This window comes from Mytilus edulis, chromosome 6 (assembly GCF_963676685.1).
Source record: "Mytilus edulis chromosome 6, xbMytEdul2.2, whole genome shotgun sequence".
Lineage (NCBI taxonomy): Eukaryota > Metazoa > Mollusca > Bivalvia > Mytilida > Mytilidae > Mytilus > Mytilus edulis.
In genome coordinates, this window is record NC_092349.1 from 19,989,138 (window position 1) to 20,104,345 (window position 115,208).

At 31.9% G+C, this 115,208-nt stretch overlaps 2 protein-coding genes across 2 annotated transcripts; one reads left to right on the plus strand and one right to left on the minus strand.

Annotated features, from left to right (window-relative positions):
- Positions 1-2,825: 2,825 nt before the first annotated feature.
- Positions 2,826-69,764, minus strand: LOC139527322 (microfibril-associated glycoprotein 4-like). The gene is made up of 10 exons (XM_071322687.1): positions 69,653-69,764; positions 65,687-65,767; positions 30,644-30,696; positions 28,765-29,045; positions 20,787-20,877; positions 17,942-18,124; positions 15,979-16,109; positions 4,468-4,564; positions 3,704-3,874; positions 2,826-3,123 (listed from the first exon to the last, which is right to left on the minus strand). Exons 4-10 carry the CDS (start codon positions 28,987-28,989, stop codon positions 2,870-2,872), a joined length of 1,152 nt encoding a protein of 383 aa, XP_071178788.1. The 5' UTR covers positions 28,990-29,045; positions 30,644-30,696; positions 65,687-65,767; positions 69,653-69,764; the 3' UTR covers positions 2,826-2,869.
- Positions 69,765-74,230: 4,466 nt separating this feature from the next.
- On the plus strand, positions 74,231-90,200 carry LOC139527325 (uncharacterized). Its single transcript, XM_071322689.1, has 6 exons — positions 74,231-74,342; positions 77,457-79,561; positions 80,898-81,028; positions 82,968-83,064; positions 85,474-85,638; positions 89,673-90,200. The coding sequence occupies exons 2-6, from the start codon at positions 77,461-77,463 to the stop codon at positions 89,906-89,908; spliced, it is 2,730 nt and encodes a 909-aa protein (XP_071178790.1). The 5' UTR covers positions 74,231-74,342; positions 77,457-77,460; the 3' UTR covers positions 89,909-90,200.
- The last annotated feature ends 25,008 nt before the right edge of the window (positions 90,201-115,208 follow it).

The window sequence follows — 115,208 nt, forward strand, 5'->3', positions numbered from 1 at the left end:
TGGTTTACAGTAATCTTTATCGATTTATGAATTTTTAACAGCCGTATTCTACTGTTGCTTTTATCCATAATTATAAATTAACTGTTAACAAAACTTTGAATATCTGAAAAACTAAGGCTTCTCTTCCTCAGGAACAGATTACCTTATCTGTATTTGGCAAATTGTTTAGGAACTTTTGGTCCTCAATGCTTTTCAACTTCGTACTCCATTTGGCCTTTTAAACATTTTTTGATTCGAGCGTCACAGATAAGTCTTTTGTAGACGGAACGCGAGTCTGGCATTAATATAAAATTTTAATCCTGGTATCTACGATGTGTTTATTTGCAACCACTGGATCGATGCCACTGCTGGTAAGATTTTCCCCCCGAGGATATCACCAGCCAAGTAGGCAGCACTTCTGTGTCGAATTGAGTTATCATTAATATATTCATAATTATAAATTAACTGTTAACAAAACTTTAAATATTTGAAAAACAATAAGGTTTTTCTACCTCAGGAATAGATTACCTTAGCTGTATTTGGCAAAACTTTCAGAAATTTTTGGTTCTCAATGCTCTTCATGAGACTGTCATTACAAAAGTGAGAGGGTTAGCGCTATAGAACCAGGTTTAATCCACCATTTTCTACATTTGAAAATGCCTGTACCAAGTCAGGAATATGACAGTTCTTGTCCATTCGTTTTTGATGCGTTTTGTTATTTGATTTTGCCATGTGATTATGGACTTTCCCTATTGATCTTCCTCTAAGTTCAGTATTTTTGTGATTTAACTTTTTTCAGCTTCGTACTTTATTTGGTCTTTTACATGTTTTAAACATTTTTTGATTCGAGAGTCACTGATGAGTCTTTTGTAGTTGAAACGCGCGTCTGGCGTAAATATAAACTTTTACTCCTAGTATCTATGATAAGTTTATTTACATTGATAATTCGTTATTTATTGCTAACAATCATTGTAATTTTCTTCAAATGATGGTATATTTTTTTTTATAAATGATCTAATCTCAGCTAGATGGGAAAAAGCAGCTTAAAACTCAGTATGCAGTTAAAACCAATTTTGTTGAACATTATGGTCTTGTTAGTGCAATCCCAGATATCTGGAAGAAAACCATCTCAGATCATGGTAGATTAGATATTATTGAAAATGATATTGTAAAAAAACTCAAAAATGATAAAAAAAAAAAAAAAAAACATGTAAATATTTTTATCAATTATTTCTAGAAAAAAATTAAAGAAAATCTTTAAGATCACAAAATAAATGGTCTGATGATTTATGTGTTAAGATTGATGATTGGGAAAAAACTTCAAAATTTTCAATTCAAGTTATTACATAGAATTGTATACACAAACTCTTTTCTTTATAAATGTGGTTTAATAGAAATAGAAATGTGCACTTTTTGCACTGAAACCAAAGAAAGCTTATTGCATATTTTTTTGGAATGTATATACAGCAAAAATATTTGGATAGCACTTCAAGATTTATTATTAAAATGCGGATTTAGCCTTAAAAATATAGAGGCAAAAGATGTTATTTTTGGTATTGGGGAAATTTTTGACCCATATAATGTAGTCAACATATAATGTTGATTTTAAAATTTTATATTTATAGCTGCAAAAATTCAGGAGAAAAACCTTCTGTGAAAGGTAGTATTGCATATCTAAAATACTGTATAAGAATAGAACAACATACATTAAATTTTGTATCGCCTACACAAAAAGAATATATAGATAAAAAATGGTTGCCATTACAATCTGTCCAAGGTGATTTAAATATTTTATAACTGGAACGAAAATTATAGTTATATTTTGTTGTATGTCTTGCTATTTAGAGTTGTCATATTATAATAATATCCTTAAGACCATACTTGAAACTGTACATGTGTGTAATCCTGCTTGATTGTTTTTCTGTCTTTATGTCAAAAATAAAGAAATTACATTTTTTTTTCTTCAAATCACGTACAAGTATAATCAACAAATCAAGAGTTAAGGTAGCACAATACAAAGATTTTTCATCCCCATTCAGACATCTTTAAACTGATGTAATTCCACTCATCTTTCTTTAAATTTTATAAATGAGGTACCAAAAGAAAGAAGAAGGACTAATCTTTCAAATTGTGATAATTTCATTATGACATAATTATTACATAATTAATTGTTATGTAATTAGTTGCCATATTGTGATGTCCATACTTGAATGAATTTAGCTTCTTTGTTATTCATAGCATTCCAAAATACTTTATAGATTCTTGTACAACACAGTTTGACCTCCAAAACTGTGTCTTAGATTTTTCCTATTGTATTTCATTCTATCATAAATCTTCAATGAAGTTTGCAACATCAATTCATAAGAGACCACTAAATTCAATTGGTATGAAATTTGTTCTATTGATGTTTTTAGAAATCTGAGACACAGTTTTGGAGGTCAAGCTGTGTTGTACAAGAATCTATGAAATATTTTGGGATGCTATAAAGAATAAAGACGCTAAATTCAGTCAAGTGTTACTTCAGTCTACCATTATTTCCTAATCTCGTTATTGTGTATACCGAAAAGAACTCAGTTTTTACTCACAGGCATGTAATTCACGCTACTATTTTTTTTGTTAATGTTTATACAAATAATCTTAAACGTTGAACTTTTTTAAAAATACACCGCTTGGCATCTATTGTAAGCGTTAGTTAAAACAGAATGAAGGAAGGAAGAGCTGAGAAACTCTAAGCATGCAAAACCCTGTTTTCTATGTGTGCGTGTGTGTGTGTGTGTGTGTGTATTTGTGTAACTACTCTTTCTTATAATTTTGTTTTCGATTGTATCAAGTGAGAACATTACAACAAAAGTCAATGTTTCTAATGATTGTGAGTAATCACGCTGCTTATTCACACTTTCTTTATCATTAGTTTTGTTGATTTAAGAGAATAAAAATATCCTTTCCATGTTTTCCATATGATTCCATTAGCATAAGAGCTAATTTGCCCAGGTGGTAAGTACGGCCCGTTTAGATTGGAATAGTGACATGACTTGTACCACCATGCTCCTTTATAAGTGCCTGCACAATTATAAATAGCAGCTTTGTCATTATCTCTGTCATGCGTAGAAAACATATTTCCTGTATGGTATGTAAGACTGTCTCCTAAATAAACATTACAAATAAAAAGTATGTTATTAATCATTTTTTGTATCAATCTGACACAGAAATTGCACAATTTGTGTGTGCTCCCATAGTTCTCTATCTTTAAGCCTGGATTGGATTTCGATCTTGAAATCATTGTACACCATTCCTTATTCAACACGCACTTCTTTAAGTATTTGATGTTATTGGACTTATCGATATTTTACAGCTTCTGGAATCATTTAAATATTAAAATTTTTACATCAAAAATAATGAAATAGACAATGTTCAGTAGTGTTCGTGTGTTGATGTGGTTCACATGTGTTTATCGTTTTTTGTTTTTTATATAGATTAGGCTGTTGGTTTTCCTGTTTGAATGGTTTTAGAAATGTCATGTTTAGTGCCCTATAAAGCTTGATGTTTGGTGCGAACCAAGACTCCGTGTTGGAGACCGTACTTTGACCTATAATGGTTTACTTTTACAAACTGTAATTTGCATTGAGAGCATAATATGATGATGAAGTTACCATATATGATGCAGTTTACACTACATACATAAGTGTATATATTATACTGGGATAAAACAACAGATAACACTCACCAGCGGTACTGCTCGCTACGTAGCCGCTTATTGTCAATTGATAGTTTGTTGTTACACCTCCGATGAAGAATCTAGTGTATTTAGCCCATGCATGATTTCCTTCCAAATCCTCCAAATCTACCCGTAGTTGATAATCACCAGTGGAGACTATTTTGTGAATTTTTCCATTTCCTATAAGATTATATAATAGAAACTTATAAATATGTGTCGTACCATTTTTTATGTTTCTCTTTGTCTCGAAAGCGCATTATGCTCGTAAATTTACTTATACAGTGGAACGGGAACAAACATCTGAGGTCACCGCTTGATATTTATAGAGGGATTACTTTTGTTTATGTTTAATATCGTTGCGTTGTATTTGTGTTATTTTATTGTCCAGTGTATTTGTTGTTATATTGTACTTGACGGGCTGATATGGGCTTATCTAGGGGTCTCGGGATGATATCCGGGTCGATATAGAAAAAAGCCATGTATACTTCAATGAAAGACGAAAGAAATATAAGGAACACTCAAACTCATTAGCCGAAAACGAACTGAGAATAAGGTATTGATGTTTGACATATATGTTGAATAGTTTGGACAATACATGTACACCATTCTCTAAATTCATGGTTATGAACAACGAGTTTAATTCAAATGTTCGGTGCGAGGGTTGGTGTAACTATAAAACATATAATTTTGTATGATATAAAAAATAAAACAAAATATATAGGCATCGTTTAATTGTATTGGAGGTTATTCAAAATCTAAAACAAAACACATACCTAGCCAAAACTCATGAGTAAGGTTCCCAAAACCGTCCTGATAAGCGGCCCATCCTCGGTAAAAGTCAGTACTGCCGTCTAACCTTCTTTGGATTACCTGTTCAATTTGATATGTTGTCTCGATTAAAAAAGACAAAACAATGTATGCGAATAAAAACTTCTTTTCTTTTATCTGTAGTTGAATGAAAACAGGCAATGGATATTTGAAAGATTTTGTAATCTACTTAGACTCACGTGTAATGTGTAATCTATGTCATGCCTAAGACTAAATCATTACATGTATGTACTAGGAAAGCATTGGTAACTTCACATATGTACTAGGTAAAGCATTTGGCCCCTTTACATTATGTACTAGGAAAGCATTGGTAACTTCACATATGTACTAGGTAAAGCATTTGGCCCCTTTACATTATGTACTAGGAAAGCATTGGTAACTTCACATAAAATTATGTACTAGGTAAAGCATTTGGCCCCTTTACATTATGTACTAGGAAATCATTGGTAACTTCACATATGTACTAGGTAAAGCATTTGGCCCCTTTACATTATGTACTAGGAAAGCATTGGTAACTTCACATAAAATTATGTACTAGGTAAAGCATTTGGCCCCTTTACATTATGTACTAGGAAAGCATTGGTAACTTCACGTATGTACTAGGTAAAGCATTTGGCCCCTTTACATTATGTACTAGGAAAGCATTGGTAACTTCACATATGTACTAGGTAAAGCATTTGGCCCCTTTACATTATGTACTAGGAAAGCATTGGTAGCTTCACATAAAATTATGTACTAGGTAAAGCATTTGGCCCCTTTACATTATGTACTAGGAAAGCATTGGTAACTTCACATATGTACTAGGTAAAGCATTTGGCCCCTTTACATTATGTACTAGGAAAGCATTGGTAACTTCACGTATGTACTAGGTAAAGAATTTGGCCCCTTTACATTATGTACTAGGAAAGCATTGGTAACTTCACGTATGTACTAGGTAAAGCATTGACCCCTTTACATTATGTACTAGGAAAGTATTGGTAACTTCACATATGTACTAGGTAAAGCATTTGGCCCCTTTACATTATGTACTAGGAAAGCATTGGTAACTTCACATATGTACTAGGTAAAGCATTGACCCCTTTACATTATGTACTAGGAAAGCATTGGTAACTTTACATATGCACTAGGTAAAACATTTGGCCCCTTTAGATTATGTACTAGGAAAGCATTGGTAACTTCACATATGTACTAGATAAAGCATTTGGTCCCTTTACATTATGTACTAGGAAAGCATTGGTAACTTCACATATGTACTAGGTAAAGCATTTGGCCCCTTTACATTATGTACTAGGAAAGCATTGGTAACTTCACATATGTACTAGGTAAAGCATTTGGCCCCTTTACATTATGTACTATCAAAGCATTGGTAACTTCACATATGTACTAGGTTAAGCATTTGGCCCCTTTACATTATGTACTAGGAAAGGATTGATAACTTCACATATGTACTAGGTAAAGCATTGACCCCTTTACATTATGTACTAGGAAAGCATTGGTAACTTCACATATGTACTAGGTAAAGCATTTGGCCCCTTTACATTATGTACTTGGAAAGGATTGGTAACTTCACATATGTACTAGGTAAAGCATTGACCCCTTTACATTATGTACTAGGAAAGCATTGGTAACTTCACGTATGTACTAGGTAAAGCATTTGGCCCCTTTACATTATGTACTAGGAAAGCATTGGTAACTTCACATATGTACTAGGTAAAGCATTTGGCCCCTTTACATTATGTACTAGGAAAGCATTGGTAACTTCACATAAAATTATGTACTAGGTAAAGCATTTGGCCCCTTTACATTATGTACTAGGAAAGCATTGGTAACTTCACGTATGTACTAGGTAAAGCATTTGGCCCCTTTACATTATGTACTAGGAAAGCATTGGTAACTTCACATATGTACTACAGTTGGGTGCAGACCAAGCATTACATGTAGACGGGCCGAAAAAGTTAACGCGGCGTTTACTCGCGTGCACTTCATGTAAACGCCGCGTTAACTGTGCGTTAACTCCGAAATTGCAGTAGACATTAAAAGTAAACGGGCGTTTACTTTCGCGTTTACCTCCGTGTTAACGCAAAAACGGCGCGTCTTCTAATTTTGTAAAGAGTAAACGGGCGTTTACTTTCCCGTTTACCTCCGCGTTAACGTGGAAAAATGCGCGTCTTCTATTTTCCTAATAAGTAAACGCGCGTTTACTGTTTGTAGTAAACGGCCGTTAACGCAGATTGTCATCGTAACCTGGATACACTGACCTAAAATATGAAATGATAAGGAACATCAAAATTAATTGACCAACCGGTCATTTCTGCTTGACATATTGACGATTAAAGTTAATTAAAAATGTCACACATTTGTATTTAATTGAACAATAATTATAGTAAATTTCTTGTTCTTCGCAAATAATAGTTTTCTCATCTTAGCCAGACTGACTCGTAAAACAAAATTATTTGATATCATTAACCAAAACTGACAATATTTACCTCTTAACAAGTTATCTTATTCTATATAGAAGTAATTCAGTTATATTTTCATGCCATAATTGATCATATAATACGTAACAATTGACAGCAATTTTTGTACCAGCCTGACGGACATGACCTCTTTTTATTTAAAATATTGAATAGTAAACAAAATTCAGTAGTTTTCATACATCAGACTAACTCGTAATATATAATTATTTGTTTGCAACACCAAAACTGACCATATAAGCAATTTATTATGTAAATCTATATAGCCGGCATAGTAAATGAGTTATATTTTGATATAAAGATTGATTGTATAATAAAAAAGGAAGCAATATTTAAATATTATAACATAAATTTTTTTTTTTTGCATCAATTTAGAGTGACAGCATGTCCTTTTTCATTCAAAATATTGAATCGCAAACAAAATTCAATAGTTTTCTTACCTAAGACTGACTCGTATAATAAAATTATTTGTCCGCAACACTCAAAACTGACCATATAAGCATTTCATTATGTAAATCTATATAGCCGCACAGTAAATGAGATATATTTTCATGTAAGAATTGATTGTATAAGAAAATAGGTAGCAATATTTGAATATTATGACTAAAAAATTTTGTTCGCATCAATTTAGAGTGCCAGCATGTACTTTTTTATTCAAAATATTGAATCGTAAACAAAATTCAGTAGTTTTCATACCTCAGACTGACTCATATAATAAAATTATTTGTCTGCAACAACCAAAACTGACCATATAAGCATTCTAGTATTTAAATCTATATAGCCGCATAGTAAATGAGTTATATTTTCATGTAATGATTGATTGTATAATAAAATAGGTAGCAATAATTGAATATTATGAATAAAAAATTTTGTTCGCATAAATTAAGAGGGCCAGCATGTCCTTTTTATATTCAAAATATTGAATCGTAAACAAAATTCAGTAGTTTTCATACTTCAGACTGACTCATATAATAAAATTATTTGTCCCCAACAACCAAAACTGACTATATAAGCATTTAATTAGGTAAATCTATATATCCGCATAGTAAATGAGTTATATTTTCATGTAAGGATTGATTGTATAAGAAAATAGGTAGCAATATTTGAATATTATGACTAAAAAATTTTGTTTGCATCAATTTAGAGTGCCAGCATGTACTTTTTTATTCAAAATATTGAATCATCAACAAAATTCAGTAGTTTTCATACCTCAGACTGACTCATAAAATAAAATTATTTGTTCGCAACAACCAAAACTGACCATATAAGCATTTTATTATGTAAATCTATATAGCCTCATAGTAAATGAGTTATATTTTCATCTAAGGATTGATTGTATAATAAAATAAGTAGCAATTTTTGAATATTATGACTAAAATATTGTGTTCGCATCAATTTAGGGTGCCATCATGTCCCTTTTTTATTCAAAATATTGAATCGTAAACAAAATTCAGTAGTTTTCATACCTCAGACTGACTCATATAATCATGATAATAAAAATTATGTGTCCGCAACAACCAAAACTGACCATATAAGCATTCTAGTATTTAAATCTATATAGCCGCATAGTAAATGAGTTATATTTTCATGTAATGATTGATTGTATAATAAAATAGGTAGCAATATTTGAATATTATGAATAAAAATTTTTGTTCACATCAATTTAGAGGGCCAGCATGTCCTTTTTTTATTCAAAATATTCAATCGTAAACAAAATTCAGTAGTTTTCATACCTCAGACTGACTCATATAATAAAATTATTTGTCCGCAACAACCAAAACTGACTATATAAGCATTTAATTATGTAAATCTATATAGCCGTCTAGTAAATGAGTTATATTTTCATGTAATGATTGATTGTATAATAAAATAGGTGGCAATATTTGAATATTATGACTAAAAAATTTTGTTCGCATCAATTTAGAGTGCCAGCATGTACTTTTTTATTCAAAATATTGAATCGTAAACAAAATTCAGTAGTTTTCATACCTCAGACTGACTCATATAATAAAATTATTTGTCTGCAACAACCAAAACTGACCATATAAGCATTCTAGTATTTAAATCTATATAGCCGCATAGTAAATGAGTTATATTTTCATGTAATGATTGATTGTATAATAAAATAGGTAGCAATAATTGAATATTATGAATAAAAAATTTTGTTCGCATAAATTAAGAGGGCCAGCATGTCCTTTTTATATTCAAAATATTGAATCGTAAACAAAATTCAGTAGTTTTCATACTTCAGACTGACTCATATAATAAAATTATTTGTCCCCAACAACCAAAACTGACTATATAAGCATTTAATTAGGTAAATCTATATATCCGCATAGTAAATGAGTTATATTTTCATGTAAGGATTGATTGTATAAGAAAATAGGTAGCAATATTTGAATATTATGACTAAAAAATTTTGTTTGCATCAATTTAGAGTGCCAGCATGTACTTTTTTATTCAAAATATTGAATCATCAACAAAATTCAGTAGTTTTCATACCTCAGACTGACTCATAAAATAAAATTATTTGTTCGCAACAACCAAAACTGACCATATAAGCATTTTATTATGTAAATCTATATAGCCTCATAGTAAATGAGTTATATTTTCATCTAAGGATTGATTGTATAATAAAATAAGTAGCAATTTTTGAATATTATGACTAAAATATTGTGTTCGCATCAATTTAGGGTGCCATCATGTCCCTTTTTTATTCAAAATATTGAATCGTAAACAAAATTCAGTAGTTTTCATACCTCAGACTGACTCATATAATCATGATAATAAAAATTATGTGTCCGCAACAACCAAAACTGACCATATAAGCATTCTAGTATTTAAATCTATATAGCCGCATAGTAAATGAGTTATATTTTCATGTAATGATTGATTGTATAATAAAATAGGTAGCAATATTTGAATATTATGAATAAAAATTTTTGTTCACATCAATTTAGAGGGCCAGCATGTCCTTTTTTTATTCAAAATATTCAATCGTAAACAAAATTCAGTAGTTTTCATACCTCAGACTGACTCATATAATAAAATTATTTGTCCGCAACAACCAAAACTGACTATATAAGCATTTAATTATGTAAATCTATATAGCCGTCTAGTAAATGAGTTATATTTTCATGTAATGATTGATTGTATAATAAAATAGGTGGCAATATTTGAATATTATGACTAAAAAATTTTGTTCGCATCAATTTAGAGTGCCAGCATGTACTTTTTTATTCAAAATATTGAATCGTAAACAAAATTCAGTAGTTTTCATACCTCAGACTGACTCATATAATAAAATTATTTGTCTGCAACAACCAAAACTGACCATATAAGCATTCTAGTATTTAAATCTATATAGCCGCATAGTAAATGAGTTATATTTTCATGTAATGATTGATTGTATAATAAAATAGGTAGCAATATTTGAATATTATGAATAAAAAAGTTTGTTCACATAAATTAAGAGGGCCAGCATGTCCTTTTTATATTCAAAATATTGAATCGTAAACAAAATTCAGTAGTTTTCATACCTCAGACTGACTCATATAATAAAATTATTTGTCCCCAACAACCAAAACTGACTATATAAGCATTTAATTATGTAAATCTATATATCCGCATAGTAAATGAGTTATATTTTCATGTAAGGATTGATTGTATAAGAAAATAGGTAGCAATATTTGAATATTATGACTAAAAAATTTTGTTTGCATCAATTTAGAGTGCCAGCATGTACTTTTTTATTCAAAATATTGAATCATCAACAAAATTCAGTAGTTTTCATACCTCAGACTGACTCATAAAAAAAAATTATTTGTTCGCAACAACCAAAACTGACCATATAAGCATTTTATTATGTAAATCTATATAGCCTCATAGTAAATGAGTTATATTTTCATGTAAGGATTGATTGTATAATAAAATAAGTAGCAATTTTTGAATATTATGACTAAAAAATTGTGTTCGCATCAATTTAGGGTGCCAGCATGTCCCTTTTTTATTCAAAATATTGAATTGTAAACAAAATTCAGTAGTTTTCATACCTCAGACTGACTCATATAATCATGATAATAAAAATTATGTGTCCGCAACAACCAAAACTGACCATATAAGCATTCTAGTATTTAAATCTATATAGCCGCAAAGTAAATGAGTTATATTTTCATGTAATGATTGATTGTATAATAAAATAGGTAGCAATATTTGAATATTATGAATAAAATTTTTTGTTCACATCAATTTAGAGGGCCTGAGCATGTCCTTTTTTTATTCAAAATATTCAATCGTAAACAAAATTCAGTAGTTTTCATACCTCAGACTGACACATATAATAAAATTATTTGTCCGCAACAACCAAAACTGACCATATAAGCATTTAATTATGTAAATCTATATAGCTGCATAGTAAATGAGTTATATTTTCATGTAAAGATTGATTGTATAATAAAATAGGTAGCAATATTTGAATATTATGACTAAAAAATTTTGTTTGCATCAATTTAGAGTGCCAGCATGTACTTTTTTTATTCAAAATATTGAATCATAACCAAAATTCAGTAGTTTTCATACCTCAGACTGACTCATATAATAAAATTGTTTGTCCGCAACAACCAAAACTGACCATATAAGCATTCTAGTATTTAAATCTATATAGCTTCATAGTAAATGAGTTATATTTTCATGTAAAGATTGATTGTATAATGAAAAAGGTAGCAATATTTGAATATTATGACTAAAAAGTTTTGTTTGCATCAATTTGGAGGGCCAGCATGTCCTTTTTTTATTCAAAATATTGAATCATAACCAAAATTCAGTAGTTTTCATACCTCAGACTGACTCATATAATAAAATTATTTGTCCGCAACAACCAAAACTGACCATATAAGCATTCTAGTATTTAAATCTATATAGCTGCATAGAAAATGAGTTATATTTTCATGTAATGATTGATTGTATAATAAAATAGGTAGCAATATTTGAATATTATGAATAAAAAATTTTGTTCGCATCAATTTAGAGGGCCAGCATGTCCTTTTTTTATTCAAAATATTGAATCGTAAACAAAATTCAGTAGTTTTCATACCTCAGACTGACTCATATAATAAAATTATTTGTCCGCAACAACCAAAACTGACTATATAAGCATTTAATTATGTAAATCTATATAGCCATCTAGTAAATGAGTTATATTTTCATGTAATGATTAATTGTATAATAAAATAGGTAGCAATATTTGAATATTATGAATAAAAGAATTTTGTTCGCATCAATTTAAAGGGCCAGCATGTCCTTTTTTTATTCAAAATATTGAATTATACACAAACTTAAGTAGTTTTCATACCTCAGACTGACTCATATAATAAAATTATTTGTCCGCAACAACCAAACTGACCATATAAGCATTCTATTATGTAAATCTATATAGCTGCATAGTAAATGAGTTATATTTTCATGTAAGGATTGATTGTATAAGAAAATAGGTAGAAATACTTGAATATTACGACAAAAAATTTTTGTTCGCTTCAATTTAGAGTGCCAGCATGTACTTTTTTATTCAAAATATTGAATCGTAAACAAAATTCAGTAGTTTTCATACCTCAGACTGACTCATATAATAAAATTATTTGTCCGCAACAACCAAAACTGTAAAATTATTTGTCCGCAACAACCAAAACTGACCATATAAGCACTCTAGTATTTAAATCTATATAGCCGCATAGTAAATGAGTTATATTTTCATGTATGGATTGATTGTATAATAAAATAGGTAGCAATATTTGAATATTTTGACTAAAAAATTTTGTTCGCATCAATTTAGGTTGCCAGCATGTCCCTTTTTTATTCAAAATATTGAATCGTAAACCAAATTCAGTAGTTTTCTTCATACCTCAGACTGACTCATATAATAAAATTATTTGTCCGCAACAACCAAAACTGACCATATAAGCATTTTATTATGTAAATCTATATAGCCTCATTATTAAGTAAATGAGTTATATTTTCATGTAAGGATTGATTGTATAATAAAATAGGTAGCAATATTTGAATATTATGACTAAAAAATTTTGTTCGCATCAATTTAGAGGGCCAGCATGTCCTTTTTTTATTCAAAATATTGAATCATAAACAAAATTCAGTAGTTTTCATACCTCAGACTGACTCATATAATAAAATTATTTGTCTGCAACAACAAAAACTGTCTATATAAGCATTTAATTATGTAAATCTATATAGCCGCATAGTAAATGAGTTATATTTTTATGTAAGGATTGATTGTATAAGAAAATAGGTAGCAATATTTGAATATTATGACTAACAAATTTTGTTCGCATCAATTTAGAGGGCCAGCATGTCCTTTTTTTATTCAAAATATTGAATCATAAACAAAATTCAGTAGTTTTCATACCTCAGACTGACTCATATAATAAGATTATTTGTTCGCAACAACCAAAACTGACCATATAAGCATTCTATTATGTAAATCTATATAGCTGCATAGTACATGAGTTATATTTTCATGTGAGGATTGTATAATGAAAAAGGTAGCAATATTTGAATATTATGACTAAAAAATTTTGTTTGCATCAATTTAGAGTGCCAGCATGTACTTTTTTATTCAAAATATTGAATATTGAAACAAATTTCAGTAGTTTTCTAACCTCAGACTGACTCGAATTTTAACCAAAACAGACCATATTAGCACTATATATAGCTGCATAGTAAATTAGTTTATTATATCCATGTAAAGATAGCAATATTTGAACATTTAAATTGACGAGATGACCGGTACAAATGTACATACTTATATTACCCTTTATCGATGTCCCTTTCAATACACTGTACAATTTACGTCTTTTTTTTTTTTTTATCATTTGTCAAAACAGAATCTTATCATATAAATCCAAGGCAAACAAGGTGAATTTCGATTAAAAATCATGTATTAAATACCCCGAGTTATAGTAGGAATTCGAAGAGACAATTATGAATGGGGAACGAAACAATATAAACCATGATTTTTATATCCCATCATATTAAAATATTCTCCCGATGTCTCGGATAACCTTTCTTTTCGTATCGATATTTGCACATGTAACTTTTGGAAGAAAAATATAGAAAATCTGCCAATCAGTAAAGTTAATGGACTTAATGAAAGTGATTTTGTGTAATTTAATATTTCGAATTAAAAGAGTTTTTGAATTGTTCTGGTTTGAAACACATATACGTAAAATATTAAGACTAAAGGTCGTTTTTATAAAATAAATGTGCAAATGAACTTGAAGTTTATTTCTAAATTTACCCAATCAGTTAACGCGAAAAGTAAACGTGCGTTTACTTTCAATTGCACGTAAAAATATACTTGTAAAATCTGTACTAAACGCCCGTTTACTTTTAAGTGCACGTACAAATAAATTTTAAGAATTCTGAAGTAAACGCCCGTTTACTACTGACTAAACGGACACATAGTAAACGCCCGTTTACTAAGGTAGACATTAGAAATTTCCATTTCAGCAATGTTAACGTAATTATAGTAAACGTGCGTTTACTAGTAAACGGGAGATTTGAAGTTAACTAACGAAATATGTGCACGCGGCGTTAACTTGCGTTTACTTTATGTAATGCTTGGTCTGCACCCAACTGTAGGTAAAGCATTTGGCCCCTTTACATTATGTACTAGGAAAGCATTGGTAACTTCACGTATGTACTAGGTAAAGCATTTGGCCCCTTTACATTATGTACTAGGAAAGCATTGGTAACTTCACGTATGTACTAGGTAAAGCATTGACCCCTTTACATTATGTACTAGGAAAGTATTGGTAACTTCACATATGTACTAGGTAAAGCATTTGGCCCCTTTACATTATGTACTAGGAAAGCATTGGTAACTTCACATATGTACTAGGTATAGCATTGACCCCTTTACATTATGTACTAGGAAAGCATTGGTAACTTTACATATGCACTAGGTAAAACATTTGGCCCCTTTAGATTATGTACTAGGAAAGCATTGGTAACTTCACATATGTACTAGGTAAAGCATTTGGCCCCTTTACATTATGTACTAGGAAAGCATTGGTAACTTCACATATGTACTAGGTAAAGCATTTGGCCCCTTTACATTATGTACTAGGAAAGCATTGGTAACTTCACATATGTACTAGGTAAAGCATTTGGCCCCTTTACATTATGTACTAGCAAAGCATTGGTAACTTCACATATGTACCAGGTAAAGCATTTGGCCCCTTTACATTATGTACTAGGAAAGGATTGATAACTTCACATATGTACTAAGTAAAGCATTGACCCCTTTACATTATGTACTAGGAAAGCATTGGTAACTTCACATATGTACTAGGTAAAGCATTTGGCCCCTTTACATTATGTACTTGGAAAGGATTGGTAACTTCACATATGTACTAGGTAATTATAAAGCATTGACCCCTTTACATTATGTACTAGGAAAGCATTGCCAACTTTACATTCATTAATATTCGTTGGATACCAATTTTCGTGTATTTCGTGGGTACAGGAGAACCACGAATTTAAATGTTCAACGAATTACATTTTTTTTCTAAAGTAATGTATGGACACTGTGCCAAAACCACGAAATTAGATATGCACGAAAATGCAAGTTTTCCTCAATCCACGAAAATTGGTATCCACGAAAATAAATGAATCCACAGTATATGTCAAATGAAAATAAGAAATTCCATGATTTAAAATAGTTCAAGACAAATTTGTCTAGTCCGAATACGGACAGAAAGATGTGTTAGGTAAACAATTCGCCTTTCAGAAACTCAATTCGCCTTTTCAGAATCTAAAGGACTATGAATAATCTCATTGTTTGTAGACCAATATGAAAGTAACGTTACACCATTGGTTGAATTTCCATTTTTAGAACGATTTAAACCGATCAAAACGTTTTGAAGTACGCTTTTGAAAATATTACCCAAAATGCATTAATGATATACATACTGTCCAATCACCGTCATCTGTGTCCATTTCACAATAGACATCGAACTTTGCAGACGTTGTTGGATAGATACTGTAAACCCCAGAACCATAGTGGTGCGGTATATCATCACAATCACGTGGTGGAAACAGAGCTTTTAAAAGACGAAAACAATTGGTTAAGATACATATAATTCGTTAAAAACTAAAGAACCAAAGACTCCCGATTGATATAACATAATAGTTATCAAAGTATCAAAAGTACCAGGATTATAATTTAGTACGCCAGACGCGCTTTTCGTGTACATAAGACTCATCAGTGACGCTAATATCAAAATAGTTATCAAGCCAAACAAGAACAAACGGTATCAGTTTTTCTGTACTATATGCGCATTTCGACAATCAATGTCTCTTCAGTGGTGCTCGAAGCCAAAATATTTGAAAATCCAAAGCTTATTAAAAGGAGGACGAGTTGTAAACCAAAACCGACAAAAACGTTTATCAATGAATAAAGCCTGGCAAGGAATATGAGCCTTGCATAAGAGAGATTCATTCCTTCAATTTAGATAATTTCAAAAATTTTGTAACGCCAGATTTCAATAACATCAAGTAGCAAGAAGTTCTGGTTCTGGGATGTTGATACCTTTGGGGTCTATCAGTGATTGTTATTTGCTTAACGTGCAAATTTTGTTACGATTTTGTGCAGTATTTTGAGGACCGCTCTTTGTGTTTCCGTCGACTTATATTTTGAGCTATTAATATTGATATTTGTTTTATTTTCTCTCTATGTATGTTTCTAGACTCTATCACTGTTATTTTCTGGGAAAGCACATTAAGAATTCATTTAGCCAATGATATTATGGGCGTTAACTGCCTAGACTATAATTAACAAAAACTACGTTGTTTGTTTGCACCTGTCCTTAGTCATTTTTTATATAGGTTAGACCGTTGGGTTTTCCGTTTGAATGGTTTGACACTTTTTGTTTGGGTCTTTTATAGGTTGCTGTTTGACTTGAGACAAGTCTATATGTTGTAGACCGTGCTTTGACCGATTATGGTTTACTTTTACAGATTTTGACTTGGATAGAAAGTTGTCTCGGTCATTGGCACTGATACCACATTCTCTTATATTTACGTAAAGTGTATTTGCTACATCTTCATGTTTATATATAATCTAAAGTAATTTTTGTACCAGAAGAATATGAAAGAATATTATCTCAACACTATAAATGAACGTATTGCTGTAAATGTGCATATAATTCGGTACATGTACAATTTCGCTTTCGTTTTTACTCCTACCTGTTACAGAAAAAAACAGTATAGGGTTGCGCTGTCGCTGCAAGATCGTATTTACTATAAAATATCTAACATATCTACAATCGATCAAAATTCAAATTAAACCTGTCAAGTCGATAAGAAAAGTATGAAGTAATATAAAAAAAATATTTAGGATGGGTGATAAGGAAATAGTATATCAATCTAATTTATGTGTTTGAACGATGCCTTGGTCAAGCACGCCTTAAATTTTCATTATATACACCAGCGAAATCGTTCGTTGAAAAAGGAATTCATGAGTAATGCCTTATATAATTCAAATATTTGAAACATTTATGCTAAACATAGGGCCGTAAAAAATGTTATGAATCATATGGGTTTTTATGGACTATTCATTTTGGACATTTATACCTATTAGGTCTGTTTGTTTTATTCATATAGCGTTGTCAATTTAATAGAATTTTACGTGATTGTCATACAAGTGAGAAATTTAGCTAGCTATATATCAAACCAGTTTTAAGCCACCATTTTTCTAAATAAGAAAATGCATGTACCAAGTCACGAATATGTGTTATCGTCTTATTTTAGAAGTCTGTGATATATAAATGTGTTATTATGGATTATTCTATGTTTGTCACCAACCACATTTATCTATGAGTGTGCATTACATTAGAAAAAAATATAAAGATTAACTTTATATGTGAATACTTACCTTGTTTTATACAGTAAAACAACATTTTCCATTTCCCGTAGTCCGTACATATAACAAATGGACGTCCTACCAACACAAACCCGTCATTACATTTGAATTTATTTCCAGCGCCAAGATTTCTATACAACCCAAATGTTTCGATGCTCACAGCATCATATATATCTGGCAACTCTTCATCACAGTCTGTAAAAGGTAGAAAATTGTATGATATTTATTGAAATAATTGGAGAGCCTAGGTGTAGTGGTTAGTGCATTGTACTTATAACACAAAAGTTCCTGGCTCGAAAATTTCAGGGACTGAATTTCGGGACCCTCTTGACACCATTCGCAAATATCGCCTTGAGAAACAATGATAGTCCGTCGGATGAAGACAACTCATGACTGACCCGTCTTAAAGGAGATGCATACCTCTTGCACGCAAAAGATACCCTTGTAGATTCGACAAAACGCAGGCTAATGCCAATACAAGGCAGCTCTCGCACCCGTACAGTGGAAAGGGATTAATATAAGTTGCAATAACTTGTTTCCCGATCCACTATAAATAAATATGTCTTAACTTTTTCTTTAACGGCTGATTTATGGACAGTTGAATTATTATGTTTATGACAGATTTAAATGAGGATAAAAAGACACGGTCAACCAGGCTTCTCCTGTCCGGCAGTTCTTAATAATATCTTTTTTTTTTTCATTTTTTTTCATTTTAAATGTCCACTTCTACGGAAAAAACCTTGCTTTATAGTTTTCATAGTTTTTAGACGAAAGTACCTGAGTAATGTCATTTATTTCTTAACTTTGGGTTCGTGTTGCTTATTCTTAAGTTTTCTATGTTGTGTCGTGTGTCCTATTGTTTGTCTTTTTTTTTTTTTCATTTTTGGCCATTGCGTTGTCAGTTTATTTTCGATCTTTAAGTTTGACTGTCCCTCTGGTATCTTTCTTCCCTCTTTAAAACATTATTTATAGAAACATATCAAACTAGTATACAACTGGGGTCAAATTAGAAACTTCATATTTTGACAGTCTGAAACTGTGTATGGTTTTATTTACAAAACCGTTTTGTTATATTCTTAAACTAAACGGCCTAGTCCTTAATAATTCAAACATAAAACTTTAACTTCATACTTGTTTGCCTTTCTATCTATTTTGATCTGAGCGGTACAATTTGTTAAAGTAAACAGTTATAGGTCAAAGTACGGCCTTCAACACGACGACGAGGCTCACACCAAACAGCAAGCTAAAAAGTGTTGCAAAATGACTAGCGAAAAACCATTCAAACAGGAAACCAACGGTCTAATCTATATAACAAACGAGATACATTAATGAACCATATCAACAAACGACACCTACTGAACATCAGGTTCCTGATTAAGGACAGGTGCAAACAAATGCAGCCGATTTAAACGTTTAAATAGGTACTAGTTTTCACCCGTTCCTGAAACAATAGTGTAACATCACACATCCCTTGATAAAAATATCATGATATAGTCTGTGTATGACCCTTGAATATGAAATTCAAACTGATGAACGATATCATAAATCTATCCGTAACACCCTTTAGGTCTTCAGAAGACTACCAAATACCTGTATTTGGCATGACACGGGTTATGTTCTTCTCATATATTTTATGATAGTATGATACTAAACCCCTAACGGGAGGGATTGTACCTGATATTCATATGATGAAGACATAATCTTTCAATCAGTTTAATTGAGGTCTGGAGCTGGCATGTCAGTTAACTGCTAGTAGTCTGTTGTTATTTATGTATTATTGTCATTTTATTTGTTTTCTTTTGTTACATCTTTTGACATCAGACTCGGACTTCTCTTGAACTAAATTTTAATGTGCGTATTGTTATTCTTTTACTTTTCTACATTGGCTAGAGGTATAGGGGGAGGGTTGAGATCTCATAAACATGTTTAACCCCGCCGCAATTTTGCGCCTGTCCCAAGTCAGGAGCCTCTGGCCTTTGTTAGTCTTGTATGATTTTAAATTTTAGTTTCTTGTGTATAATTCGGAGTTTAGTATGACGTCCATTATCACTGTACTATTATGCATATTTTAGGGGCCAGCTGAAGGACACCTACGGGTGCGGGAATTCTCGCTAAATTGAAGACCCATTGGTTGCCTTCGGCTGTTGTTTGCTCTATGGTCGGGTGGTTGTCGCTTTGACATATTCACCATTTCCTTTCTCAATTTTATTAATATTAAAAAAACGATTGTTGTCTTGTGTCTATTTATAAAGTAACGAAACACTTTGAAAATGTCAAAGATGCCTAGAATAATTTGTGTGTCATAAACTTCTTATAAGATATATGGCATCCCTATTGGATAAAGGTATTACACTACAACATGTCTTATTCATCAGGTTTCTGTTAAACACATATCTTTTTTATAGTATGAAAGTATGTTCCTTACTTGCAATTCGAAATGGTGGATTTTACCTGGTAAAATAGCTTGCCAAACCTCTCACTTGTATGACAGTCGCTTCAAATATCATTTATATTGACAACGATAAAAATTAACATATTCATATGTAAAAAAGAAATGTTTAAAGTTCTGTAAATAGTTATCAAAGATACCTGGATTATAATTTAGTACGTCAGACGCGCGTTTCGTCTACATAAGACTCATCGGTGACGCTCATATCAAAATATTAATAATGCCAAAAAAGTATAAAGCATTATGGATCCAAAATTCCAAAAAGTTATGCCAATCGGCAAAGGTAATCTATGCCTGGGATAAGAAAATCCTTAGTTTTTCAAAAAAAATCAAAAGTTGTAAACGCAGTGCTGAGTAATGGTTCTTATTAAACAATTTATTTCAAAATGCACCAATATTAATACTTACAAGCAGTTATACACGTATATAATCCATTATCAACTTTAACACATTTCTGTCCTGCTGCACAATTGTGATTTGTGCAAACTCCTGCGAAAGACTGAAATATTCAAATATGATTCAATTACTATCATGATGTGTAATAACAATAACATTAACGGTCCCAGTGTTCCTGCACCACATGCGCATTTCGACAAAACATGTCTCTTCAGTGATGCTCGTGGCAAAAAAATTGAAATCCAAAGCTTATATAAAAGATGAAGAGTTATAATCCAAAAGGTCAAAAATGTAAAGCTAAATCCATGAAAGAGATCAGAGCTTTGCATGAGAGAGATAAATCAGTTGTAAAAATCCTATATGAGTATATTTGATATGGCTTCAATGTTTTATACATGTAAAAACCTCTATCATAGATATAGGAAGATGTGGTGTGAGTGCCAATGAGACAACTCTCCATACAAATAACAATTTAAAAGGTAAACCATTATAGGTTAAAGTACGGCCTTCAACACGGAGCCTTAGCTCACACCGAACAACAAGCTATAAAGGGCCCCAAAATTACTAGTGTAAAACCATTCAAACGGGAAAACCAACGGTCTAATCAGCACATCTGAAGTATTTATTCCTTAACAAGTGAAAAACATGAAAAAGTTTTACAAATTTTCATCAATTATTCCATATTTAAATAATTTTCAGTGCATATTATTAGAACTATGAATTATGAATGCCTTTGCTCATTGAACGAGTTTAGAAACATAAAGTCAATATTGAGCTTGTGTGTATGTAAAATCTATAAAATCGTTGATTTTTCATACTAAACAAATAATACTTAACAAAATCAAAAGGCATTGGAATCATCCTAATTACAATAAACACAATGTTGAGATTGATTAATAACGTTTGGAGGGGACAAGTTACGGAGGTGCAATCATATTGAGTAGAAACAATCTGGATTAAAGGTTTCTTCAGCCTTTGTTTGCAACCCGTCAATATAAATCAGGCAATGTTAAAGCAATTTAAATAACAACATAAATAGTATAAATGTTGGATACTCAAATTCAACCAATTGAAAACCGAAGATGTGTTCATATTCAAATCAAAGGTCGTCATGGTATATCAAGGTATAAACACGGTTATCAGATATTGACATATGTTGGAAATGAAATGCTTCTTTATATTTTTTTCAGGGAAATCTCCAAAGGGAACGAAAACTGGATAGATATTTACGCCATTTCCGTTGAAGCTTATTTATGTTACTGTACTGATACATGTACATTTAAGTGGTACATGTATACTAGACTAAAATCACTTCTCACCAATAATGCTCCCTTCAAGGTCATATCATTATTTGCTTTTATTTATAATTTATTTGATCTAATTTGACATCAATCTAACACCGAAACACCTGTTTCGTTTCAAAACTTCATTAATATTAAATTTCTTATTTTACTATTTAAAATATTCTCTCATCACTGTAAAGGCATTTGGAGCGTTGTCCCCAATATTTGTTTTATGTTTCAGTCTTTTTAGTAAATCACCTTTCAATGATTTACCCATTTTGACTTATTAACTATGATATAGAACTCACTGCAGAACAAATAGAAAATGAGGAAACTGTTATCATTTATGTTCTATCGAGGGCATTTTATTGCTTAACTTTTTGCGATTTTTGTCAACTCAGTACATATCAATGAAGATGTTTTTATAAAATTGAGAATGAAAATGGGGAATGTGTCAAAGAGACAACAACCCGACCATACAGCAGAAAACAACCGAAGACCACCAGTGGGTTTAAATGCAGCCTGAAAATCCCGCACCCAGATGCGTCCTTCCGCTGGTCCCTAAATCTTAGGTATCGTTTGCCTTTCATTTTCTATATGGACATAATAAAAAAGTATTCAAGTGAAGTGGTATTTTATTTGATTCAGTAGCGTCTGATGAAAAAAAAACTCACGGATGTTCTATTTTTTCAATGAAGCAGTTTAGGTACTTGTTCTCTTCACTGGAATATTCATGTTTTAGAATTAATCTTTTTATCCGGTTTTATATTCTTCTTTTCCTTATTTATCATTTGTCAAATATTTCACACATTGGGATAAGTAGGGACTTTGGTACTAAATAAACGTTAACCTTTGAATTGTGATTCTTGTCTGATGTATCCCATCGAACTAGAGATAAAGGAAACACCAGATATAGTTAAGTCTGTCTCATATCTTGACTTACATCTAAGAATTGACAATGACGTTCGGTTTTAAACAAAACAGAGATGATTTCAGTTTCCCTTTTGTGAACTTTACATTTCTATGTAGCAACAATCCAACAGCGACTGCATACGGAGTAAATATCTCCCAATACATAAAATTGAGAATGGAAATGGGGAATGTGCCAAAGAGACAACAACCCGACATTAGAAAAAACCAACAACAGAAGGTCACCAACAGGTCTTCAATGTAGCGAGAAATTCCCTCACCCGGAGGCGTCCTTCAACTGGCCCCTAAACAAATATATACTAGTTCAGTGATAATGAACGCCATACTAATTTCCAAATTGTACACAAGAAACTAAAATTAAAATAATACAAGACTAACAAAGGCCAGAGGCTCCTGACTTTGGACAGGCGCAAAAATGCGGCGGGGTTAAACATGTTTGGGAGATCTCAACCCTCCCCTATACCTCTAGCCAATGGGTGCTATAAACAGTTTCGTACTAAAAACTAGGGGTATTTCCCCAGTGAGATTTACATACTGATGGAATTCCCTGCTATTTATATACCACTAAATGAAAAAGTTGATTGTTTTTTATGTTCAATGTGAAAAACATATATTGAAGTTCAATTAAAATGCCACTTTTGTCAAGATTTAAAAAAAAAAAAATGTTTTTGTGACTTCCTACTATATGGGAGGCAACTCCATAAACAGCTGATTTTCACCTGTTGCAAAAAGCACTTTGATTTGTCAGGTAAGATAGCTCCTTTCGGAGCAGGCGAACGTAGGCTGAAACTACATTTTCTTAAATCAGCCGGATAAGCTCTTCGAAATGCATATTATAAGAAATCTCAAATATATGCACAGGTTACTGATCCGTGTGTCCAAAGGTGGTCTGTTTTTAAGGTTTTTTAGGGGGAAAATGCCTAATTTCCAGCTGATAACTTGTACCAATTTGCATGTTTAAACAAGAGATGTTGGATTTTTTTTTATTTATTCAGAAAGTTCATAGAATTATCTTTCCATTGATGTATAGATATCTATATAACTATGAATATCTGACTTCTGCATGATGGGTCCACTATTACATGCCCTGTTACAGAATGACGTCACGTAAAAAACTGTTGATTGCACCCTTAAGGAACAAATACAAAATATTAGTGATGTTTTAGCATAGAAATGTGTTTGCGAATGGAGTAAAATAATTCTGAAAAATATTGTACGGCATGTATACATTAATTTAAAAGCATCAGTTTGGTATATTTAATGCAAATATTACAGATTTGTACATAGCAACCAGATATAAGAAAACCAGACTCTGTGCGAATATTGAAGTTTTTTAATTTTTTGCGACGTCATGATATTTTTATTCAATCTCTCATATATTTGGAACCAAAAGTTGCATATGAAAAGTGTAGATTTTTTCTACTTTGACCTTTACTCCTGATCAGTGTTACATAAAGTTTTATTCATTATAATATATATTTGGTACTTTTTATAGTCAAAAAGGTACACATGCCATTCCTAAGAAAAACACTATTTCAATATTTTCTCAACTCAGCTATAACTTAGTTCATATAGTACTAGGAACAAAATCTATTTAAAGTAACTTTATTCATGCCTATTTCATAGTTTTTATTCTATTTATTTAAAAGAAACCCTATTTTATGATTTATTTTCTTTGTAAAACTGATGAAAATGTGATACAGGAAATGTTTGGGATTTGCCAGTTAAACTGTTTGCCACTGGCCAATATGCCACTACCGCGCGACATAAAAAAAGAGCTGTAGTTTCACTATTTGTGGTCACAATCCTTAAAGTAAGACATCATTTTAATCGGTATAGTGTACAGATTCAGAAAAGCTGAGAATTTTTTATATATCGCATACAAGGTTTTGCTTAAGGGTGCTATAAACAGTTTCTTACTAAAAACTAGGGGTATTTCCCCAGTGAGATTTACATACTGATGGAATTCCCTGCTATTTATATACCACTAAATGAAAAAGTTGATTGTTTTTTATGTTCAATGTGAAAAACATATATTGAAGTTCAATTAAAATGCCACTTTTGTCAAGATTTAAAAAAAAAAAAATGTTTTTGTGACTTCCTACTATATGGGAGGCAACTCCATAAACAGCTGATTTTCACCTGTTGCAAAAAGCACTTTGATTTGTCAGGTAAGATAGCTCCTTTCGGAGCAGGCGAACGTAGGCTGAAACTACATTTTCTTAAATCAGCCGGATAAGCTCTTCGAAATGCATATTATAAGAAATCTCAAATATATGCACAGGTTACTGATCCGTGTGTCCAAAGGTGGTCTGTTTTTAAGGTTTTTTAGGGGGAAAATGCCTAATTTCCAGCTGATAACTTGTACCAATTTGCATGTTTAAACAAGAGATGTTGGATTTTTTTTTATTTATTCAGAAAGTTCATAGAATTATCTTTCCATTGATGTATAGATATCTATATAACTATGAATATCTGACTTCTGCATGATGGGTCCACTATTACATGCCCTGTTACAGAATGACGTCACGTAAAAAACTGTTGATTGCACCCTTAAGGAACAAATACAAAATATTAGTGATGTTTTAGCATAGAAATGTGTTTGCGAATGGAGTAAAATAATTCTGAAAAATATTGTACGGCATGTATACATTAATTTAAAAGCATCAGTTTGGTATATTTAATGCAAATATTACAGATTTGTACATAGCAACCAGATATAAGAAAACCAGACTCTGTGCGAATATTGAAGTTTTTTAATTTTTTGCGACGTCATGATATTTTTATTCAATCTCTCATATATTTGGAACCAAAAGTTGCATATGAAAAGTGTAGATTTTTTCTACTTTGACCTTTACTCCTGATCAGTGTTACATAAAGTTTTATTCATTATAATATATATTTGGTACTTTTTATAGTCAAAAAGGTACACATGCCATTCCTAAGAAAAACACTATTTCAATATTTTCTCAACTCAGCTATAACTTAGTTCATATAGTACTAGGAACAAAATCTATTTAAAGTAACTTTATTCATGCCTATTTCATAGTTTTTATTCTATTTATTTAAAAGAAACCCTATTTTATGATTTATTTTCTTTGTAAAACTGATGAAAATGTGATACAGGAAATGTTTGGGATTTGCCAGTTAAACTGTTTGCCACTGGCCAATATGCCACTACCGCGCGACATAAAAAAAGAGCTGTAGTTTCACTATTTGTGGTCACAATCCTTAAAGTAAGACATCATTTTAATCGGTATAGTGTACAGATTCAGAAAAGCTGAGAATTTTTTATATATCGCATACAAGGTTTTGCTTAAGGGTGCTATAAACAGTTTCGTACTAAAAACTAGGGGTATTTCCCCAGTGAGATTTACATACTGATGGAATTCCCTGCTATTTATATACCACTAAATGAAAAAGTTGATTGTTTTTTATGTTCAATGTGAAAAACATATATTGAAGTTCAATTAAAATGACACTTTTGTCAAGATTTAAAAAAAAAAAAATGTTTTTGTGACTTCCTACTATATGGGAGGCAACTCCATAAACAGCTGATTTTCACCTGTTGCAAAAAGCACTTTGATTTGTCAGGTAAGATAGCTCCTTTCGGAGCAGGCGAACGTAGGCTGAAACTACATTTTCTTAAATCAGCCGGATAAGCTCTTCGAAATGCATATTATAAGAAATCTCAAATATATGCACAGGTTACTGATCCGTGTGTCCAAAGGTGGTCTGTTTTTAAGGTTTTTTAGGGGGAAAATGCCTAATTTCCAGCTGATAACTTGTACCAATTTGCATGTTTAAACAAGAGATGTTGGATTTTTTTTTATTTATTCAGAAAGTTCATAGAATTATCTTTCCATTGATGTATAGATATCTATATAACTATGAATATCTGACTTCTGCATGATGGGTCCACTATTACATGCCCTGTTACAGAATGACGTCACGTAAAAAACTGTTGATTGCACCCAATGTAGATAAGTAAACGCATAACAATACGCACATTAAAATTCAGGTCAAGAGAAGTCCGAGTCTGATGTCAGAAGATGTAACCAAAGAAAATAAACAAAATGACAATAATACATAAATAACAACAGACTACTAGCAGTTAACTGGCATGCCAGCTCCAGACTTCAATTAAACTGACTGAAAGATTATGATTTCATCATATGAACATCAGGCACAATCCTTCCCGTTAGGGGTTTAGTATCATACCATCATAACATATATGAGAAGAACATAACCCGTGTCATGCCAACACAATACAATATTCCCGGGCTTCTTATCATGATTTCCTTGATAGAGGGTTGCTGCTCATAAGGACGCTTTTAAACCAAGAGTTCGAATGTTGAAGTTGAAAGCACCCTTTCGTAAATTTTCGCCATCAAGAGTAGGTTTAAAATTATGAAATACCTACTAACTGTCATAATTTGCGGGGGATTTCCCCCATGAAGTTCCCAAATGGAAATTTTGAAAGAGCAATTTTGTCCTCAATTTAAAATAAAACAGTTTGTTTTACAATATCTATAGGCTTTAAAAAGTATGAAGAAGCCACATAAAACATTAAGTTGCATTTGAAGGCTTTCCTTGAAGGGTTTTTAAGACTATGATACCCATTTTGTACGTAAAACCCCCATGGGCATCTTGAAATATTGACAGGTATGGAATAACCGTTTAACAGATGATATCATATATGTTCCTTATGTCGAAACTACAATCCCATAACCGAATTAAGAATATTTACCAGGTTTGTAATAACATGAACAACACGACGGTGCAACATGTGGAGACGGATCTACTTACATTTTCGAAGCACCCGAGATCAACCCCAGTTTTATTAGCGGTTCGTAATGCTTAGTCTTAGTTTTCGATTTTGTGTCTTGTATACTATTTTTTTGTCATGGCGTTGTCAGTTTATTGTGGATTTATGAGTTTGACTGTGATTTTTTTAATGTTTTGCCCCTTTTTAATGTACGTATGACTGTAAGTATAAAAACAATCGTTAATTGTATGGTTTTTTTTTCTACCTTTGAATATGCATCTGTTCAATGAATAAATGGATAAACAAATAAATCGGTGAAAAGTAAAATCACAAAAATATTGAGCTCAGAGGAAAATCAAATCTGAAAGTCCCTAATCATATGGCAAAATCAACTGACAAAACACATCAAAAACGAACGTAGAAAATGGTGGATTAAACCTGGTTTTATAGCGCTAAACCTCTTACTTTGTTGACAATCTCATCATATTCCGTTATATTTACACTGATGCGTGAACTAAACAGACATAATAAATATAATAGTTCAAATATGAGTACAGCAGTCATAATCGTGTAAAAGGAACAATTTAACAGAACACAAAAACATCTATCTACGAACACATTCATTGCTTCTCGGGCCTGACGTCAGGAAATTTTATACGTCACATATTTTTGTAGTTCAATGTTTATACAAACAATTTTAAAATTTCACATTGGCAATGTAAGCATACAGGGTTAAAAAATCAATAGTATGTAAGAATTAATTTCAGAAATAGTCCGAGATTTAAAAAAAGTCCAAAAGTTGAAAACGTTTTCAATTCATTTGCTTTTAAACATACATTTTAAAAATAGAGTAGGTATGGTTATACAATCAATTACAATTGTACACATTTGCTAAAATTAATATCGATGAACACATTGAAAGTAGATCATGTACAAAGAAAGAACAATTCTTCGTATGTTTAAAAGTAAAAAATAAATGCGATAAATATGACACAATATACAAGCTTACATTTGGCCAAGTTGATATCTTACTAAAACTGCAACCATCTTCCTCTACTAATGCGCTATCAGTTATTTCTCCAACTACGTCACAAAGACTCCAGTTCTTTCTATAGTTAATGGCAGTGCATTGTGATGTAATGAAACATTCTTTGACACATGTTAGCAAGGTGGTTTGTCGTATTCTACGTAAGATGTTACTTATGTGACATTTTCTATTCTCTAAGTGTCCCATCACAGTAATGTCGTTTGGGTGCTGACACTCATAATCGTTTTGGTCACAAACGTCTTCTAAGAACGCCCACACGAAAGTCAAAACCAACAAAATAACAGGGTAAAATGTTAAAGAAAAATTCATATTGACATTCTTCTTGGAAAGAATTAGTTAAAATGGTTGAGAGTTTTTGCGTCAACAAAATAGTGAAAATAATTATGCAATTTGTAACGCTAGTATAATGACTGGCTACAATGATTAACAATCTATATTCCGTAACTAATTCTAATTTCATTTTTACACCTTTAGAAATTATAACTAAACCATAATAAAACCGCAAGGATATTAAATTTCTAGTGTTTCATAAATGAATGGATAAATATAATATTCTAAACTGTTGGGGGCAAATATTACAATCAAAAGTCATGTCATTTCACCAACGAAGGTTTTTATAAATATGAATAGACCAATTTGTTCAAAATGTTTCTTTTGTTGCTGTAATACCATTCTTTAAATAGGAAACAGAGCTTGTGCCAATCATTATTGTACCTACGTACTTACAAACTTATAAGTTAAAAATGAACAGTGCATACGTTTTAATTCCATAATTTTTATATTTATTGAAATTTTAATCAATGTTTCTTTGAACTGCTTCAAATACTAATTTCACATTTTAATGCTTCCTAAACAAAAACATATATTATGAATAGTGTCCAATTAAAAAATCCAATGTGTTAAGTAGAAACATGTGAAAATGATAACTTTACTATTCAAAATCTATTTTGAAAAAACTAAGTGTTTTCAGCTGTATAGTCAAAAATATGGTATCAGCAACAAAATTGAGAGTTTACATGCTTTTTTTTAGATGTGGTTTTTAAGGGGTAAAAAGTTTAGGTATTGGATATAGAAGGTAAACAAAGGGATCTTGGACATTATTTCCTCGGACTCCACTTTATCAAATAAAAATCACCTGACAGGATTACTTTAGGATTTCAAGATAGAATAAGAATGGCGAACGATTCCAATGGGACATTCATGTGAAATTCATGATTTTGAAAGAGACGTTTAGTGCTGTCAAAAGCATATAAGGCATATGTATTCCAATAATTTGCCTTGATTCATCTTGAAAATAAACTGCTTTAATTACCCGATCGTAAATATTTCTGCTTTGTAAACAATTGGTTGATAATAATGTAATGTAATCACGTAATCCTGTTGATATTAATACAGCTGGTCCTTCCAGTCCAATACTATTAGTTACATAATGTTTTAGTGAACTTAAACGATATATACAGGTTCAGAGCGAAGCTTGAACCCCATATGGAATTTACTGACCCCGTATATATCGTATTAGGTCACTAGCACACTATGAAACGAAGGTATCTTACCATCTAGCTTTATTTGTTGAATCAATATTAGAGTTGTCTCATTTTTAATCATAACACATTTTCTTAATTTTTTTAATAAAGTGTTCAAGTGTTCAATTTTAAGAACCTAATTCCATTTGTCTGCACACAAAAAATAATGTCAACAACAACAATTTAAAATCAACAACCTTGATATTAAAATATTATACTGAACTTTCAATTCATTTAAATAATATTTTAATAATCAATTAGTGCCAAAGACTTCACTACTAACAGTGTATTCAAATAAGCCCCGCCTCCCTACTAACCTTATATGAATTATACACGGTCTCCACGCGATCTCTTTTAACCAATCATGTTCCTAGAAATGTATAAAAGGTAAGATAAAGTTAAATATATGTTCCAATATAGAATATTCACATCCAGTTACAAATCCCTCACTCTTTACACGCCATAGACGTATTTTGATGCACAAGTACTTGTGTCATCATATATATATTACATTTGTAATCCGTAATATATATATATATATATATATATATATATATATATATATATATATATATTACGGATTACAAATGTGTCGAGGTTTGTGATTGGATAACAACATAGAGATGTCAGTATATATTCAGGAAACTGCCGGGGTATATACGACGTTTTTATCCCCAATTGGAACCTCAAAAACGTCATCATAACACCGGTTACTCACTGGTTCTCCGTTAAAGCGCCCATTTTATGACGTTATTTTGTCCCACCGTTACAAAGCAAACCTAACGACTTCAAGTAATATACCCGTAGCTTGTTATACGTATATCTAAGAATTTTTAGATTTCTTTATTATCTATATTTTTGATTTATATAAAGTTTAGTATGGTTTTCACAACGATAGTGATCGTACCGGCCGTCCATAATGTTTCTTTCTAAACCTGAAATTTCCGAAGATGGATAAAAGACCAAGCAAGACAAAATATTTAGTACAACACAGAGTGTGATATAAGTAAAATTTGATCATAAGGTTATTATAAATAGTTTTATTTATAACAATGGTCATTTATTTCAAATTACATCAGTCTGAAAAACTAAACAAAGTTGAAAACTGCAGAGATTTGTTAAGCATGCAATCTCCGTGGAATGGTCAAATCTTAACAAACACCAATTTTGTAAATAAACTCCACATCCAACAGATCGATAACGGTGTCAACATTAAATTTAAGAACAACTTTTATCTTCAGATACTCATATTATGGTTCATAAATGACGAAATCGTCGAAATGTAACCTCCGTGGAATGTAATCTCCGTTGACGTTTTGGTAAATGGTGCTTTCTATCACGTCCGAGTATGGCATGCCAAATTAACATATTAGATATTTATAACGGATGGTGGATATTTCACTTAAATATCAATAATATATTGTTATCAGAAGACATACGAAGACACCATGTACCAATTTTAATAATCAATTGTTAGAGTGTAACAGAGTTGCTTATTTCTTAAATCTAGAAGCAGAAGAAAAAAACGGACGTTTGTATAGCAAGTAAATAATGTAAACCCGTTATCAATATTCAAGATATGAAACTTCTATGAATTATATAAATTTGATATCAAATTCAACAAGATTTAACAATTATGCAACTGCAAGTAGCCATACAAATTGCTCTTCCTTATGAGTGTTTTCGTATTGAACAAGGAAGGAAGCTTTTAATTATACCACAGCCCGGTCGGATTTTGCTTTTTCCACCGGCCCACCGTGGGCAGCCTACCCTAGCTATAATCTCATTTTTGTAAAAATAGTGATTAAAAATATTTCATCAGGGCCTTTTATAGCTGTGCTTATTGTTGAAGGCCGTACGGTGACCTATAGTTGTTAATGTCTGTGTCATTTTGGTCAGTTGTCTCATTGGCAATAATACTACACCTTCTTTTTCATATTATCTGCTTTTTTCAATTGACTGTACTTGCCAGTCTTTTGATTAAGCAAAAGAAATTGCATGCCCACTCCTATGGATGGACAGAGGGGGCAAGCTAGAAAGTTTGACCACCCGGCGCCCACTCCCAATGTAAACGGTTGGACAAAGCAAAATCCACCTGAGCTGTAGTGTACTTTCTTTCATTATTAAAATGAAATTACGACGTCGGCCTAAAGGGCATTATATATATTATTAACAAAACCTTGTACAACATTCTTTTCGAAAATAGACACAGTAAAATAGATTAAACAAAACTACCCGTTACAATGATACACTGTATATATATATATTACGGTCTGTTTTAGGTGAGGGAATCTACATTTCTGAACGCTGTAATTCTTTAGCCATTTTTCGCTCTCTAGTCAGTGAGAAATATATGAACTTTTCTGTAAAGTTCTTATGTTCAGTTCCTGCATTTGAAAACTTCTGTATAGTACGATAAGATTTTGACAAGATACATTGTCTTGCCTGTATCAATAACACACGTATGACGACACTACTCCATGTAACCCCCTTTTTATTCAGTCGCTGTACTGCTTAAATGATATCATGTATCAATTAGAATTAAAATCAAACTTGGAGGGGAAAAAACACCAAGAATTTCATTTTTTCAAAATAAGTTGGAAAGCTTAGATAATATACAAAAGTAAAGATGACATGAGATATATTTGATCATATTTTCCTTGTGATCTGAGGTACTAGTAATGTGGAGCTGAACGTTCAGAGACAGTACCGGTAGTTAACCGACATGAAAGATATCTGAAATCGGAGAGTATAAAAATTTGATCATCAAAAGTAGATTTTATCCTTGATTACTTATCTGTCCAACCAACACAATATAAAAAGAAACAGTGCTTATCAATCAATTGTTTCGGGAGAATATTAAAATTTATCTAAGATTTTTTGGTACTAAAAAAAATATTATACCCCCAAAAAATCGAAGACAATGTCAACCGTCCTCAAGCATCAGTATGAAACTGAGGACGCAAGAATTATGACAATGTTTTGATTTTGCAAACCCTTACAATTCCAATCAATTGTCCATTAATATGTTGTCTTTATTTTTTTAATTGTAAACCATCTCATATATCTTGAATTATTTCAAATAACTATCTGATATTCAAGCGGAATAGGATGCATAATTCTACTAGCATAAGAGGATCTACTAGGAGAAGCTGTTTATTTGGTCGTTTATGGTTGTCTTAAAATTAAAGTCAGTGTGATTTTAATAGACTACAGCAAACCAACAAAGAGGATGAAAAATAATCCATGAAAATGATTTTATATTTCATATTTTGCTGGATTATTTTTTGTCGTTTCTCTCTCATCGTTGTTTTTTTGTATATTTATATTGAACCTTTTCAATTATTTATCATGCACCGACAACGCATGCAAGATCTTATAAATTTTTTAAATGTTCTTCTCCCGGTCATAAATCTACATGAAATATTTGCCACTGTGCGTTCAGACAACCTATATCAATAAATCTTATATCCTATATTTGTAAATTGCAGTATTATAAAAACTGTAAACATAATCAAATAAGTGATTCGTTTAAACTTTGGTCAGATATTGTCAGTTACATAGTGATGTAGTGACCTACATGTAATACCATACATATGGGGTCAGTAAATTCCATAATTGAGTTTGAGCCAAAATAAAACCTCATATGGAATTTACTGACCCTGTATATATCGTATTAGGTCACTAACACACTATGTAACGAATTAAGTCTATAATACCGACTATCTTGATTTGTTAAATGTATACTGGAGTTGTCTCATTTGCAATCATACCACATCTTCTTATTATTATATTAGAGTGTTCAATTTTAAGGACATACTCCCATTGGTCTGCACAAAAAAACTAATAGACACTTCTCGTCTCTCTCCTTATTTTTTTCAAATTTCCGACACATTGAACGCATCAAAGATACAAGAGTTGAGTTTCGGCTTCGAAAGAAATTTTCAAAACAGTACCACACCAAAGCAAGGGATTCAAGCGTTGTGCATTTTGAAATTGAAACAGTTTAAAGGGACGGATTGTGCCTGATGTTCATATGATGAAATCATAATCTTTCAGTCAGTTTAATTGAAGTCTGGAGCTGGCATGTCAGTTAACTGCTAGTAGTCTGTTATTATTTATGTATTATTGTCATTTTGTTTATTTTCTTTGGTTACATCTTCTGACATCAGACTCGGACTTCTCTTGAACTGAATTTTAATGTGCGTATTGTTATACGTTTACTTTTCTACATTGGCTAGAGGTATAGGGGGAGGGTTGAGATCTCACAAATATGTTTAACCCCGCCGCATTTTTGCGCCTATCCCAAGTCAGGAGCCTCTGGCCTTTGTTAGTTTTGTATTATTTTAATTTTAGTTTCTTGTGTACAATTTGGAAATTAGTATGGCGTTCATTATCACTGAACTAGTATATATTTGTTTAGGGGCCAGTTGAAGGACGCCTCCGGGTGCGGGAATTTCTCGCTACATTGAAGACCTGTTGGTGACCTTCTGCTGTTGTTTTTTTCTATGGTCGGGTTGTTGTCTCTTTGGCACATTCCCCATTTCCATTCTCAATTTTAAAAGTTATATATTTGTTTACAGTATAAGTATGACCACATCAGTGATAAGTCATGGTAACACAGATTGGTAAATAAGATTATGATGAAAAGGAGGAGGATTCATTGGCGAATTACATACATATTCGGGTTGAAAGCATGTTAATACGATATCAATATTGATCCTGCTTTGTACAGGTCTGACATCCTGACTGGATTGTTTAGCATACTAGTTCACACGGAAAAAGCATAAAGGCAGATTTATAACCTTAATTTGTGTTGAAGAGATAAAACAGACTTATATAATAATGCAGACATGACTGAATATTATGCTTAATTTAAACTAACAAGGAAAACGAGAAACAAGAAATAAAAGTTTACGTGAAATAATAAAAAAAAATTTGTTAAGCATTTTGGTATTGAAAATCACGACGTCAAAGCAAATAAAATGACGTTAAATATATCTTTTTTTTAATTTTCTTTCATCTAAACTGTCTCGATCATTACAAATTAACGGTAAAATATTACATGCTGAAATTTATAGGGTGGGTAGAATACACTATGAGGATGTTCCATGTTTTTATAAACAAGTTTTGATGAAATTTATATTTTCTCATTTTTTACTCTGACGTTGGGCGCTTTAACGGAGAACCAGTGTACTATGTGACGTAGTCAAGAGCTAACAGACTGCCAGAGGCTCACAGAGGGAAAATAATGACGTGCTTCAGTCAATAATACATTTTTGATACAAAATCCCGCAATTTACACATTTAATACTTAAATTTGATGTTAAAGCTGTTATTATAAATTATTACATACACGATAAAATTATGTTCACAGCAAATTAGAAAATCCTTCTCGTATGCCGAACATATCAGGTTGGGTTTTTCAACTTATATATGTGTTGTCAACAAATACCTGCACTGGAAAAATAATAACATTAAGTCAGGGGTAATACGTAATATATGTGTAATTCAGGTCTCTGAAAGGGTATATACTGTGACATTCCCGGCTTAGGACTTATATCCCCTTCGCTTTCGGCTCAGAATATATAAACTCTAAGCCGGGAATGTCACAGTATATACCCTGTCTGAGACCTGAATAACATATAATACAAATATATATATAGACTCATTATGAATTGACATGGAACTATGGTTACGTTCAATACTTTGATACGATTCGAAACGGAAATATTCAGCAGTTATCCCAAGTTTAACTTTGGATTCATTTCCTTGTTTTATTCCCGTACATCATAAACATCAAATAACATCTGAAAAAACACATAGCTCGATCTATGTGACGATATTAGTCAAACGACTAAATTGCCTCGCGTTATTTAATTTATGTTATTACTGATCATTAAACTTTACATATTGCTAGTATACTATAGAAATGGAACAAGTGTATTACTATGATAATATTCCTAGTGTTCTGCTTTAAGAATGAGCATAATGATATCCAATAAGAATGAACCTAGTGTATTGCTATAATAATGTACCTAGTGATCTGGTATAAAGATTGGCTGTATTATTTCCTATAAGAATAAACCTAGTGTATTGCTATAATAATGAATCTTGTTTTCTGCTATTAGGACTTGAGTAAAAATACACTTTCTCATACATATGATTGAGAATGGATACAGCATATGTGTCTGTATGGCTTAGGGTGAAGCTTTCTCATACATCTGCGTGAGATCCCAAGCTTGTCTCATTTGCATCTATTTGAGAAAAGGCACAGCTTTGCAAACATATCAGAATATGGTTCCAATCTAATCAACAGTTTATTGAGAAATGCACAGTTACTCATTTAGTCCTATTTTAGCACAAGGCCTAGTGTATAGCTATCATAATATACCTAGCGTTCTGCTTTTAAAATGGGCATAATGTTATGCTATAAGAATGAATTGAGTGTTTTTTCTATAATGAGGTACTTAGTAGTCTGTCGTAGAGGATCAACCTAATGTTATGCTATAAGAATAGCACAAGTGTATTACTATGATAATATTCCTATTGTTCTGCTATAAGTATAAGCCTAATTATATACCATAAGAAGTAACCTAGTGTATTGCTATACTTATGTACCTAGATATCTGCTTAAAAGAAATGACCTTATGATATGATATGAGAAGAAACCTAGTGTATTGCTATAAAAATGAAACTAGTTTTCTGTTTTAGGAGTGGAGTAAGAATACACATTCTCATACATATGATTAAGAATGAATACATCATATGTGTCTGTTTGGCTTAGGGTGAAGCTTTCTCATACATCTGCGTGAGATCCCAAGATTGTCTCATTTGGATCTGTTTGAGTAAGGGCAAAGCTTTGCATATCAGAATATGGTTCCAGTCTAATTAACAGTTTATTGAGGAAAGGCACAGCTTCTCATTTAGTCCTATTTTGGAAAAAGGCCTAGTGTTTAAATATCATAATGTACATAGCGTTCTTTTTTAAGAATGGGCATAATGCTATAGGCTATACGAAAGAAACTTAGCGTATTTCCATAATAAGTTAACCAGTAGTCTGCCATAAAAAAAACAATCCTAGTGCTATGCTATAAGAATGGAACAAGTGTATAACTATGATAATAGTCCTAGTGTTCTGCTTTAAGAATGAGCATAATGATACCCAATAAGAATGAACCTAGTGTATTGCTATAATAATGTACCTAGTGATCTGGTATAAAGATTGGCTGTATTATTTCCTATAAGAATAAACCTAGTGTATTGCTATAATAATGAATCTTGTTTTCTGCTATTAGGACTTGAGTAAAAATACACTTTCTCATACATATGATTGAGAATGGATACAGCATATGTGTCTGTATGGCTTAGGGTGAAGCTTTCTCATACATCTGCGTGAGATCCCAAGCTTGTCTCATTTGCATCTGTTTGAGAGAGGGCACAGCTTTGCAAACATATCATAATATGGTTCCAATCTAATCAACAGTTTATTGAGAAATGCACAGTTACTAATTTAGTCCTATTTCAGCACAAGGCCTAGTGTATAGCTATCATAATATACCTAGCGTTCTGCTTTTAAAATGGGCATAATGTTATGCTATAAGAATGAATTGAGTGTTTTTTTCTATAATGAGGTACTTAGTAGTCTGTCATAGAGGATCAACCTAATGTTATGCTATAAGAATAGCACAAGTGTATTACTATGCTAATATTCCTAGTGTTCTGCTATAAGAATAAGCCTAACTATATACCATAAGAAGTAACCTAGTGTATTGCTATACTAATGTACCTAGATATCTGCTTAAAAGAAATGACCTTATGATATGATATGAGAAGAAACCTAGTGTATTGCTATAAAAATGAAACTAGTTTTCTGTTTTAGGAGTGGAGTAAGAATACACATTCTCATACATATGATTAAGAATGGATACATCATATGTGTCTGTATGGCTTAGGGTGAAGCTTTCTCATACATCTGCGTGAGATCCCAAGCTTGTCTCATTTGCATCTGTTTGAGTAAGAGCACAGCTTTGCATATCAGAATATGGTTCAAGTCTAATTAACAGTTTATTGAGGAAAGGCACAGCTTCTCATTTAGTCCTATTTTGGAAAAGGGCCTAGTGTTTAAATATCATAATGTACATAGCGTTCTTTTTTAAGAATGGGCATAATGCTAGGCTATACGAAAGAAACTTAGCGTATTTCTATAATAAGTTAACCAGTAGTCTGCCATAAAGAACAATCCTAGTGCTATGCTATAAGAATGGAACAAGTGTATTACTATGATAATAGTCCTAGTGTTCTGCTTTAAGAATGAGCATAATGATACCCAATAAGAATGAACCTAGTGTATTGCTATAATAATGTACCTAGTGATCTGGTATAAAGATTGGCTGTATTATTTCATATAAGAATAAACCTAGTGTATTGCTATAATAATGAATCTTGTTTTCTGCTATTAGGACTTGAGTAAAAATACACTTTCTCATACATATGATTGAGAATGGATACAGCATATGTGTCTGTATGGCTTAGGGTGAAGCTTTCTCATACATCTGCGTGAGATCCCAAGCTTGTCTCATTTGCATCTGTTTGAGAGAGGGCACAGCTTTGCAAACATATCATAATATGGTTCCAATCTAATCAACAGTTTATTGAGAAATGCACAGTTACTCATTTAGTCCTATTTTAGCACAAGGCCTAGTGTATAGCTATCATAATATACCTAGCGTTCTGCTTTAAAAATGGGCATAATGTTATGCTATAAGAATGAATTGAGTGTTTTTTCTATAATGAGGTACTTAGTAGTCTGTCATAGAGGATCAACCTAATGTTATGCTATAAGAATAGCACAAGTGTATTACTATGCTAATATTCCTAGTGTTCTGCTATAAGAATAAGCCTAATATACCATAAGAAGTAACCTAGTGTATTGCTATACTAATGAACCTAGATATCTGCTTAAAAGAAATGACCTTATGATATGATATGAGAAGAAACCTAGTGTATTGCTATAAAAATGAAACTAGTTTTCTGTTTTAGGAGTGGAGTAAGAATACACATTCTCATACATATGATTAAGAATGAATACATCATAAGTGTCTGTTTGGCTTAGGGTGAAGCTTTCTCATACATCTGCGTGAGATCCCAAGCTTGTCTCATTTGCATCTGTTTGAGTAAGGGCACAGGTTTGCATATCAGAATATGGTTCCAGTCTAATTAACAGTTTATTGAGGAAAGGCACAGCTGCTCATTTAGTACTATTTTGGAAAAGGGCCTAGTGTTTAAATATCATAATGTACATAGCGTTCTTTTTTAAGAATGGGCATAATGCTAGGCTATACGAAAGAAACTTAGCGTATTTCTATAATTAGTTAACCAGTAGTCTGCCATAAAGAACAATCCTAGTGCTATACTATAAGAATGGAACAAGTGTATTACTATGATAATAGTCCTAGTGTTCTGCTTTAAGAATGAGCATAATGATACCCAATAAGAATGAACCTAGTGTATTGCTATAATAATGTACCTAGTGATCTGGTATAAAGATTGGCTGTATTATTTCATATAAGAATAAACCTAGTGTATTGCTATAATAATGAATCTTGTTTTCTGCTATTAGGACTTGAGTAAAAATACACTTTCTCATACATATGATTGAGAATGGATACAGCATATGTGTCTGTATGGCTTAGGGTGAAGCTTTCTCATACATCTGCGTGAGATCCCAAGCTTGTCTCATTTGCATCTGTTTGAGAGAGGGCCTAGCTTTGCATATCAGAATATGGTTTAGAGGTTTGCTGCTCACAAGGAAGCTATTAAACCAAGAGTTCCAAATGGTGAAGTTGAAATCATCCCTTCGTAAATTTTACGGACGCCATCACGAGTTGGTTGACCGTTATGGAATAACCGTTTCACAAATGATATCGGATATGTTCCTTACGTCGTAACTACAATCCCCTTCCCTTTCATGAATATGACCTACCGAATTAGACTATTTACCGGATTTGTAATCACTTAAGCAACACGACGGGTGCCACATGTGGAGCAGGATCTGCTTACCCTTCCGGAGCACCTGAGATCACCCCTAGTTTTTGGTGGGGTTCGTGTTGTTTATTCTTATTTTTCTATGTTGTGTCGTGTGTACTATTGTTTTTCTGTTTGTCTTTTTTATTTTTAGCCATGGCGTTGTCAGTTTGTTTTAGATTTATGAGTTTGACTGTCCCTTTGGTATCTTTCGTCCCTCTTTTGCAAACATATCAGAATATGGTTCCAATCTAATCAATAGTTTATTGAGAAATGCACAGTTACTAATTTAGTCCTATTTTAGCACAAGGCCTAGTGTATAGCTATCATAATATACCTAGCGTTCTGCTTTTAAAATGGGCATAATGTTATGCTATAAGAATGAATTGAGTGTTTTTTCTATAATGAGGTACTTAGTAGTCTGTCATAGAGGATCAACCTAATGTTATGCTATAAGAATAGCACAAGTGTATTACTATGCTAATATTCCTAGTGTTCTGCTATAAGAATAAGCCTAATTATATACCATAAGAATAACCTAGTGTATTGCTATACTAATGTACCTAGATATCTGCTTAAAAGAAATGACCTTATGATATGATATGAGAAGAAACCTAGTGTATTGCTATAAAAATGAAACTAGTTTTCTGTTTTAGGAGTGGAGTAAGAATACACATTCTCATACATATGATTAAGAATGAATACATCATATGTGTCTGTTTGGCTTAGGGTGAAGCTTTCTCATACATCTGCGTGAGATCCCAAGCTTGTCTCATTTGCATCTGTTTGAGTAAGAGCACAGCTTTGCATATCAGAATATGGTTCAAGTCTAATTAACAGTTTATTGAGGAAAGGCACAGCTTCTCATTTAGTCCTATTTTGGAAAAGGGCCTAGTGTTTAAATATCATAATGTACATAGCGTTCTTTTTTAAGAATAGGCATAATGCTAGGCTATACGAAAGAAACTTAGCGTATTTCTATAATAAGTTAACCAGTAGTCTGCCATAAAGAACAATCCTAGTGCTATGCTATAAGAATGGAACAAGTGTATTACTATGATAATAGTCCTAGTGTTCTGCGTTAAGAATGAGCATAATGATATCCAATAAGAATGAACCTAGTGTATTGCTATAATAATGTACCTAGTGATCTGGTATAAAGATTGGCTGTATTATTTCCTATAAGAATAAACCTAGTGTATTGCTATAATAATGAATCTTGTTTTCTGCGCATGCTATTAGGACTTGAGTAAAAATACACTTTCTCATACATATGATTAAGAATGGATACATCATATGTGTCTGTATGGCTTAGGGTGAAGCTTTCTCATACATCTGCGTGAGATCCCAAGCTTGTCTCATTTGCATCTGTTTGAGAGAGGGCACAGCTTTGCAAACATATCAGAATATGGTTCCAATCTAATCAACAGTTTATTGAGAAATGCACAGTTACTCATTTAGTCCTATTTTAGCACAAGGCCTAGTGTATAGCTATCATAATATACCTAGCGTTCTGCTTTTTAAATGGGCATAATGTTATGCTATAAGAATGAATTGAGTGTTTTTTCTATAATGAGGTACTTAGTAGTCTGTCATAGAGGATCAACCTAATGTTATGCTATAAGAATAGCACAAGTGTATTACTATGCTAATATTTCTAGTGTTCTGCTATAAGAATAAGCCTAATATACCATAAGAAGTAACCTAGTGTATTGCTATACTAATGTACTTAGATATCTGCTTAAAAGAAATGACCTTATGATATGATATGAGAAGAAACCTAGTGTATTGCTATAAAAATGAAACTAGTTTTCTGTTTTAGGAGTGGAGTAAGAATACACATTCTCATACATATGATTAAGAATGAATACTTCATATGTGTCTGTTTGGCTTAGGGTGAATCTTTCTCATACATCTGCGTGAGATCCCAAGCTTGTCTCATTTGCATCTGTTTGAGTAAGGGCACAGCTTTGCATATCAGAATATGGTTCCCGTCTAATTAACAGTTTATTGAGGAAAGGCACAGCTGCTCATTTAGTCCTATTTTGGAAAAGGGCCTAATGTTTAAATATCATAATGTACATAGCGTTCTTTTTTAAGAATGGGCATAATGCTAGGCTATACGAAAGAAACTTAGCGTATTTCTTTAATAAGTTAACCAGTAGTCTGCCATAAAGAACAATCCTAGTGCTATGCTATAAGAATGCAACAAGTGTATTACTATGATAATAGTCCTAGTGTTTTGCTTTAAGAATGAGCATAATGATACCCAATAAGAATGAACCTAGTGTATTGCTATAATAATGTACCTAGTGATCTGGTATAAAGATTGGCTGTAATATTTCATATAAGAATAAACCTAGTGTATTGCTATAATAATGAATCTTGTTTTCTACTATAAGAACTTGAGTAAAAATACACTTTCTCATACATATGATTGAGAATGGATACAGCATATGTGTCTGTATGGCTTAGGGTGAAGCTTTCTCATACATCTGCGTGAGATCCCAAGCTTGTCTCATTTGCATCTGTTTGAGAGAGGGCACAGCTTTGCAAACATATCAGAATATGGTTCCAATCTAATCAACAGTTTATTGAGAAATGCACAGTTACTCATTTAGTCCTATTTTAGCACAAGGCCTAGTGTATAGCTATCATAATATACCTAGCGTTCTGCTTTTAAAATGGGCATAATGTTATGCTATAAGAATGAATTGAGTGTTTTTTTCTATAATGAGGTACTTAGTAGTCTGTCATAGAGGATCAACTTAATGTTATGCTATAAGAATAGCACAAGTGTATTACTATGCTAATATTCCTAGTGTTCTGCTATAAGAATAAGCCTAATATACCATAAGAAGTAACTTAGTGTATTGCTATACTAATGTACCTAGATATCTGCTTAAAAGAAATGATCTTATGATATGATATGAGAAGAAACCTAGTGTATTGCTATAAAAATGAAACTAGTTTTCTGTTTTAGGAGTGGAGTAAGAATACACATTCTCATACATATGATTAAGAATGAATACATCATATGTGTCTGTTTGGCTTAGGGTGAAGCTTTCTCATACATCTGCGTGAGATCCCAAGCTTGTCTCATTTGCATCTGTTTGAGTAAGGGCACAGCTTTGCATATCAGAATATGGTTCCCGTCTAATTAACAGTTTATTGAGGAAAGGCACAGCTGCTCATTTAGTCCTATTTTGGAAAAGGGCCTAATGTTTAAATATCATAATGTACATAGCGTTCTTTTTTAAGAATGGGCATAATGCTAGGCTATACGAAAGAAACTTAGCGTATTTCTTTAATAAGTTAACCAGTAGTCTGCCATAAAGAACAATCCTAGTGCTATGCTATAAGAATGCAACAAGTGTATTACTATGATAATAGTCCTAGTGTTTTGCTTTAAGAATGAGCATAATGATACCCAATAAGAATGAACCTAGTGTATTGCTATAATAATGTACCTAGTGATCTGGTATAAAGATTGGCTGTAATATTTCATATAAGAATAAACCTAGTGTATTGCTATAATAATGAATCTTGTTTTCTACTATAAGAACTTGAGTAAAAATACACTTTCTCATACATATGATTGAGAATGGATACAGCATATGTGTCTGTATGGCTTAGGGTGAAGCTTTCTCATACATCTGCGTGAGATCCCAAGCTTGTCTCATTTGCATCTGTTTGAGAGAGGGCACAGCTTTGCAAACATATCAGAATATGGTTCCAATCTAATCAACAGTTTATTGAGAAATGCACAGTTACTCATTTAGTCCTATTTTAGCACAAGGCCTAGTGTATAGCTATCATAATATACCTAGCGTTCTGCTTTTAAAATGGGCATAATGTTATGCTATAAGAATGAATTGAGTGTTTTTTTCTATAATGAGGTACTTAGTAGTCTGTCATAGAGGATCAACTTAATGTTATGCTATAAGAATAGCACAAGTGTATTACTATGCTAATATTCCTAGTGTTCTGCTATAAGAATAAGCCTAATATACCATAAGAAGTAACTTAGTGTATTGCTATACTAATGTACCTAGATATCTGCTTAAAAGAAATGATCTTATGATATGATATGAGAAGAAACCTAGTGTATTGCTATAAAAATGAAACTAGTTTTCTGTTTTAGGAGTGGAGTAAGAATACACATTCTCATACATATGATTAAGAATGAATACATCATATGTGTCTGTTTGGCTTAGGGTGAAGCTTTCTCATACATCTGCGTGAGATCCCAAGCTTGTCTCATTTGCATCTGTTTGAGTAAGAGCACAGCTTTGCATATCAGAATATGGTTCAAGTCTAATTAACAGTTTATTGAGGAAAGGCACAGCTTCTCATTTAGTCCTATTTTGGAAAAGGGCCTAGTGTTTAAATATCATAATGTACATAGCGTTCTTTTTTAAGAATGGGCATAATGCTAGGCTATACGAAAGAAACTTAGCGTATTTCTATAATAAGTTAACCAGTAGTCTGCCATAAAGAACAATCCTAGTGCTATGCTATAAGAATGGAACAAGTGTATTACTATGATAATAGTCCTAGTTTTCTGCGTTAAGAATGAGCATAATGATATCCAATAAGAATGAACCTAGTGTATTGCTATAATAATGTACCTAGTGATCTGGTATAAAGATTGGCTGTATTATTTCCTATAAGAATAAACCTAGTGTATTGCTATAATAATGAATCTTGTTTTCTGCTATTAGGACTTGAGTAAAAATACACTTTCTCATACATATGATTAAGAATGGATACATCATATGTGTCTTTATGGCTTAGGGTGAAGCTTTCTCATACATCTGCGTGAGATCCCAAGCTTGTCTCATTTGCATCTGTTTGAGAGAGGGCACAGCTTTGCAAACATATCAGAATATGGTTCCAATCTAATCAACAGTTTATTGAGAAATGCACAGTTACTCATTTAGTCCTATTTTAGCACAAGGCCTAGTGTATAGCTATCATAATATACCTAGCGTTCTGCTTTTAAAATGGGCATAATGTTATGCTATAAGAATGAATTGAGTGTTTTTTTCTATAATGAGGTACTTAGTAGTCTGTCATAGAGGATCAACCTAATGTTATGCTATAAGAATAGCACAAGTGTATTACTATGCTAATATTCCTAGTGTTCTGCTATAAGAATAAGCCTAATATACCATAAGAAGTAACCTAGTGTATTGCTATACTAATGTACCTAGATATCTGCTTAAAAGAAATGACCTTATGATATGATATGAGAAGAAACCTAGTGTATTGCTATAAAAATGAAACTAGTTTTCTGTTTTAGGAGTGGAGTAAGAATACACATTCTCATACATATGATTAAGAATGAATACATCATATGTGTCTGTTTGGCTTAGGGTGAAGCTTTCTCATACATCTGCGTGAGATCCCAAGCTTGTCTCATTTGCATCTGTTTGAGTAAGGGCACAGCTTTGCATATCAGAATATGGTTCAAGTCTAATTAACAGTTTATTGAGGAAAGGCACAGCTTCTCATTTAGTCCTATTTTGGAAAAGGGCCTAGTGTTTAAATATCATAATGTACATAGCGTTCTTTTTTAAGAATGGGCATAATGCTAGGCTATACGAAAGAAACTTAGCGTATTTCTATAATAAGTTAACCAGTAGTCTGCCATAAAGAACAATCCTAGTGCTATGCTATAAGAATGGAACAAGTGTATTACTATGATAATAGTCCTAGTGTTCTGCTTTAAGAATGAGCATAATGATACCCAATAAGAATGAACCTAGTGTATTGCTATAATAATGTACCTAGTGATCTGGTATAAAGATTGGCTGTATTATTTCATATAAGAATAAGCCTAGTGTATTGTTATAATAATGAATCTTGTTTTCTGCTATTAGGACTTGAGTAAAAATACACTTTCTCATACATATGATTGAGAATGGATACAGCATATGTGTCTGTATGGCTTAGGGTGAAGCTTTCTCATACATCTGCGTGAGATCCCAAGCTTGTCTCATTTGCATCTGTTTGAGAGAGGGCACAGCTTTGCAAACATATCAGAATATGGTTCCAATCTAATCAACAGTTTATTGAGAAATGCACAGTTACTCATTTAGTCCTATTTTAGCACAAGGCCTAGTGTATAGCTATCATAATATACCTAGCGTTCTGCTTTTAAAATGGGCATAATGTTATGCTATAAGAATGAATTGAGTGTTTTTTCTATAATGAGGTACTTAGTAGTCTGTCATAGAGGATCAACCTAATGTTATGCTATAAGAATAGCACAAGTGTATTACTATGATAATATTCATAGTGTTCTGCTATAAGAATAAGCCTAATTATATACCATAAGAAGTAACCTAGTGTATTGCTATACTAATGTACCTAGATATCTGCTTAAAAGAAATGACCTTATGATATGATATGAGAAGAAACCTAGTGTATTGCTATAAAAATGAAACTAGTTTTCTGTTTTAGGAGTGGAGTAAGAATACACATTCTCATACATATGATTAAGAATGAATACATCATATGTGTCTGTTTGGCTTAGGGTGAAGCTTTCTCATACATCTGCGTGAGATCCCAAGCTTGTCTCATTTGCATTTGTTTGAGTAAGGGCACAGCTTTGCATATCAGAATATGGTTCCAATCTAATTAACAGTTTATTGAGGAAAGGCACAGCTGCTCATTTAGTCCTATTTTGGAAAAGGGCCTAGTGTTTAAATATCATAATGTACATAGCGTTCTTTTTTAAGAATGGGCATAATGCTAGGCTATACGAAAGAAACTTAGTGTATTTCTATAATAAGTTAACCAGTAGTCTGCCATAAAGAACAATCCTAGTGCTATGCTATAAGAATGGAACAAGTGTATTACTATGATAATAGTCCTAGTGTTCTGCTTTAAGAATGAGCATAATGATACCCAATAAGAATGAACCTAGTGTATTGCTATAATAATGTACCTAGTGATCTGGTATAAAGATTGGCTGTATTATTTCATATAAGAATAAACCTAGTGTATTGCTATAATAATGAATCTTGTTTTCTGCTATTAGGACTTGAGTAAAAATACACTTTCTCATACATATGATTGAGAATGGATACAGCATATGTGTCTGTATGGCTTAGGGTGAAGCTTTCTCATACATCTGCGTGAGATCCCAAGCTTGTCTCATTTGCATTTGTTTGAGAGAGGGCACAGCTTTGCAAACATATCAGAATATGGTTCCAATCTAATCAACAGTTTATTGAGAAATGCACAGTTACTCATTTAGTCCTATTTTAGCACAAGGCCTAGTGTATAGCTATCATAATATACCTAGCGTTCTGCTTTTAAAATGGGCATAATGTTATGCTATAAGAATGAATTGAGTGTTTTATCTATAATGAGGTACTTAGTAGTCTGTCATAGAGGATCAACCTAATGTGATGCTATAAGAATAGCACAAGTGTATTACTATGCTAATATTCCTAGTGTTCTGCTATAAGAATAAGCCTAATTATATACCATAAGAAGTAACCTAGTGTATTGCTATACTAATGTACCTAGATATCTGCTTAAAAGAAATGACCTTATGATATGATATGAGAAGAAACCTAGTGTATTGCTATAAAAATGAAACTAGTTTTCTGTTTTAGGAGTGGAGTAAGAATACACATTCTCATACATATGATTAAGAATGAATACATCATATGTGTCTGTTTGGCTTAGGGTGAAGCTTTCTCATACATCTGCGTGAGATCCCAAGCTTGTCTCATTTGCATCTGTTTGAATAAGAGCACAGCTTTGCATATCAGAATATGGTTCAAGTCTAATTAACAGTTTATTGAGGAAAGGCACAGCTTCTCATTTAGTCCTATTTTGGAAAAGGGCCTAGTGTTTAAATATCATATTGTACATAGCGTTCTTTTTTAAGAATGGACATAATGCTAGGCTATACGAAAGAAACTTAGCGTATTTCTATAATAAGTTAACCAGTAGTCTGCCATAAAGAACAATCCTAGTGCTATGCTATAAGAATGGAACAAGTGTATTACTATGATAATAGTCCTAGTGTTCTGCTTTAAGAATGAGCATAATGATACCCAATAAGAATGAACCTAGTGTATTGCTATAATAATGTACCTAGTGATGTGGTATAAAGATTGGCTGTATTATTTCCTATAAGAATAAACCTAGTGTACTGCTATAATAATGAATCTTGTTTTCTGCTATTAGGACTTGAGTAAAAATACACTTTCTCATACATATGATTGAGAATGGATACAGCATATGTGTCTGTATGGCTTTGGGTGAAGCTTTCTCATACATCTGCGTGAGATCCCAAGCTTGTCTCATTTGCATCTGTTTGAGAGAGGGCACAGCTTTGCAAACATATCAGAATATGGTTCCAATCTAATCAACAGTTTATTGAGAAATGCACAGTTACTCATTTAGTCCTATTTTAGCACAAGGCCTAGTGTATAGCTATCATAATATACCTAGCGTTCTGCTTTTAAAATGGGCATAATGTTATGCTATAAGAATGAATTGAGTGTTTTTTCTATAATGAGGTACTTAGTAGTCTGTCATAGAGGATCAACCTAATGTTATGCTATAAGAATAGCACAAGTGTATTACTTTGCTAATATTCCTAGTGTTCTGCTATAAGAATAAGCCTAATTATATACCATAAGAAGTAACCTAGTGTATTGCTATACTAATGTACCTAGATATCTGCTTAAAAGAAATGACCTTATGATATGATATGAGAAGAAACCTAGTGTATTGCTATAAAAATGAAACTAGTTTTCTGTTTTAGGAGTGGAGTAAGAATACACATTCTCATACATATGATTAAGAATGAATACATCATATGTGTCTGTTTGGCTTAGGGTGAAGCTTTCTCATACATCTGCGTGAGATCCCAAGCTTGTCTCATTTGCATCTGTTTGAGTAAGGGCACAGCTTTGCATATCAGAATATGGTTCCAGTCTAATTAACAGTTTATTGAGGAAAGGCACAGCTGCTCATTTAGTCCTATTTTGGAAAAGGGCCTAGTGTTTAAATATCATAATGTACATAGCGTTCTTTTTTAAGAATGGGCATAATGCTAGGCTATACGAAAGAAACTTAGCGTATTTCTATAATAAGTTAACAAGTAGTCTGTCATAAAGAACAATCCTAGTGCTATGCTATAAGAATGGAACAAGTGTATTACTATGATAATAGTCCTAGTGTTCTGCTTTAAGAATGAGCATAATGATACCCAATAAGAATGAACCTAGTGTATTGCTATAATAATGTACCTAGTGATCTGGTATAAAGATTGGCTGTATTATTTCATATAAGAATAAACCAAGTGTATTGCTATAATAATGAATCTTGTTTTCTGCTATTAGGACTTGAGTAAAAATACACTTTCTCATACATATGATTGAGAATGGATACAGCATATGTGTCTGTATGGCTTAGGGTGAAGCTTTCTCATACATCTGCGTGAGATCCCAAGCTTGTCTCATTTGCATCTGTTTGAGAGAGGGCACAGCTTTGCAAACATATCAGAATATGGTTCCAATCTAATCAACAGTTTATTGAGAAATGCACAGTTACTCATTTAGTCCTATTTTAGCACAAGGCCTAGTGTATAGCAATCATAATATACCTAGCGTTCTGCTTTTAAAATGGACATAATGTTATGCTATAAGAATGAATTGAGTGTTTTTTCTATAATGAGGTACTTAGTAGTCTGTCATAGAGGATCAACCTAATGTTATGCTATAAGAATAGCACAAGTGTATTACTATGCTAATATTCCTAGTGTTCTGCTATAAGAATAAGCCTAATATACCATAAGAAGTAACCTAGTGTATTGCTATACTAATGTACCTAGATATCTGCTTAAAAGAAATGACCTTATGATATGATATGAGAAGAAACCTAGTGTATTGCTATAAAAATGAAACTAGTTTTCTGTTTTAGGAGTGGAGTAAGAATACACATTCTCATACATATGATTAAGAATGAATACATCATATGTGTCTGTTTGGCTTAGGGTGAAGCCTTCTCATACATCTGCTTGAGATCCCAAGCTTGTCTCATTTGCATCTGTTTGAGTAAGGGCACAGCTTTGCATATCAGAATATGGTTCAAGTCTAATTAACAGTTTATTGAGGAAAGGCACAGCTTCTCATTTAGTCCTATTTTGGAAAAGGGCCTAGTGTTTAAATATCATAATGTACATAGCGTTCTTTTTTAAGAATGGGCATAATGCTAGGCTATACGAAAGAAACTTAGCGTATTTCTATAATAAGTTAACCAGTAGTCTGCCATAAAGAACAATCCTAGTGCTATGCTATAAGAATGGAACAAGTGTATTACTATGATAATAGTCCTAGTGTTCTGCTTTAAGAATGAGCATAATGATACCCAATAAGAATGAACCTAGTGTATTGCTATAATAATGTACCTAGTGATCTGGTATAAAGATTGGCTGTATTATTTCATATAAGAATAAACCTAGTGTATTGCTATAATAATGAATCTTGTTTTCTGCTATTAGGACTTGAGTAAAAATACACTTTCTCATACATATGATTGAGAATGGATACAGCATATGTGTCTGTATGGCTTAGGGTGAAGCTTTCTCATACATCTGCGTGAGATCCCAAGCTTGTCTCATTTGCATTTGTTTGAAAGAGGGCACAGCTTTGCAAACATATCAGAATATGGTTCCAATCTAATCAACAGTTTATTGAGAAATGCACAGTTACTCATTTAGTCCTATTTTAGCACAAGGCCTAGTGTATAGCTATCATAATATACCTAGCGTTCTGCTTTTAAAATGGGCATAATGTTATGCTATAAGAATGAATTGAGTGTTTTATCTATAATGAGGTACTTAGTAGTCTGTCATAGAGGATCAACCTAATGTGATGCTATAAGAATAGCACAAGTGTATTACTATGCTAATATTCCTAGTGTTCTGCTATAAGAATAAGCCTAATTATATACCATAAGAAGTAACCTAGTGTATTGCTATACTAATGTACCTAGATATCTGCTTAAAAGAAATGACCTTATGATATGATATGAGAAGAAACCTAGTGTATTGCTATAAAAATGAAACTAGTTTTCTGTTTTAGGAGTGGAGTAAGAATACACATTCTCATACATATGATTAAGAATGAATACATCATATGTGTCTGTTTGGCTTAGGGTGAAGCTTTCTCATACATCTGCGTGAGATCCCAAGCTTGTCTCATTTGCATCTGTTTGAGTAAGAGCACAGCTTTGCATATCAGAATATGGTTCAAGTCTAATTAACAGTTTATTGAGGAAAGGCACAGCTTCTCATTTAGTCCTATTTTGGAAAAGGGCCTAGTGTTTAAATATCATATTGTACATAGCGTTCTTTTTTAAGAATGGACATAATGCTAGGCTATACGAAAGAAACTTAGCGTATTTCTATAATAAGTTAACCAGCAGTCTGCCATAAAGAACAATCCTAGTGCTATGCTATAAGAATGGAACAAGTGTATTACTATGATAATAGTCCTAGTGTTCTGCTTTAAGAATGAGCATAATGATACCCAATAAGAATGAACCTAGTGTATTGCTATAATAATGTACCTAGTGATGTGGTATAAAGATTGGCTGTATTATTTCCTATAAGAATAAACCTAGTGTATTGCTATAATAATGAATCTTGTTTTCTGCTATTAGGACTTGAGTAAAAATACACTTTCTCATACATATGATTGAGAATGGATACAGCATATGTGTCTGTATGGCTTAGGGTGAAGCTTTCTCATACATCTGCGTGAGATCCCAAGCTTGTCTCATTTGCATCTGTTTGAGAGAGGGCACAGCTTTGCAAACATATCAGAATATGGTTCCAATCTAATCAACAGTTTATTGAGAAATGCACAGTTACTCATTTAGTCCTATTTTAGCACAAGGCCTAGTGTATAGCTATCATAATATACCTAGCGTTCTGCTTTTAAAATGGGCATAATGTTATGCTATAAGAATGAATTGAGTGTTTTTTCTATAATGAGGTACTTAGTAGTCTGTCATAGAGGATCAACCTAATGTTATGCTATAAGAATAGCACAAGTGTATTACTTTGCTAATATTCCTAGTGTTCTGCTATAAGAATAAGCCTAATTATATACCATAAGAAGTAACCTAGTGTATTGCTATACTAATGTACCTAGATATCTGCTTAAAAGAAATGACCTTATGATATGATATGAGAAGAAACCTAGTGTATTGCTATAAAAATGAAACTAGTTTTCTGTTTTAGGAGTGGAGTAAGAATACACATTCTCATACATATGATTAAGAATGAATACATCATATGTGTCTGTTTGGCTTAGGGTGAAGCTTTCTCATACATCTGCGTGAGATCCCAAGCTTGTCTCATTTGCATCTGTTTGAGTAAGGGCACAGCTTTGCATATCAGAATATGGTTCCAGTCTAATTAACAGTTTATTGAGGAAAGGCACAGCTGCTCATTTAGTCCTATTTTGGAAAAGGGCCTAGTGTTTAAATATCATAATGTACATAGCGTTCTTTTTTAAGAATGGGCATAATGCTAGGCTATACGAAAGAAACTTAGCGTATTTCTATAATAAGTTAACCAGTAGTCTGTCATAAAGAACAATCCTAGTGCTATGCTATAAGAATGGAACAAGTGTATTACTATGATAATAGTCCTAGTGTTCTGCTTTAAGAATGAGCATAATGATACCCAATAAGAATGAACCTAGTGTATTGCTATAATAATGTACCTAGTGATCTGGTATAAAGATTGGCTGTATTATTTCATATAAGAATAAACCAAGTGTATTGCTATAATAATGAATCTTGTTTTCTGCTATTAGGACTTGAGTAAAAATACACTTGCTCATACATATGATTGAGAATGGATACAGCATATGTGTCTGTATGGCTTAGGGTGAAGCTTTCTCATACATCTGCGTGAGATCCCAAGCTTGTCTCATTTGCATCTGTTTGAGAGAGGGCACAGCTTTGCAAACATATCAGAATATGGTTCCAATCTAATCAACAGTTTATTGAGAAATGCACAGTTACTCATTTAGTCCTATTTTAGCACAAGGCCTAGTGTATAGCTATCATAATATACCTAGCGTTCTGCTTTTAAAATGGGCATAATGTTATGCTATAAGAATGAATTGAGTGTTTTTTCTATAATGAGGTACTTAGTAGTCTGTCATAGAGGATCAACCTAATGTTATGCTATAAGAATAGCACAAGTGTATTACTATGCTAATATTCCTAGTGTTCTGCTATAAGAATAAGCCTAATATACCATAAGAAGTAACCTAGTGTATTGCTATACTAATGTACCTAGATATCTGCTTAAAAGAAATGACCTTATGATATGATATGAGAAGAAACCTAGTGTATTGCTATAAAAATGAAACTAGTTTTCTGTTTTAGGAGTGGAGTAAGAATACACATTCTCATACATATGATTAAGAATGAATACATCATATGTGTCTGTTTGGCTTAGGGTGAAGCTTTCTCATACATCTGCTTGAGATCCCAAGCTTGTCTCATTTGCATCTGTTTGAGTAAGGGCACAGCTTTGCATATGAATATGGTTCAAGTCTAATTAACAGTTTATTGAGGAAAGGCACAGCTTCTCATTTAGTCCTATTTTGGAAAAGGGCCTAGTGTTTAAATATCATAATGTACATAGCGTTCTTTTTTAAGAATGGGCATAATGCTAGGCTATACGAAAGAAACTTAGCGTATTTCTATAATAAGTTAACCAGTAGTCTGCCATAAAGAACAATCCTAGTGCTATGCTATAAGAATGGAACAAGTGTATTACTATGATAATAGTCCTAGTGTTCTGCTTTAAGAATGAGCATAATGATACCCAATAAGAATGAACCTAGTGTATTGCTATAATAATGTACCTAGTGATCTGGTATAAAGATTGGCTGTATTATTTCCTATAAGAATAAACCTAGTGTATTGCTATAATAATGAATCTTGTTTTCTGCTATTAGGACTTGAGTAAAAATACACTTTCTCATACATATGATTGAGAATGGATATAGCATATGTGTCTGTATGGCTTAGGGTGAAGCTTTCTCATACATCTGCGTGAGATCCCAAGCTTGTCTCATTTGCATCTGTTTGAGAGAGGGCACAGCTTTGCAAATATATCAGAATATGGTTCCAATCTAATCAACAGTTTATTGAGAAATGCACAGTTACTCATTTAGTCCTATTTTAGCACAAGGCCTAGTGTATAGCTATCATAATATACCTAGTGTTCTGCTTTTGAAATGGGCATAATGTTATGCTATAAGAATGAATTGAGTGTTTTTTCTATAATGAGGTACTTAGTAGTCTGTCATAGAGGATCAACCTAATGTTATGCTATAAGAATAGCACAAGTGTATTACTATGCTAATATTCCTAGTGTTCTGCTATAAGAATAAGCCTAATTATATACCATAAGAAGTAACCTAGTGTATTGCTATACTAATGTACCTAGATATCTGCTTAAAAGAAATGACCTTATGATATGATATGAGAAGAAACCTAGTGTATTGCTATAAAAATGAAACTAGTTTTCTGTTTTAGGAGTGGAGTAAGAATACACATTCTCATACATATGATTAAGAATGAATACATCATATGTGTCTGTTTGGCTTAGGGTGAAGCTTTCTCATACATCTGCGTGAGATCCCAAGCTTGTCTCATTTGCATCTGTTTGAGTAAGGGCACAGCTTTGCATATCAGAATATGGTTCCAGTCTAATTAACAGTTTATTGAGGAAAGGCACAGCTGCTCATTTAGTCCTATTTTGGAAAAGGGCCTAGTGTTTAAATATCATAATGTACATAGCGTTCTTTTTTAAGAATGGGCATAATGCTAGGCTATACGAAAGAAACTTAGCGTATTTCTATAATAAGTTAACCAGTAGTCTGCCATAAAGAACAATCCTAGTGCTATGCTATAAGAATGGAACAAGTGTATTACTATGATAATAGTCCTAGTGTTCTGCTTTAAGAATGAGCATAATGATACCAAATAAGAATGAACCTAGTGTATTGCTATAATAATGTACCTAGTGATCTGGTATAAAGATTGGCTGTATTATTTTCTATAAGAATAAACCTAGTGTATTGCTATAATAATGAATCTTGTTTTCTGCTATTAGGACTTGAGTAAAAATACACTTTCTCATACATATGATTGAGAATGGATACAGCATATGTGTCTGTATGGCTTAGGGTGAAGCTTTCTCATACATCTGCGTGAGATCCCAAGCTTGTCTCATTTGCATCTGTTTGAGAGAGGGCACAGCTTTGCAAACATATCAGAATATGGTTCCAATCTAATCAACAGTTTATTGAGAAATGCACAGTTACTCATTTAGTCCTATTTTAGCACAAGGCCTAGTGTATAGCTATCATAATATACCTAGCGTTCTGCTTTTAAAATGGGCATAATGTTATGCTATAAGAATGAATTGAGTGTTTTTTCTATAATGAGGTACTTAGTAGTCTGTCATAGAGGATCAACCTAATGTTATGCTATAAGAATAGCACAAGTGTATTACTATGCTAATATTCCTAGTGTTCTGCTATAAGAATAAGCCTAATATACCATAAGAAGTAACCTAGTGTATTGCTATACTAATGTACCTAGATATCTGCTTAAAAGAAATGACCTTATGATATGATATGAGAAGAAACCTAGTGTATTGCTATAAAAATGAAACTAGTTTTCTGTTTTAGGAGTGGAGTAAGAATACACATTCTCATACATATGATTAAGAATGAATACATCATATGTGTCTGTTTGGCTTAGGGTGAAGCTTTCTCATACATCTGCGTGAGATCCCAAGCTTGTCTCATTTGCATCTGTTTGAGGAAGGGAACAGCTTTGCATATCAGAATATGGTTCCAGTCTAATTAATAGTTTATTGAGGAAAGGCACAGCTTCTCATTTAGTCCTATTTTGGAAAAGGGCCTAGTGTTTAACTATCATAATGTACATAGCGTTCCTTTTTAAGAATGGGCATAATGCTAGGCTATACGAAAGAAACTTAGCGTATTTCTATATTAAGTTAACCAGTTGTCTGCCATAAAGAATAATCCTAGTGCTTTGCTATAAGAATGGAACAAGTGTATTACTATGATAATAGTCCTAGTGTTCTGCTTTAAGAATGAGCATAATGATATCCAATAAGAATGAACCTAGTGTATTGCTATAATAATGTACCTAGTGATCTGGTATAAAGATTGGCTGTATTATTTCCTATAAGAATAAACCTAGTGTATTGCTATAATAATGAATCTTGTTTTCTGCCATTAGGACTTGAGTAAAAATACACTTTCTCATACATATGATTGAGAATGGATACAGCATATGTGTTTGTATGGCTTAGGGTGAAGCTTTCTCATACATCTGCGTGAGATCCCAAGCTTGTCTCATTTGCATCTGTTTGAGAGAGGGCACAGCTTTGCAAACATATCAGAATATGGTTCCAATCTAATCAACAGTTTATTGAGAAATGCACAGTTACTCATTTAGTCCTATTTTAGCACAAGGCCTAGTGTATAGCTATCATAATATACATAGCGTTCTGCTTTTAAAATGGGCATAATGTTATGCTATAAGAATGAATTGAGTGTTTTTTCTATAATGAGGTACTTAGTAGTCTGTCATAGAGGATCAACCTAATGTTATGCTATAAGAATAGCACAAATGTATTACTATGCTAATATTCCTAGTGTTCTGCTATAAGAATAAGCCTAATTATATACCATAAGAAGTAACCTAGTGTATTGCTATACTAATGTACCTAGATATCTGCTTAAAAGAAATGACCTTATGATATGATATGAGAAGAAACCTAGTGTATTGCTATAAAAATGAAACTAGTTTTCTGTTTTAGGAGTGGAGTAAGAATACACATTCTCATACATATGATTAAGAATGAATACATCATATGTGTCTGTTTGGCTTAGGGTGAAGCTTTCTCATACATCTGCGTGAGATCCCAAGCTTGTCTCATTTGCATCTGTTTGAGTAAGGGCACAGCTTTGCATATCAGAATATGGTTCCAGTCTAATTAACAGTTTATTGAGGAAAGGCACAGCTTCTCATTTAGTCCTATTTTGGAAAAAGGCCTAGTGTTTAAATATCATAATGTACATAGCGTTCTTTTTTAAGAATGGGCATAATGCTAGGCTATACGAAAGAAACTTAGCGTATTTCTATAATAAGTTAACCAGTAGTCTGCCATAAAGAACAATCCTAGTGCTATGCTATAAGAATGGAACAAGTGTATTACTATGATAATAGTCCTAGTGTTCTGCTTTAAGAATGAGCATAATGATATCCAATAAGAATGAACCTAGTGTATTGCTATAATAATGTACCTAGTGATCTGGTATAAAGATTGGCTGTATTATTGCCTATAAGAATAAACCTAGTGTATTGCTATAATAATGAATCTAAATTTCTGCTATTAGGATTTGAGTAAAAATACACTTTCTCATACATATGATTGAGAATGGATATAGCATATGTGTCTGTATGGCTTAGGGTGAAGCTTTCTCATACATCTGCGTGAAATCCCAAGCTTGTCTCATTTGCATCTGTTTGAGAGAGGGCACAGCTTTGCAAACATATCAGAATATGGTTCCAATCTAATCAACAGTTTATTGAGAAATGCACAGTTACTCATTTAGTCCTATTTTAGCACAAGGCCTAGTGTATAGCTATCATAATATACATAGCGTTCTGCTTTTAAAATGGGCATAATGTTATGCTATAAGAATGAATTGAGTGTTTTTTCTATAATGAGGTACTTAGTAGTCTGTCATAAAGGATCAACCTAATGTAATGCTATAAGAATAGAACAAGTGTATTACTATGCTAATATTCCTAGTGTTCTGCTATAAAAATAAGCCTAATTATATACCATAAGAAGTAACCTAGTGTATTGCTATACTAATGTACCTAGATATCTGCTTAAAAGAAATGACCTTATGATATGATATGAGAAGAAACTTAGTGTATTGCTATAAAAACGAAACTAGTTTTCTGTTTTAGGAGTGGAGTAAGAATACACATTCTCATACATATGATTAAGAATGAATACATCATATGTGTCTGTTTGGCTTAGGGTGAAGTTTTCTCATACATCTGCTTGAGATCCCAAGCTTGTCTCATTTGCATCTGTTTGAGTAAGGGTACAGCTTTGCATATCAGAATATGGTTCCAGTCTAATTAACAGTTTATTGAGGAAAGGCACAGCTTCTCATTTAGTCCTATTTTGGAAAAGGGCCTAGTGTTTAACTATCATAATGTACATAGCGTTCCATTTTAAGAATGGGCATAATGCTAGGCTATACGAAAGAAACTTAGCGTATTTCTATATTAAGTTAACCAGTTGTCTGCCATAAAGAATAATCCTAGTGCTTTGCTATAAGAATGGAACAAGTGTATTACTATGATAATAGTCCTAGTGTTCTGCTTTAAGAATGAGCATAATGATATCCAATAAGAATGAACCTAGTGTATTGCTATAATAATGTACCTAGTGATCTGGTATAAAGATTGGCTGTATTATTGCCTATAAGAATAAACCTAGTGTATTGCTATAATAATGAATCTTGTTTTCTGCTATTAGGATTTGAGTAAGAATACATGTTCTCATGCATATGATTGAGAATGGATACATCAAATGTGTCTGTACGGCTCAGGGTGAAGCTTTCTCATACATCTGCGTGGGATCCCAAGCTTGTCTCATTTCCATTTGTTTGAGTAAAGGCACAGTTTTGCATATCAGAATATGGTTCCAGTTTACTCAACATATTATTGAGGAAAGGAACAGCTTCTCTTTAGTCATATTTTAGCAATAGTCCTACTGTATAACTATCATAATGTTCATAGCCTTCTGATTAAGAATGGACATAATGCTATGCTATAAGAATGGACTGAGTGTATTTCTTTAATGGATTACCTAGTAGTCTGTCATAAAGAGTGTGCCTAATGCTATGCTATAAGAATAGATAATGTTCCTAGTGTTATGCTATAAGAATGAGCCCAATTATATGCCATAAGAATGAACCTACTTATAATAATGTACTTTGTTATCTTTTTTCAAGGAATTGACCTTATGATATGCTATAAGAATAAACTAAGTGTATTGCTATAATAATGAATCTTGTTGTCTGCTATTAGGACTTGAGTAACAAGGCCCAGTGTATAGGTATCCAAATGTACCTATCGTTCTGCTTTTAAAATGGGCATAATTTTATGCTATAAGAATGAATTGGGTGTTTTTCTATAATGAGGTACTTAGTAGTCTGTCATAGAGGATGAACCTAATGTTATGCTATAAGAATAGAACAAGTGTATTACTATGCTTATATTCCTAGTGTTCTGCTATAAGAACAAGCCTAATTGTATACCATAACAATGAACCTAGTGTATTGCTATAATAATGTACCTAGTTATCTGCTTAAGGTAGCACAATACAATATAATAATTATAGTCCTAGTGTTCTGATATAAGAAAGAACCTTATGATTTACAATATGAATGGACATAGTGCATTGCTATAATGATGAATCAAGTGTAGGTTATAAAGAATGGACCTAATGCTAAGATATCAAAATAGAACGTATGCCATGCTATTAGAATGAGCATAATGTTTTGATATAATAATGTAACTATTGTTCTGCTATTAAGAATACAGCTTCACATATAAATGATTGAGAAAGGATACATCATATATGTCGGTGTGGTTTAGGATAGAGCTTCTCATTCAATATTGCCAATGAGATTAATATCCACTAGAAACCAAATGACAATAAGCAAAACCTAAACCTTAAAGGTCCTGAAATACTAGTTCATGACTTCGGATAGGGACTTACACAATGTGGAGGGTTTACATGGTTTTTTTAGGATAACCCTCTCTTAACCTGGGACAGTGGTGTAACAGACATAAGTCCAAAGTATAAAAACCATTTTGAAAGTGGTGTTTGTTGCTCTTAGGTTGAGTTATTGTCTCATCGATAAACTCCCCGTTTCAATTCTCAATTTTTTAACACGTCAGAACGTTGCAAAGCAGAAAAACGGCTGACACAAACACGCACAGGATGTGGCTGTGTTTTTTTCCCTCCATTTATCATTTTTTCTGTATTTATAGATCAAACATGTTGGTTCTATAATCACCGACAGGTCAATACTGAAGAGGAAACTTAAAGTTGATATTTTCTACACTTTGTATGTGTTTTTTTTTACTAATGAGAAATGTAATTTGTTTTTTTTTTAAATAAGAAATTTTAACATAATAGCTATAAACAAACAAGGAGTACTATCATTGATGCACAAGAACATAATTGTGTAAATGCAACAACATACATATTAAAAAAGGGACAAATAAAGTAAATAAATAGTATTTGATGTTGAAATAAACAATTGCTTTGTCCACTCATTTACATGGCTCCATCTAATAAACATGTACAGAGGAAAATCTTCAAAGAACAAATTGCATAAAATGTTTGTCTCAAAGACTTGTTAGAAAATGTCTAGTTAATGGACTAATTTATACACTGGACTGTTATGTAGAAGATTGAAAATGTTACACTGCAAGCTGTAATAGAAGAAAACTTAAATTTTATATGAAGACTTTTTTTTCTATTATTAAATTTGTAAATATGAACATGATATAATAAACACCACACATGGTATAAAATTCAAATCGGCTTCTTATTAATGTGTCACAATGAAAACATACCATAGGAAACAATACCTCTTGATAATTAGACAAAACTATAAACTGTGCTTTGTCAATTTATTCATTCGTTATATGATTATTTTTTTTTCTAGTTTTTATATTGAATGAAGTAAACAAGACAAAGATTTCAAAACAGTACTTATTTTATTTTTTTGTTGTAAAATATATATATAACACATGCATATGACATGTCATCATTTTAGTTAAATCAAATGATTACATTTCATTCACTTCAAATAAAATACTTCAAACCTTTTTATAATAGTTTAGTGACTTGAATTTCTTATACTGCATTAACTTCCTTGTAAACTTATAACAGTTTACTACCAATCAGAATTCATTCTTACATACACATTACTGTATATTTATCAATTGAATTCCATGTAAATACATTTTGTGGCATGAGATTCTATTTAACCAATACGCTTGTTTGTCCCCTGCGATTTTTGTTTGTCACATGGGATACATTAAATCCCACGGGACTACAAATATCCTATGGGATAATGAAAATTCTATATGATTATGCAAACTACTACATATTATTTTAACTCCAAAGTATTATGCAAAATCCAAGTTTTGTTTTAAAACCCAAATTCAATATCAACTTTGTAGTCCTGAGCTTTAAATATTGGTGTTTTATTAATCCCATGTTATTCTGCACATTTTTAGTTATTTATATGACCCCGTGTCTTTAAGAAAGAGTGTCGATGGATTTGCAAATTAAAGTGTCAAGTGTTATACCTCAAAAACAAAATATTTAAGGAATGATTGTAATATTTTTCTGTCTATGAAGAAATAACATAACAAATTTGGTGCACACTAAATAACGCGCGTACCGGGTTATTTAACAGTGTGCACCACATTTTTTATGTTATTTTGAATAGACAGAAAGATATTACAGTCATGTCTTATATTTTAATTCTAAATTTCATTTTAAATCGTAGAAAACCATGAAAAAAACGTTGATGACGTCACGGTCACATAACTAAATTATGTCTATGGGCTTATAACAAAATAATGTCAACCAATCAGAAGACGCGTTATATCCAAAATTAAATTAGTGTCCAATAAAATATGAAATAGGAGTAAATGTCAAATGAAACCGGCAGCCAGATAGTGTACACCTTACGATATAACCTTTACTACATCAAATATGTTTGACTTATAGCGTATAGTATCTGCGATATATAACACATGCATGTCATTATTTTAGTTCAATTAAAGGAATTTATTTCATCGACTTCAAATAAAATCCTTCATTTTTTTTTACTATAGTCTAGTGACTTACATTTCTTATACTACATACTAGTATACTATTTTATAAACTTATACTTCGCTTTTAACATGCACATTACTGTATATTTATAATTTGAATGCCATGGAATTTTTGTTTTTTCCCATGGGATTTATTTGTCCAAAGTGATATTTGTATGTCCCTAGGGATAAACTAAAGCCCATGGGAATACAAAACCTGAGGTTTATTTAAATCAATTGGATACTGTAAAATCCCATGGAACTATACAAAATCCCATGTTCTCTAAATTCAAATGCCATATCAACGTTTTGCTTGAGAGCTTTATAAATCAGTATTTAATCAAATGGGATAAATAAAATCCCATAGGACCACAGATATCATATGGACATATGATCCCATGGGGTAATGCAAAATCTCGTGAATTTTTAAATCCATTGGATAATGTAAAAGCCCATAGTATTCTGCATATTTTGGTTATTTTTATGACCCTGTATCTTTATGAAAAGGCGGCGGCGGATTTGCAAATGAGTGTTTTGCAATATAAAGTGTCCATTACTAAACAACAAAAACAAAAGATTGCCCAATGAAACATGAAACAGGGGTCAAGATCAAAGAAACCGGTCAGAGAGACATGTATACCTTACGATACAATCTTTCCATACACCAAACATATAGTTGACTTATTGGTGATAGTACCTGAGATATATATCACATGTTTATGACATGTCATCATTTTAGTTCAATTAAAATATTTTTATTTCATTTAACTTCAAATAGAATCTTTCAATCCGTTATGCAATTATTATTTTAGTCACTTACATTTTTTATACTACATTAACTATTTTATAACATTATAAGAATTTACTTACATACATTACTACAGACTAATAATTTGAATGCCATGGGATTTATTGTCTCAAATTATTTTTGTATGTCCCATGAGATAAACTTAATCCAATGGGAATACAAAATCTGAGTGTTTTTTTTAAACCCATGGGATACTGTAAAAATCCCATGGAATTATACAAAATCCCATATTTTTTTTGATTCAATGTAATATTACCTTTTTAGTTTAGACCTTTAAAATTAGTATATTATCACATGGGATATATTAAATACCATTGGACCACAGGCATCCTATAATAATGGGATCCAATGGGATTTTGCAAAGTCATATGTGTTTTAAATTCATTTGTTAATGAAAAATCTAAATGCAAATGCGAATTCCTAGATTTTTCAAAAAAATCAAATTCCATATCAAATTTCTAGTCTAGAGCTTTGAAGGTTGCAATTTAATTAATCCCATTTTATTCTGCATATTTTGATTATTTCTATGACCCAGTATCTTTTAGAACGGTCAGAGGCGGATTTGCAAATGAGTGTTTTGCAAATTGGAGTGTCTGGTGTTAAACCACAAAAACAAAATATTGTCCAATGAAACATGGAATAGTGACCAATGTCAAATGAAACCGGATGATTAAATGTACACATTATGATGCAATATGTCCATACATCCAATATGGTTGACTTATTGCTGATAGTATCTGAGATATATAACACATGCATTTGACATATCATCATTTTACTCCAAATAAAATCCTTCAAATGTTTTTTATTTTAGTTTAGTGACTTGCATTTCTTATACTACATATACTTTATTATAAACTTATAAGTTTACTATCATACAGAATTCTTTATAACATACACATTACTGTATATTTATAATTTGAATTCCATTGGATTTTTTTTGTTCCATTTGATTTATTTGTCCCATGTGAATTATTTGTCCCGAGTGATTTTCGTCTGTCCCATGGGATAACTAAATCCCATGTGACTACAAAATCTGAATTCTTTTTTTAAATCCATGGGATACTGTCAAATCCCATGGGACTATGCAAAACCCAAAGTTTTTTAATTCATATTTATACTTCAAATAAAGAATTGTTTTTCAACGAGTTCAAATAAAATCCTTCAAACCTTTTTATTATAGTCCAGTGACTTACAATTCTAAAACTACATATACTATTTTATAAACACAAACTTTGTTTTTAACATACACATTACTGTATATCTATTATTTGAATGCCATTGGTTTTATATGTGTCCCATGGGATTTTTTTGTCCCAAGGTAATTTTGTCTGTCCCATGGAATAAATTAAATCCCATGGGAATACAAAATCTGAATTCTTTTTTCAAATCCATGGGATACTGTAAAATCCCATGGAATTGTACAAAATCCCATATTGTTGTTTTTTTAATTCAATGCCATATCATTTTTTTTAGTTTAGAGCTTTAGAATTAGTATTTAATCACACGTGATAAATTAAATCCCATAGGACCACAAATAGATATTGCAAAATCCCATGGTTTTTTTTTTAGATCCATTGGATAATGCAAAGTCCCAATGCATGGTATTTTTTAAATTCAAATGCCACATTATCTTTTAAGTCTAGCGCTTTAAACCTTGGTATTTAATGAATCCCATGTTATTCTGCACATTTTGGTTATTTATATGAACCCGTATCTTTAAGAAACTGCGGCGAAGAACTTGCAAATGAGTGTTTTGCAAATTAAAGTGTCGAGTGCCATACCTCAAAAACAAAACGTTGTCCAATAAAACATGAAATATGGGTCAAATGAAAGCGACAGTTAGATAATGTTCGTCTTAAGATAAAATATTTCCAAATATGTTTGGCTTATTGCTGTTGACATACACATTTACTTACTTTTACTTATCCTCTTCGCTCCGGTCTGAGCATAAGGTCAAAAAAAGGTTGACATACACATAACTTCATGTTTATAATATGAATCCCATGGGATTATTTAGTCCCATAGGTTTCCATGTCCCAAAATGATTTTACTTGTCCCATGGGATTTTTTTCTATCTCATGGGATGAATTAATTCCCATGGGCTAAAAATATTCTATGGCCATGGGATGCCTTGGGTCAATATAAAATCCTATGGCATTATACAAAATCTCATGTTTTTTTTTAAATCAATGGGATAATGTTTAAACCATGAAATAGGGGTCAAGGTCAAATCTAGAACCTCATATAAAGGGAAGTGTTTGTGATTAAATATTCTTTTTTTTATTTCAATGTTGATTTGAAAAATATGGTCTTTCCGGGGTAAGGGACTGAAAAATGGGGGTATATTGGATAAGAAAAGCCAAAACGGATGCCCCCTATTGCAAAGGTGGCTATATTTCTCCTCCCTATTTACCCCTGTGAGTTTGCCTATTTATAAAACTTTAAACTTTTATTTATTTGAAAAAAAGTAATGAAAACATTTCCTTACCTTTTCTTTTAACAATGTTCGTCTGTTTAAGATTCTAAAATGCTGTTTTCTTGTTCCTGTCCTAGCCTTTATGGTCGATAGCTGAAAAAAAATACTGACGTAAACACGTGACCTCTACTGTTTTCTTTATATATCGATGCCTAAGTATGTACCTAGGCGAACTTCAAACGAAATAGAATATTCACAATTGATACTATAGGTCAGAAGAGCAATATTTTTAAAAGAAACAAAATGAGCTTAAAAAATTGATAGGGAATGGAGTTTTTTCTTCGATTTTTTTTTTAATGGCGGGAAAAGGCTGATTCGGACTTATACCATATATTTGCATTCGTAATTTATGGGTCTCAAATCGAAAGAAAAGAAATCCAGATAGTTAAGAGAAGATGTGGTATGATTGCCAATGAGACGACTTCCATCCAAGTCACAATATGTAAAGGTAAACCATTAGAATCTGCTTATATTTTAGTAGATGATCTTTTAAGTCTTAGATGAACAGAAAATTAGTGTCAATGGTCAAAATATTTACACTGTATTGTTGGAAAAAAAATAGTCCGAACATCTGACACAAATTCCTTAACCTGACCCATATTCATCCTTAACATTTTCTAACTTTAAGATTCAAATCGTAAATTCTAGTCAATAGAATACGATAGTGCGCAGGTGTAGGATAACATATTGTCCACCATGAAATTATGTCCACCGGACATTTTTTCACAGTAAATGTGTCCACGGACATTATGTTATTATGAAATATCGTCCGGACGATATTTAGCTATGAAATATTGTCCAGAGATGTACAAAAGTGTCTCTCAAAGAAAGTACAATATTTCATATGAAAAGTGTCTTTAAATAGAAAGCACAATATTCCACGCGAAAAAATTACCACTCTCATTACCAACAAACTATGAACAAAGCGTCTAAATTGGAGTTTTGACATGATCATTGGTTTTTTTTCCTATCAAAACATGGCATGTAAACTGGAGCATTGAATCCATACAAAATGTGATCATTAGTATGTGCAATTAAAAATGTATTATACAATAAAGCATGAATAAAGCTTAGATAGGTAAAAATACTGTGGAATCAATACAACAGCATTTTTGTGCCTGTCCTTAGTCTGGCCTTTGTAGGTCTTGTATGTTTTATTCTAATTTAGACCATTTATACGTTTTGTAGTTTAGTGTGACGTCCATTTGCACTGAACAAGGTTTTTTATTTAGGGGCCAGCTGAAGCCCGCTTCTGGTTGTGGGATTTTCTTGCTGTGTTGAAGACCAACTGATGGCCATGGGTTGTTTTCTGCTCCTTGGTCGGGTTGTCTCTTTGAGACATTCCCAATTTCCAATCTCAATTCTACCGTAAATTTCTGTTTATAACAAATAATTATAACTGGATTGTTTTAGTTGTAGAAAATTAGAATTTAAATTTGTTTTATTGTCTCTCTATAATGGATACTTTTTACTGTGAAAAGGTTTCCTGATATTGAAAGTCAATATGTACAGGACATAATTCAATAGTATTCATCCTGAAATTATGTCCGATTGAATGGACACGTTTTCACATCATCGGACACATTTAACTAATCATGTTCTGGGGAGGAAAAGTGTCCGGATAGACACGATCTCGGACGAAAGAACACTCAATTTGAATTTTCATTAATATTTATTAATATATTGATTGATTGATTTTTGGCCTGACTTTCGGTCACGGCAAATACTTCTTGTATTTTCAGGATGCAAATAATTAAAAACAACTGTTCTAAAAACAAGAAACTTGACAATTTGTATAATAAAATACATTATAGGTGTTAAAAAGGCAGGGGCATCTAGTATGAAACACTGTAAGAGATTATTTTTATAATAGCTTAAGTTGGTGACCAGTAGCTAATACAGGATTTTAAAAGATGACTTAGATTTAGAAAAAAAATAAAATGTAATAAAATTAAAAGGTTGGGGAGAATTGTGCTATATGTATTAATGAATACATTGTGTTCAGTTTGTGCTGGGACTATCACAGCTAATTTTTTAATGCTTGTAGAGTAAAACTTTGGTTGGCTTGCTTTCTTTATATGCATAAATGTTTGTTCAAGCTTTGTTATTACGGTTGACATCTCAAACCCATTTTTACATAGGCATAGTTAAACCTGTATATACTATATTTGAATTTAATTGGACGTTAATCTACTATAGTTAAACAAAATATAAACAAAGCAAGCAAGTTAACCAAAGTCTTGCTATACATGCATTAGGAAATTAGCTGTAAACTAATATTTGTACCTGGTTGATGCCACCTTACAAATATTAATAAAATTGTTATCAAAAATCTAATTTGACTGCATTGACTCATAATGATAAAAGAATACAAGTGTTTCCTCTATATAGGCTTGTTTTCTCACAATCCTTGAAAATTCTTCCGTTTATAAATAAATTCAAGATCAAGCATTTTTATAAAAGGGGTTAAACCCATGACTAGTCCACAATTGTATACGTGAGGTGATACTGATATAATTGGAAATATTGTAAAATTCGTACAATTCTAAAAATGCTTTATTGAGTAATAAAAAAGTATCTAGTACTAATTTTTCATCAGAGATTCGCTGCATATATTATTGAAACAATATTGTCTTTTAGTAATGGAGGGGGTACACATATTTATATATACAATGTTTACAAATGTGGATAAATATATACCGTTAAATATGTTTGTATTTTTCAGTAAAACCAATGTTTATTGTCTTGGTAACAATCCGATCATTTTGAATTTTAAACAAATAAACTACCTTATCTTGTATTTTCTTATCACAATTGAAGAAGACAAAATGTCACAAAAAATCGAGGAAAAAAGGGGGTCCAACACGGTCCTGTACGACCTCCATTCACAAATTCCATCTTTCACAAATTCCATAAGTCACTACTTTTGATGTTTTAAAAATAAAAAGATAAGTAAAACAAAAATTAAGAGTTTATTCATTGTTCGTCTGACCTATTAATAAGAATAACATGGGATACTTTTTATTCAGTATCATTTTCTTTTCTGAAAGTATTTGAATCTTAAATTTCTTTCAGACATTTGAAATCACATGAAACGAATGCCTACCTATCATTTTATTCATAACTTCATCCAAAATTCAACGTCAGATACTGTGGATTCATTTATTCTTGTGAGTATCAATTTTCGGGTAATGAGAAACAAACTTGCATGTTCGTGGATATCTAATTTCGTGGTTTCGGCTATATAAAAAAGAAGATGTGGTATGATTGCCAATGAGACAACTGTCCACAAGAGACCAAAATGACACAAACATTAACAACTAGAGGTCACCGCACAGCCTTCAACAATGAGCAAAGTCCATACCGCATAGTCAGCTATTAAAGGCCCCGATATGACAATGTAAAACAATTCAAACGCGAAAACTAACGGCCTTTCTATATAAAAAAAAAATGAACGAAAAACAAATATGTAACACATCTACAAACGACAACCACTGAATTACAGCCTCCTGACTTGGGATAGGCACATACATAAATAATGTGGCGGGGTTAAACATGTTAGCGGAATCCCAACCCTCCCGAAACCTGGGACAGTGGTATAACAGTACAACATAAGAACGAACTATAAAAATCAGTTGAAAAAGGCTTAACTCCTCAGTAGGACAAAATACAAGTGGCCGTGACCGGGTACTTATACATCCCGACAACAAAAAGACACAAGGAACAGATCTGAGAGTACTCGCAGTTATCTGACAGCTAGGTCAAAGCCACTAACAACTAATGAAAAAAAGCATGTATCTAAGACTAATTTATCTATGTCCGCATTCAAGCCCCCTGTACTAACGAAATCCACGAAAAATAATGAATCCACAATAGTCTTTTCCATCATATCTAAAATTCATGAGAAAATGAGAAAAATGTTTAAAAGTCGCGTTTTGATCATCCACTAACACAAAACGATTATAAAAATATACATACCTTGTATATGTGTTTTACGGACAGTTTCAAATGTAACATCAAATCTTTTGCTTCTTTGAAAAATGTCTGACGACAAATGGCTATTTTAAAACACTCCGGCCGAATGTTTTTTTCTTGACAATAATGGAGGGTAACAAAACATCAAACCAATGAAAATACAGGACACAGGACACACCCTCCCCACTAAAACTACTCACAACATTCATTTGACTTCAGCCTTGTTGATCAATTATTATTAACTTTTATTAATTCGATAGAGAAAAAGGTAGCCTACGGACAAATTAAAATATACAACGGACATTCATTTCTATTTTCAATGTACGTGGGTTTTTAAAGGTATTTAACAACAAAATATATACAACTCGAAATCTTAAATAATAACCGGCGAAACTCCATTTAAGGTTTATAACCCCTTCTGTGGGCTAGGCATGTAAATTACGAAATTTTCAAACTGCAATAGTATCAAAACAGCAAAGATAATGAATAATGCAGATGGGTCATTTTGTACATATACCAAGGTGAAACTTCGTGTAAAGCATTATTATTTATTGTTTCATTGCATTTAATAAAAAAAAGTGGGATTAAATAAATCTATATGAAATTTATCATTTAAATTATTTTTGACGCAAGGGGATAGTTTGACCGTACTCGGACAACGGTAGACTAACATTTCCGCCCAAGATAACCTACGTATCATGTGTGCATGGAATATTTGCAACTGGACGGCTACCAAATCCTATAACTATTTACAAAAAACTGTCGGAATGACACGGAGAAAAAAGAGCGGGGCAAATGGGCTTTGCTCATTGTTGAAGGTTGTACGGTGACCTACAGTTGTCTCAATGGCAATCATACCACATCTTCTTTTTTATATAAAAAAAATATTTACATCAAAGCCAAACAATTTGACAGTAAATATAACCCTCATATATGGCTTGTAACAGGTACAATTTGATAAGATTAAGGATGGAGGGTCATTCGTTTATGTATTCTTTAATTATTTCACTCATTATTCATAATCTGTAAAAAAAAAAAAAAAAAAAAAAAAAAAAAAAATGCTTATTCTTTTATACTTGATAACTGTATTCTGAACTTTGTTCTTTTCTGTAAATAATAAAGGTTGTCGAAATATTTAACTTTTGCAGTTATTCTGTATATTTAAGCACCCCATTATTCTCTTTTTTTAAACTTTCTTTTATTTATTTTTTACTTTTCTGTTAACCCAATCCAAACCCTCATGAATCATATGGTTAACTTAACAAATAAATCAGCTTTGTTACACTTTTAATATAGTGGGTTGTGGCTTGTTGTTGTATAAACATATTTGATTCGTTCATTGTTTTGTACATCTACCAGTCCGTTGTGACTGTCTCTTGAATTGTGGTGCCTACTAAAGCGGTATATATTTGCTCAGCGTTTGAAGTCCGGTCGGTGTTCTATAGTCGTAAAACTTTATTTCATCTGGTCCTTGATAGAAACTTGTCTAATTGCTAATCATACTACATGTTTTTATTTTAATATTCAGAGACATTTTTATTCGCGGCCACCCCTGTTGGCTAGTCCTATTCCAGGATCCCTTAGTTCAGTGTTTGTCCTTGGTTCAGGTCTGTTATATTTGAATTCTTTTAAATTATTTGTCACTGATTCTGCCGTTGGTTTTGGCTGTTTGAATTGTTAGACATTTTTCATGTCGGGATCTTGTATATCATAAAGGGGCCTTTAATAGCTGATTATACGGTTTTGGGTTTTCTCATTGATGGAGGCCATACGGTTGTCTATAACTGCTTTCATTCCCTTCATTTGAACTCTGCGGATACAAGATGAAAAGGGTCGGCAGTAACGCGAATGGTCCGTTTTAATGTTCGGAATGTATAAATAGACAGCCACGACCTGTTGAAATAGGGTGACTAAATCTGGTGCTCCATATAGGGTGAATATAGGTACTGCACTTCAATTATAAAGGGGTGGTCAAAATTAACAGCCTCATCATCTCTCTAATATAATTTGTAGAAACTTTTAAACTATTCTCGTCATTGGGCGAATTACATGCAATGCATCATATTACAATTACTTTAACAAAACCATGCATTAAATTTCAATTACAGTTACACATAAATTTATCAAAGTATTTGCATATAAATTACAATTATTTGTGCATTGAATTACAATTACTAGTGCATTGAATTACACATTACATTTATAAATTGTATTATCAAGTGAAAAGAAAAACCAAACATTTTGAAAAACAACATGAAGTTTCTAAATATTCTTGCATGTGCAGTAACTGTTCCATGTATTACATTTAAGTATAAAATAAATTATAGAATGGAAATGGAAATGAGGAATATGTCAAAGAGACAACAACACGACCATAGAGCAGACAACAGCTACATGTTAACATTTTAACATTAATTTATATGGGTTAAAAAAAATACTTCAATGATTTTTTCATTAACTGGGTCTAGAGGGTGTTTTTTTTTTATTTCTGTAATTTTCAATGTTTTTTTAGCAATTTTTCTCTTTTCTTTATAATGTTTTTCCATCATTCTCTATCTTTTATAATTCAGACCCCCTCCTTTCCTCACATTATTCCACATAAATGCGGACACAGCTAGACAATATTTCTATATAAAAATTATGGAAACTGCCGGCGGACACATACATCTACAGTTACTTTCTGCTTTGTGGATTTCTGAAAGAAATAGTTATTTGTTTTGATTTCGGTAATGTTTCTCTATTTTTTTTCCCCATTATTTTCTATTTTTTATAATTTACTCCCACCACCATCCCAATTATTCTCTTTTGTTTAGTTTTTTTTTCTATTATATAAATTAAAGAAAATTGGGTGCAAATGAAAAGAGGACACAAGACACCATGCACATCATCTTCGCTAGCCAAGGGTTACGATCCACTCCCGCTCTCTTCACCCTTGGCTGATTGAGATAAAATTTCGGAGACACAAGGTAAGGATTTTTATTGGTTGCAGTCAAAACTCGCTGCATCCAATCAAAAAGCGCCAATAACATGATCACGTGTAAATGTAGAAATTGTTTGTAAACAATTACCACGTGTTTATTGTGCAACAAGTCTTCACATCCCTAAAAATACGACTATTTAGTGACAACTTGAATGTTTTTTATCAACCAATAGAAGTTCCTGTGTATGTTTCATGCACAAATGCATGAATGTTGACGTATATTTTCATTTCCGGCTTTACCAAGTGTGTAGAATCTAGACGCTACCGTGTTTTTACCTCAAAATGGAAGAGTTCAAGTGGTACCATTGGTCAATAATAATGTATTCGGAATGGGCGTGATTTTTATCTTCCGATAGATGGCGCAACATTGTTATCACAAATGTTGGCTCAATCCGCCAAGGGTGAAGAGAGCGGGAGTGGATCGTAACCCTTGGCTAGTGAAGAGAGCGGGAGTGGATCGTAACCCTTGGCTAGCGAAGATGCATGCACATATACGTTCTTCTAAAAGTTTAGAAAAGCGGACACAAGTAGAAGATCGGCAATTTCTATATCCGTTTGGAAAATTACATTGATTTGTTTATTTTTTCTTGGTTACAATATGACAATTATTGTTCTCTTGCTACCCCCTCCCCTTTTCCACAAGAAAGGGAAAATCCTAAAATAATGAAAATTAATAGTCAGTAACATTTTATTTCATAAATTTTGAATGAATTAGGAACACTTTACATTGGTAAAAAATAAAATGTCTGTTTCAGAAATGTACACAAGTCTAAATTGGGTTTTAACGCCCGGGAACGACGTATGTTCCATTAAAAGACGAAAATTTACACATCAAAAGGAAGATGTGGTATGATTGTCAATGTTCATAATTATATATCATGATTTATGTTCTCCCCAAATAACGCATCTAATAGTTGCTACTGGACGTTAAACAACCAACTATTTAAATTCATCCATCTTACCCTTTTAGGTTTTTGATTATTTGTATATCAACTACATGAAACAACTGCAGATTTACACTGTTACAGTAGCTTTGAGGCCGAAATTATTGTTCACATATAAACCACTCATTTGCATCCCCTCACCAAATTGCACTGTATATAAATTTCATGAATCCGCTTTTCTGGATTTACTTTCACCAGGAACGCTGAAAGCTAAATAGTTGAAATCCAAAGAATGTATATAAAAAAAGATAGAAGTGAAGAGCTTTATGACAAAATAAAGGAACTAGACATTCGTTGTTCTGTTTACATGTTGTTTTTTTTTTAATTTGTTTGTATATTATATTTTGCTGAGAAATCGGGTGTTGTTGTAATACTTTTTGTAGTTCAACTTGTCCTTTTAAAGTAAGCGTTTGTAAGGGGTGAACTGTTACACCACATGTGACCTCAGTTCTCAAATAATCTGCTTTTTAAAATTACAACTTAGAAGTTATAATTTCTTTAAATGCATATTTGGGGCTTCAAATTAATATCGATGTCTACTTATTTTTTTTATTTATTTCTTGTCAGTATGTATCAATAGTGACATAAAAAAATATGTATCAAACATATGCCATTGTGATTGATTTTATATCCTGAAACTTGATCTAACATGCGATAAAAATATAATTAGGAATAGAGTGTCACGGAAAAAGTATCTTCTCTCAGAACGTGGCAAAAATTGGATAACAACATCAAACAAAAGAGAAAAGATAATTGATGATCAGCATTGGTAAGTAATTTATCAAAATCGGAATTAAACAAAACATTATTTGACATTTATATAATTGGAGGATGCATATCGTATTACTTCATGAAAAATGTTAACACAGGGAAAGAAACCTATCAAAACAAACAAACAGACCATCAAACAAACTTATGCTGGTTATGCATGTTACGTTTTAATAACCTAAATATAAAATAGGAAATTTGGTATGATCGCCAATGAGACAACTCTTCAGAATTAAGATACACCATGACACAGCAATTGATAACTATAGGTCACCGTATGGTCTTCAACAATGAACAAAGCCAATACCGCATAATCAGCTATAAAAAAAATGAGAAAACCAACGGCATTGTTTAATAGTTATCCCACGTCGACGCGGTGTGTCAGCGAAGGCCGGAGGCCCGCAGAGGGTGATCTAACACTGAAACACAAAAGTCCGAGTGGGATAACTATTTTACATCCCAGCTGTTTTAGATTAGACAAAAAAAACATTTACAATTCATAAAATGTAGTTTAGAACGCCACACAACCATTATAATATATTTTATATATTACTATTGAATGAATACCCTTTTTGACCCCCGAACCGATGAGTACATATTAAACAATGTGAATTTGCCCCACTGGCCAATCGGCCCACCCTTGATCGCCACTCCATAAAAAAAAATCGCCCCACTCTTGTTTACCGACTCGCCCCATTTTTGAAAAAGTGTAAAATAAAATTGCACTATTAGTGCGACAACTTACTTACTAACAAAAAAAGTTTAAACCCCACTGAATAAAGGTCTACAAACCCACTTATAAAAAATCTTGCTTCCTTTAAGTATGTTTAATTACTGATAGTTGGTATCCAGTTATTCTAGTGTAGTGGTATGTGACGTGGGTTAATAAAGATTAAAAAAAATGTGTCGTGGGTTGATACATTTGTATGCTAAAGGTCGTGAGTTCGAATCCCAGCATAGGCACTTGATTTTTCTACGTAAATTTTGATAGATAATAATTCTGTATTAATTATTTGTTTGAAAGTGGATTTGACATTTTGGCGGGATTCCGCCAAAATGTTACAGAACAAAGGAAAACATGCAAAACAAAGAAACTCAAACTGGGGTGATCTGGTAGGGGTGATCCGGCATAGATCACTCCTGTTAGAACAAAGGAGCTGGGATGTAAATTATGAACAAAATAATACACAAAAAACACTGAAATATGCAGTTCTATACATCTCTTAATTGTATGTTAAAAAAGAAAGATCATAATTAACATGACTGGTGTTTATCCTAACACAGAGTATTCCTCGTAATACAGTTCCGATTAAAATCGAAAAATGTATACACCTGGCAGGACTGTCATCTCGTATTTTTGTAGCCAGTTTGAATGGCTTTCTCCTTTAGAATATTTTACGTGCCAAAAATGTACCATTTCATTTCGATAAGTCTGCATACTACTATAAATGTGTTTTCTAATGCCGGACAAGTCCATTATGTATAATCAAGGTTACCGTATAAGAGGCGACATACACAACAACATTTTAGAGCCAATAAAATATCATTTCCTAAAATTTAGAAGTTTAGGGATATAATATTTGATCGGTGATGACCTTTAAAAACACAACAAAGACAAGCAAACTAAACAAGCTACAAAAATCCAGCTATTCATTAGCTGATGACTGTTTGTTTGATCGTCCTAAACATGCATGCAATATTTGAAACTGGACACAAAGCAACAACTTATCAATCAGATTCTTAAGGACTACATATATTTTGATTGTCCGTTGCCTCAAATGTAAATTCGTCATGCCATTTGTTTTATTTCCATTGTCTAACCAATCACAATATGATCCAATATCTAATAATAGTCTTTTGAAAATATTACACGATGCAGTAGGTTCCGAAACGGCAAGTTTAGACACTTAAACTGTATACATTGTAAAATGCATAAAAAAGTAAATAATGAGCAAAATCATTAAGAAACCAGAAACAAGGGTATTACTGTAGGATGTGTAATTTTCAGAGGAAAAGGTAATGAAATCATAAGTCTGCTAGCAATAATCATGAACACATTTAAGATTTCGTAATTAATCATTTTGGTACCTTTTTGCACGCACTTGCACATATATAATAATAGTATATTGTTTAGACCCCCTCCCAAAAAAGAAAAACAAACAAACAAACAAACAAACAAAATAAATAAATAGTCAAGCAACTGTTAATGGCTTATTACCAGTATAATAACGGGTTTTCTCCAAATTAATGTAAAGTTATGTTTTGTTTTATTGATTTTCAGTTCTGAAAATTATGTCTAGTCTACAGTTTTTCTTTCGTTTAATCATTTCCTTAAAAGATATTTAAGATAAGAAAAAAAATCTACAATCAGTGTCTTTTTTTTGTTGTATTCTTCTATGTGTCGTACTTGAATTTCAGTCTATGTCGTCTGGACTTTAGCTGGCCGGGTAAAAACGAAGAATTCCAAAATAACTATATTTTATTACAACTGAAATCTCATGGCAACTGACGAATAGCCCAAAACACTAGCTTAAAAGGTCGTTGCTCACGTGCTTAGAGATCCAAGGTTTTCTTCGTTTTACAAATGAAAATTCTCGTTACATAATTTCGTAACTGACCACAACATTTTAATTGGTCACTCATAATTTTGTCTTGTCAACCAAGCTGACACTTTAATCTAAATTATTAATTTCCGTATACCTATGTTGCGACAATCTATGTAATTTTGACAATAGGCCTAATTGCCTACACTCTTTCTTTTATTCTAAATATAGCATGTATAATTAATGAATGAATAATTATCAATATTTGTCAAACATCTGTAAAATCTATTTTCTTCTAAATTGTCCATTTTTACAAATTCTTTAGATATATTTTGAAATTCCGAATTTGCAAAATAGGAAATATAACATATGTAACAGTTCAAAGTATTCTATTTTGGAGTCAACACATTTCTTTTAAAACAAACAACCCTAACAATATGCTTATAACAACCGAATTCAAACTAAGGGGGTCGGGGTAAAATAGAACAGAAAATACCCTTTATGCATGTAGGTATAATAAGACATATATTGGTAAATAAAATGTATACTTATTTACCATATATCCATTTCAGCAAAATGCAATTATTTCTGATAACCATATTCGTACTGGTTATCCATCAATATCATTGTCACTCTACCACTGGAAGCGGGTCTTTGAGAGACAAATGGAAAAATCAAATAAAAATTGGTCTAAATGATGGAAAGCGTTTTGTTGGTATCTTGAATTCAGAACGGAAGTCAGCCATGTTGAACCAAATTCATTTGCTGACTAACTTCATTGGAGCCGTAGATAGCCTTGCAGTCTTTATTATGGACTTTAATCCAAAAACAGAACAGAAATATTTTAAAGACATCAAATCGATTTTTACAGAAATCAATAGGAAACTTGAATTAACAACTGATGCTAAATTTGGCAGAGACTTTAGGGAGATTTACTTCGAACTAAGAAGTATGGACTTCAGCTTCTTACTGCTTAATAAATATCTAGAGAAAATGGACGCGTTGAAGTGTACCACTTCGTCAGAATGTAAAGAGAAGATACAATGGACAGCTGAAATCTTTAGGAATGATTTTGACATTACAGAGGACTATTCTCATATCCTGAGGGCAACATTGAACGGGACAAGGTTTTCGGCTGTTTCCCTTGTCCGTCAAGTCAAGACATCTTCTAAGTGTGATGAGCAGATTATGTTAAATTTTGGCGTGAATTTACTTTTAAAATTCTTCAAAGCTAAACAAGTTACAGTTGTCTACCAGAAACTGTCTAAACCAAACATAAATTCGATAGCAAATATACAGGAATGGGCTAATGATATGTACGAGTTCAGGAAACATCTTTTTGAAGCAATGAAAGAATGTTATTCTAAGAATGTTTGTAAAGCAAAATGCGGCAAAGGAAATTGCATCCTCCTTCCAAAGACAAAACAAGATATTTGTATCTGTCCCGAGTATTATGATGGTCACCATTGCCAGATACACAATCAGGTAAATTCAGCAATAGATATAGTTTCAGTTATCTCCCTTTTGGAGCGGGTACCTAAACTAGACCCAATTATTGATCAAGAACTGATAATAAACTATTTATCAACATCATTAAAATGTGTTCCAGGTGCATATGAAATTGTGCAAAACTTTAACATTCATAAAATTAAGGAAAATATTCTAAAAATAGCAGACCTTGGACCCTTTTATAACACGTATCTTGCTATGAAGTTTTATATTAAACAAGCCATGGATGGCCTAAAGTGTCAACCATTTAAGGGGGCCAATCATAAGAGGACTGATTTATCAAGAGTTGCCGTGAACTTGAATAGGGTTCTTTTTAAAATTGATGCTTACATAAACTACCGCCAAATTGACGACACGTTTAAACCAGAATCTCTGCTTACTGCAGTAATCAATCGGAATCTAGCTGAAGCTTGTACAGATAATTACAAAACCAAAATCAACACCCTATGGAGAAAATTCCACATTGCACAGTCACATGGTTTTTCAGTACTGTTAATGGTTAATCACGTGTTAGGTAAATCTACGATTCCTGTTGTTAGACTTTATGACGAGCGACTGAAAAACCAAATACAGTTTGTGAATGATTCTTCATGCGGTGCAATGATACCACATTCTTCTAACGTCAAATGCGAACAATTGCATTTAGTTAAATCGACGAGAATAGAAAACAAATGCATGCAAGGCTATAAACGTGAAGGTTCTCGGTTTTTTACTTGTGAACACGTGACATCATCATGTAAACTTTGTAATTGTAATGCTACCGGATCAAAATCTAACACGTGTGATGAAGAGTCTGGCCAATGTTCGTGTAAAGATAACTTTACTGGTCTCAGTTGTAAAATAAAAGTACATCAAGATTGTAAATGGAGCGATTGGACTGGATGGTCAACCTGTTCAAGACCTTGTGGAACTGGTGGGGAATATAAACGCCACAGACGTGTAGCTGTGAAACAACAAGGCAGTGGTAAACAATGTACCGGAAGTAGTCAGAAAACAAGACAATGTTTTAAAAAATGTTGCGATGGTACTTACCGTTGTACAGATATTTCAAAATGTTCAACTCAGTGTCAGCCATGTAATTGTGATTCCAAAGGGGCAAAAACGGGCAAATGTTATAGTAATGGTGCATGTTCCTGCAGATCTTATTACAGCGGAAGGACATGCAAAGGTAATTAATGGTATCCTTATATACAACAAAAAGCAGAAGTGGTACGATTGTCAATGATACAACTCTCTACAACAGACAAAATGACACAGATATTAATTGCTTATCGTTCCTCTGGCGTGCAAATAACGTATACCGACTTTGCTAATTTTCTCTGTACGTCTTATGCACTCCGGTCATTACGCCAATGTGCGACGCCGGTATTACAGGTTTATAATTTAATACGCCAGACGCGCATTATAAAGTGTCCCAAAACAAAATTACAAATGTAGAACAATTCAAACGAGGAAACTAACGGCCTAATTTATGTACAAAACAACAAACGAAAAACAAATATGTAACACATCAACAAACGACAACCACTGAATTACAGGCTCCTGATTTAGGACAGACACATACATTCAGAATTTGATGGGGTTAAACATATTATGCGGGATCTCAACCCTCCCTCTAACCCGGTTCAGTGGTGTAACAGTGCAACATAAGAACGAACTATTAAAATCTGTTGAAAAAGGCTTAACTAATCAGATAGTTTTAATATACATGTATAAGTCATTTACTGACGATTTGTCATGTTTAAATGATTAACTGTTAGTAAGTATGTTTGAAACTGTCAATATTACACAAAAAAGGTCAGCCAAATAAGTCTTACTAACAAATCAAGATGACAAAAATGGTAAGTCTGCTAATTATGCGAGTTATCGTCCTCAAATGACGACTAATATTCATGCTTTGAATTTTAGCTATATTTCTGAAATCTGTTATTCATGAATAGAAATAGAATTGAAACGAAAAACGATCGATGAAAATATTTATAAAGATGACAAGTTTTAGTAGTCTTTAGTATGATGCTTATAATAATGAGTAATAACCCCAAAACGAGGATTTCGTTTACCAAATACTGTCAACTGATAGGAGTAGTTCCTTTTAAATCACATGTAAACCTTGTTTCCTTATTATCTCGATAAATAAACTCATCATAAATACCAGGCCTTGAAGGCATAAAACTTTGCTCAGTGCTCGGAGCACAAAAATCATGCTCGAAACATTAAATCCAGCAATTTGATTGGTTGATTTTCGAGTCTGAGTACAAAAATCATGCTCGAAAGTTTTATGACCTTGAGGCCAGGATTGACATTTTGTGTTTCGTGTCAGACGTTAACGTCTTTAAAACGTCTTCAAAAGATAAATCATATTCTAAACATTTTCCCGGCTAAATATGTTTGCAAGACAAGATTTTGACCAACATTATTGTCATTCAGCACAATTAATCTTTTTTTTTGTATTATCAATTGTATGCAAAAAGTCTTATAATCGATTCCATTTTTTTTATTGGTAGACTTTAAACCTCGAGACTGTTCGGTGTTGGATAGATCTATACATGGGAATGGTGTCTACACAATCTACCCAGATAGTGGTTCTAACTTTAATGTTTACTGTGATATGCAAACAGACGGTGGCGGTTGGACGGTACATACACACACGTATATATAGTATAAACATAATAGCGATGATATTTGAACACTTTCATAGTCAATGCCAGAAAACTTTTAAAAGTAGATATGGTAGATTTTGGGTACCTTAAGCTTTCAATGTGGATTGCACAATATATTATGTCTGGATTTCTAATTAATATACAAATTTTGATACAGAAATACAGGACTAATTTGTAAGACTCGAAATGATATGCATTACTTTTTTTATCTTATTATTACGGACTGTTTCAAATATGCAGAATATTTTTTATTTGATTCTAATTGTATTTCAACTTAGCCATTTAAGGTGGTAAGATAATTCTGATAAATTAATATTACGAAAGAATCTATACACAATTAACCTTTCTTGTTTTATATCAAAGAAGCGAATATGATGCAATTATGCTGTATTTTGATCAAACGAGAGACAAGGTATTTTTGACAATTTGAAATTTGTTTTCTCTACCGGAGTATTTGTCATTAGTGACTTCCATGTGCTGGGGTATTTGCTAGCAACCTTCGACCTGTACTTTTAATGACGTCATAAATAAAAACTAAACGGAAATGCATTGACAACGTCATGAATAGAACGATATAAATAAATTTGGTGTATTTACTGTCTTCTGATTGGTTAAAATTATTAGTTTTATTTTCAATGTTGTCAATTTTTATGGCGACACGCCCACTCTGACGTTGTATATTCATACGCCAACTTGTGTGTACGTTGTTATTGTTTTAATATAATTAATATAAAGAGTTCTTTGAGTCTTATTTTTGATAGAAATTTATTTATAATCAATGGCAATAATTTATTTTGATTTTATTGAACCATAAAACTAATTTTTGACTCTTCACATTTTACATAATCCGCTTCGCGGATTATTCAATGTGAAGAGTCAAAAATTAGTTTTATGGTTCAATAAATTCAAAATAAATAATAGCCATTCATTAAATACGGTCAGTGACTGTGAATCAGAAATGATCATACGATCAATGCAATTGGCGTAAATATAACAGCTGCTATATATACAAAAAACTACAGTCAAGCAGACACTCAATATCTTTTTAAAATAAAAATTATGAGATAAAGATGGATACAAAGAACATTATGTGGAATTAAACATCTAGGCCATGCTTACAAGGGGTATTTGCCAAATACCGTTTTCGATGTAACAAAATTCCCCGCCTAGTGACTCTGAAATTTGTTTTACCATTCAACCGTTATTTTTGGCAAATGTACCATGTAGCATGATCTCAATTGAAAAAAGTTCTTATCAAATGAAGGTTATATATATATCAGAGAAACATGACAAATACCTAAAAGGTTAAATCACAAAAATACTGAACTCCGAGGAAAATTCAAAACAGAAAGTTCCTAATCAAATGGCAAAATCAAAAGATAAAACACATCAAACGAATGAACGATTGAACGAATGAACGACCATTGCTATATTATGCTTTGGTACAGGCATTTTCTTATGTAGAAAAAGGTGGATTGAACCTGGTTTTAAAGCGCTAAATCTCTCACTTGTATGACAGTCGCATCAAATTCCCTTATAATGACAATGATGCATGAACAAAACAGACATCATAGGTAAAATAGTCGAAACAGGGGGACAGTGCTCATCACCGTGTCAATCTCAATCAGGACAAACACAAACAAATATTTAACAAAGAAGCACAAAAAAGCATATATCAAATTCAACAACCACGTACATTGCTTACTTATTTTTGACTTTTTTTATAAATGTTTACTAAAACCAATAACATATTGAAATATTTGAAGTCCTGTGACCAAAATGCTAGATTAATATCTGTTGTAGAATCGCGTTTTTGACATTAGAAAGTTAACGTCACACAGGTAGAGATATAATTTCTAGTTCTAAAACACTTTTATAGCCAGTGTGAAATTTTTGTTATAATATGTTTTGTAGGTTTTCCAAAACAGAGTAGACGGAGCTGTTGACTTTTACCGTAAATGGTCTGAATATGACGATGGGTTTGGTGATGTAAAGCATGAGTTTTGGTTAGGTAAGTTTCATTTTGACCTTATTCTATCATTAAAAAGAGCAATCTCCCTAAAATTATTTAAAGGTGTATATCAATACAACAAAAATAAAAAGTGAATCCCAAAACTAATTTAAGACAGAGTGTTGAACCGGGTATTGTCAAAGTATTGCATGTAAACAGTTTGTGTATAAAAAAAAAAAGAGGTGCATTATTTTGATCATTACTTTTTAACGTGTCGTGACTTGGTAATGGCATCAATTGAACGGGACGGTATAAACTAGATTTTACATTGCACAAGCATTTCTCCTATATGGCAGTTGTTTTTACTTCAAATGGGTTTTTTTTCGGGCAAAATGTATCAATACGCATATGCCAATAAAAAAATAATAAAACAAATGATAGATAAAGGCAACTGTAGTATACCGCTGTTCGAAACTCATAAATAGATAGAGAAAAAAAATCAGGATTACGAACTAAAACTGAGGGAAACTCATTAAATATAAGGAGAACACCGACACAACAACAATAAAATGTAACACAAACAGAAACGAACTAAGCATTAGACAAAATCCGATGAGAATAACAAATATAACATAGACATTTAATTGCTCAATAATCTTGGCACGATTACCTCATTTTGTAAATAAACTCATAATAAAAACCAGGCTTTAACTTCAGTTTTATCATATATCTTTTGTATAGTCATTTTATAAAATTTAATGTTTGCAAAAGTATAAATTGTTCTTAATAATAGGGATGTTCTAATATCTAACAGAAAACCCTGGCCGTTTTTGGCACAACTTTTTTTATCTTTTGGTCCTCGATGCCGTTCAACTTTGTACTTGTTTCGGCTTTCAAACTTTTGAATCTGGGCGTCACTAGTAAGTCTTGTGTGTACAAAATGCACTTCTGGCGTATTAAAATTTTAAACTTGTTGCCTTTTGTTAGCTATTATTCGTGTGTCTGTTTGTCAATTATGTTCTCCTTTTTATTTATATTGTAGTCCTGTAATGTTGTGTTGTCATTTTAATGTTATATTTCACATGGCCATAAAAGAGGGAGGTTTGGCATGCCACAAAACCAGGTTCAACCCACCATTTTGTCCTTTAAAAATGTCCTGTATCAAGTCAGGAATATAGCTATTGTTATATTATAGTTCGTTTCTGTGTGTGTTACATTTTACCGTTGTGTTTCCGTTGTGTCGTTTGTTCTCTCTTATTTTTGAGTGTGAATTCACATTACTGTAAGACGTGTCACGGTACTTATCTATCCCAAATTCATGTATTTGGTTTTGATGTTATATCTGTTATTTTTATAGGATTTTGTCTAATGCTTAGTCCGTTTCTGTGTGTGTTACATTTTAATGTTGTGTCGTTGTTCTCCTCTTATTATTAATGCGTTTCCCTCAGTTCTAGTTTGTTACCCCGATTTTGTTTTTTGTCCATGGATTTATGAGTTTTGAACAGCGGTATACTACTGTTGCCATTATTTAAATTAAGAATGGAAAACGCATGTTTTGTCTGCAAAAGACTCATCAATATTCGTTTCACTCTGGACATTCTTTTGTACATCTATTCTTTATCTTTTTTTGTGTGAATCTCCTGACTGATTGTGTTTTGTTTTTTTTTGGACGCGATTGATTTATCTAAAAGATAATTTTTCATTTTTTTTAAATCATAAAATTGAGAATGGAAATGGGGAATGTGTCAAAGAGACAACAACCCGACCATAAAGCAAACAACAGCAGAAGGTCACCAACAGGTCTTCAATGCAGCGAGCAATTCTCGCACCCGGAGGCGTCCTTCAGCTGGTCCCTAAACAAATATATATACTAGTTCAGTGATAATGAACGTAATACTAAACTCCAAATTGTACACAAGAAACTAAAATTAAAAATTAACAAAGACCAGAGGCTCCTGACTTGGGACAGGCGCAAACTTGCGGCGGGGTTAAACATGTTCATGAGATCTCATACATTTTTCTGGGTTGAATGACTAAGAACACACCTCAAAAAATATGAAGATGAGGAATGATTGCCAAAAAGACAACTCTCCACAAGAGATCAAATGAAAGAAATTAACAGCTATAGATCACTGTACGGATTTCATCAACGATATATAGTTCATTCCTATCCAAGTTTTTGTAAAGTAAATTGTATAAAACGTTTAAATCTTCCAGAAGCACAGGGGCTTTATCACTAGTTATGGCGACCTGTTTGATGATCTTTAAGTAACTAGCTTTTTCATTGTGGATACTATCTACAGTCGAGTATTTAGTTTCGAGTACCACTGATGACGGAACATTTTTGGAAATCCGTATATATAGAGAAACAAGAAAAAATGATATATCTTGTATGTTTGTATTATCATCGTATTTAAACCTACAGTTGATATTTTTGATAAGCTATCTACATGTTCATTTATTTATTAGGAAATGCATATATTCATAGACTAACTTCGAGGGGGGCTACAGAATTAAGAATAGATTTAGTAAACTATAAATGGAGACGGGGATATGCTAAATATAGTAGCTTTTCGGTGACAAACGCACGTGATCAGTACCGATTGAAAGTCAGTGGCTACAGTGGAAATGCTGGTAAGTTTAATTACTTGGACGATAACAATTGGTTTAACTCTGATAGACATCTGTAATTATTAGTTTAATTACTCTCTGGGAGGAAGCGACGAATAACAATCACAAATTTCCGATCTAAGAGCACTCTCAATTTAGTGTAATGATGATCATGATGGCTATGAGAGTGATGACTCTTTTCGTGCTTCAATAACACGTTTAGATACATTTTGTCTATGAATATAATATGACTTTTGTGTAGTACATTTTATTACTGTAGGGGTATTGCTATCATAATATTCATACTTTTATCACAAATATAGAGATTTATTATGCAATATGGCTCCATGCGTAAACATTTTTTTTATATTTTGCCTCCACTTGTTTTTTTAAAATGATAATGATGATGCGATTCATAAATATATCAAGCCTCCTTTAAATATTTATAATGGATGTTATTCAATATTGGAATCGGTAAAAGTATAGATCAAAAGACTGTATGAGCTCGGGTATTTAATGATCTAAGACTGTGTAAACATGTGTGCAGTAAACGTAAGGATAATGGTTTGCGCATAATTACTAAACAATTAAGTAACCACATCCTGTAATTAACTAATCAACTAAATAATTACAGTTATCATATACTTAGACTGAATAACATGTGATTTTTACCGTATGATAATAGCATAAAATTAGCGTAAATTCCATATTTTTCTAATTGGTGCTTAGCGAGCTGATATGACATGTTTATCACATGCTTCAAATATTATCACATGCCTTTCCATAACGTTATTGCATGGCATTCAGGTGATACTCGACAAATTCCGGAAAATACACATCAAAGGTCATTTTCAGTGAATAACATTACAAAGAACGATGAAAAAAATATTTTTGGATACAGGAATGTATATTGGGTAAATATCAATAAACACTAACTAACAAACAAACAAACGAACGAACTAACAAATGATGAAATAAACTCATTTAAAATACTTCCGACATATTGTAGAAAGTTACTTAAAAAGGATGACTTTTTCAAACAGTATTCATTATGTATATTGTTGAATTATATTCTTAATCATTCTTATAAGAATAGCTAGATCATACTGTTGTTTTTCTTCTCTGTTTTAATGCATTTGATAGAAAGGTTCAATTTTGGATGTGCTACCTTTGGGGTCCGACGTCTGTAAACTTTTCACTCTTTGAACTTCAATTTTTCTCTTTCTATTTATATACAAATCTGTTATTTTTCTCCATTGTTGAAGCATATGAAAAAAAGATCATAGCATGTCATTTTTCATATCGCATGTATTATCAGCCCGCGGTCAATGTCAGTCCTCGATCCATGCAGCTCTTAGGCTGATATTAAACATAGGGCTGATAATACATGCGATATGAAAAATGCCATGCAATAATCTGATAATAGCACATATTGGTTACGAATGCGTCGGATTTTGCATAATTATGTAATAACCTCAAAATTGCACAGGGCAAAAATTGAATTTTTGTTACGAAATAGCTACTGGTTAATCTTGCAAATCTTACCTTATCAACATATGATAGATTTGTTAATTGTCTGTGTTTGAAAATTCGAATAAAGAGCTATTGAACAATTACATGAATACTAAAATTGAGAATAGAAAAGGGGAATGTGTCAAAGAGACAATAACCCGACTAAATAAACTCACAATAGATACCTCGATTTAAATTATGTATTTGCACAAGACGCGCGTACGTCTACAAAAGAGGGGCGAACTCATAAATTGAAAAAAAACCTGACATCGCCATGGCTAAATATGAAACAGACAAACAGATAATAGTACACAAGAAACACGTAGAAAACTAAAGGCTGAGCAACACGAACCCCACTAAAAACTCTCATCAAAGACTCTCGAACATCCTAACGTAGTCTATAATCAGTCATCATGTCGGTTTCTCGGACTTCGTTATTGTACTTAAAGAAATCTGCATTGACGTCACTACGCTAATCCCAGCGCACAAAACTAGAGCAGAATGCGTCTTTTCTACCCTTTTTAAATAATAAAACATTTCGAAAGATATGTTTTCATTGTTATTCTAAAGTATCGTATAAAAATGCCAATTTTCTAATATGGCTGTTTCAAACCTAACTTCCGAATGCCTAAAGCATTTCAGAACTGCAGAAAATCCCTCTACATATGAAGGGTTGTTTGATTTCCATAAGCGTCATCAATCTTAATTGCAGACCAAACATGCCAATCAAATCGTATTTTTTTTATTGTCAAAATGACAAGCACCTTACGTCTTCACGCGATTTTCCCGCGAAAAAAACATCCAAAATAAAAGAAAAACGTTTGGAAATAAACGATATACAATTCATATTTTGTTCAAGATTATAGAGCAGGTTAATAAAAAAAAATATACGTATATTTTTCAATATAAAGAGATCGAGGTTTTGACCATAAGAAAATGTTAATATGAAATTCGATTAAGTAAAATTTCATGGTTAATAATGAGGTTTCCTATTGAATAAACCCCCAATTCAAAACTATTTCAAACCAATATCATACAAACAAATAATATATTGCCTTACACTAAAAAATCACCCAAATGAAAATATAGCAATTTGATAGGATTAACGGATTCAATGTGTCACGTGCTCTTGACACCATTAGAATTTGAATGTAAACCTATCGTGTCAGCTGCTCCAGTATGGAACAGCATCGCACATTCAGTGAATGAGAAACAATTACGAGCAACCAAGCTTGACAATACACAGTAATAAAAAAAATCAAAGCTAAGTCTACAGAAAAATAATATAAAAAATGTCGTTAAGTGCACGAAGTACCATCATTACGGGATAAAAAAAATAAAAAGCCAAATAAAGTATGAAGTTAAAGAGCATTGGGGACAAAATTTCCTAAAAGTTTAACCAAATATAGCTAACGTGATCTATTCCTGAGGCAGAAAAGCTGTAGTATTATGACTATATCAATGATAATTCATGTCCACACAGACATGCTGACTACTGGGCTAGTGGTACAAAAATGTACCATCGGGGAATAAAAACTCAACAAACAGTGGCATTGACTTAGTGGTTGTAAATAAAGTCATCATAGACATGATAGATACCAGGATTGACATTTTGCATTTGCGCCCGACGTGCGTTTCGTCTGCAAATTAAAAGAGCAGAAAACAGCTGAAGGCCACCAATTGGTCTTCAACACAGCGCGAAATTATCGTACCTGGAGTCGGGTTTAACTGGCCACTTAAACAAAATGTGTAAGTTAAGTGAAAATGGACGTCATTCTTAACTCCCAAACAATAAATGAACAAGAATTAAAAAGCATACAAGACTAACAAAGGCAAGAGGTTCCTGACTTGGAACAGTCGCAAAATTGCGGCGGGGATAAACATGTTGAGTGAAATATCAACCCTCACCCTACACATCTAGCCAATGTAGAAAAAAACAGCAATACACACAGAAAAACTCATTCTAACAGAAGTCCGAGTCCGATGTCATAATAGGCAACAAACGAAACTAAGCAAAACTACAAAACGATACACAAATTAACATAGGACTACTATACTGTCTGGATTGAACATCGGAGACAAATTATAACGGTTCATTTGCAGAGATATTAACCCAGTGATAGTAATTCATTAACATTTACTACTCGGCTGTAAATTTAGACAATAACTATCTCTGGTTTCACTCTGTTAAAAAGTTTGTTGTTTCTTCAGTGATGGTCATAATATGTGAGCATTCAAAACTAATACAGACGTTGTTGACGTTCCAAATCCTCCTAGCTCATTTGTAGTTGTAATTATATCGATGGATTTGAATGAAGTTTTAAGCCTCCTTTGCTATTAAAGCTCCAAGCGTATTCAAATAGTGATATATCCAGTGGGTTTCATTTATTTTATTTTAATGCGGCAATCCTGACCGTTTAACATCAGATTATATTAATCATTTTAAAAAGGCAAATATCTCAGATTTATCAACGTTTAAATGCAAACTCAATCAACTGTTTTGAATGTATGATGGGGTTGATATCTTATTTATTTTATATTTATAGGTGATAGTTTAAATTATCATAATGAATGGAGATTCAGTGCCGTAGACAGAGACTACGATGGTTGGAAATATAACTGTGCTGGAAGCTTTCAGTCGGGATGGTGGTTTAATGTTTGTATGTGGTCCAACCTTAACGGTCATTTCAATATTCGCGGTGAAAATGGCATGTCTTGGTATCATTTGGACAACGAGTTTGGCACGATTATGAGGTCAAAGATGATGCTACGAAGAAAGTGATTTTCTTTTTAATTCAAACAACAACAATTATTCTATTTCATTTTTAACAAACTGGTTTCTCGTTAAACATGTTAAAGGATTTGCACATCCGAGCTCTTTTAAAATCTTTTGAAAAAAAAATAATGTGTTTTATCTACAAACTAAAACATACTCATGCTTATAATAAAACAGGAGATATTACAATAAAAATCAATGCAATGCACTTAGAGTTTATAAAAGGTGTATTTTTTTTGTAGTTAATCATTTGTAAGAAATAAACGGCACATAAATAAAATAACAAGATACCAAACAATATTGAGTTCATGATATTAGTTTCTACGATTTGATTTTTCGGAACGGATTTCCGAAACAAAATACAGAAAACGAAATATCTACAGGGAGTAAACAAAGAGTTCTAAACTACCAAAAGAGCTCATAAAAACCTAACACTATATGCAAACGCAAAATAAATAAGATCGACTAAAACGAACAACTTTAATAACCGAAATTAATTGAATGCTCTGTCATCCTATTGCAAATCTGTTATGTTGCTGATCAGAAGTAGATATACCGTGGTAATTATCATTGTGGGGGAAAGACAGGATTTGGCTATGGAAAATGGCACATATTCGTTGCCGTTGCTCACACCAATATTTTATACGGGTCAACTAATAAATTTAATCCGTTAATCTTTTGAACAGAGACTTCATTATAGAGCAAACGGAGATACTCAATATATGGAAACGTTAAGTTGCAAGATGTTCCTAATATTTTAGGTCCTCTTAAGACATCATTGTATTCGATCGGCTTTATGATCCCATGAGACTTTAGAAGAGTTAAAGGGTCAGCATTTTAACTTCGCGTTCGTATATACATATATTGACAATGTTTTGTTAATTAATATGTTTTTCTGTAAACTTTTGTTCAACTTAGGTGATACCAGAATAAATGATATATTATTATTAATATTATTATTATAACGTTCTTTTCAAAAATTCTTACTGTCTTACTACGTATATACGTAATGAAGTTACTCATCAAAAGAAGGTACACATCTGGATATCATAGATCCATCCATATTTTCTTATACTTATAAAAAGTAAAGTCACAAAAATACGGAACTTTGAGAAATATTCAAAACGAAAAATCCTTAATCAAATGACAAAATCAAAAGCTCAAACAGATCAAAGGCAAGGATAACAACTGTCATTTTCCAGACTTGGTACAGGTATTTTCTTATGTACCAAATGGTGGATTAACCCTAATGATATTTATATTATAATTCAATTTAATTCAATTCAAATATTTATTGTCATATAAACTCTGAACAATAAGTTTGACAAATAATATAAACATACACAAAAAACATTTAACAGACAAAACCATGAAAACAAAAAAAGCAAAAAAGCAAAACAATCTATCTATATGATATATAAATATGTTTTATAAATAAATCAAGAGTCCCCTGTCCTCAGTTCTAATGCCGGTTTAAAATAGGACCCTAAGCTTTCTACCTCTTTTGAGGTTGATGGACAAAGAAGATATTTATTTTTTTTCATTTTCTTGCCAGGACATAAAACCTGGCATATGTTTAATTACATTTCCTATAAAGTTATCTCTTAGTTAAGCAATTTTTTCGCAGTATAAAATAAAATGGGCTTCATCCTCCATTGTATTAAAGGATTTGCATAGTCTTTTTTCTCTAGGTATTTTTAAATGTCTATCTGTTTCTATCATTAAATTTTGATCGCTAATTCTAATTTTGTTATGTTACTTCTCTTTTCAAAAGATTTACAGTTTAAGAAGTTTTCCATTTCTAAATTTTGCTTAATACTTTTATATAAATACAATTTACTTTTTTGATCTATTTTTTTTAAATTTTTGTTCAAATGTATTTGTGTAGAAATTTAAGAATTGATGTTTTAAGGGGTTTTTTTTAACAACTTTGAGTATTTTTTTCTTTTGTTTCCCTCAAGAATGGATACGTCCATGTTTACCTCTTTCAAAATATTTTTAAACATATGTAAACCAGGTATAGCAACCTGAATTATCTAAACTTTTAGAAAGTAAAAAGGATTCGTATAATAATGGATTAATCTCAGAATTTAGTAATCTTGATAAGAAAAGTATACTTTGAGTTTTTATATGCATCTCTAGTGGGTATCTCCCTAGGTCTGTTCTCACAGCTATATTTGATGAAGATTTTCTTGTTCCGAGGATATATTTACAGAAAGACAAATGTAATTTTTCTAAACTTAATTTATCAGTAAACTTAAGGGGGTCTATATTTGTTTTGGAAATATTTGCGCGTTTTTCTGCTCTAAATTTTGAAACATAAGTATCCATATAAGTAATTTCTAAATTATAAGTGGCTATTGGTTTAACTATAGAATCAAAAAGACTGCAAGCTACTTTAACTGGCAGATTATTTAAGGAACCTGTATAAGTTTTAATAGCAAACATCACTTTCCTTGCTTTATTTACAAGCTCTTCAGAGCTATGCAATAAGTTTCCATTTGATTTCACAAGGATTCCAAGAAATAAATACTCAGAGACATTTGACAAATTTTCATTTTTATATTTTGTAAAAGATGTTTCTACTTTTTAATTATTGCAGAATCATTGTTTTAGTTTTATTAATATTTAAAGTCAATTGCCATTTTTCACAATACTTTTCTAAGTTGTTCAGACTATTTTGTAGGCCTTCTTTACTTTCGGATAATATTAAAAGGTCATCAGCAAATTGTAAAGATCCTACTTTAGTATCAATTAGTTCTAATGGACAGCTATTTTCATTTGAAAACTCTGCATTTAAATCATGAATAAATAAATTAAATAAAGTAGGACTCAATAAATCCCCTTGTTTTAGTATTGACACCATCTGCGAGTATGGTCTTGACGAAACGATGATAGTCCGTCGGAAGGGGACGATAAATGGCTGACCAGTGTTAAGAGCGAGCCATATCTCTTGCACGTTAAAGACACCCTTGTAGATCTCGAAAAAGAGTAGGCTAATGCCGCTTACAAGGCAGCACTCGCTTGTTTAACCCCTTGTGTGACCTCAAAATATTCTGAATGCCACTCTTGATGCTTGATTGCAAATTTTGTTTCCTCATACTGTCCTTTAATAATATTAAATACTGTTCCCTGCTCCTGCTTTATTCAGTTTATAAAGTAAGGCTTTTCTCCAGACAGAATCAAAAGCCTTTTTTAAATCTACAAAGCAGGCATATATTTTATTTTTATTTTTGTGTAAGTATTTGTTTATTAAAGACTTAAGCACAAATATACTATCAGAGGTTCTGTATTTTTTTCTAAAGCCAGATTGAGTATTACTTTTAGTATTTTCCATCAGTTTAATCAATCTTTCATTTAATACAGCATTAAACAACTTTGGTAAGCAACTTATCAGAGATATTCCCCTGTAATTATAAGAATCAGTTTTTACTCCTGATTTATGTAATAAAATTAAGTATGAGTATTTCGATTTTGATGGGTAAATACCTGTATTCAAAATAAGGTTAAACAGTTTAACAATACTTTTGATAGATACATTTTTGCTAAATTTTACTATTTCATTTATAATGGTATCTGGCCCAGGCGCTTTTTCTTTTTTTAGCTTACTAATAACATTTTTTATTTCAGAGTATTTTATTGGAGCATCTGTTTTTCCATTAGATATTATGTTCTTTTCAATATTAACAAGTTGTTTTTCTATTTCCTCTTTCCATTTTATATTCACAAATGACGGTTTTCCTTGGTCCTGAATATGCTTCGTAATTATTTCTTTATCTTTTAAAATTTCCGGCACTTCATTACCAGTATTTTTTTTTGTTTGTCATTCCTTTAAGTATTTCCCAATAATCTTTAGGTTTCTTATCAAAACTATCTGTTAATGAGTTAAATATTTTCTCTCTGTATTGTGCTTTTTTAAATTTCACCATATTTTTTTTTACTTTTTAACAATTCAAAATATTTTTGTTCAAGTTGATTATTTGGACATTTTTTAAGCTTATTTCCAACCCTGTTTATTTCTTTTTTTTTTGTCTCATGAACACAATTGTCTGACCATACCTGTCTATATTTTTTTCTCTTACTTTTAATTCTTTTTGTAATTTTACAAGTAATATCAGAGATATTTTCCAAAATGTTAGTTAAATTTTCAGTTGCACCATTAACCCCTTTTTTGATTTTCCTGATACTCATTTATTTCATAAATTTGTTTTATATTACAATTTAATGTTAACTGAATCTGTACATGATCTGACAAGTAAGTAAAATCATCAGTTTAAAAGTAGTTCACCGAGGACAGGAGGCTGTCACTTATTAATGCATAATCTACAGCACTGTATCCATTTATTGACATATAAGTATAGTGGCCAAGGCTGTCCTCTATTCCCGTTTAATATGCAAAAGTACTGATCTCATTTTCTAAAAAGCTATAATCATTTTCAAAATAGTTTGAGTTTATAGGGGGAATGTATAATGCGCATAAATATACATCTTCTTTTAAACCAAAGAATTCCTTTTCAAGTTTTAGCCATAATCTATTTTGTGATTTTGTACCATTGGTTATACCCTTTGCTATTTCTTTTTCGTAATAGACAATGATTCCTCCACTATGTCGACGTGCTATTTTTTCTTTTTGCGTATTTTTGGGAAAGTGTTATAATTTGATATTTTATAATCTTTACACTCCCCTTTACAGGTTTCAAGTATTATATTTCTGTAACTTTGAATTTTATCTATAAAAAAAATCATTTTGAATTTTGTCCCCAAGAATACGCACATTCCAAGAAGAAATAGTTAAAAATAGCGTTTATTTTCATGTGTTCTACTGTCAATTATTGACTTAAGAAGATGACTTTGGTTTATCTTTGAAATATAAAACTCTTCATTGTCATATTTCAAAACATTTACCATACATTTGTACGCATAAGAAATATCAAACAATAAACAATATGTCATCATTTAAACAATAAATGAGGACAAAGAAAGATAACTCCAAATTTTTGAATAAGCAAATAAAAAATGTTTGTTTTTTTTCTTTTCTATTTTCTATTTTAAAATTTTTAAAAATATTGATTAAACATGTTGAATTCCAACTTTAAAATGATTGTTTATGAATTACTTTTTTAATATATATTAAATATGGTAAATCTGTCAATGCCTTTTGATTTGTGGTAAACAATTAACATATAAAATAACAACTGTTAAGTTTCTCTTATGTCAGTTTGATCTCAGTTATCCAATTTTACCAACCTTCTTATTTTTAACTGTTCCCAGGTTTATTATATGTATACACATTATAATATCTATCATATTTCTTTTAATACATCTACATGATCAATATGACAAATATTAAAAACTTAATTTTTTACAAATATTCTTAGACTTATCTATTTTGCCTAGTTTAACCAAAAATCAAATATTTAAAAATGTCAACAAAAAGATCTTTATTTCTTATTACTTAATAATGTCCATCTCTCATTCCACTAAACATGTATTCAAACATTTTGTACATGTTGTCCCTATCATTGTTCATGTGCATGTGACTAGTATTTGTATTATCTGTATATCTGTTGTTTGTACTATCTGTGTATCTATTGATGTATTCTCTGTATATCTATTATAAGAGTTATGCTTGTCCTGTCTGTAACCCTGATATCCATTTGTATCTCTTTTAGTGTACCCACTTCTATTCTGGTCATAATTTGACCTCACTGAATAGCCATTGTTGTAGGACATTGGATAATTTTTATCATATTTTAAAACTGCCATCATAGAAATCTGAATGAATCATATTTTTAAATTGTACATAGTGTAACCCAGTATCAACACAATAGTCTCTAAGTAAAATATTGTATGGACCATTTTTTCATTATTTGCGACAACTTTTTTTTTTTGTCACCAAGATAATGTCTTGGTAAAAGTTCCCCGATCACATAATTATGTAGATTCTGGTAGAGTAGATTTAAGTTCACGAACAAGTAATTCAACCTCTTGTAGTACATCATCTGGTGTTTTTGTTCCAAATCATTTGATCCTATTTGAAGCAAACCATTTTTAGCATGCACTGTTCTCAATGTCACAAATTTTGTTGCTCCCTCTACAGTTTTATCTCTCAAAGTAGTGATTTTCACTTGTTTATTCTTGTACATCTTTTTATCATCAAGGTCTTTCACAATTGAAGATCCTATGACCCATAAATCCACTTTTTGTATGTTTGTGTTTTTGGATTTTTCAATACTATTTCCAGACTCTTTTTCTATCATACTTTTTGTATTGTTATCAGACTGTGCAACAGTTTGCGTACATCTTGCTTCAAACAGATCTTTGATTTCAGAACATGTCTCGTTTACCTCTTGTATTATTTCTAATGTCTTGAAATTTGTGTTAACACCTATCCTTAAATCCATAAAATGTCTATTTATTTCTTCAAGGATTTTTTCCTTCATTTCTTTTGTTGAATTTTCCAATTGTTTTAGCCCACTGTTTTCTACATGTAAATTCTCATGCATTTCCTTTAACATGTTTAATTGAGGGTTTATTTCTTCTTTTATCTCTTGCACTTTCTTTTTTATTTGTGTTGTCTTTATATTAAAACTATCTACTATCTTGCATATTTCACTACCTTGATCCTTGACTCTTTGTATTTCTTTGTAATTTTCAGCTACTTTTGAATTATTCAAAAGATATTGAGCTTTATTTTCCTTGTAATATTCATTTGTCGAAGCGAAATCTAGCTGATTGGTTAATCTTGTGCACTTCTGATTTTATTTGGTCTATATCTTCAAATTTTGTCATGATTTTTTCACACATAATTGTTAGATTATTGATTTTTTTTCATCCCTGACAATGTGTTCATTCTCTAACTTATGGAATGCTGATTTTAGTGTTTTCATTTCATTTTCCTGTAATTCCATTTTCTTCAGTACAACTTCAAGTGTATTTTCATCTTTGCCATCATCTTTATTACTAGTATTATCTTGGTTATCTATGTTACTACGTGTGCTAGTTTTACCCTCTTCAGGTTCGTGTATGAGACCATCATTTGTTTTGTTCAAACTGTTATTTTGTGATTATTGAATATGATTTGAGTTTGTGATGTTTACCTACTTTAATATACTTTCTTCCTCTACTTTATTTTTTTTCTTTCTCTACAAATTCTCGTTGGAAAAAAAATATCATCCATTTCAATGTTTTTTTATTTCTTTAACAACATTGACTGACTTATCCCCCTTGTACACACTAAATTGTCAACAACCTTCTTGATTCTTGGGAATTCAAATTGTACCCAATCAGCTGTTAGTTGATCCTGTACTAATGCGGTATTAGTTGTATAAAATAAAGATATAACATTTTTTTTTCTTTTTATTTATTGTTACATTAGCTACGAACTTGAACAGCTCCTTTTGCGGAATTTTCCACTCAAATGTACGTTTCTCGTCGTTGATTGTCACTACCCTCGATTTTTCGTCGTGGTCTGTCCACTTTACATCTGCTTTGGTTTCGTTCCCCAAGTCTATAAAATTTCGAGTTAATAATGCCCTTCTCCATAAAAGCACATTGTCCTTATTCAATTTGAACGAAGCTTGGTTGGACGACTTTGAAAAGTTTATGTGTCCGTCTTCATGGGGCGAGTTTCCCCCTTTTTTTTGTACTATTTGCCATGATTTTAATGTTTGTAGCTGTGGATTATTTTGACTCCAATTTAACCCCTGTTTATTGTGTATTGTATGAACAATTGACTTATTTTCAACTCTCAGTCCTCTCTGACCATTTTCAGACCATCTATTTAACTTCTTACTCTTAGGGGCTACATCTCGTGTATGACATGGAGGCCGCCATTTCTATCAGCAATAATAAGAAAAGTGACATAATAGACCTTCAGTGACGCTCTGATCCAAATAGTTATAAATCCAAAACAAGTACAACGTTGAATAGCATTGAAGACTATTGATTCACTTGCATCAAAAATAAATATATTTATTCTAAAATCACTTGTTGGCACGATACGGGTTATGTTCATCTAATTTATTTTATAATGGTATGATACTAATCTCTCATTGGAAGGGTTGCACTTGATTTTGATTTGATAAAGACATAATCTTTCAATCTGTTCAATTCAAGTCTTGAGCTAGCATGTCAATAACTGCTAGCAGTTCTTTGTTAATTTATGTATCATTGCTATTTTGTTTAGTTTAATCTGTTACTTATTTTTTTTTTTATCGTACTCGGACTTCTTATAAAATAATTCTTACTGTGCATATTGCTATATAAATCTCTCTTCTACATTGGCTAGAGGTATAGATTGAGGGTTCAGATATCAGAAAACATGTTTTATCCCGCGGCATTTTTGCGCCTGTCCCAAGACAGGAGCCATTGGCCTTTGTTAGTCTTTTATGTTTTTTTTAAAATAATTTTAGTTCATTTATGGTTTGAAATATGACGTCCATTTGCATTACACTAATACACAATTGTATTTATTAGCCAGCTGAGGACCACCTCCGGGTCCGCGATTTTCTCGCTGCGTTGAAAACCCATTGATGGCCTTCGGCTGTCTTCTTCTCTTTGGTTGGGTTGTTGTCTCTTTGACATATTCCCCATTTTCATTTTATATAATTTTATAACATCCTGCGAGACCTAAAAGTTATACACTTTTGGGAAAAAATAAAAAATATCCTTTTTCGTCGAACATATATTGAAATATGGGTAAATATAGATGCTTTGTTTTCATGTTGTAAAATTAATTTCTAAATTATTTTGAAAAGTGATATGCATGTATCCACAACATTCAGGCATTTATTCACTTGAAAAACAAGTGACTTTTTGTCAGATTTTCGTTTATGTACACCAAAATATAATTGGGTAAGTACGAATTCCATTTCTAGGATAAAGAAACAGAATTCAAACGTTCGTTCGCATCGGTCAACCAAACATCCTACTATGTGGAAGTGGTATGGTGGAAGTATAACCCAAAATATGTTCTGCATAAAAAGGCGTGTATTTCACAGAGATGCAAAAATCAGGTCACTTACACATCTCACCTGAAGTCCTGCTCTGAGTATATATATATTTTATATATCTGATCTAAACAATATCTAAGTAAATCAATAACGATTTGCATTTATCAATCAACATGATAGCAAATATATGTGTGTATAGTAAAGTTTTTTTTTCAAATTGCAGACCTAATTAAGCTAGCGTAACATTATGTTTAAAACACTTTACACTGCACATTACACAAAGCTGTAACGTTTAAAGGAGTTCCATTTTATTAGCAAAAACAAAAATACAATATATATAGAAAAAATGAGGCACACTTAAAATAAGTTAACACTTAACAAGTAAAATAAAACACTTAGTGTATTAAAAGTATATCACTGACCAATTTATTTAGTAATTAAGTCATTGCAATTTAAGGATGGTTGATGTATTCATAGCGTTGATCAGTTCTTTTTGGTATACCAATTGTTTTGTGGATGGTCTGATACGTTTCACTCTATCAGGGTTTGGTTGTCGTGCGAGCTAATCCTCTGCTCATTGGGTGATTGTGCATTATGTAATGATGTGGGTCTTTTAATGCTGAAGATGTTAGGGTGGTCATGTTAATAACAACTTTATTTTATTGTTTCATTGTTCCAGGTTGTTGATAGTGTATGTGGTTATTGTGGTTTTATAATAAACGATGAGGTAAAAATCCGCGTAGATGGTAAATGTCGGTTTTATTTAGAACGTTGGCATTTTTCCAATGCCTTTAATGCATTGAATAGTAAAATAGCAAAATATCGAACTCAAAGTAAATTCAAAACGAAAGTTTTTTTTATCAAATTAGAAAATCAATAGCTCAAACACATCACACAAATAGAAATAAATGTTAGCCATACATCTTTGATAAGGTGCCAAGAATTCGTGATTTGTCGGTAATGCTTGTCTTTGTAGTATTAATATTGTCCTCTTTTTGTGTTTTTCATCCAACATATTTTTGAAAAACGGATCATAAAACAAGTAATTTCTAGATTTAAATTTAAAAGTGTCATGTATCTACTTTTTTTATATTATTGAGACCTGTTCAATAATTTTAAAGTGCTTTTTTAAGAATTGTTATTGCCAAATAAAGGCAACAGTAGTATACTGCTGTTTAATAGTCATAAATCGATTCAGCGTAAACAAATCTTGTCCACAGAACAAAATCGAGGGAAAACTGATCAAATATAAGAGGAAAAATAAAGGCAACAGTAGTATACCGCTGTTCAAAACTCATAAATCCATGGACAAAAACAAAATCGGGGTAACAAACTAAAACCGAGGGAAACGCATTAAATATAAGAGGAGAACAACGACATAATACTAAAATGTAACACACATAGACAAAATCACACGAGAATTACAAACATAACATATATATATAACATCAAAACCAAATACATGAATTTGGGATAGACAAGTACCGTGACACCTCTTATCGAAATGTGAATTTACACTCAAAATTAAGAGAAAACAAACGACACAACGTTATAGTGTAATACACACAGAAACGAACTATAATATAACAATGGCCATATTCCTGACTTGGTACAGGGCATTTTTAAAGGAAAAAATGGTGGGTTGAACCTGGTTTTGTGGCATGCCAAACCTTGCACTTTTATGGCCATGTAAAATATAACATCAAAATGACAACACAGGACTACAATATAAATAAATTGGAGAACACAATTGACAAAGAATCACACGAACAACAGCTAACAAAAGGCAACAAGTTCAAAATTTTAATACGCCAGAAGTGTATTTTGTCCACACAAGACCTACGTGTGATGCCCAGATACAAAAGTTTGAAAGCCGAAACGAGTACAAAGTTGATCAGCATCGAGGACCAAAAGATCAAAAATGTTGTGCCAAAAACGGCAAGGGTTTTCTGTTAGTTACCAGAAAATCCCTATAATTTAGAATAATTTATACTTTTGCAAACAGTAAATTTTATTAAATGAGTATTCAAAAGATGTACATGATAAAACTGAAGTATTAACTAATTACAGGAAACAACTGAAATACATTTACATAACCAGACATTTGAAACACAAAAGTAGACACATCCGAATAAGTTTAAACCTCTACGCCAAGTGACGTCCTATTTGAAACTGAAAAATGACGAAAAAATGACGTCATTTAATTGAATTTGCAAAACAGATCACCAAAAAATGAAAAATGACGTCACATAAGAATGAATAAGATAGAATTAGGATTGATTTAAGATTATATATTTGAACTAAATACTGATATTGCATTTAATAACAAAGCACATTTTAATACTTATTGATATCAAACTAAGGTAGCATTTAACTATATTATAAAACTATGTCCGGTTTGTTTTGAATCTAACTTCAAACGTAAAATATCGTACTGATTACGTTGAACGAAATCAAATCTGATAAATGAAGGCGGTGATTAATTTTCTTTACCATAACACATAAATATAATAGAAAAGACGTCAACACATTTGACAAAATCCGATGAGAATTAAAAATATAACATTAAACATTTAAACTAAATACATGAATTTGGGATAGACAAGTACCGTACCACGTCTTATAGTAATGCGAGTTCACACTCGGCAAAACAGTCACAATCGGGAATAAGTCACGTTTGGTAATTAAAAGATTAGACGACATTATGACAAAACACAATCTACCACACGGAAACAAAAGTAATCTGAACTGCGACAAAAACAAGCGTAAACATACATAGAAACGGATATAATGGTAACAACTGCCATATTTCTTACTTTTTACAGGACATTTTCACAAAATATGTTTGTTTTTACCATGTTTATCTATTATATAGTCATTTTTATAAATTTACTGTTTGCAAAAGTATGAATTATTCATTTATTCTAAACACTAAGGATTTTCTTATCCCAGGCAGATAACCTTAGCCATATTTGGCACAACTGTTCTTGAATTTTTGGTCCTCAATGCTCTTCAACTTTGTACTTGTTTTTGCTTTCGAACTTTTTTTATCAGAGCGTCACTGGTGAGTCTTATGTAGACGGAACGCGCGTCTTGCGTAATAAATTATAAGCCTAATACCTTTTGATAGCTATTATTTGTGTGTTTTGCCGTCCTGTATGTTCTCCAATTTATTTGTATTGTAGTTCTGTCATGTAATCTTGTCATTTTAATGTTATATTTAACATTGCCATTAAAGCGGGAGGTTTGGCTACCCACAAAAACCATTAAATGTCCTGTACCAAGTCAGGAAAATAGCCATTGTTTCACTATAGTTCGTTTCTGTGTGTATTGCATTTTAGTGTTGTGTTTCTGTTGTGTCGTCATTCTCCTCCTATATTTGATGTGTTTCTCTTGGTTTTAGTTTGTAACCCGAATTTGTTTTTTCTCTCAATCGATTTATGAATAACAGCGGTATACTACTGTTGCCTATATCCACAGTTAGCCAAATCTCTTGATTGAATGCATCCGATTTCACCGTGAGAGATGCACACGCCTGATGAAGCTAATTTGTTTAGCGAAATATTGCGTATTTCTATTTAAAATCTAATAGAACTTTTAATGTATTAATTAGCGTGTTTAAGTTATATTCTTAGACATTTATATATATTCGAGTCTAAATTGAAAACTACGTTCAAACCTATGATTGCGTTGGATAAAAACCGCAATTTTTATACGTGTGCATGTAAAACAAATTTCGTTGTAGAAGGGTCTAAAAACAGCACAAACAACATTTTCCAAAAGACCAAAAAAGTGAAAAAGTATATTTAAACAAAACGCATTTGACTAACAGGTCGAACAACTGATGTACTTTAACCCTGCTGACTGCCATTGTCATATATATATATATGTGTGTGTATTTCTAATGATTCCTGAACCCTGTAGTTGTAGTATACTATTTTGGTTTTCCATGTAATTCTTTAAACCCTATATGTTGGAATACTTTTATTTTTTAGAAAGGGTTCCCGTTGTTAAAATTTTCAGGTTGATGACTTGTATACCAAATTTGTCCTTGAATTAAAACTCATGAACATACCTCCGAAACGAGGCCTGACTGACTAGACTAAGACATTTTTTGACAGAGTACATAATTAGATATCAAATCCATTTAAACAGTTAACGTAGGACGCTACACCTTAACTGTTTATACCACTTCTCATGAAATGACAAATCAGAAAAATGCCTTTATGATGAAATACAATTATCTATCGTGTTCGCATTCTTGTCTTTCATTTTTGCTTATGGACATGTGCTTTGTTTATATGCCATTTTCTTTTTCTTTTTTGACATATCTATTTGTTTTATAGTGGTTAACATGTTTGTTTAGTTCACACATTGTTGTGAATTTAATGGGATGTTATGAAACTGTCATGCAAGTGAAATGTTTAGCATAGGAAATACCTGTACAGCAATATGATATTTGGTTTCCTTTCTTGTGATGTGTCTAAGCTTTCGATTTTGCCATTAAAAATTTACTTTCCGTTTTCAATTTTCCTTTGTGTTCGGTATTCTTGTTATTTTACTTTTGTAACAATACTTTAACAAGGATCCTCTTAATTTACAATTTTAAGAACTAGGAGGTAAATCAATATCGATATTTTATATTAAAGGTGTAAGATCAAATTCAACACAGGATAACGATTGGAATAAGTCTTAATAGTAAACACTTCGAAAACGTGGTTCCTTTTCAGAAACTTTATCTCATATGATACCAAACACTGTCAAGCAGTATAAGCGGGTTGAACGAAAAAAAAAATTTAAGTCATTTTAATGTTTATCAAACTATAACCAAACACACTGTAAAACATTGTTCACTAAAAACTTGTATCTATTGTTAAATCTACAGAAGAAATAAACAATTAATATTTGAACTGTATATTATTCATGCTACAATAAATACATTTTAAATGCAACCAGACACATACAAACGTATATGGTGTAATCAATGCTGATACGATTCGAACTGCTGTTATTTTCACAATTATCATCATCGTCAGACGGTGAATCTGAAATCATAAAACACATTATTTTTTTCCTTTATTGTTCAATTTTCGCTTAAAAAAGAACAATCAAAGGTAAATACTTTATTTGTTAGCCACACGATGGCTACAACAAGTGGATTAGGACCTGCTTACTCTTCTGGTCACCTGGTATAACCGTGTTTTAGTGGCTTAGTCTTTAAATCTTTATGAACAATGATGAACTTGTTTGTCTTCTCGTAGTCGGTAGTGCTCTGTCATGGCCTTGTCATTTTTCTCTGACATTTTAGTTTTAGTCCCTGACACAAGACAAACCAATTAAAATTAACTGAAACCATTTGATTGTTTATGTTCTCATAATTAATGTAGACGATTAATCATCTTTAGAATTGCACTCAATGCACTAAGTTAGCATATTCTGCATGAGCATCGGCTTACATAAACTGGCATATATTGGTGGTTTTTTTAATTTATTTCAGCGTTGGCCAAACAAGCTCGGTTATCTTTAATCTTGCATACATATTCCACTTCATTATTCATATGTTCATACATCTCTTTAGAACAATATCGGAATCTAAAAAAAAAAAAGTTCCGACAAATTTGTTTACATAGTTCTTTTTAGCAACAAATTTGTCTCCAAAATAAAAGCAACAGTCGTATACCGCTGTTCAATGGTCATAAACCGTTACAAGTACGCAAAAAACAAATCTGGGTCACAAAGCAAAATCTCTAAAAGATAAGAATCCGAAAGAAATGTCAAATAGCTTCAAAATACAGGTTAAAGCAGATATCAAATGACATTTCTAAAAACAAAAAATATTAAATTTTGTACCTTGTGATTCGATTCCACGCCGTTGTCTATCGATATGCAATGTTGTTGGTTGTGGAGTAGGGTTTCCTCCGGTAACAGCTGCCGGTGATGGGGTAGGCGGTTCCTGACTTAAAGTACCCGGTGATGGGGTAGGCGTTTTTATCATACCATTACTCGGTGATGGGGTAGGCATTGTAGTTCTAGCAGTACCCGTTGAAGGAGTCAGGACTGAACTAGATAATGGTTGATTAGTAATGGCAGCGGCACTTGAATAGCCATTTACATGTTTTGTGACTTTTACATTTTGAAGTGCATTGGTCGTGCTTCTTTTATCAACTGTGAATGAAAAATATCACTTTATAATTATGGTGCTACCTTAATTAGAATCGCTGAAAACCAGTCAGAGAAGTTTAAATAATTGAAGTAGGATATGCTTACCCTTCCAGCTAACCTGTAATCACCCAAGGATTTATACGTTGTTCATGTTGCTTAATCTTTAAATTTAATAGTTTTGTTGTTTCTTTGTTGTCTTTCGTTTCTGTGTGAATCTTTTGTTTGATAATAATATAACAAAATTAATTATTTAAATGCACGGTTTGTCAGTTGAAGTCATTTCATTTTACATATATATGTATCCAGTTGATTTTTGTACATGTGGCTATTTGTGCAGAGTTGTTTCATGGGTAATCATACCACAACTCCTTATATTTAGTTTAAACAGGTTTAATACACCATTTTGTACATAAGAAAATCCAAGTCAGGAAAATAACAGTTGTTATCCATTCGTTTCATGTGTTTGAGCTTAATTTTGATTTTGCCATTTGACTAGGGACTTTCCTTTACAATTTTTCTCGTAGTTCAATATTTTTGTGATTTTACTTTTTGGAGACAGCCTATTTATTGAAACATAGTTAGTCGCAATATTAATAATGTGATATAGCATACCTTTTGATTTGCACTTGCAATTCGCCGTAACAAATAATGTTGCAATGAGTATGAAATTCTGGAAAAAATATTAATGTGATTTATAAATTAATTGATTAAATAGTCTCCATGATAAAGACATTTAGATATGACAAAAGACAGTCACGAACGTACTACATGCATTAAGGTATGCACATGAACATATGATTGCATGAAAACATTATTGAGATCACTACCCTTCAAATTATATATATATCTTTTGAAGACCGTACTTTGATTGAAGAGTTGTCTTATTGACACTCATACCACATCTTCTTATACCTATATAATTTTGATAAGGGTACTTACAAAACGAAAAGAAAAGTCAAAGCTAAATATAAAATCAGAATTTATAAACATTAATCAGTATAATAGAAAACATTCACTCAGTTACATACATTATAAAATAAAATTGAAACACATATATCATATAAAATTTTCCCTTGTTACTGGAAGCAGCTATTAAAATAGTTTACCTGCTCTATTGAAATTAAGCTGCCATAATGGTTTATATGTTAAAACGTACTTTTATAATATTTATTTGTGTATTTTTCTGTCCTGAGGGTTTTTGTACTGTATTCATGTCAAGTAATGTCATTTTAGTCGTATTTTACCGAAGCCATTATTGTGCTGCCTACTTCACAATTGATACGTACCCTCCAAGACGAAGCGTGTGACTCTGGCCCTTTAAGATTTTGATTTCTTTTTTCTTAATACTCACTGGAGGAATGTTTTTAATGGGTTCGTATTACTTTAGCTTTTTTCTATGTTGTATTTGTATACTGTAGTTTGTCATCCCAACCCCCCACCCCCGTCTGTTAGTTTATTTTTTACTTGTGAACAATCATACATGAAGGTTGCATTTGACGATGAGCAAGTGAGATGATTAAACTTGCATAGTGTTTTTAGAGTTAAAATTGTATATATTTATTGCAGTTGTTGAAATTAAGTACCGTGTTCATTTTGTGCATGAGAATGAACATTGATTTGCACATGAAACAATGTCAATTCAATATTACTCTTTTGGGTCACATATTGGACATCGGTGATACAAGTTATTGCGAACCCTATCTTAGTTTTCCATAGATTCACCTGCAAGTTACCTGTCGATTTAAACTTTTGGCAGTTCTATTGTCCCATCTAACAAATACAACAGGTATTGTTCTCTGTGTAGTTTATTCACTGGGACCTTTAAATTTCTTCTAGAAGAAATATATCACTCATTGATTAATTTACCTGACCAAAAAATTATCTTCTTTTTTATTGAAATACTTCTATAAACTCGCATAAACTGTATGCAATATTGTATTTATTCAATATATCATTAATATACTTTCAATCTGTTCAATATAAAATCTGGTTTAATAATAAAAAGTTTATTTCAGACACATTTTTTAGTATTTTCCAATGAATTTACGTGTTTTTGTTGTTGTTCATTTATAGACTTATGTTTATGAAGACCTTAATTTAAAAATAATAATATTCAAATTTTTATTTATCAAGCACACAAAAATATTGAATATTTGATCAGAAATCAACTTTTAATTTTTGAATCAGTATTAATATTGAACACATTAAAAACAAGTTATTGATATTGAATAAATACATCACCACATGCAGTTTTGTGAGTCCTTACTTAGTATTGGTATAAGTATTTTTTCATCATTGACAGTTCAATTTTTTGTTCAGGTAAATTAATCAATGAGTGATATATTTCTCTTGGAAGAAATTTAAAGGTTGCCAAATAAGAGGATTTATGAATCGTTTACATCCAAATACTGACTTTAATTAACTGCTTTGTTTATTTTGCATGATAATAGAGATAACAGTATTTGATTTGAAGCTTGGCTAGTTTAAAAAAAAAAGAATCGTTAAGTTTACCGGGGTCGTTTCACAATTTCAGACGTTAACAACATCTCTGTAAGAAAGAATATGTGCTTTCCCATTTAATATAAGTTTTCTACAGATACAATTGAACCTCAAAACTAAATCTGTATATGCATGGAAGAATTTAGTAAAGGTTTTAAGTAATTAGTGGTAGCGAAATCCCTGACTAAATTATATACCAGTAATACGTAAATTACGTTCATTGACATCCATAACGTACACGGGCATAGCGAACGAGTTGTGATATATAACACTATTGGATGATGTCAAGGGTACATCATCGTCCAAAAGGAAAATTACTAAAAGGCTATGAAAAATTGTCCCTTTTTGTGAATTTTAGTGTTGATATTACCGTGAACGTGTAAAACTGACATATTTAAATCTAGGAAAGGACAGTTATAACCGTTTATATTTAATTTATTTAAAGTAAGTCCCTTTGGTTAAATTTCGGCAACATATTTAGAAAAACCTTGATTATTTAACGAAAAACTAAACTTTTTTTTATTAAACTCTTACTTGAGTTTATCAATTTAATGCAATTTAGACGGGTCTTAACTGAGTTTGGTATTAAACTTACTGTGGTCAACAACAGCACAATAGCAAGCCTGCTATTATTAATTGGCCGCCATTGGTGCCAAAAGGAATACTACAATCTGTCTATAAACTTTATTACAGAAATGCACATTAATAGTATCAAGAAAACAACTTCAACATCCCATGAAAACTTCAGTAAATATATCTAGCATATTTACCTTTCAAATTTAAGAAGATAGCATTCAGATTAACCAAACTACTATATAAATAAGCAGGATAGCATTGTTTTGTTAAGATTGTATGGAAGTGTAGTGTAAAGAGTTGAAAAATGATTTAATAAACCATCAAAAGCACGGTATTTGTCTAAAACATCCAAAGAATATTTCACACTCCAAAAATAGTTATTTCGACTATTTTCATAGATTTTTTACAAAATCATAAGGTTTTTGATAGTAGTTTACGGAACTAGTTAAGATAAAATTCATTTTATAAAAAATGTCTATGAATCAAGTAAAACATACCATTTGCATAAGAGTTGTCCTGTAAAGCTGCATTCTATTTTGATTGTATTTAAGTTTCATTTGGTCTTTTCATTAAAGCAGTAATTCCTTTAAATAGCTAAAAGGCTTGATCTGTTTCATTTAACATAATGAACATTTCGTGCTAGAATTTTAGTACTACTTTAACTTAATCCTCGTAAATAAAATATAAGAAGACTATTGAATTATAAGATTTAGTTTCAGTCATTAATAATATAATGTGTTACGAGATTTGAATATCAGTAAACTACTGTCAACTTGATTTATATATTGGATTTGAAGCCATGTCACAGATCTTGCCAACCGCATAGGAAATACCCCGCTGCCTGTTTTAGAAGCCTTATCTCAATAAAAGTTAAGCTTCGCTTGGCTTCTAAGAGACAAAACAGAAGTGGCCATTACTTAATAAAATCAATACAGATCGTAACGAAAGTTTAAGAACACACTATCAAAATGGATGCCAGAAAAATAATGAGACTGTTTTAAGATACAATTTTAAGAAACAAGTCATGTATGAAATTCACACATACCTCTTTATTTTAAAACAACTAACGGAGTGATATAGAACAATGAAATTTATGAAAAGAGGTTAGATATCCTTCAATGTAAATTCGCCAGAAATTCGATAAAGATTGTTTTTTGATGATGCTAGATGCAAAAGTTACCCATAAATCCGACAACTACATCAAACTGTCAAACGTTCAAAATCAGAAAGATAATCGAAAAATAAAAAACAAATTAACAAATATGAACAAAAACTGATCTATAACGGGAATATTAATATGACAATTGTTGTCCATTCGTTTTGCTGTGTTTGATCATTTGGTTTTGCCGTTTGATAAGAGACTTTCCGTTTTGAACTTTCCTCGGAGTTCAGTATTTTTTTTTTTTTTTTTCACTTTTTATATGACTATTCGTTTGATGTGTTTGAGCTTTTGATTTTGCCCATTTGATCACTTTCTGTTTTGAATTTTCCTCGGAGTTCGGTATTTTTTACTTTACCTTTTTGATTTTCTTAAATTTCTCTCTTCGACAGTTAACACATTATTAATGTTCATGGACAAAAAACAAAAAAATAGGATACATATTAAAAGAAATATAAATTATAAATATGTTCTCAATAAAAAAAAACCAATCATTAATATACTGTATGGTGATTTTCATAATGACTGACAGACTGATATTTAACAGTGTGGCCATATTAGGCGAGTGACTTTAACCATAAAATTAAATTTTTAATGCACCTACCTAACACACGGCTAAATTATATATCATTTGAAAGCTACCCATCTGTACTATCTGTTTTGCCCGGTCGTAAAAAAATCGTACGGTGCAATTTCCGTCAAATCAAGATCAAAGGCCAAGGACGAATAAGTGCATATTTTCTAAGATTTCAGCCTGATTGCATAATATGACTTTTATATACTAAATTCACATATGCAAACAATTCAAAATTTTAGCAGAGAGATTAACAGTCATTTTTCAAATGCATTTTTTAATATTTAAAGCGTGTTTTGACAGAGAGCGCATGTTTCCTGAAATTCGAGTAAAAGTTAACAAAATGTGTGAAAACCCAAAGTTTTCTTTCTGGTGCAAATGCTAATCAATTAAAACTAAGTAAAACCCTGTAATGACTATCAAAGAAGTTTTTGACATCATAAAATTCCATACAAAAATGCTTACTTCTAATCAAACAGCAAATCATAACAATGCATACAGTTGCCCAAAATACCGCCATCTGCGAAAAAAAACAGCTTTTAAGCATTTCTTCCTATTTAAACATTGTATGGGGTCAATATAAGATTTAATAAACAAATTCTTAAGAATCTGAAAAATTTAGAGTAAAAAAATATGTGCGCTAATCATCTTATTGCTTGAAATAAAGGGGGTGAAACTAAGAGATTGCAATCTTCATTGTAACTACCAGACTGAAATAAACATATTTCGACTTTTCTAATTGTTGGATTTGAAGCTTCATTATAAATATTGATGTAGTGAAAAGACATTTTATTTATTTAATGTGAATTGCAACTTTAGACTAAAATAGATAGAAAATAAATTGATGAAAATTGAAATTTCAAAGAATTTATAAAACTTATTATAAAACTTGACTACTTCATTGCTCAAATTGCGTTGTTCATTGTTTACATGCATTAATTCATCAAATAAGAATAATTTTGAAGAAAAAAATATCCATTAATACGCAACGATTCTAGTTACAACTAGACTTCCTGAATAGCTTGAATGACAAGTTCATTTTTCATACGAGGATGACTTCATGCAAGAGTTTCTGATGACGACTTCACTTTCCATTATATAGATGATGTCATCTCACTGAAAAGTGCAAAATTTGTGACAATGTTGGACTCGTATTTTCCATTGAAATTGAAAATAAAAGACTCAACAGATATAGTTTACTCTATCACGTATCTTGAAATCGATGATGAGGGTTGGTTGAGAACAAGTTTTACGACAAAAGAGATGAGCATAAAAACAACCCATAAAAACACCCCTTACTACCAAATTATAAACTTTTCATTTCTATGTAACAACATTATATCAACGCCTGCATATCTATATATCTATACTACTACAGGAGGAGACCGATTTCATTGAGCCTCAACTCCTCTGAAATAAAAGCAACTATAGTATACCGCTATTCAATAGTCATCAATTGATTTACTAGTAACTGAAATAAATCCGGGTCACAAAGCAAAAACTAGGAAAACGCATCAACTATAAGAGGAAAACAACGATATAACAGAAACACAGAACTGCTACAAAAACAAACGCCAACATACAAAGAAACAGATTATTCGATACCAACTGCCATATGCCTGACTTGGTACAGGACATTTGACGAAAAATGGTGGTTTAAACATGTTTTAAACCAGAGTTCAAATGCAAAATTGAAATCATCCCTTTGAAAATTGCATGGACGCCACTACGAGTTGGTTGACAATTGTGAGATATCTGTTTCGCTAGATGACGACTGATAAGTTCCATCAACGTAACCAAATTGCCGTCATTTCTGCCGTGAATGTCACCAACCGAATAAGGTTTGGCACCGAGTTTGGCAATACATGAGCCACAAGACGGGTAATTGAGGTGATTTTTTGGCCGATTTTCATTACTGCAAGTTAATGTCTTTAAAGTAAAATAATACCAAAGGTACAATTAAAAACCAATTGTTCAGAGAACAATTGAAGGTCTTTCCATCAAAACAATGTATTTTGATATGAAAAGTTGTGAAACTAAGTTTAAAATGTCATTTCAATCGTCAAATGATAGCTCCTAGTAAGCTGATTCCAAAAATATATTGTTTCCATACATTTTTTTTAAATAAGGGAGATAATTTGTTACTTCCGGTTTGAAAAATGTTACTTCCGATTATATTAGAATATTTACTTGACACTGATTCCAAAAATATCTGGTTCTATATACTTTTATATTAATAAAATACAAAAAAATAGCTATTTCCGGTTTACAAAAGGTCACTTCCGGTTGTTTTTTACAAGGTTAAATGGTTTGATACCTTTTTCTAAAAGTTGTATATCTTTATCATGTATACATATAGAATAAAAGCAAAGGTCAAAATCTAGAACGTCAAATTAAGCTATGACCTTGATATCAATTTCAAGGTCATAAACCAAGGACCTCAAATCAAAAGACCATAGGTCTTTATTATATTTAGTTAATGAGTTATATCACCAAACGCGTATTTTTAAATACAAGAGGGGAGAAAACTCCCTTTTACATTCAACGTACGCTTGCAATCAAAATTTACATCTTACGACATGTCGCAACTAACAATTTAGTAAAAATAATTTGTTGATATCTTATACAGTCTTTGGATATAAGTGAAAATAAGCCAAATTCAAATATTAGAATATGACCTTGACCTTTGACCTTGACCTTATTTTCATTTTTTGGGACCAAGGACCTCAAATCAAAAGATCCTAGGTCTCTATCACTTATGATTTATAAGATAGAAATTCATATCACTTATATCAGATGCATAAGGGGAAATAACTCTCATATGGAGCGGTCATATCGCTTCGGTCAAAATAGGACAAATCATGCGAAGGATATAACGAGCAATTTTGTAAAATAAATTTGTCATAATCTTTTACGGTTGCGAAGGAGATGCGCTAACAAGGAAAACAGTGTTTGGGGAGATAACTCCTACAAAGAAAAGTATTCGTTTACGCAGGGTAAATTTCAAAAGCGCATAAACTGTTCGATATCATATACCAAATATCTAAGCGACATATTGCGAAACAAATGTTTATCGCAAGAACAAAATTAGGCGGAAGAAAAAAAAAAATAATCAGAAGAAAAACAATAGGTCTTTCCACAGAAAAGTGGAAAGACCTAATAAACATCTCAAACCATGAATCAAATAAAGTTAATTAAAACCATGAACAAAATAAAATTAAAGTCCAAGAGACGAACAACAGTAAAAAAAACACAGCATACCATGAAAACGAACACTCCTAAAACAGCGAATGATCTTATGTGGTCAGGAAGGGTATTTAACTTTTTCATTTTGTTATTTCACAACTGCTTATAGTATTTTACATACACAATGACATGCATTTGTATTTTTAAAGCTTATGTAGAAAATGCTCAAAGCATCTTTTATTCAAATAATTAAAGCGATTAAACTTCTAAACACATTTAATATGACTTACTATAACACGATTTTAAACTAAACAAGAAGCAGCCGCATATTTAGTTCGTTTACATCCTGCTTTAGACAACCAAGTGTTTCTAAACAAGGTTACTTATTTCAATGTTGCCTACGATTTTGTCACAAAGTAATGTTTGCATTTAAGCATGATTACAAAAAGTAAAAAGTTTGACTTCGTAAAAAACATATTTTAACCTCAATTACCTCACATATATTCTTTTCTTACTTTAAATACCCCTTCTTTTATTATGGAAAATCATTTTTCTCCCTGATAATCACAATTAGCGATGTGCTATTTTAACTTAGATTAACAAAATGATCGCTATTTGCAGATGGCAGATTTTTGGGCAACTGCAAACACTTCAATAGAAGGCTGTTCCATGAACATTAATTAATAATTGCATTTAAAATTACAAAACAAATATTCCTTGACCTAAAACATATAAATTTATCTATTTTTTTAGCATACAAATATCGATTCTCCAAGATATATTTAGCTTTTTGGATAATTTTTCATTTTTTTAGGATTTGTGATAAATTTCAATTTTCGGGAAATTTTGCGCATCAAATATTTTATTTTTTGTTTGATTTGAAAATTATGTATCATGTTCCATAAAGTTCATATGATCTTTTGGAAAATTTTATGGTACAAGAATAAGAAAATGGCGTTTTATTTAGTAATCGCAAAAATTAGAATGTTTTTTCATGACCTTTGACCTTGATTTAACAAAAATTGCACCGTACGATGTTTTTACGACCGGGCAAAACAGAAAGTACAGATTATCAGCTTTCGAATGATATATAATACAGCCGTGTGTTAGGTGGGTGCATTAAAGTCGTTAACTAAGCGTCTTTTTGAAATAAGTCACTCGCCTATATGCCTCAGTGTTATAGCTGAATGCAATTTTATAAAATTGAAAATAAAATATTTATTGATATTTTGTATATAGTTATCATTCAATGACATATAGTTTGGACAAACTGAGAAGAAATTGTTTTTATCCCCAGTTTCGTGTCTATTCAAAATAAGCAAATGCGTTACTACTGTAAATGTTGGTATTACACCCCTGTCAATTGCTAGGGGTTTTGCTTTAAAAATGATCCAAGTTTTGCTCTGTTGGCTTAATCTCGAAAGGGTCTGCGTTAATTTGAAAGACAACAAACTGTTTGATCATCGACTGATATTATTTTAGCAATAAATGACTATTTCTTAGTTACATGTAACCTATATTAAAATAATTTAAAGCAATAGATAAGAAATAAAATTCTAGATTTTATTTAGGATTAACATTTCTGACCAATGCTAACATCAGATTGACGCGTCATCCAATGTATATGTTGACAGTGTTTAATATAAGCTTCATTTCGTGATGGAAAATTGCAATCTACTCAAAAAGTTATACATTTATTCCATTACTTCACAATGCGTTGATACATGACTACAATTAATCTTGGTTCAACTTAAACAGTATAATTCATAGAAACGTTAAAAGTCACGAACGGATGAACTCAAAATTAAATTTACTATTTTTTATGTGATTTAAAAACAAAGTTTTAAAAATTGTAGCGTTTTCTTGATATATATCTAAACGGTAAGACTTCATATTACTGTAGTTAAATGGTAATGAAATCACAACAAAAATATAACTTCCTGTCCAGTTTAAATGATTGATAAAAGTTTATGATCGCATTATTAGGAATATTTTGAAATTGGTATGAAATTGACATGTATGATTATAGATTATCTTTGATCATCTCATCGAGATTGGTTTTCTCGCTTGAGTCTGTACGGCGAAAGTTAAAAATGCAATCGAGTTGAGATGACCAATGATAATTTGTTTATCGCTATTTTACCTATGACGATGTTGTAAATTTCATTGACAACGGGCACGTGTACCGTAAGTTTC

Coding starts and splice junctions, on each gene's coding strand:
- LOC139527322 (XM_071322687.1), bottom strand. CDS start 28,989: ATGGGACACTTAGAGAATAGAAAATGTCACATAAGTAACATCTTACGT. Junction 18,125..20,786: donor ATATACGTGTATAACTGCTT/GTAAGTATTAAT, acceptor TACCTTTTACAG/ACTGTGATGAAGAGTTGCCA. Junction 16,110..17,941: donor GTTTTACTGTATAAAACAAG/GTAAGTATTCAC, acceptor GTCTTTTAAAAG/CTCTGTTTCCACCACGTGAT.
- LOC139527325 (XM_071322689.1), top strand. CDS start 77,461: ATGCAATTATTTCTGATAACCATATTCGTACTGGTTATCCATCAATAT. Junction 79,562..80,897: donor CAGCGGAAGGACATGCAAAG/GTAATTAATGGT, acceptor TTTTATTGGTAG/ACTTTAAACCTCGAGACTGT. Junction 85,639..89,672: donor TGGCTACAGTGGAAATGCTG/GTAAGTTTAATT, acceptor TTATATTTATAG/GTGATAGTTTAAATTATCAT.